Source organism: Thalia democratica, chromosome 1 (assembly GCF_965202585.1).
Source record: "Thalia democratica chromosome 1, ktThaDemo2.hap1.1, whole genome shotgun sequence".
NCBI classification, from domain to species: domain Eukaryota; kingdom Metazoa; phylum Chordata; class Thaliacea; order Salpida; family Salpidae; genus Thalia; species Thalia democratica.
Window position 1 is genome coordinate 31,195,733 of NC_139165.1, and position 144,179 is coordinate 31,339,911.

The following is a 144,179-nucleotide window of genomic DNA, read 5'->3' on the forward strand; positions in this document are numbered from 1 at the left end:
CAATTCTAATTGTTGATTTTAACATTTAAAGATAATAATAAATGGTCTGATTAAATTTTTGTGATTGCTAGACTTTGGCTCTGTTAAACTTTCAGCAATAATTTTAAACTCCATGAAAAAAAAATAAATAAAATATTATACCTCAAACATTTTCGGCAATCTATTTGTGGCTTTGACAAAAAGTGTAAGATATAAATTTAATTGTGCTTATACAAAAGTAAGTACTAAATAAAAGGAATTCGACAAAATGGACTAAAACGGATTCTGAACTTAAAAAAAAATTATCCAGTTAAGCTCTTTCTGAAAAGTAAGCAAGTAATACTTTAAGCAGTTTTTTTTAAACATTGCTATTAATTGAAATAAAAAAAAAATAATAAACTTATCAAATTAATCATATTTAATTTTCAAAAATAAATTTGTTTAATTTTTATGGCTTATAGAGCTCAATAAAAAAAGAACTCTTAATGTTAAATAAAATAGTGTTTGTTTTGAATTTATACTTTATGCTTGAATGATTTATGGCAATTTGCTAATTGGCAATTTAGCAACTCTGCTGTTTTGTAACAGATTTACATATAAAAGAACAAATGTTATTGAATTCCCAAAAAATCACTTTCGTTGATTATTTTAAATTAAGTTAATCAAGAAAAAAGAACTTTAGGTATTATTCGGTAGCTCACATTTTTAATGAAACATAAAAACATAGTAAATTCATACAATATTATGTTTATGATTAGGCATAAAACTATAATAACTCATTAAAAATTTTTAAACAACCTATCGAAAGAAAAACATTTTATTTATCTTATAATTAAAACCTCACTTCGCAAACATACTCTCAAACTCTTTATAAATGGCTATATCCTAATTAGTTTCTTAGTAGTAAAGAAGCTATTAACTTAGTTTACTATAGACCTTCTAACATTAAATATAAGTTTTTATTTGAATATTCTGTTTGTGGCTAAGGCTAGTACGGTGATAAAGACTGCAAACTGTTTTAATTTTATATGTTAATTAAGTATTGCAGGCATGCAAAAAAGTGAGAACATTTCATACATTTGATAAAAATTGTTAAATAATAGTTCTTTTTCAATGTTTAAAAATAAACAGTAGAAGTTTATTTGCCGAAAACATGATGCTATAAATTTTTTTTTGCAAACTTAAAGTGTAACAGTCTAATAATTTTTAAGAATCAAATGTATTTAAAATATCAAATTTGTTATAAATACTACAGATAAACTTTTTATTAAAGTTATAACTATTGATCTACCGAATCCAAGATTCGGCCTCGGATTCGGATTAAATCCGCCTAATTTTCAAAATAAGATTCGGTTTCGATTTCAGTAGACTACTTTAAACTTTTTGAATTTTACTTAATTGTTGCAAAAGTTAAATGTAAAAATAGCTTATTATTACACGCTTAAGTGGATAAAACTGAGACTCTGGATGTTGGCCCAACAACGTCCATAGCTTACAGATGTTTGATAACTTTTTGTTTTATTTTTTGGAGTGAAAGAGTGTTATGAAAAAAAAAACCATAAAATAGTTGTATTTAAATCATTCTCTTTACAGGGTTGCCAAAAAACCTGGAGCCCTGGAACTTATCAGTTTAGACTAAAAAACCTTGAAATTTATTGAGTTTAAGAAATTTTAAAACAAAACTGTAAAAACCTGGAGTTTTGAACAAAAAAAAAAAAATATAAAAGAACATCAAAATAACTAAACTCAATTTAACAGTAGCATTGGTAAATAACAAACTTTAGAAAAATAAATATGCAAGTTAACATTATTTAAAAAAATTTTCAATTTACTATTTTCAATATGTAAACTATAATTTTTAGATGATAAAATTTATGAAGTTAAATATTCTGAGATTACTAGTTGCCTGAACTGTGGTATCATTTTAAGTTGTTCTTTAATTGTTTTTTGACTTAATGAAACGAAGTCTAAATCGATATATAAGCAAGTTCTTCTTTTTAAAAATATATAAATCTCATTAAATTTTAAACATTGTTACTGTCCGTTAACAACTAAGAATATAATACTGGTAAGTTATAGAACTAAAAGCTCAGTAATATTGAACAAAACACTTTGTTTTAAACAAGATTTTTCAAACTAACTTAAGAACACCACTGGAATTAAAAACTTTTAAATTTATTCAAAAGTTATTTTTTCAAATTTAATGACATTTATGGATTTTTTATAGTTTTAAAGTAACCGTTTAAGTAAACTGGTACAAAAGTAAAAACTAAAAAAAAAGTCCCAGCTCATATAGATACATACTTTTAACGTTTTTCTTTTAATTTTTTTATACGATCATCATAATTTTAGCTTATAAATTATTTTTTTATGAAACATTGATATCATTTATAAAATTTATTATACCATTATAAAAAAGAAACATTGCTTTTTAAAAGAAAAACAAAGATTAAGTAGGATACTTTTAGTTAAAGAAATTTCTTTTTTATTTATATTAGACCAATGTCTTTGTAATTTAATGTTTTTTGTTTCTAAGTGTTCTGACCAGTTTTAATTTTTGTCCCAACTTTATATAACTATCTGTATTTTTAATAGCTGTGTTATTTTTTTTTCACATTAAGATTATGTACTTTTTTAATAACTATTATTTACTGTAGTTGAACATAGACGAGAAAAGTTGTGAAGTTCATTTCATTGAGCTTAAAAAATGTAGTACTTGAAGTAACAAGAAAAGACTCTAATTTAAATTTATTATCAATATTTTATTAAATTCTATGCAGAAGGCTGAAGAGATATTGAGAGTTTTTCCGAAAATACCACATGAAAAATAAAATTTAACAATACGGATAACAAAGTCGATAAAAAAAAAAGTAGAAATTGGAATTTCTATTTTAGAAGCTGAAGGTTTGTAACAGTTGAAAAAGTATTAAAGAAAAAATTAAGCTAAAATAAAATGATAATAACTACTTTTGTGCGATTTCGTTAACAAATGAATTAAATAAAGAAGCAGCAAAAGAAAAAATATCACGAAGTGTATCGTTAAAATTTAAAGACTCTTACTATTTTGATTGAAATAATAAAATTCTCCCTTGGGTATAACTTAACTCTTGTATCTCGAGTTCAATTAGTTGATTGATATGGTCAGTTTTTAGTGAAATATAAAATCAAGTAAAATGTTAAACGAACATTTCTTGATAAAAAGCGTGCAGATAACTGCATTAAGATAATAACAATTTCAAAATGTTTTATTATGAAGTTGCTTAAATTTTACTGCACATTATTCAAATTTTAACTCTTCTATTCAACATTAAAAACAAGGTGTTGAAGTTTGTATTTTGTAAAATGATAAATCAAGTAATGTGTGTTATTTGTTTATACCTTAGTTTTGATGCGTACCATTGTTAACAAAATTAAGTTTTAGATATTTTAGTGTAAATTAGATTTTTTTTAAATTTCAACATAACATATAAAAAAGTATAACACGTTATAAACATTGTAAAGGTAATAAATACAACTCCGTTCAATATTTGCATATGATCTAAATTACCATGTAGCAAAGCCTCTGCTAACTAAGTTCTTTCCTCTTTATAATTCTACTAATTTAATGTAGGTTTTTCTAAATGTATTAAATAAATTATTTTACGCAAAATTCTGTTTAAATATTAATTAATCAGTCGTCTCAACTTGAACCTAGGGTATCAAAAATTACATGTCTATTTTAAAAATAAATTTTGGTATATAAATAGCTAGATTTAAACGACAGCATAAACTTTTGACCAAAAATTTTAGTTTAATTGAATTATTTGCGATAAATATTAAGATATGATGTATTATTTGAATTTTTAATATACAGTAATCATTAATGGACATTGTATATTTATCATAATCATTTAGTAAGTCTAAAATTTTGACTTGCTGCTTAGAATTTACCACTCATAAAGTTAGTTTTGTAAAAATACAATACATTTTTCGGCAATTTGTGTACTTTTATTTCGTAAATCAAAATAATTTAAGAATATTTTTTTTAAGTAAGTACTGAAGCATTCTTCTTCTAGCTTTACTATTTAAGTACTTATATTTATGACATATTTCATTCAACACTATTTTTACGTTTGAATTTTGGCAATCATTTAAAGAGTTTAAGTTCTTCAGCTTTAATAAACATTGCAGCTTAAAGGAAGAATGATCAAGTGCTACATGTTTCTATAAAACTTTTAACATTGCAAGTTTATTGACAATTATATTAAATATTTCGTGTGAAGTTTATCTAAGACAGGGTTTCTCAAAGTGGGCCAAGTGGCCCCTAGGGGGCTAAGACAGATACTCAGGGGGCCATGAGCAGCAAAGGGGGAAAGGGGGGCCATGAGCAGTAAAAGAGCCACAGGGGGGGGCATGAGGCCATAAGTTGAAACTTATACTAGATGTTCTTGAGTTGCAGATGAAAAGCAAAAAAAAAAAAAATAAAAAAAGGTCTTATGTGTATAGTTTACGAGTAACCTATATGTTGAAGGGGGCCATTGCTTTTTTAAACTCTTTAAAGGGGGCCATTTGCAAAAAAATTTGGGAAACCCTGATCTAAGATAACATAAATTACACAGTAAACACTTTATTTGATTAAGAAATATCAACCTTTCCAAAACAAGATTTGTACTAACATACAGCAGCAACCTTTAATCTTCAACTAAAAAAATCTCATTCATCAAAAACATAAATCTCAAAGTTTTCTTTTTATTTCTTTGATATGTTTAAGACTATTTAAGTGAAATAGTTGTCCACTTATTCAAGTAGCTTTATAATAAGGTTCGGTTATTTCAAAAAAAAAAGATCTATGTGATACTCAAAGTGAACCTAAATTGCGTTTAAGTGTAAAAAGAAAGTTAAATGGTTTATAAACCAATATTTGTAAGTCTTTCCAAAAATCAAACTTTAATCTGGTCTAAGAATATATTTAATAAAACTAAATAAAACTGTTCCAGTTATAACCAAAGTTATCAGACTTTAAGTAGTAACTCTTGCTGTACTTATTTTTACGTATTAGAAAATAGGTGATTTCTAATTTAAAAAAGTTAAGCTTTGTTTTGTGGAACAACTTATAGATGTCTAGTAAATATAAAACATTTATAAAAGGTAAATAGACCTTCACATCAGCTAAAAAACAGTACGAAAAATGATAAGTCTTCTTAAATAATAAAAAGCTGTTTATAAGGACTATTTTCTGTTATGTTTTTTCAATACACACAATAAGGTAATTATTTAGATACATACATATGTGTGGTCCTAGTTAACGAGTTTTCATAATCTTCAAAAATTCACTAGGCTAAGAACATTAAAAGTACAAAAAAAAACATAATTTTTTTTTACTCTTTGTAAATGTTTTTTTTAGTAAAACTACTAAAAAAACTCATTGAAGAAAGTATTGAAATATAAACATAAAAAAAAGTAACATTTTAGTTTAAGATAATTTCTAAAGAGTTTAATTTAATCTTTTAATTTCGAAGATACACAATTTTGTTTTGTGTAAAAACTCTTCAAACCGCCTCCTATTATTTGGGTTACATGACAGTTCAAATAATTTTTAAATTATGATCTCAAGGGTTCCTCTTTTGCCCCGTAAATTTCTGTAATTGAACCCTGTAACTGTAATATGAATACCTATAAACTGGTTTAATGTTTTTAGTTTTGTAACATTAAATAAAATTTTAAGTTTAAATCCCCCCTGAAGTATTTTTACTTTGTAGTTAGAATAGAAATTGCAGTTACAAAGTTGTAGTGATGTTAGAAATTATAAAAAGCAATTATCAGAGGTGTTAAAAGCAAACTAAGTTTTATGAGTTAAAAGTTATAATTCTATCTGCATCTTTTGCTCGAAAACATGTGCTAAAAATAAGATTGCGTTTTGTTTAATAAATATTTTGAATACACATTTATTTCTATTTTCAGTACACAGCAGTAGCGATGCTTAGTATATCTGTTAGGGAGCGGGTCAGAATAGCACAGTGGGTCACTTTATCACCATGGGTTACTTTAGCACGCTTTTATTTATCACAATGCGTCACTTTAGCACGATGGGTCACTTTAGCACGATGGGTCACTTTTGCACGGTTGGTCACTTTTGCATGGAGCGTCACTTCTGCACGGCGTCAGTTTAACACGGTGCGTCACTTTAGCACGTCGTCGTTTTAGCACAGTGAGTAAATTGTGTAAGCAGGTCATTTTTGCACGACGTCTCTTTAGCACAGTGGATCACTTTAGCACGGAGGGTCACTTTTGCACGGCGTCAGTTTATCACCGAGCGTCATTTTTGCACTCTTTCTTTCTCTTCTATTTTTGCTTGAAGCGTGTTTAAAAAATTTTATTTTTGACTGAGCGTTATTTTGCACAAAGCAAACGTTTTTAAACCTTCATTTGAAAGGTATTCGATAAAACGTTTTTAATTATAATATTTAGAACTCTGTAATATATAGAAAACACTTGTTAAAATTTTTGCTTGATGCGTCTTTGAAATAATCATTTTTGATTGAGCGTTATTTCGCACAAATATGTTTGAAAAAATCATTTGAAAGTTTTTCGGTAATACATTTTTGATTATAAATACTTTAAACTCTGTAATATATAAAACACGTGTTTAAAAACTAAACTGAAAATTGAAATTAAATAAGCGTTAGATTCGTAAAATATTTAAACTTAATTTACAACTTTATTTTGAAAGTATTTTAATAATTTTTTATATGCAGTACTAAATAAATCTAATCTAAAACAAGTTTATGTTGTATGAAACTAAATTCAATACTTGAAAAATATAGTTGTTTCAAAAAGTATAGTACAAAAATTTTTAATTTTTTTTTGCAATTTTATCAAATCTATGGTGCTTGATTTAGTTTAATATGATTAATACCTGAAAGGTTTTCTTAGTTTTACTAATATTTCGGGGCTAAGAAAAAATTAAAATGAAAACATTAGAATGTTAAGAACATTATTTGCCATATGGTATAAAGAATAAAAAAATCATAAACATTAATTACAAAATCAGTAAATATTAATACTCTAAAAGTATCTAAAAGCAAACTTTAGTTAGTTTTTAAAACAATTTTGCTTATTTGTACTCTTGAGTTTTTTTTCACAAAGTTTTGAAAAATTCAACTTTCTTTTAATTTAAAAAACTACATTTTTGTATTGGTTAGTTGTAATCTGTACTATCTTATCGTATTATATATTATTTACTTGGTATAAAATGTATTGTTTAAACTTAATATGAATGTAAAGTAACAAATTTAAACATTTTTAAGTTTGATATTAAACAGTGTTAAAGTATTTAATATTATTACATCTACAACGTACTATAAACATAAAAATAAGTTTTCCTTAAAAAACTAATACACAATTAAAAAAAGGTTTAAAATTAAGCTAAAAAATCCTAAAACCTTAGAACATTAACAGTTAAATCAGTTAAATAAAAAAAAATCCTAAATCCTCCTATTAAAAAGTTTTAGTTCTTGCAAAAATAAAGCTTCATGCAAAATTGACCCACTGTACTAAAGTGACACCTTGCAAAAGTTACCCCCGTACTAAAGTTGCCGTGCATAAGTTAAACACCGTGCAAAAGTTAGGCACCGTGCTAAAGTGCGCTGTGCGAAAATGACCCTTCATGCTAAAGAGACCCATCATGCAAAACTGACGCACTGTGTTAAAGTGACGCCGTGCTAAAGCGTCGCTGTGCCATTCTGACACCTTGCCATTTGTTAAGGGGTGCGGAAAATTTATAAGCGATTAAAAACACTTTTTGTTTAAAACCTTTTTTAGTAAAATAAAAAAACAATATTTATAATAAATTGTATTTAAACAAAAGTCTATCCAAAGAAAAAAAATTTAATAGCTTTGTAATATTACAATAAGCTTTTTTTGCTCTATCCTACTTGACGCCTTGGTGCACAGTAGTTTATCAAAATATCATTTCATCACAACTTTGCTATTAAAAATATTTTTTAGCGTTGTAAAATATTTAAACTAAATCAAGATTATGCGTCCACTTTTTCACAGTCCGGCAAGCGAAACTCTTTTTCTGATAAATCAATTTCGCAGATTTGTAAAATCTCCTGCCCCAATTGATAAACAAACGAAGAAGTATTTTTTTAATCTTAAGTAGTATTGTAAATTTTTAAACTAAATCAAGACCTGCAAAGAATTTTTTAAGTTCGGCAAGCGAAACTATTTTTCTTATAAATTAACCCGCAGATTTGAAAAATCTCCTGCTCCAAATCTCAAACAAACAAAGTAGTACTGTTTTAATCTGAGTTTAATTAAGTTGGTTATTAAGTTTAATAAACATTGTATATGATAAAAAGCAAGTTATTAAGCTCAATTAGAAATGAATTGTACATTTTTTTGCCTACAAAACTTCAATTTTAAGTTTACCTGCGTTACACATGTGAGCCTTTTGAATCTTCAAGTGTGGTTTACAAGTTTGTATTGTGTTTGAATAATTTTATTTACTTCATAACATACTAATAACTGTTTTTTAATACTACTAGATTGGAATTTACAACGTTAATAATAAAACTTATTTTATGAGCCCTAGACGATAGTTGATTGTTAAGCTAAATAAAAATGTTATAATGTTTAGTTAAACGTTTTGTTTCTGCTGTTTGTATAGCTCAGATGTTAGTTTAAATAAAATGTCTAATTAAGATAGAAAGATAAGCGATTTTTTCCAAATTAGGTAAGTTCTCATAAAAATTTTATCGGCCTAACAAATTTTCTGTAGCTAAATATTTTCATTATGACGTTTTGGCCTTAGAGTTGTACAAAATTTCTATTCTCAGTTTGGAATGCAAAGTATTACAAGAAGATATTTTGAATTTGTTATAAATTATATGAAGAATGTTATTATATCAGAAGTTATACTTAAAGGAAGATTAAAACTTTTCATAAACGAAGACAACTAACTGATGTAAAGAAAGTACTACAAAATATAAGAGGATAGAACATTTTGATTCATTATTGTTTATAAGCTTGCTTAATTTAAGTTAGTAGTTATTTGTTTTTTAATAAGATATTTTTTTAGCTATGTAAGAAATTAAAAAGATGTTTATCCAATAGTTGTTTGTTTAAGGAAATATTTTGCATATTATGTATGTAGTTTATCAAAACTCTAAACTATTTTCTAAAAGAGTTGATAAAAATGTTGTGGTTCTATAAGTGTAGTTGGGATATAGAAAACCTTTGAAGTACAAAGTTTTTAAAATATGTTTAGTTTTAGTTGTACTTTTAAAAACTTGTAAAAGTTTTGTTGGTTGTTTATAAGCAGTAAGAATTGGTTATTAAATTTTAACACAAACATACTAAATAAACATAAGTTCTATGGTTTTAAAACAATAAATACTTTACTAACTTGTTAGTTAAGTGCTTTTGTCATTAAAAAAATTCTACAGTAGTAGTAATACTAAATCTTCATGTGAAGCTGTGAAATATCTTTGTTCGAATAAGCTTTAAACAACTCAACTGTTGTTTAGCTTACTTACTTTGTTATTAGCTAGAGAACTTTGTTTTTAGTAAGCTAGCATTGTGCATTATATTTGAGGATCTAGTAACACTACTATTGTACTATACTATTTGTCAAAAAAACCTACAAAAAGTAGTTTGGTTGTACACTGTCTTTGTATAGGATATATATTATTACAAAAATATACTCTAATAAAACCTTTTTCATATTTGTTTTGGGTAGTATGCTAATTTTTTTAAATATGATTTTGTTAACAAAGTTTAGTTTTTTTACAGGTCATACATAATTATACTTTAATAAGCTGTAAACATCAAATTGTTCTCTTTGTAACTAAAACAATGTATTAGGTATGTGGATAGAAATAGTTTTACAAAGTGGTAATATAATAGTTCAGTAAATATTTTTACAAAACTTGTAAGAGTCTATTAGGCACAAAACTTTTTTGTTGGTAATAGTTTTATACTTTGTGTACGACAAAAAGGTAAAGCTATAGAAACCATGTTTTCAAATGTTTTAAACACATCTTTAAGTTGTAAACTATTCTTAATCACTAAAATTATTAGTTATTGTTGGTGCTGAACTGTCTGAAGTAGTTGAATTTTATTTAGAAATTTATATTCAAAAAAATTTGATCTCACACATAGTAAATTTAGTTTTTTATGGTTTTTAGCTTAAAGTGTTTTATTCATTTATTATTAATGATCATGGTGTATCTATTGTCTGAAATACATTTTTATAACTACCATTAATTTACTGTTACTAAATAGCATTATTTCTAATGATGCTAAATAAGTTTTGACTATGAGTAATAGTTAAGTGCAAACATGTTTTATGTCTTGTTCACATTCAGTAAAGACAAAGACGGGTACTTTCACTGCTTATACTGAACTAAATTAGAGGTTGAAAAAAGGTGCAAGGAAAAAGGTGAAATCCTTGCACCTATTACCTTTAAAAGGGATGCTCATAAAATTTTGAAGCTTTTTGAGACAAACATTTTTGAAACAATATTAGCTTTTATGATCGTTGATTTGATTAGGTTTTAAGTACAAAGGTAGAGATAGAAAGTTCTGTCTAATTGAGTGAAGTGGTATGAAAAAAATATCAGTAACATATATCAAGCTCTATTTACCACAACTGAAAGTCAGTTTTTACTGATGCACTGATACATTGGTCATTTACCCTTAGTATATTTAGTTTCTACTTTAGTACTCAAGATAACCAATGAGTATAATAGGCTAAACTCTGTTTTAAGTTTATCTTTTTTGTAGAAAATAATTAAGATACTGTGGTTGGGCTTAGGATTAGATTATACAACTATTGTTTAAAAAAAAGTTATTGTTAAAACAAAATTTAAGATAACTAGTTTTAAGTTTAATAATGTTACAAGAAACAAACTTTTTCTTACAAAAAAACTATAGTTTGTTTTTTAAACAATAAGTAGTTTAACATTTAAAACTTGTTTAGTTTTTGAGATAGTAATATCAGTCATTATATAAATATTTTTCTTAAACTTAAAAACTTTAAATAAAAAGTCTGCTTTACTTGTTTATTAACTATACTAGGTATGGGATTAGCTACTATTTTTAACTCGTCTATTAAATTTTTGTGAACACTTTTTGAAAAATACAAGAATTTATTTCCAAAATATTTCAGTTTAATGAAAATTGCAAGCTATCTAGCAGTTTGTTTCGTAAAGTTATTGTTATTTTTTTTGGATTAAGAGCTATTTATCTTTGTGGTAGTTTTAAATATTAATTGTTTTATGAACTAGGTTGAAGGTAACTTACTATACAAGTAGATACAAGTGTTTATAATTTTAAACTTATCCTTAAATAACATTAATAACTAGTTACTTGATTACCTAAGCATAACAGAACTGATTAAGCAATACAAAGCTTTGGTTAGATTAATAACAACATCAGTACACTATATTAAGTATTTTTAATCTATCAAAAGAACATAGAAATAACAAAAATAATTAAAACTAATTATATTATTTGTCATTATTTATTTATAAGAGTTAGTAAATTGCAATGGTAAATTTATTAAAAAAAATCGAACATAAAAATTAAGATCAAACTCATTCTGAAACCTCTGTAAGAAAAAATAATTTTTTACGTGTTGCTTTTCAAGTTGTCACTGTTTTAATAAAAGAAATAGCTTCAAAAATAAATTCTTAAACATTTCAAACATTTAACTTTAAATTTAAACCTTTTAATTAAAGTATTGAAATCTACATATATACTAAAATTTTGTAAGTAAATAGAAGTAGTATTGAAAAGTCTAGTTTGTTTGAAGCTTATCTTTTTCTTCATCTTTGAACGCAGTTCTTTTCAATATACCGACCTCTTCCTTCAAGTCACTGATTTCCTTTTTCATTCTCCTAACTGATTGCCAACGAATGTAAGCCAAAATAACAAAAACTAGAATCAAAAGCAGGCCAATATCTGATGATATAAAAACACCGTTAACACCAATTTCACCATCTTCAAGTTCACCGTCTTGACTGATAGGTTCAGCAGATACTTTTTCAGCCGGTTTCAGACACAGGTACTTGTACTTGTTTTCTTTCAAACACTTCTTTTGCGTGTTAACAATCGCGTAAGGTCTATCCTCGTGAAAGACGGGCATGAACAATGCTTCAGCGCAATCGGTGTGCGATTCAAGCATGTTATGGTAGATCTTGCCGTGCTTCCTCTCATGCCACCTTATTCCGTTTGAAAATATTTTTGAATCTTCATCTTTTGTGTATGTCACGTCTAAACCTACCCAATAGTCAGAACCGTCGTCAATGCTGACACCACACGTTGCGTTGTTTGTGTTTGACTTGAAAAGCTTTAAAATTTTATGAGCATCCCTCTTGTTTGTAACAGGTGCTAATATTTCACCTCTTTTTCTGCACCTCTTTTCAGCCTCACATTTAGTAACTAGTTCAGTATAAGCAGTGAAAATGCCTGTCCTGGTCTTTACTGAATGTGAACACGACATTTAATATTGAATCTAAAAAAAATTATTAAGTAAAGTTATATTTTCAATCAATAAATTAAAAATAACTTTTACCAATATATTTAAAAAGTATCTACTATAAGTTTAAAATACTTTAATATAGGTGAATACTTTATTGGACCACCTTAAATGAACAAATCAACATTATTTTAGTTTAGCTAACACAAAAAACAACTAAATAGTTTTCAAAAGTGCATTATAAACATACAAAGTTTACACAAATGTACTAACCAACAAAGCAAAGTAACCAACTATGTAAACGATACGTTGCATTGAAAAAATGGCCTTTTACGTTTTCTTTTAAATACCATACTATACAGAAAGCACAGTTGTTTAAATCCAATGAACAAGTTATAGTTTAGTTTCACATTTATGTTTCGTTTTCATTATAACGAATGGCAGTAAACTTAAATTTTTTTTGCATTTATTTTAATCATATTAAACTAGATTTTATCTAAACCTAACAAAATATGTTTAACTAGTATATCATCTATTCTTATAGTAAAACCGAAAGTTTCTACATTATGTTATCATTTGCTGGCTTTTAGCCACAGTTTTAGTATGTTTTTGTAGCATTAGTCTTAAGGTCAATTGTATAAAAGCTTGTATCGAAACTTTGTTTTTTAGAAAAAGATTTTTAAACAAAATCTAAAGAAATTATTGCTAACTGTAAAACTGTATAATTACTATACGTTCTAGAAAATATCTTTAACTATCTAAATTTTTACAGATTTATTTTGATAAAATAAGAAAATGATGGCTTTGTTAAAAAGCATTTTGTTGTGAGTTTCTTTTAAAACCTTTGTTATTTTTTTTCTAAGGCTATGTTATAAACAACTATATATGAGAAACTCACTATTAATCTTTTGGTATTTTTGAAAGGTATACTTATGTAAGTTTTAATTTATATTTGGGACATCATCTTCATTAACAATTAATACTTTTAACGTAATCTCAAAATAAAGCATTTTGTATATTTTAAGTAAAAGCTGTAAAGTTGTTGTTGGTTAAGTTTAAAGTACATAGATAGCAACTAAACAACACTAAACTTTAATTACGTTGTAAATTAGACCCAAAGAAATTTAAACTGATAGTCTCATACAAAAATTATTAGTTATTAACTATGATAAAGACAAACATACAACAATATGAATAGTGCTTATAGTTTTTAATTAAGTTAATTGGCAAAATTGATAAAATACTGTTTAACAATATTTCAAAATCATTTTTGTTTTGCAGGTTTGGATTAGCTATGTTTACTTTTGGAACTGATTTTGGTTTATGTACAGGTAGGTATATTTTTTTGTAAACCATTTAGATTTTTATATCCGAATATTCTTCATAATAGTTTATATTTATATTAAAGACCTAGGGGAGGTTAAGCTGTTTGTGGTTGGACCGGGGGAACAAGCTGGCGATTTGTGTGGAGAAAAGGGTTTGGCGGAGGTGAATTTCAGGGGCGTGGAACCGGAGGGAGTGAGAAAGATCTTGAGCAGGAGCGGGGAGTTTGAGGGAGGCTTGGACGGCTACTATCGGCTGCCCCAGGAAGGGAGCCGTACAAAATGTGCTGAGTTCGTGAGGGTTATGGGTACAAACGTCAAGACTTTGAAGAGCTGCAGGCCTCTGCCCAGGCCTCACAGAGTGGTCTGCGCAGAGAAGAACGATGAAGAGGGTGAAGGAGACGGTTTGCAAACGGGAAGTGGTGACGGTACAATGACAATTGTACTCGTTGTGGGAATTGTTGCGGGTGTCCTGTTGTTGTTGGGTGTCCTGGTTGGCTTCTTGTGCTGTTGGCGCTGTAAGAGAGAGCAAAAAGTAAAAGTTAGCGGTTTTGTTTTAGTACTCGTGCGTAAGCGATAAACATATTTTTAAACCAAAAGTTCTTAATAAAGAGATTAGATTTAGATTTTGTTTAAACTGTTACTTCGTTTGATGCTCTTCTTTTTGTTCGTACAAGTTTTTATTTGTAAGACTTTGTAGGGTTTTCATGACAGTTTTACATAGAAAAGATTCTGTTTATGTGATGTTGCAAAATACATTTTGTTTTAGGTCTTTTTAACCAAAATATTGCTTTGGTTCTACACCAAGCTTTAAACAAAAGATAATACAAGTGTAAAGTTAATAACAAAGTTTTTTTTTTTAAATTTCTAGTTTTTAACACTTATAGAAGTTAAACTTTTTTTATTAATTTTTTTATGAAAAGAAAACAAATGCATGTTGGATTTTAATAAGTTATTTTATCTCTTTAGCAAGTTCTGCGAATGAAAAAGGCTGGGAAAAAGATGGAGATGGTAGAACTTAAGTACAGAAAGATTTTAAAGTTTAACTTTTTGGAAGTGATAAGAGAGGTAAGGTTTCAAAACAAAACTTTGTAATGGTTTAGAAAATCAAAAAGTGTAAAGAAATAATATAAAACTGTTTTATATTTCGATAGTTGTACAACTTTATCAAAAGAGTTCTAACTTTTTTGAACTGTTATAAGTCTAAGCTATACATAGTCTATAAAATCTTACCAATAAATTATTTCATATTTAAAACAATTTAATTGCTAAACAAGATACTTATGTTTTACTTATTTGTAGGGAGCTTTTGGTACGATGGTCAAGGCTGTCTACCAGCCAGACGAACGGAAATATGTTATAAACTTTAAAACTATCCACAACCTGTAAGCTTCATATTTTTTTACCAAAATGTATATCGCATTTGTAATGTGCAAAGTTAAAAGTGCTTTCTCAAAGAGTTTACTGCTTGACTGTTATATATGTTAAGTAATATAAAAACTTTTGTCAGTGTTTAATAGTAAACAAAAATTTTAAATTCTATAGCTGTGTTAAACTTTTCTAGAAGAAATATTTCATAACTCAATGTTTTATAAACAATTTTAAGTTTATTTGTATTAACTACTTAAGCAGATAAGTTTTATGTGTTATATTTACATATTTAGTTTTAAAATTTTAAAAGCAACATACATGTTATAGCATTGCTTTAAATAAAACAAAACAATTTCAAGCTACGACAAGATGACCGCTGAAAAGGAGGTCTCTCATTCCTCGAAGTTCTCCCACAAAAACGTGTTGAAATACGTGGACGTTATGTGGGAGAGCTTTGATGACAAACTTAGGTTAGTTAAAGTTCTTAACAAGTTTCGAACAAAAAAATTAATTAAATTTTACACTTTTGTTTTCATTACATGGCAAGTCAATATAAAAGCTAGTATTTGTAGTACCAAGTGTTAAATATGATGATTCAAATTGAAAAATGAAAGGTTAAATAATTGCTTCTTAAAAAGAAAGTTAAAAAACTTGGTCAATTTGTTAAATAAGACAAACACAAAAAAAAAACGTCTGAAGTTGTTCTAGTTTTTTTTTTCAATTTCAACTTTATTTTTGTACAGAGATCTCCTTTCAACCATTTTGGACGAGGAAATTGTTCTGGATTTGCAGAGGAAGTGCCAACAAATACGTTAGATATAAACTTTTATTTAATTTTATTTTTCAAATTTTATTTGATTTTTTGTATCAAAAAATACACGTAATATATTACAAAATTTACAGTTACTTAGTTTCACCGCAAAACAGATTTTCAAACTGTGATTTTGCAATAAAAAAATCTATTAAACTGACAAACTGCAAAAATTGATAAAAGTGTAGCCAAAGTTTTAGAATAAACATGCTTTGTGATTTTTTTATTGAAGAACCACACTTGAAAATCCGTTTTGCGATGAAACTGAGTAACTGTAAACTTTCAGTAAGTTATCTTTTTAAATATATTATCTTCAGTTTGTTTTGAATTGATTCCTGTGTTAAATCTGTATAAATTAATTATTGAAAAAATAACTACACAAAAATATTTAATCGACAAAAAAAATATCTAAGCACATATTGTTTAAACCAAACTTTATGTTTTTCTTAACTTAATGTAACTTACTTACATTTAAATTATTTAACACTTTAAAGTAAGGGTCGACAAACTGAGACAAAAATGTCTAGGCTGCGAAGTTTACAATTATGATTATTTATATGAATAGTATTCATAATAAAAATTTTCATTTGGTCTTATTCAAAATGAATAGTTTTTTATATTAATACTAAATAAAAAAAAAAAAATGTTTATTTAAAACTACTGTTCATATATTCTGAAGTGTGAAAGGTTAAAATTTTTTTTTGAGTTTTTTGTAAAATGTTTCTGTTAATGAAAAAAAAAATTACAACTAACAAAATTATTCTTTTAGCTGTACTTCTAAACTAATTTCATAACTAACATTAGCTACCCGTAGTAAAAATGTAAAAAAGTTTTTCCTACATTGAACATTAAGTTATACTTTAGTATTTCATGCTAAATATATTATATTGTAATATATTTTACTAATGACTTCACACATTTTAAAATATAGGTGGTTATAAAATGTTTTGTTTTGTATTATTTGAATATGTAAGTTTTTTTAGTACCAATTTAGCCTTAAATCAAACAAAAGTACATTCATAGAAATTTTAGTATTTTCACCAATCAAACAGTACAATATTGAAATTAAGCATAACATGAACAAGTATAAATTCGGTAGAATAAAGAATATTCCATAGAGACATGGTTTTTAACTTTTTTCGTTACTAGTCAACAAAAAAATACTTATAAGATAATTTTACTTCAGCCCCGCAGATATGTATTGTCCAGTTTCAAAGCGCAAGAAAAACAATTTTAAAAGAACTACAGGACACAGTGGGGCAGAGGTTGTGTCCTAACGAAAATTTTCGTGTTGTTGACGAGGTATGTAAAATTAGATACGTATAAACTGTCATTAACTGGAAAAATAAAAGCTATGAACTTAAAGCTGAAATACCTAAGTTTCGTTCTGATTATAATTAAAATCAAATCTGCCAGATAAAGATGATAACCTTCGTTTTGATAATATGACATAAGTAAACTTTTTTTTTTTACAATAACTTTGTATATTTTAATAAGCTTTTGTTTATAGACATTGTTATGATTCTTAAATCTACTTTATATATAGACTGTGAAGAATTCAGGACTATTTGACTAAAGTATTTAGCTATAAAGTTATAAACTAACGAAAAAATCAACATATAAAATTTGGTAGGCTAGTTTACAATATTTTATGAAAAAAGAATCTTTTTGTTCATTCAGTAAAAAATTTAAAAAATTTTACCAGATCCTTGATGCGCTGCAGTACCTCCACGAGGAACTCCTGATGGTCCACTGCAACGTGAATCCGGAAACCATCTTTCTCGGTGAGGGCAATCAGGTGAAGCTTTCAGGTTTCGGAGAGTCTCAGAGTTCCAGTGAGTTTTGTTTATGAACATTATGCATTTCGTCTTAGTTCCTTTACACTTTTTAAAGATTTACTCAAAAAAAAGTTATATATATTCGTGGTATAGCTACCAGTACAAACTTCAATATAAACGTAAAACTTTTGAAAACTAAATAAGTATGGATATATTTTATAAACTGTTGCTCAATACTTACAGTGCCGACCAGTGACAATTTGCCGACCGGTCTGGTCTTTGTTGACCCGAAGATGTTCGTCGGCACAGAACTCTACTCGCCTCTTGATCAGGTAATTATAAATTGTAGCGTTTTTTAATAACTGGTTCCAAAAAAAGTTTACAGTCAATTTTTTTTCATAAATGTTTGTCTTAATGCAATTACATGTTAAACGTTTTTTTGTTCCAAACAGCACACAAGCCCATTCACTTCAAGTGTAGACGTGTACTCAAGTGCACTCGTGGCCGTGTTGCTCTTCTCTCGCCCGAGGAACATCGGGGACACAGTTGAGGAGGCCAAGATGCTGACGTTGCCACGCGAAATAAACCCGGATCTGGTTTGTTTTGCTACCTTGTTTTTTTATGATTCTAAAATAATTGATAGTTAAAATTTCTCCAAAAATTTTCAGGCTGAACTTTTGAAGAAGGTTCTGTTCAAGACTGGAACGCTTCGACTCTTGGCAGGAGCGTTCAGGGAGGAGCTGAAGAAAATCAAGGGGGAGATGGTAAGTTTTGTTTTGACTTAATAATCAGTTTTCTAAACGTTTACTAGTGTTTATCTAGTATACACTTATTTGTTTAATTTAAATACATGGTTGTTACTTATTTCACACTTGTATCAGTATTCATAAGTCGTAAAAGGTTGTGATCATTTATTTTTCAAACGCTTAAACAAATCTCAACTTAAAAACAATCGTGTTAAAAAAAGTAATTGAGCTGAAATACAAATTAATGACGTTTAAAAATATAAGTTAGATATAATTTATACATTTTAGTTTATTAGTAAAGTCGTTTAATTGTAGATTTTTTTGTTTATTTGATGTTAATTACTCAACTTAGACAATTTTACTTCAACAGGTGGCTGTAGTTTAGGTAGTAGTTGAATTCATGGTGGTTATGAAGTTTAACGTCTTTGAACATTAGGTCTTTTCTTTTTTCGTTTATGTTTTATAATTATGATTATGTTGTTTGTTGTTAAGATTTAAAGTAAACTTTTTTGGTTGGTGAAGAGTTTTTTGAAGATTAATTAAAAGTTTAAATATTTGTATTTCTAAAGTTTTGAAGTTTTTAGTTTTGCTTTTAATTAAGCTTTCTTATATAGTTTTTATTTGAAAATTAGAAAAAAACAACATTAATATAAGTATTTTTATTAAAGTGCAGGTTTTGTTTTTAACTTTTTTCAGTTTGTTTTCATTAGACTAGTTAAAATATTTTTAAAAACTTTAAAACAAAACAGATCATTTTTGGTATGAAAATTTATAGTGAATATATAAATTGTTGTTTTAATTACTTAGACTAATTGTTATACATTTAGGTAATTTCGTTTAATTCTTTTTTCTTTAAAACTGTTCTATGTGTTTAAACTTGAAATTTAGTTTTAAACTTAATTGTTCAGAAAAAACAATAACAGCTTATACTTTTTTTTTCTGAAAAAAAAAGGAGTATCATTTTTATAACTTTAATTATATTTTTTTTGATGAAAAGTTTTTTTTTTCAAGTTAGTAGTCGGACTAAAGGTTTTAGGGTTTTTAGTGTTTAGTAGGTTTGTGAGATTTTCTTTACTTGTTTTTTCTTTGAATTGTTTTAGATGCTTTAATTTTTTTAACTGGTAGATTGTTTATATGTTAGTATAGTAAAAAAACATAATTTAAATTTGATCTTTAGGCAATATAGAGTGTGTTCAAATTTCACTGACTTAGAAAATGAAAAAAAAATCTTAACAATTAAATTTTTTTGATCTCAATTTTCAACAAAAAATAATATTAATTAATTATTATAACTTCAAGGAATCTGTTTTGTTATAATTTGAACGGTTATAACTAATAAATTAAAAAACAAGATACCATGGCTGATGTGTACTTTTTAGATTAATAAATTTTAATTGTTAAAAGATCTTGTTTGAGTTTATAAGATATGTAGTAGTTGTTTTTAGACTTCAATATATTTACAACTTTTTTATTGTAGTGGTTGAAAGGAAATTAAATATTTTTCGTAAGTTTTAAAGCGCTTTTGATATTTTCTTGTCTATTTAGTCAAAAGTGGATATAATAACATTATGTGCACAAAAATAATTACAAACTGAAATTATCAACTTTATAAACCAACGGGTTTGTCTGCACCTTTATGATTTTAAATCATTAACTACTGGCATGTTAGGCTTTATACACACAAGAAAAATATTTTAGTGTTTTTTTAGCTTTTACCTTGATTATTTTTTAAACTGGATCACACTGTTACAAAACTATTGCACGTTGTTTTTATATTCGTATGAACAACCAGGGGATGCAAAAATGGTAAAAATGTGTCTAAACAATCTAATAATAGTAAAAGGAACATACTCATTTTAAGTGCGTTATTAATATATTAATCTGCCTTATGGTAAAGTTTCTTACATAGCAAAACTTTAGGGTAAACAATTTATAGTGCATAAAGAAAATTTAGCATTGACTTGCTATAACTAATGATTTTTTAAGGTGAAAAACATTATACTCTTCTAGTTTAAACAGTTTGTACTTTGTTTGACCTTTGTTGAAATTTATATACTACTTTCGTTTTATTAGTCATATTTTAAAAATTTTGAATTTACAAACTTACAAAGACTGTGTGTTAGGTAATAAAAAGCTCTACCTCATTCATTTAATCCCTATTACGAATTAGAACATTTTATAATTTTAAGTTTTCTATATGTTCAAAAGCGTGTATTAAGATAGTTTATTAAAATTTTTATTTATTTTATTATCCAAATTTCTACATTATTTTTATGTAAATTGCATTATAACTTACTTGAATGATGGAAATTTATAAGATTCAAGCATTTTGAATGCTTATAAAATATGACTGGAAGAATAGCCATATAGTTTTAAATTGATTTTAATGTTTGTTAAACTTTCAGGACTAATGTTTTTAGAAACATACAATAAAAACTCTAATTTATCCAATAAAAATACTGGTATGTACTGTTTTAGAGTTTAGGCTTATTCGTCTGATGATAAAAATGTTTTACTGTAGGTTATACAGATACAGAAACACGTTTTATATAGTTAAAAGTTAACAGGTTTAAGCAAAGTTTTAAATTATAATTTGGTTTGTAATGTTTATCAAATGGCTAGTAAGTTGTGTTTAAATTCTAATCTTGTGTTCTATAAACTAACAAGATGACAATAAAAGTTTACTAGAATACTTATTTCTCAATAATCAACTTAAAATAGCTAGGTAAAGCACGTATTAAGTTATTTAATTTCACTTAGTTTGCTAAACATTGGTGTGCCGGTCATTTTCATTCCGGGGTCTGTACGCTGCCCATCCCTAATCTTGTACAAGTAAACAAAACATCTATGTAACGTTAAGAAAAAGCAAAACATTCAAATTAAAAAGTCAAAAGTGATAAAACGTTATTGTACAGCCTAACAATTAATAATCGTCGATTGCTAACACAATAAACTTTATCGTAAGCATTTTTAAGTTTAGTTTAATACTTTAGATTTAATTTAGTACTTTTATTATTAGAAGATTTGCTAACACGACTATAAATTTAAAATGTTCCTCAAGAATTTTTGGTCGACCTGGAATGAAATTAAAAATAAATTTTAATACGATTTCAATTAAGATAAGTTATAGGGGTACATTTTGCAATTAGGTGTTAAAAAATATGATGCTTATTTTAGTTATAAAATTTTCCTTCAAAACTTTGGGTTGAGCTGGAAAATAATATTTAAATTTGTTTAAAAAGTTTGTTATAGGGGTTAATCCTGCAATTAGGAATTTTAAACAATTTTATTTTAACATTAAAAACATAAGTCTATTATACTTTACCTATATAAAATAACAATCAATGTTTTACCACTAAAGTTTTAAAATATTTTCACTCCAAATCTTCAGAAAATTACTGCAGAAATAACAGAACAATAGCTTTTTAAGTAAAAACAATAACTTAAGAAAACTACTTAAGTAATTAGATTGTTGTAAAAAACCAATCAAAAAATCAATTAATGTAAAATAGTAATTAACATAAAAAAAATATTTTAAATTACAAAACGAAACAAAATGTTTAACACAAACAAAGACACTTTTAAGTAAATAAAAAAACTAAGGAAACTTTTAAACAAATTAATTATAATTAATGAAAATCAATAAAACATTAATTGATTTTGTTAATTGATTTTATTACAGCAATCTAATTACTCAAGTAGTTTTTTAAAGTTATCGTTTTTACTTGAAAAGCTATTGTTCTATTTAAATTTCTGCAGTAAGTTTCTGAAGATTTGGAGTGAAAATATTTTGAAACTTTTGTGGCAAAACATTGATTGTTATTTTATATTGGTAAAAAGCATATATCATTTATGAATTGTTCATCAAGAACTTTGGGTCGACCTGAGAAAGTAAGGTGTAATTTCTGCTCTTTAGAAGTTTTTGGTACTTTAGTTAACAAATAAACTTCTTGTTAGAATTAATACTTTGAAATTGTATAAAATATTTTAATTCAACATTTTTTCACTGCATTAGGCCATTGCTTTTAAGATGAAGAACTTGTTACAGAGAAATAGAGTTTACGGATATAATACTTACTTTCTACCTAAACCTTGATAAACCATTTTTGCTAAAAAAGTAGTTACATAATTCTTAATTATTCTAACCTTTCTAAGGCCTAGAAACCTCTAAAAAATTAGATTACATCAGGGTACAGCCAACTGCGGTCTGCGAGCATGAAAATGCAGCCTAAAAACGAAAATGTAGAAACGCACGCTACACTGAACTTGACAACTAATAAACAAAAGTTAAAACTAGTAAACAATAACCAAGTATACTTGGTAGATCTAAAGGGGACAACTGCTACTAAATAACTAAACATACACTACGTGTCTAATTCGAAGAAAACAACTGCTTTAAATTGCCAAAAATATTTACAAATCAAGACTGAACAAAAAATTATATTAATGAAGTTGATGTTTTATATTGCCTATTTATTTAATTGTAAAAAATCTCCCACATACAAATCTTCACAGATTAAAGTAAAAAAAAAAAGAAATATTTCGATTAAAGGTTAAAAATATTCGCTTTTAAAACTTAAAACTAATACTTTTTTTTAGCTTAAAATTTGATTTAGTTTTCAATCAACTTCTATCCTCTTTGAATAATCATTTTTTTATCCATGTATATTTTTATTATCTTGCAATGCATTGGTAATGCATCCGTAATAATAAGTAGTATTTTTATTAACAACTTGAAATTAAACAACCAGTCATCAATCAACAAAATTGTAAACTGCAAATAACTTGTAATTAAGTATTAAAGGCATTATTCCTGATGCATTAGAGAAAAACAAATTCTTTTTTTTTTCATAATTGGCTTGCTGTCAATTCACTGCTTATTGGTTGTTGACTTGGCATTGAGATTGAAAGCAGTTCACTTAACTGATTTGTATTTGCTGCTTATTGGAACATAAGTTCTGTATTTGGCTTTAAATAGTTGAATTGAAACTCAGCAGTTTGTTTCTAGTTCAAAATAAAATAACATTTATAACTGCTGATATATACAATTAAGTTACGGCTTATACTAATTTAAACTATTACACAACTTAGTTTACATTTGACTAATTTACTATTTTTTTAGATTTGTATTTATTGGTATTAAAAGCTTAATAATTTCATTATTTATTATTGCGTTGTCTTCATTTTGTTTATTGATTAAAAATATCTTAGTCTCAAGTTGATTATCTTAGTCTCATTACCTATCATTGACTAGTTATAGAACCTCCACCAGTCCAAATAGAGCAAAGCTACCCTCTAAAAACCTTCATACGGTTTTACGTGGCCACTAACGTGACCACCACTCCGGGGCATTCCCCACATAGAATTCAACATTCTTTATTATTAGTTGTCTTCGAGGTTTAAACTATTTAAATTGATCATATCAAAGAATTAGTTTTTGATTTAATTTACTGATTTATTTAATATACATTAAAAATTGTTTTAAGATTAAAAAACAGTCTTTATTGAATACTATTTTATACAAAAATGTCTTTATAATTTTAGCATTTTACAATAAACTTATAAGAACGAAATTTAAATAGGATAAAAATTCTATAAACTTATACAAAGTATTTTTAACTTTATTGTAAATTTTATTTAATAAAAGAGTCTACCATAATGTGTATTTTCACACCATTGGTAGCACTGTGAGATTGAAACGTGAACTTTTAAGCAGTTTATTAATACTAACAAAAAATTATGAGAGCAACTTATAGATTTAAGTTTTAATAGTATCATAAATTTAGATAAAGTGAAACAAAGCGTCTGTTTTGTTGCTGGAAGCATTTTAACCTCAAACAAAACTATCGAAAATATTTGATAGATACTTTGAGATTAAAATTTTTGCATAGTGAAAGGGGGAGATTTTATAGAACCAATTTTTTTTAGTTTATTAAAATTTAAATCTTTAGTAAATAAACATAGTATTAATGGAAACTTTATTGAAGCGTTAAATTAAGTTTCAATTGTATTTATCGTTTTTAAAAACAATCACAGAAATTCTGTTTTATAGAATTTTTATTTCTTTTTATTCTTAATCATTGCTCCTTTGACTTAAAACCAGAAGTCAGCTGGCATATAATTTTCACAAAGAAAATTTTGCAAATCATAATATTTGCTACTATCAATCGTAGTTTTGTTATCATTCTTCATAACATACCCGAAATACCTAGTGCGAGTTATGAATTTCCCGTAAGATGTACCATTTGTCAAACATTTTGCCTTTAATATTATATTCCTGACTACTTCGTTAAAGTTTTTGAACATTTACATGTTGCAATCCGTATTTAACTTTTCTTTGGCTGCATTTGATTTGAAATAAAAACTAACGGCAAGCACTTTAACCCGTACCAATTCACAGTTTGCCGACTCCTGCTTTTATCTCAGCATGTTTGGTTGAAAAAAGTACACTCTAGAAAATAGATGAGCAACATTAGTTTTTGGCGGGCAGCATAGTTTCAAAAGTTTAAAAGAAATAAATAGTTCAACTAATTTTGAAAGTTTTTTTATTTAGTTTGCCGCTTCAAACTTCAGTAATATAGTGCAAGTTTTAAATTTCCCGTTCATTCTGTTTATACTCTTAATTTTAAATATCCTGAAATCTAGATTTATATTTAAAGATGTTATTTTCGTGGGCACGAGTTTGTACCTTTTATGGGATGCATTTTGTTTTGCTCTTCATAGGCTGCGGTTTTCTGACCCCTTATCTAGTGTAAGTTTAAAATTTGGTTTAGCGGGCCAGATTTACATGCTCACAGACCGGGTTCCACTTAATTTATTAAACATTGTCGAGACGAATTCACATTTACTACAAAAAGTTATTAATTTGAACCAATATTTTACAATACTGTACTAAATTCAACAATAAAACAGCAACCAGATTATTAGTTAGACTTTTAATGTCAGACTACTTATAAATAATTAATTACTACTGCCACTGTTCAATCAACCTTGTTATTTTTAACGCTTCCGTATCACAATATAAAAAGAGTAAAAAATGTTCAAAACAATGTTTTGATCTAGTCATTTGTTTTGAAATATATTTTATAGAAAATCTTCATCTTTATTAGAATATTAAATTAATAGTTGACAATATTTGTTACAATAAGTATATCTTTTGCATGGTAATTGGTCAAATATGCACAAAGACACTTTTAAACAAAGTGTCAAATATAAACGAAAGTCACTTTTGCACAAAAACACTTTGGCACGAAGGAAATTTTAGCACAAAGACACTTTTCACGAAGGCTCACTTTTCCACGAGCAAAACTATCTTCATGAAAAAAAAGACCCTTCGTGAAAAGTGACGCCATGTAAAATTGTCTTCGTACGAAATAGATTTTTCGTGCAAATTGACTATTCGTGCATATTTCACAATTTGTTTTAAAGTGTTTTCTTGCATATCTGACCCATCACCGTGCAAAAGATATGCTTGTTGATATAGTGCATAGTTTACTTCGTGCATTATTGACTCCTATGCCTTAGGACAAAAATAACTCAGAATGATGGTTAACTTAAGTTTTTTAAAGTACTGAAGATTATTAACTATCTAAAATCAATTTATAAAAATTATTAAAAAAAAGTAAAACTAATAATTACATCATAAGAATAAAAAAGTCTATATAGCTACAGAAGACCTTACAATACAATAAATTTTCCCACGAAAGAAATAAATCATTTTTTCATAAACTGTAATTTTTTACAATAGATTTCATTAATCAATAATTTTTTAAAAAGTGAATATAAACCATTAAGCATCAGTAATAGTTACTGGTTGTGAACTATGTATAATTCGAGACTAAAATAAATTAAGTATACTATCTTTTTGTTATATAAATAGCAATTGTGTTTTAGAATTAATATATACTTACTCGTCCTACTTTAATATATATTTCGCTTAAAGAAAAAAAAAAAAGCTAATTTTGCTTAAAGGAAAAAAAAAAAGCTAATTTTGCTTAAAGGAAAAAAAAAGCTAAGTGTAGCACCTTAGTTTTGCTTTTTTTACTACTTTTTTTTGCCATAGTAATTTTTGTCTTAGTTTAAATCATAACGAAAACTAACATTTTTAGTATACTTTATCATAAATAACTAAAAAACATAAATCAGTGCTAGCGAATTATAGAATTAAAAAACATATATTGATAAATATCGGGCAAAACTTTGAATAATAACTCTAATAATTCATCAATAAAAATATAACTTCTTAATGAGTAACTTTTGTGTTTTTAAAACTTTAAGATAACTTTATAACTTAAATTTATATGTAAAAATTAATTTATATTTATTGTTAAGGATTTTTATAAATAATAAAACAGAAAACAGTATTTATTTGCTCAAATTTATTTCAATATACAGAATTACATGTAAAATTTAAAATTTATTAAATAATAAGTGACTATTATCTTTAAAGCAGAAAAAAGTTCTAGGCTTTTTTTCTTAATTAAAATTTAAAACCGTTTTACTCTAGAAACTAATAAAGTACATTAGAATAAGTTTAAAATAAACAGATAAAATAAAACAGACATTTAAACAATGTCAGTTAAGAAATACTTTACTACTATTAATTTTTTAAGTAACGTACATGTTACTTAAAATTAAGATAAGATATTTGAAGTGGAAAGAAATTATATAAAAGATATATTTCACTAGGAAAACGTTCAAGTAATTATACTTAAATTAATTTTTGTAAAAAGAAAGAAATTTGAACATATTCTTTACTTCAATGTTCATCTAACTCAAATATAATCAAGTAGGCTGGAACTGAACCCGAAATATTTTTTATATCCCCATGCTCCAAATTACTAAGTATTCCTTCTCTTGTTACACTTTTCCTGCTATCCTCGATTGTTTTATCATCGTTTTGATCTTTATAATTTTCTTTTGAACAGACAACAAATACAAATGACAACTTTTTCACTGTGTTGTCAACTTCACAATAATTACTACCAACAAATGTTGCAAAATTCAAGTTCGTTGCAGTTGTTCGTAAAATTGAGTCAAACATATTTAGCCTATTTAAATCAGTAAAACCATTCGTCAAAACATGTTTTACTTTGTCCGCTTTAACTCCTTTTAGATAAAGGTATTTATGTTTGTAGTTGAGGACTTCATTTTTATTAGTAGGGTTAACTCTGAACAATTGTCTAATTTTTCGAAAATTGTCACCATTTTTGTTATCAATTGAACGCAAAATAAACTTGTAGTCATTGTCATCTTTATGTAGAAGTTCTGTACTAAATTTTCGTTTTTCGTTATTTTTTACCTCATAAATACTGCTTAATTGAAAAGAAAGTTGTTTTATCATCGAATTGATATTATATTCTAATGCAAAAGTAAGACGATCAGTTTTTGCACGATAGTGTCGAATAATTTCATTCTTTAGCTCTTTTTCAATCATTGAAAAAGAAAATTCGGAAACTTCATTTTGGGTATTATTTTTCTCTGTTAGTTTTACAATTTATATCAAAACTAGCAGTATTTTTCGTATACCTGAATATTTTTAAACAACTATAGAGTATTTCATTAACTATATCGTCTACATTAGTTTTTTCTTCAATTTCAATTAAATAAGCAGGCACTACTAAACTATGGTGAGCTAAAGCTATACTTTGTTGCTCAACATTTTGAAATGAGCCTTTTAAAAGTATTCTGTTATGACTATCAAACAAGTCTAATGTAGACTCTTCAATTTTGATTTTTTGTTGTGAACCAAACTTATAAAATTCAACTGATGGCTCTTTACTAAGATAGTCTTCAAAGGATTTTGTTATTTTAAATTCCCTACCATATGAATGTAATTCAGGAAACGGTACACTGTTCACAAAATAGTATCTAAGATGTTTAATCATATTATCTTCTGTTGCAAAGTAGTTACCGTAACCATAAGCATAACTAAAACTGTTAGTAAGATATACTCCAGGTCCATAAGATCCTTTTTGAGACGGATTGAATCCTGAATTTAAGATTCCTCCTACATTTGATGCTTTTGTTCCATGAAGCAAAAGTATCTGATTAGAACTGCTCGTCTCTGTTGAAATTTTTTCATTACATACTACTCTGTATATTTTCAAACAATTAGTCTTTTGCATTATGGTCATTTGATTTTTATAACTATTGTTAATTTTCATAGAATTTTCGAGAAGTTCGTAGTCTGGGTGGTTTGTTTCTAGCAGCTCAATTTTGTATTTAAAACCAGGAAGAACACATTTTTTGAAATTTGCAACATCATATTCGCACAACTCTTTAGCTTTTTTAAATAACTGCTCTTTTTCGTAATCATGTTTTTCTTCTTCCGCCTTCCTGACCATATCTTGTAGAAAACTTCTACAGCCAGGGTGACTTTTCGTAAACTCTTCAACTTTTCTTTTAATGGATTCCATAGCTTTTGTTATGTAAATTATTAAAGAAACTAAAAAATAACTTTTGTTTATTAAAATAAAAAAACATATTTTTATTCACAGAACATAAACACTTACAACTGAAAAATAATTTTTATGCAAATAGTTGTTGTAAGCCCAACAACAGTCAGAAAGGGGTTTGGCCTGGCTTTTTTCAGATACTTATAAAATATCTGAATAATAAAAGCAGATATTTTTTCAATGCGCTATTTATTAAGACGGGCTAACACTCTAGAACGTTTGCGTTTAGGAACTGCATCAAACAGTTCAAGATCTGCATCAAACAGTTAAAGATGAGTAACAAACAGTTTAGGAATATTAAAATAAAGTTTAAGATCTTTAAAACACAGTTTAATATCTGCAACAAACAGTTTAAGGTCTTCAAATCACAGTTTTTGATCTGCAACAAACAAATACGATCTTCAACAAACAGTGGGTTAAAATCTATTGAGGTTGACAAAGGGAACAATTTAAAATAAATCAATGATTAAATTTAATTTCAAAATATTTTTTTTAAATATAGCCCAACATTAAATTGATTAATTTTTTTTAAAGCTTTAAAAGCAAACTAAATTTAACAGACTTTAACAGTCTACGATCATTACATCATTTATATTTTATTCGTAATAAATGTATACTAGCTATTAGGTGTCTTCTACTAATAACCAATTTAGAATAACGAAACACAAGAGGGTAGGTTTGTGAATTTTTGGTATAAAAAGAATAAAAAATTAATCTTAAATATCTTTTTATAAGTATAAAATTTTTAATGATGTAATTACAGAAAGACTGTAGGTTATTTGATATATCAACTGTATAACTTATAAATATATGGGAACTTCTTTACTTACTATCTTATAAACAACAAATGCTACTTTTCACTACTTTAATCAAATCAGACACAGTGTTTAAGTAATGTATATATTATAAAAACGGACCCTTATTACAAAAATTTGTATGTTTATATTATATTCAAAATTATAAGTTACTTTTAAAAACAACTTGGAAAAATAATACTTAAGAACACTTTAAGTTTAAGTGAAAATTACTACAAAACTATAACTAATGTAGACTAAGAAATTATTAAAACTATAAATCAATAGAATATTGTTTTAAATATATTTCTTATACTTATACCACTAAAATAGACTGATAAATTTGAATGTAATTTTTATTATACAATATGGCTCTAATTCATAGTTTCTTGTTCTTATTCAAAACAAAACTAGTAAAAAGTATAACTAAATAGAGTTTTTTCAATATCAATCCTAACTACACTATATGGTAGCATTCTATATATTTTATTAATTTATATTCTGACTTTAAATGTTCTGCTTACAAAGATTATAAAACAAGAAAATAAAGTAGTTGCATTACAATAGAACTTAAATATTAATAAACAAAAGAATATATAAAATTCTAAAAACACAAGATTAAATGTAAAAATCTTAAATTATATAACCAATCCAAAACTAATTTACTTCAAATACATAAACATGATTTAAGAGTTAACTGTTAATTAAAAAAAGTAAATTATACATAAGACTACTTAAAATGGCTAAACACTTTTAAATGACTTAACACTTCAAAAGTACTTAATAGCCTTTAAACAGTACTATTTATAAAAGTTAATTATACAATACTTTAGAAATAAAAAATTGTTAAAAAGCTAGCTCATAACTTATAAAAAATATTTTAAATAGACTAGTTTTGCAAATTGAGCAAACAAGATTGAGTTGGCTTGACATGAAATTTTTTTAAACTAGTCTAAATTATCCTGATAAATAATATAAAAACTAAAAAGTAATCATATAATTAAATAAATAAACAAATCATAATAACAAGAAAAATACTTAATAATTAGAAGAAAAACATAACTTTTAGATTAAAAATTTAAAAAAAGTATAAAATGTAGGAAAGTTTAATTTTTCAGTTTTGCAATACTAAACAAGTATTTTTCAAGTCACTTCAAAAAGTTTTTAACTAGCTTAAGTTTTTCTAAAATGTTAAGCAACCTGTGTGTGTGGCTGCTTTTTAAAAAATTAATTTTAAAATCTCTACCGCAATAAATAATTTTTAAAATTTTTTTGCTTATGTACTAAAACTTAAATATTATTAGAATATATACTCCTTTAGAATTTAAGCTTTTGATGAAATTATATAGTAAAATTTATTTATTTATTTATTTTTGATAGAAGTTTAAAATAAATTTCTTTATAATAAAACAGACTTTTCCTAAAACTATAAAACTTATTTACAAAATATTTTTATAACTTATTTTGAGGTGTCAAAAATTTAAGACGTTATGTTATAAAATTTGGAAGTTATAATTAAAAAACAAGTTTCATTTAGCCGTTTTTGTTGATACTTCTCATGTGGAAATAACTTATTTATTTTACTTTGATATACTTATACTTATTTGATCTAAGTATGCTATGGAAGTATGAAACTACTTGAAATTTTGTTAAGTTATTAAGCAAAATTGGTAGCTTAAGTATAATGCCTAAAAGTCAAACTTGTAAACTTCAATATGGAAACCAATATGGTTATAAATAATTTAAGTTTATTTAGACTTTAATAAACTTTTGGATTTTTTTTTATTTTCACAGTCTGTAAATATTGCAGTAAATAAGTTTTGGGAATTCAAGTTGTAAGTCAAACTAATTTTAAATTTTCAACACATTAAGTTTTAGATATTAATTATTCAGGTGGTAAGGGATCCATCTTGATTTTTATAAGATCAACTTGTTAGTTATAGTATAATCTTAGTCATCAGATCATTTTAACCGCTTAAAAAAATTAAAGTACGTTTTATAATAAAAGCGATCAAAGATGGTGGACTCAAAAGGTTGTTCTACAAAAGAAAGGTTCGGAAGAATAATTAACTGAAAATCTATCTCCTCCTAATTTTTAAACAGACCTTCTCAAAATTTTTACATCGGGTCTAAATATTTTTTTTTGTTCTATGCAAGATTGTTTTTAATATTCAGAAACATCACTTAAATTTTCATCTTTTCATTAAATTTTTTTTTTTTCAAATATTTCAAATCCCAACATTTCGAAGTATTTTAGACATAAAAAATTTTTTCTGAAAGTTTGAGGTAATGAACTTATAAAAAGAAGGAAAATTTTTAGTGAATTTTAAGTTTCCCTGAAAGTTTACTTTGAAAAACTTGTGATCTTTACGTTTGTATTAGAAACTTTTCACAAAATTGAAATGTATAAAAAGTTAAAAAAAAATATTTCTTTAAAAACTTGCTTGTAGTTTATACTTTAGTTAATCTCAATATTTGAAAATAAAAATTAGATTGCCAATTTCCTTAGTTTAAAAAGTTTTATCAACTATTAAAATACACAGCTTTGGAAAGAAAAAATTAGAACATTCTTATAAAGACTTTTTCATTTATTTTCTATTCAAAATTTTATAATTTATGACTGGAATGCCTAAATTTACACTGACATTATCTTAATCTTTGTTCAACTTAGCACTCAATTGAGATTGTAGTTTGGTTGTAAAAATCTAGCCTTCTAATACAATGATTTTAAGTACAAAGTAAACTTTTTTATTAAATATGGCCTTTGAAAATCATAATAAGAAGTTGCTTTGTCTTACTTAAATTCTCATGTGACTGCTTAAGACATATATAAAAATAAATAAAAAGTATTATTTATAAGTAATTCTAATTTGTAGTCTAGAATAATATTTAGTATTAATAGATAAAACTCACTGGTACATTTTAAATTATTAGTATAAAAGCATTTTATACTGATTATGTCCACTTTAAATAATACAAACACCAAGCTGCCCGCAGAGGGTCCTAAGCAGCAACGTGTTAGAAGTGAAAACCCCGTCTGCAGGAAAAGTATTGGCAAAAATGTCAGGTTAACTATCTACCCACAGACAGTCAAAAAGACCCAACTGAGACTCTGGATGTTGGCCCAACAACATCCATAGCTTGATAACATTTTGTTTTATTTGATGTTTTATTTTTTGGAGTAAAAGAGTGTTTTGAAAACAAAACCTTAAAACAGTTGAATTTAAATAATTCTCTTTACAGGGTTGCCAAAAAACCTGGAGCCCTGTAGTTTTTCAATTTAGACTAAAAAACCTTGAAATTTCTGGAATTTAAGAAATTTTTAAAACAAAACTGTAAAAACCTGGAATTTTGAAGCAAAAATTAACAAATCTGCTGTTTTGTATCTGCTGGAAATCCTCTTTTATTGGCTTCTCACCATGTGGCGTATAACGTAGCTAAATCCAAAAAGCCTCATATAATTAATGAACAGTTGATAAAGCAATGTGTGTTACAAATAACAGAAGATGTTGTGGGAAAAGAAGCTTCAAAAAAGATTGAGTTAGTGCTGCTATCTATTAATATTATTCAAAGTCGAATTAAAGATTTAAGTTCGGATGTTTTGGATCAAGTCATTGCTAAATACTTGTTAGGGGTGCGAGATCAAATTAAAAGAGTTTAGGGGTGCGGGGCATCAAAAAAGTTAGGAACCACTGCTATACAGTGAGAACTCAGTTCAAAATAAACTATATAGAGAAATTTTATAAAATAAAACAGTTCGTTTTAAATGTTACGTCATAGTCCTCAGAGAACTTTTCAGTGCTTTATTGGTTTTGCAGCGTTCTAGAATATGCTTCGTTTTACTCAAACACTTAAATAAAATTTATCTTATAATATTATATTTTTCTAGGTTTACATAACTTCTGCAGTTGAATGTTAAATATACGAGATCAAAATGTTTTTAATAAAAAAGTTAAATAGAGGTGTGCAAATTAAATATTTTATTTATAACCAGGTTTTGGTGACAAAAAAATGCGACCTCTTCAAGTAAAATAAAATAGTAAGTTGCACGTAAATAAACAAATAGTAAACTTTCTACTTAAATAGAAAAGAAACTAGTTACATCTATTGCAGGTGTAATATTAGTGGTACGTATATTATAAATTACACTGTTGCTATCTAAACCAAAATAACTATATTTAAACACACATATTAAAGTGTTTTTAAGTAAATTCGATATTTATCTTTAAGTTGAACTTAGTATATGAAAAAGTACAGCACAAAAAAACAAACGGAGTATAGTTATTACATTTCTCCAAACGTTGCAAATTTTATACCATGTAGATAGCCTCTGCAAACTGGGTTCTTTTCCTGTTGTTAATTGAGTTATTGTATGTAAAATTAAGATTAATAAAACTTTTTAACTGTGATATTGATTTAAAACCGGTGAATCAGACATGACATATTTAGATTTTTAAATCTTAATGCATAAGTTGATGTTTAAACCTATAGTATGAAATTCATTTGCATTAAAGTGTCGGTAAGATTTTTTAAAATCCAAGTTTAAATATTCTAAGAAATTAAAAGGTAATACCAAAATTTCTAAATTTTGTCAAAATATAATCTCTGATTACCTTAAATGAATCTCAGCCAGAAGATAAAAACAACACAATTTCTGAGAATGCATTAAAAATAGATTGGGAAACAAAAAAATCAAAATTAGAAGAGGATTAGTTAAAAAACCACATGATTATAAACAACGAATTTTTAGAAAAAGTTTATTTTGTAACTTATCCAATTTTACACCTACAAAGGAAAGTACTTAAAATGAACTAATAAATGACTGTCATATTTATTGTCTTTTTTATTATAACGGACTTGTAAAAATTAAATAGTTATTTTAGATATTTTTCATTGTACTTGTTCGAAAAATATACTTTTTCATATCTAAACTAATTTTTTTTATTATACAACTTAGAATATTAAATTACAAGCTCTCAGTAGACCGAGACCCGGGTTTCGTTCTTATTAAAACTTATTTCACTTAGATATGGTTTTTATCAAGAAGTTGCTAGCTTGCCTATTAATAAGAAATTAAAAGTTTAAGTTTTTTAATTAATTCAATCCCTTGATTTGTAAAAGTTCATACGGAGTCAGAAGATATCATTTTTAAATAAAGAATAGTACTAAAAATATTTTAGTATATTTCTGAGCAGTAAAATATTTTAGAGTTGTTTCACAAGCAAATAAGAGAACCAATTGAAAACGAAGTTAAGTTGCTTTTTTTATTGATATGGCAGTTTTTATTATTCAGTCTGAACAATTTATTGAGAGATTTTTTCAAATTAGTAAATTGATTATTAAAAAATCAGCAATTAAAATATTCTTAATAACTGTTTATATTACTTTTTGTTAGTTCCATTTTAGACTTCATTTGTTACACATATATTGAGACAACTTATTTGTAGTACTACTGTTTTTGTTAAATGTTAAGTTCTTAAAAATGGGAGACTTTAGTAGGACAGTGGACTAATAAAACTAGTTAATTAAAAAATGGAATACTTTTAATTTTGGAGATTATAGTTTTCTTGTTACATTTATGACAAAGATCTGTAGAGACTTGTACTTAATTTTCTAAGTAAGCAGCTTAAACTTTTAGTTTTAAGCTTTTACCTTGAGGTAAAGCTTTAAAGTGTTATAAAAATTCTTGTATGAAAAAAAGCATTAAAAAAATTACTTTCAGTTTGAGAGCAAAATATTTTTAAAAACTATTCCTAAATAAAGGTGGTTATTACTTATATACAGACTTTTTATCATAAAAATATCTCTTAACTAAGATTGTTAGCTGTTAAACAATATTGAAAGACATATTAATGAAATTACAGAGGTTTTTAAAACTCATGCTAAATGTTGTTTGATTGTTTCTTATTAAAACAGGCTGCCAAGTCCACATTTTTATCTAATTTTTCAAATATTTGCCACTTTTTTGCTATAATCGTAATGGGTAAGTGTCAAATATGCAGGAATGGACACTTTTGCACGGGTAGAAAATATTTAATTTGCTTTTCTACTTTACTGATTTTAGTTTTTTGTTTATTTTATTTTACTATAGCTGTTACCCCTAGCCCTCGTTCGATTACTTTTTTTTTTGTTTTTTATCTTTTTTTACTTAGTTGTTTTTAAATTTATTATTATTTGTTATTTTTTCTTTTCTTTTATATTTTTACCATAATCTATATCCCTAACCCTTACCTTTTTCGTTGGTCGGCAACTTTTTTCCTTCTGTTTTTTTTTTAACCAGTTTTTTTTTTCGTTTTTATTATCAATGCTGTTATACTTTTTATAACTTTTTTATTTTATGTTTGCGATCACTGTTATTTCTAACCCTTACTCTCGGTGACCTAATTTTTGTCTTCTTTTTTCGTTTTTATATTAATTTATTTTGTAGTTCCTATTTTAATTTATTCTACTCTCGAATAAGAATGACCCTTTGTGCAAAAAAGTCCCTTCGTGCATACTTGACCCGTTTACAATTGCAATATTTGCCATATTTACCATATTTCACAATTCATGCGATATTTTCTGTTTTTTGCAATATTTTGCTATAATTGCCACATTTTGCCATATTTACCAAGCAATAATGTTGTTAATATTTAGTATTTGTATCAATAATACATTTGTAGTTTTTGTCCTTGATACTGTACTTTAAACTTACTATTTATACACTTGAAATTTTTGTCGCTGAAATGATAGTTAAAATATATAAACTTTAATATTCACCATTTGTTACAAAAAGTCTCCTCCGCTGCAAGCCACATGACATAAAGCGCTGTATTTTTTTTTAGCAGATCATGTTAAGTGGATTTTAGAAGAGTTGAGGGCTAAAAGTTGAATAGTACATATTTTCAAATTATTTTACACAACTATTAGTCATAGGAATGACAACAGTTGAAAATCAACTTCAGTTTTTATGACCTCAATACCGTGTTTGTTCCAAAGCTATTGATGTTTTAATTTACAAATTATTATATTGTCTTTGCTTCAGTCTGACATAATGGTCTTTTCAAAAAAGCTGTATAAGTTCCTCTAGAACTAGTTCTTATTCTGCGTACTACTCTTTTTCAGCCCTAATATGAGTATGATAGCCAGATATTAGTTTTATTAATTTTCTGTTATGAAGTATTTGTAATTAAATCTTTTCACGTGATTTTATAGTAGTAGAAATACACTATTTGCTTCTTGTTAGTTGAAACTTACTTCTCTTAAATTATGTTATTTTAAAAAAATTTACCAAGTTCAATTACCCATTGAAAACTATTATCTTATTATATAACAAAATTAGCTTTTAAAATTTTAAATAAATTCTTCCAAAAATCACTAGAATTATGTTAAAATAATTTTAAATTTTAGCTATAAAGCATAAAACTTTTAAAAAAACTCATAGACCAGAATCTGGATCATATAGAAATTAAGAGTCTTACTCATACTAATTGAACAATAGCTATATTAAACTTATAATATAAAAATATTAAAAAAATAATTGTTGTATACTATAGGAGTATAGCGGTTTTCTGATATTGTTTATATTTCCTAAATACAGTTTTTTTGTTTATCTTAAGTTAAAAACTAATGTTAGTTTAAAATATTTTAAACATTATTTAATTACTTTTTACTGCTATATTTTTTTTTTATATATTTACTCTTGCAGTATTTATATTTGTTATTTAATATAACAGTTATTTCTGTTTTAATTTAAATTTCATTCTTTACATTAAAAAATTGTTTAAAATCAAACTTTTAGGATGAGTTCTGTTCTAAGTACTAAGTTTTTTATTTATCTACCAAATATATTTTTTCAAGATTTCAGGTAAAATTTCCACTCTGTATAAGTGTGATATAAAAAATCGACCTTTGATTTTTCAGCCAGCTAGAAATAGTTTTTAATAAAAATCAAACTATTATTTGAAATAATAATTATTTTTTAAAAATAAAAGTTTCATGGAGTTTTTTTGTTGTATATAATTTTCCAAGTTTTTTTTAGTTTGTTGAAAACTAAGAAGTATCTGCGTAAAACTTTCTTCAAATCATCTTAAGTTCTGGACAAATCATCTTAAGTGTTTTTGTAATAATTACAACATCTGAAACAATTTTAAGTAAAAAACTTTATTAGAATTTTTATTTTTTGATCTCATAAAATTTACATTTAGGATGTTTGAAAAATAAAAGACTTTAAGGTTTTTCAAATAACTAAAACTTTTCATATGGTGTATCTTTGATACTTTTAAAATATAAAATCTATTTCTAGCTAAAAACTAAAAGTTAACATTTTTTATGATCGCCCTATTCCATATAGGTGTCCTGATAAAAAATCAAAGTTTTTATTTTTATATTTAACTGAGGCGTGTTTCGACTGGCTTCCTGTTTACTGTGCAACCTTAATAAAGGAAAATTAAATAAATAAATCACTAAAAAAGGTTGTTAAAATAAAGTCTTTACATATGCTGGCTTTATTGTAATTTTTTGCTGATGTTTAAACAATGAATGTTGGATTTGTAAGACATTAAGATTTTGTAAATAAGTTTTTAGTTTTATAAATTTAGAAAATATATTTTACAAATAAATTTATAAGAGTAATGAATTATTAAAGAAAAATAATCAACAATATTTTTTTTAACTTGGGTAGCAGTCAAATTTATACGAGCGTACAAAATTGCACAAAGACACTTTTGCACGAGGGGATAAAATTGCACGAAGACACTTTTGGACGGAAAAATTTTGCACGGGTCGAAATTTTTTCACCATATTACAATTTTTTAATTTATTTAAATTAAAGTTTTTCTATCACTATTACCCCTAACTCTTACCCTCGGTTGGTATTTTTTTTTTGTTATACATTAATTTATTAAAAAAAAAAACATTCTGTTTATTTTTTTATTTTTTATTTTTTTCTATTCTCGTGCAAAACTGACCCTTGTTACAAAATTGTCTTTGTGTAAAAATATCTTCGTGAAATTTTGTTCTCGTGCAATTTAGTCCCCTTGTGCAATTTGGACCCGTTCCCTTTTAACTTAGTTCATTAACTTCGTTTATAAACACTGGTTTTAAGCTCTACCTACATTTAACAACTAAAACCCATTAAAGTTTCATTAAAGTTGAATGAATTTACAGTAAATCAAAGTATTTGAACTAAATATTAAGTTTTAAGCTAAATTTTTATTTGAAAAATAATATTGTGAAAGTAAACTATGTAAATAATTTAAATATTAATTCAGACTAATCATATATGTGAACGCTGTTTTATAACGAAGTTCTTTAAAATATTTTTGTTTTTGTATGCGTAGTATACTTTTCATTTAATAACCAAAACTTAGCTGTCAAAAATTCAAAGGTTTTTATAAGGATTTTTTGTTTTATCAAATAAAAAACTTTGAAAGCTATTTTTCTATTTACTATATAAGTTTGTATTTATTCATTTTAAAATACTTTGGTGTTTTGTATATTTATTTTTTATGATTTTTCATAGTTTTTACAGAGTGTTGAATTGAAACATAAGGTAAAATTTTCCTGCTGGCTGCAAACATGCTGCTCAAACTGACTGGCTAAAACTTTTGTTAAATTTGAAAAATTTTTAAAGAAATTTTTGTTAAAATTTTAAGGAAGGTTAGATAGGTATAGGGGGTTAAATGCTATTACTGTACTGCTGTATTATTAAGGTTTGATACACGCTCAGGCCATCTCAGGCTACTTTGTTTTTGTTTTCAGGTTTATGCTTTAAATATTTTTACATACTCAGGCTAGTTTGGATAAGTAAAATATTTGTTTCAATCTAGTATCTACAATTCAATTTTTTCTTAAATTTGCTTTTATTTAGTCATTTTGTTACTTTTTATGTATTTTCGGTATATTATGATGATTTTTATTTGTTTTTGTCCTGTAATTTTTTCCTTGATTTACTCATTAACTCATGCATAGTATGTTTTAATATATAAAAGTGTTTTATTTACAGTATATTAGAAAATTTAAGCCAAATAAACTGTTTACAAAGTACAAACTTGTTATTGTATATAACATATTTAGATATTAACAAAAAAGTTTTAAATGTTTGATAGAAATTAATAATAAAAGTAAAAAAAGAAATTTTAATTCTGATATGGTTAAGTTTTTGTTTGATGTTGTTAGTTATATTGGGCCACTCATTTAAACAGTAACTTTTTTTGAGAGAGACTTTAAAACAAACTCAGCCTATTTTTTTTGTCATCCATTGTAGAATGATTGTCGTGTAGTATACCTTATTTTATCAGAATAAAGTTTAATTTAAGCAACTTGATGTAAAAGAAAAATTCAAAATAAAGAAAATAACTTTAATTTATAACAAGAAGAAATATTATTTTATTAAAAGCATAATTCAAGTAGAACAATAATAATTTTTCCTTAAAGAGTGGCAATCTAGTTGTTTCTAAAAATTGCTTCATATGTAAGTAATTTAATTTAGAAATATGATATTTCTTTTTTAAGTTTGATTAGTAAAAATATTCAAGTTCTTCGTTTATCTAAAATTGATTTAAACTTTTTTCAAAAGTACCACAGACTAGAGGAACATTTACAATGTGTTAATTTTTATTAATGTGTTACATTTATTTTTTTAGACAACAAAAGTACAAAAACTATTTTGAAAATATTTATTTTTATGTTGCTTAATTTTTTAATATTACATTACCCGATCATTTCTTTATCGATCAATTCTACCTCAATCAGTAAAAAATTGTTTATTTTTAGATTGTTTTAATTACGATTTTAAAAAAACAAACTAAGCTTTATATAAAAAAAAATTTGACAAAAATTTAAGTTTTGTGTCTCAGACAAAACTTAGCGTTACTATTGTTCTACTTGAATTATACTTTAAATAAAATAATATTTCTTCTTGTTTTAAATTAAAGTTATTTTCTTTATTCTAACTATTTTCTTTTACATCAACTTGCTTAAATTAAACTTTATTGATAAAATAAGGTATAGTACACGACAATCATTCTACAATAATAACAGGTCGATTTACTTAAACGTTTTTATCTTAATCTAAATTCAATGACGAATAAAGTATCTTTATTAAGTACTAAAAAATAAAGCTAGTTTAATTTTTTGATATGTTACGCAAACAATGAAACAAAAAAGAATCTATAAAAGTTTTTTTTTTTTTTGTTACATTAAAAAAGTTAACAAAAAGTTATATGTATTTTTTAATATATGCTACGCAGACTAAAATGTCAAAATATGCCAAATTTTCTAGAATCCGATTAAAACGTTAAGATTTTTTTCCTGATACTTGCCGAGTCAGCATTTTTTATAAAGATTTATTTTTTATTTATTTATAGGCATATCCCTAATCCTCCTTCCCTAATTATTTTCAAAGAATACAAAGTTAAAGTAACTAAAATAGCATGATTTTTTTTTCTCACTCAGCAAATGTTAGGGGAAACACCGAAGTGTTTCAATAACATTCCTTTTTATATGGGCTCTTATAGCGACCCAATAAACCCGAACTCAGATAAAAATTGTTTCAAATTACTAATAAATACAACTAAAACTTTTTTTTGCTCTTTATCTGCAACTCAAGAATATCTAGTATAACTTTCAAAGTTTTAAAATAGCCCCCCTCCCTTTCGCCCCTTTACAAATTATTTCCTCAAATTTTACTAAAATCGTCCATTTTGGGAAACCTTGTTTTAGAATGATAGTCGTACTAACTAAACTGTTTGAAAAAATTTAAAACTCTGCTTTGTAGGGTTGTATTGGTAAGCTGTTATAATTATGTTCAAATTAGGTCTTCTTTTTTATTTACGTACTTAGAACATTTTAAATGTCATACGCAAAAAGTTTTTCTTAATTACAACCTTTACAAATGTGATATTCAGAACAAAGATATTCATATTACAGTCTATAAACTATGCTGCCAGTCTAGTGCAATTGTTGTACAGTTGTTGACTAATCTACATTATAGTCAGTTAGTTAAACTATCGGATTAAACATGACCGGGTTAGAAATGATCGCGGGTTAAATATGATAGTAAACTTATTCTAACTATTATTTTCATTTTTTAGCTTTTATTTTAATAAAAATATATACTTTAATTAGTACATTTTCAAAATGTATAAAATCGGTCGAAGAATTTTAGCAACATCTCTTTGCTTGAAAATTTTTGAATATTGCAAAAACAATGAAAGTATCTTTTCAAGTGAACATGACAAAGTAAAAACTCCTCCATTGTCAAGAACATGCGTTGATACCGAAAGAACTTTGGAGACAACAAATGAAAATTGCACCGGAAAAACTTCCGGTGACAACATCACAGTCCACAATTTCATGCAAGGCAAGCTGGGAAACTGCGGCATGATAGCCGCAATGTCGACGCTGGCAACCAACGGGGGACTGTACGACAAAGTCGTGCCGAGGCATCAGAACTTTGACGTTTCGGATCCGTCCAAGGTCTCGTTAAACCTTTACAAGATGGGAAAAGTTCACAGGGTGGAGGTCGACAAGAAGCTGCCGAAGCTGGACGGAAGCGGGTTGGAGTACTGCAGGAGCTCGACCGGCAACTTGTTGGGCCCCCTGCTGGAAAAAGCTCTCGTTCAGCTGCACTTCGACGGCGATTACGAATCGGCAGACGGCGTCAGCGCGAGCCTGGTCATGTCCAGCTTGTCGAACGGCTTTTTCGAAGAGATCGGAACTGGACGATGCAAAAACACAACCGTTGAGTTGGACGAAGTGATGGACCACGGTCTGAGAACAAACTCTCAAATGATGGTATCTTTTCGTGGCTTAGCAACAAACAACAGCTCATTGAGAAACAACCATTGCTACGCTCTAATTGATGAAAAAAACTTCGCGCAAAATCAAGTCAAGCTCTACAATCCTCATGGTGAAATTTTATCAGTTAACAAAAGGGCTTTTTCAGAAACTGATATTTGTTTTATAACATGTTATTTTGACAACCAAATTTTTCGAATGCAAGAAATAAAAACCTCCGTTGATTTAACTTGCAATTGGCCGTTATTGGAATGTGAAAAACAGATGATTTTTGTCGATTACGATTTGTTAATTAAAGAAGATAACACGGAAATCTTTATAAATGTAATTACAAAACCAAGTAACGAAGTAGTACCAACAATTTATATTATGACAAACGACCACCAGATGGCTGTTGTCAAAGCCTCAGTCTTTAAACCTAAACCTATAATCGAGTTGTATTATCCAAAGTCCTTGAGAGAAAATTTAAAAGCTGGAAAGTACAAAATAGTCATTTCACTGTCGCAAAGGAACGTGTTTGATTGCTACGAGGATCGCGGGAAGTATTTGGAAAACGGTGGAGACGAATTTCTTTTGAGACTCGCTGCTTCAAAGCACTGCGTGGTTGAAAAGCCAACGAAGAAAGAGACAGATGAAATCAGGCGGCAATTAATTATGTGGAAGCTTAAATTTGCAATGGGAATTTTGTTTGACAAAGATGTAGTTTTTCATTTGTTAAAAAGAAAAATTACTGACTTGTTGTTTTAAGCATTTTTAGATGAACAAACTGCTTTTTATTTATAGTCGCTAAAGTTACTGTTCAATTAATGCTATTTTGGCAACGTTTCTTTAACTTGCAGTTTTTGAATTTGCCTTGCTTTTATAAAAATAAATAAGTTAGAAGATATTTGTGAGTAGTTCAGTAAAATTTCAAATTCAAGTTTGATGCATCTGAAAGTTGAACAGTTCAGTTTATACATGCTTTCTTTCGTATGATCTACTATGCAAAATTAGCAAAATGCTATTAAGTTTTTTTTTTGTTTTGAATAATACGGCTCAAATAAATTAAAAGTTTGCATCGCATGCACATTTTAATATTTTTTTTTACTTATTGTACTGGAAAAGTTTTAACTATCTTGTAACGCTGTACATGAATTCTAATTTCTTATTTTTTGAAAATTTTTTGTGCTTAGATGCAATAGCATCGAAGTATTGTAAACTTTGCATAAAATAAAAGCAACACTTTTGGCGTTGATTTTATTGCATGAATCCACTAGAATTGATATCTTAGATAAGTTTATATTTGTTTTAAATTTATACTTTTTAATGGCTTGAACTCGCTTACTCTGAGTATTTCAAACTAGAATAGTAGTTATATTAAACAACTAAGTTAAAAGTATAAGTTTGAAAATTCGAATGGTAAAATATTTAATTTCTTGTGAAAAAAATGGTTTTGGTTACTTCGCTAAGATAGCAAAAAGTCAATTTTTATTTAAAAAAAATTATGTAACAAAAGTAAGTTTATTTTAAATATTTAATTGATTATAAGTCTATCACGTTTAAAGGTAATAAAAATATTTTCTTTAATATGAGGTATACAATTATTTTACGAAAACTCTAAATAATTAAAGAAAATTAAGTTAAACAGTTATGTTTATTTTCAAAGTTTAAATGACTTTCTATTAAGTCGATCAGAGTTGTCAAAATGCTAACTTGTTCTGTTAGTTGAGCTTTGACGCGGAATGTTTTTTTTTTGGTTTTAAACTAAAGTTTCATTCATAAGTAATTAGAACAACTCGTTTCAAAAAGTACAGAGCCGAGTTTCACTAAATTGCTTGGTATGGAGTCGTAGTCTTTTGTTACAAGCAATGCAAAAACTGTAGTAGTCAATACTAAAGTACAACATTAACAAAATTTATTAATCAAGTAATCAAGAGATTAATAAAAGACAAAAGCAATCAGTAAAAGTTAAAACCAAATAAGTCCATTTTCGTTATAATTGATCTACAGTAAAACTAAACATAAATAAAATGAAAACAATTCTTATAAAATGTTACGAAAATAAAGAAACAGTATAGTCAAAATCTTTTTGCTTACATAGGTTTCCTTAACAAAATACAAATGGCTTCTAATTTGATCATATCAAAAACATTGCTACAAATTTTAATAATTTTAAATCTATCTATATTATAATTGTTCGCACAAGTTGGATTACTAACTAAATGTTCTGAAATAGATGAACGTTTAGATGCGTTTAAAACCTTAACCGGTATATCATCTTTCTTATCTGACAGGCAAAATTTCTCTACACATTTTGGTATGTGTTCTTTTATTCTCTTCCTGAGATGTCTAGTTGTTAATCCAATATAACTTGCTGTACAACAGCAACTGTACTGGTAGATTACCATACTTTTATTTAATTTTGATACTGGATCCTTACCACCTGGTGTTATTAGTGGTTTAGAGGTAAAAACAATTCTAGGGTTCGCTGCATAATAAGTATTTCTTACTAATTGTCTAACTTTCTTTTCTAACATCTCTGAGCTTTTATTAATAAATGGAATTTTTAAAGTAACTACACATTTTTCCGGTCCTATTGTCTTTATTCTATCCAAATTTTTTACATGTAAATGAACTGTTTTGTTAACTAACTCTTGTGGGTAACAGTTTTTGTTTATTAGTGTTTTGATTTGTTTGATTTCACTTAGCAGCAACTCCGGAGAACAAATTTTGTGTGCCCGATGACACAAAGTTCTTATTAAATTTACTTTTCTCTTTAAACTGCAGTTTGATTGAAAATTAAATAACATCCTGTAAAAGTTTTCTTTCTGTAAACAGAAGTTTAAAATCTATATTCTTTTCGTTTAATTTGCACGTCTAAAAATGCAAGTTCACCATTGTTTTTTTTTCTATTGTGAAGTTTATAGAATCATGGGCATTATTCAAAATATCAAAGAATTTATCCATAGTTTTCTCGCTTTTAAGTAAAACAAAACAATCATCTACATACCTTAGATACAATAAACTGTTTTTGAACGCAGGAACAACTTTTAATTCAATATAACCAATAAATATATTTGCTAATGTTGGTCCCAAGGGGGATCCCATGGCTATCCCGTCTTGTTTTGAATAAATTAACGAATTAAAACTAAACTTGACACCAGTTGTTGCAAGTTTCAAAAGTTTTTTAAAATTAATTCTGCTAACTGTAGGTTTACTTAACTTAAACAATGTATTAACACAAATTTCAATAACCGCTTCCAACGGTACGTTAGTAAAAAGACTTTTTACATCAAAAGACGCAATAAACGTATTACTAGCTTCCATTTCTTTAATTTTGTCTACAAACGTAAATGAATCCTTTAAAAGTATGACGAGAAGTGTTTTAAAACTGGTTCAAGACACGAGTTTAAAAACTTTGCCAACTTATGTTGTGCTGAATTAACCATAGATAAAATAGGCCTCAAAGGAATGTTTTTTTCGTGAATTTTTCGTAAGCCATACAAACGTGGGGTAACTGATCCAACTGGCTTAATTAAATTAAATAATGATTCACTAATTTCATTCTTGAATAATAACTGTTTAAGAAACTTAATAATTTCACTTTCCACCTTATCAATATTATCTAGTTCTTTTGCTTCTCCTAAAAGTTAAAATTTTGTGAATGAACGATATCACCAACAATATCGTTCATTTTTTCCAAATATTCAGATCTGTTCATTAATACACAACCGTTACCCTTGTCGGGTTTAGAAATTATCAAACTATTGTCATTTTCAACTCTTGTACTATTTTTCTTATTTCAAAAAAGTTCAACAAACTACTTTTTTCAGGCTTTGATTTACTATAATTGTATGCCAAGGATGACAAATTAACTTTCATAGCTGTTTCTTCATCAGTAGATCTAGATTTCAACACACTTAGTTGTTTGTAAAAACACTCAAATCTTAAAGAAATCAATTCCTTATTTACATGTTTGGGAGTTGAACGTGATTATAAATATCTTGGATCTGCAGTTGTATATTACTCAAGTAAAGTAAAGAAAGTGTTGTCTTTAGAAGACTTTGATAAATTTAATAATTATATGGAAGAAGTTGTAATTAAAAAAAAGAGTAATATGATAAAAGATAATAGCAAGAAATTAAATTATTTAATATTGAGAAAGTTTGGTACTTTCGCTAGATATAATGTCTTTAATTATTCTGATCGACAGTTGACTGAACAAGAGAGCCTTGCATTAAGTATTGGAATAAATTTTTCCCTTCCTCCTAAACATGTAAATAAGGAATTGATTTCTTTAAGATTTGAGTGTTTTTACAAACAACTAAGTGTGTTGAAATCTAGATCTACTGATGAAGAAACAGCTATGAAAGTTAATTTGTCATCCTTGGCATACAATTATAGTAAATCAAAGCCTGAAAAAAGTAGTTTGTTGAACTTTTTTGAAATAAGAAAAATAGTACAAGAGTTGAAAATGACAATAGTTTGATAATTTCTAAACCCGACAAGGGTAACGGTTGTGTATTAATGAACAGATCTGAATATTTGGAAAAAATGAACGATATTGTTGGTGATATCGTTCATTCACAAAATTTTAACTTTTAGGAGAAGCAAAAGAACTAGATAATATTGATAAGGTGGAAAGTGAAATTATTAAGTTTCTTAAACAGTTATTATTCAAGAATGAAATTAGTGAATCATTATTTAATTTAATTAAGCCAGTTGGATCAGTTACCCCACGTTTGTATGGCTTACGAAAAATTCACGAAAAAAACATTCCTTTGAGGCCTATTTTATCTATGGTTAATTCAGCACAACATAAGTTGGCAAAGTTTTTAAACTCGTGTCTTGAACCAGTTTTAAAACACTTCTCGTCATACTTTTAAAGGATTCATTTACGTTTGTAGACAAAATTAAAGAAATGGAAGCTAGTAATACGTTTATTGCGTCTTTTGATGTTAAAAGTTTTTTTTACTAACGTACCGTTGGAAGAGGTTATTGAAATTTGTGTTAATACATTGTTTAAGTTAAGTAAACTTGCAGTTAGCAGAATTAATTTTAAAAAACTTTTAAAACTTGCAACAACTGGTGTCAAGTTTAGTTTTAATTCGTTAATTTATTCACAACAAGACGGGATAGCCATGGGATCCCCCTTGGGACCAACATTAGCAAATATATTTATTGGTTATATTGAATTAAAAGTTGTTCCTGCGTTCAAAAATAATTTATTGTATCTAAGGTATGTGGATGATTGTTTTGTTTTACTTAAAAGCGAGAAAACTATGGATAAATTCTTTAATATTTTGAAAAATGCTCATGATTCTATAAACTTCACAATAGAAAAAGAAAACAATGGTGAACTTGCATTTTTAGACGTGCAAATTAAACGAAAAGAAAATAGATTTTAAACTTCTGTTAACAGAAAGAAAACTTTTACAGGATGTTATTTAAATTTTCAATCAAACTGCAGTTTAAAGAGAAAAGTAAATTTAATAAGAACTTTGTGTCATCGGGCACACAAAATTTGTTCTCCGGAGTTGCTGCTAAGTGAAATCAAACAAATCAAAACACTATTAAACAAAAACTGTTACCCACAAGAGTTAGTTAACAAAACAATTCATTTACATGTAAATAATTTGGATAGAATAAAGACAATAGGACCGGAAAAATGTGTAGTTACTTTAAAAATTCCATTTATTAATAAAAGCTCAGAGATGTTAGAAAAGAAAATTAGACAATTAGTAAGAAACACTTATTATGCAGCGAACCCTAGAATTGTTTTTACCTCTAAACCACTAATAACACCAGGTGGTAAGGATCCAGTATCAAAATTAAACAAATGTATGGTAATCTACCAGTACAGTTGCTGTTGTACAGCAAGTTATATTGGATTAACAACTAGACATCTCAGGAAGAGAATAAAAGAACACATACCAAAATGTGTAGAGAAATTTTGCCTGTCAGATAAGAAAGATGATATACCGGTTAAGGTTTTAAACGCATCTAAACGTTCATCTATTTCAGAACATTTAGTTAGTAATCCAACTTGTGCGAACAATTATAATATAGATAGATTTAAAATTATTAAAATTTGTAGCAATGTTTTTGATTTGATTAAATTAGAAGCCATTTGTATTTTGTTAAGGAAATCTGTTTTATGTAAGCAAAATAATTTTGACTATACTGTTTCTTTATTTTCGTAACATTTTATAGGAATTGTTTTCATTTTATTTATGTTTATTTTTACTGTAGATCAATTATAACGAAAATGGACTTATTTGGTTTTAACTTTTACTGATTGCTTTTGTCTTTTATTAATCTCTTGATTACTTGATTACTTGGTTATTATATAAGTGTGTAGAATTTATTAAGACAAGCAACATTATATAATTAACAAATGCTAATTATTTAATTTTCTGTTGATTAAATAAAGTCTTTTTTTAACTAAAAATTATCTCGTGAAGCGCTCATTTTTGCTTTTAAACGGTGGAACGTAATATGCCCCTGATGTTTATAAGATCTCAATAAAGTAGGGATTTCGTTGATGTACGCACCTACGTAAGGTGGGCATCACGTTTCGCAAAGCATTTAATTTAAGAACATTATGAAACAAATGTTTTTGTAGTTTGTTAAATGAATGAAGTTAAAATAAAAAGTAAACGGGAGTCTTATATGAGTGATAGAAGTATGTATATTCTTAAGCGCTATGTATAATTAAAAAGTTTTAAGTTTAAAAATAACTTAAAAACACGTCGTACTTTTATTAAAATATCAGAATGAATTAGCTATTATTTGGTTTTAAAAAGTGTTTTCAATTTATTAGTTTTATTTTAGTGTCCCTAATGTATACAGTCCTAATTGTATTTTAAACTTTAATGGACCTAATAAGAATATCGGTTTTAAATTGTTTTTACGCTGTTTGCTGAGGGAGTTTTTCGCTTGTTTATTTTAGACTACTTATTATGAATAGACTTTAGCCCGTAAACATGTAAACTTAGCCCACTTTACAAAACTTTAAAACTTACAATAGGCATTTTAGGACTTAAATTGAAGAGCAAAATAAAAGGTCCAAAGTTAAATAAATGAGAGATTTTAAATTAACATTAATTGTAGCAAATCAAAAGGTTACTTATAGTTAGTATTTAAATTAGTTGGTTTGTGATTTATTGGAAACGGATCGCTTCGGCCGCCAGGAACAAAAAAGTTGCTATTTTGATTACTTTTGTTACAAATGTAGAATCAATGATAGTAAAAATTTCAATACAGAACCTAGAAAGGTACCTGATTGGCTTATGGTAAATAAACTCAAACTAAACCTATTTAAAACCACAAGTATGATTCTACATGATTCAAAAAAAAGTTTTTGAAAAATAAAGATCTTAATGTAAAAATAGATAAAATAATTTTACAACAATAAATGGTTATAAATATTTTAAAATAATTAAAGACAGAAACTTAAAAATTTTCAGAACATATAGAAACTATAAAAACAAAAATAAAATAAAAACACTGGATGTATTATAAAAAACAACAGCTCATTTCCTAAATAAACAGCATAATACTTAATCTTTGATTTTTTGTTCATAAGCGGTATGAGGTATGGTTTGTTGTGTTGGGGAAGAGCAAATAAGAAATGTATAAATGATATCAATATTCTTATAAACAGAGCACTTAATTAATGCATACATTATAATAAATATGATGGTAGTATTAGAAAACCTAAAACCAAAAAATAAGTCTTTAAAGCCTACATTTATACGAGTTAGGTCTTTTTATGAATAAATTTAAAAAAATGTTATTAGCTATCTTAAATGATTACTTTAAGGTGTTAAAAATATCCGTAAGTATCATACGAGGTCTTTAGAAACAACTTAATTCCTACCTAGATTCAACAACAAAGGTGGTCACTAAATTACGTTATAAAATGTGTTTTTTTAATTTTGCAAAATCAAACTTAAGATAAAATTGATATATTTTACCTAAATATGTTTTGTTTTTAAGTTTTTATACTTTTTTCTTGTAATGATTAAAACGATTAATAATTATCATTAAAAAATAATCATGTCATGTAAAATAACCTTATCATGATAGTATTGTATTTGCGCTTTCAACGAATGGAAGTTATGCTTTTACCTTTATGTATATAGTCTTAACCATAATGAACACACATGTAAATAGTAGAAACATTCCACAAATTTCCGTGATTTTAAATATATATCTTATAACAGTATCTTCAACTTTGGCATGTTGAAAAAAATTCTTAATTTTAAAATGACGATCAGTGTTTAAATGTAAAGAAATTAATTAATTAAAACGGTTAAGATCAATAGTTATCATTAAAAAATAAGTACCTTATCATGATAGTATTGTATTTACGCTTTCAACGAATAGAATTTATACTTCTAGCCTTATGTATATAGTCTTTACCATAATGAACACTTATGTAAATAGTAGAAACATTCTACAAATATCCATTATTTTTGAATATATACCACGTAATTAAATATCTTAAATTTTGGCATATTATAAAAAACCGTAGTTTTAAAATGGCTATCAGTATTTTGAAAAAAATATTGTTTTTAACATAAGAATAATTTGTGTTAAAAACTTTAAAATAAAACAGTTTATTGAAGAAAATTTAAATAAACTGTTTCCAAAAATCTATTTTACATTAAGCAAATATTGCTTCCACTTTGTATAAGTTATTCTGAAGAATAAGTTATCCGTCGTAGAGAATCATTTTCTATTAAACCGTGTAGAAACAACAAGTTTTAGTTTTATTAAACATTTAAACTTTGCATCAATTTTCCACTATTATTTTACTTATTGAACTGTTATTGGTACCAGTTTTATAATTATATGATAAGTAAAAAAAACTTAATCGTTTTTAAGTTTTTTTTTTTTAGTCTCAATTTATTGCTTACCATTTATGTACGTCAATTTTTCAACTTTACTCACAAACGGTCGCTTCAGTACTTTGTGTTCAGTACCCGCTCAGTAAGATCACAACAGCGGTCTCTTGCGACTATGCCTATCTAATGATTCCTAAAAGGACGAAACCGGTCGTAGATTGTCTCGGATGCTATGGTTGTTGGTCGTGTGATGTTCATTATTTAAAAAGTTTTACATTTATTATACATTTATATTATCTAAAAAATATTCATTTTGTCGGTAACATAAGTAAAAAAACAGTTTAAACTATAAACTACAAACTTGTTAAAAGTAAAAAAACACTATAAGTGTATATGTATACTCTAATGTTGTTCTGATGTAAAAGTTTTTAGAATCGTAAATTAAAATTGTGTTTTTTATATTGCTTTGAAGGATTTGTAATTGTTAGATTCAAAAATTATTCGGAGTAAAAGAAGTATAACGTATTTCTGTTATGAATACTTAGTTTACTTAGCTTAACAACTGTTCAACTAGATAAACAATTTCATAGTTTTTAGGAACAAAAATATACGCTCAAAATCTTTGGTCCCAGGACTTGGTGCACGAAGAACCTTTCGATTATCGAATCGCGTAACACAATTACTTTTCAACATCTTGTCCGGACAATACTGTCAATAACGGCTACACATTTTATTCTAAGGCCAATAAAAGTCGAGCTATGTTTGTTTTACTCAAATTAACGTAAGCTTTTGTCTACATGTTTATAAAAAAGAATAAAGTTCATTTGTTCAAACATTACAAATAGATATAAGTAGTTTTTACTTTTTTTACGTACCAAGATTTAGAATCATTTAGTTAATTTAAATTTCAAAATAAACTTATATTTTAATTTCGTTATTATTTGGTTTATTTTATGCACAACAAATTTCTCCACCAAATATAGTATCTAAAAGTTTTGACTAATTTATTAACTAAAATAATTAATTATCAACTCATTTAGTTGTTACCGACAGTAAAGTTTGAATTTTAAGTCATTAAGTTTTATAATTAAAAAGCTTTATAAAACTTTAAACACAGAAATAATTCTTTTTAAGCAAATAAGTTTAAAATTTTTAAGTGAGCTTAAAATTAGTAAAAAACATTCAAACTAATTTTGGACGCATACATAGGAAAACCTATCTCTGCTCTGAGTATATGTGAATAAAACAGGTAGGTATTTACATGTTTGGGAGTTGAACGTGATTATAAATATCTTGGATCTGCAGTTGTATATTACTCAAGTAAAGTAAAGAAAGTGTTGTCTTTAGAAGACTTTGATAAATTTAATAATTATATGGAAGAAGTTGTAATTAAAAAAAAGAGTAATATGATAAAAGATAATAGCAAGAAATTAAATTATTTAATATTGAGAAAGTTTGGTACTTTCGCTAGATATAATGTCTTTAATTATTCTGATCGACAGTTGACTGAACAAGAGAGCCTTGCATTAAGTATTGGAATAAATTTTTCCCTTCCTCCTAAACATGTAAATAAGGAATTGATTTCTTTAAGATTTGAGTGTTTTTACAAACAACTAAGTGTGTTGAAATCTAGATCTACTGATGAAGAAACAGCTATGAAAGTTAATTTGTCATCCTTGGCATACAATTATAGTAAATCAAAGCCTGAAAAAAGTAGTTTGTTGAACTTTTTTGAAATAAGAAAAATAGTACAAGAGTTGAAAATGACAATAGTTTGATAATTTCTAAACCCGACAAGGGTAACGGTTGTGTATTAATGAACAGATCTGAATATTTGGAAAAAATGAACGATATTGTTGGTGATATCGTTCATTCACAAAATTTTAACTTTTAGGAGAAGCAAAAGAACTAGATAATATTGATAAGGTGGAAAGTGAAATTATTAAGTTTCTTAAACAGTTATTATTCAAGAATGAAATTAGTGAATCATTATTTAATTTAATTAAGCCAGTTGGATCAGTTACCCCACGTTTGTATGGCTTACGAAAAATTCACGAAAAAAACATTCCTTTGAGGCCTATTTTATCTATGGTTAATTCAGCACAACATAAGTTGGCAAAGTTTTTAAACTCGTGTCTTGAACCAGTTTTAAAACACTTCTCGTCATACTTTTAAAGGATTCATTTACGTTTGTAGACAAAATTAAAGAAATGGAAGCTAGTAATACGTTTATTGCGTCTTTTGATGTAAAAAGTCTTTTTACTAACGTACCGTTGGAAGCGGTTATTGAAATTTGTGTTAATACATTGTTTAAGTTAAGTAAACCTACAGTTAGCAGAATTAATTTTAAAAAACTTTTAAAACTTGCAACAACTGGTGTCAAGTTTAGTTTTAATTCGTTAATTTATTCACAACAAGACGGGATAGCCATGGGATCCCCCTTGGGACCAACATTAGCAAATATATTTATTGGTTATATTGAATTAAAAGTTGTTCCTGCGTTCAAAAATAATTTATTGTATCTAAGGTATGTGGATGATTGTTTTGTTTTACTTAAAAGCGAGAAAACTATGGATAAATTCTTTAATATTTTGAAAAATGCTCATGATTCTATAAACTTCACAATAGAAAAAGAAAACAATGGTGAACTTGCATTTTTAGACGTGCAAATTAAACGAAAAGAAAATAGATTTTAAACTTCTGTTAACAGAAAGAAAACTTTTACAGGATGTTATTTAAATTTTCAATCAAACTGCAGTTTAAAGAGAAAAGTAAATTTAATAAGAACTTTGTGTCATCGGGCACACAAAATTTGTTCTCCGGAGTTGCTGCTAAGTGAAATCAAACAAATCAAAACACTATTAAACAAAAACTGTTACCCACAAGAGTTAGTTAACAAAACAATTCATTTACATGTAAATAATTTGGATAGAATAAAGACAATAGGACCGGAAAAATGTGTAGTTACTTTAAAAATTCCATTTATTAATAAAAGCTCAGAGATGTTAGAAAAGAAAATTAGACAATTAGTAAGAAACACTTATTATGCAGCGAACCCTAGAATTGTTTTTACCTCTAAACCACTAATAACACCAGGTGGTAAGGATCCAGTATCAAAATTAAACAAATGTATGGTAATCTACCAGTACAGTTGCTGTTGTACAGCAAGTTATATTGGATTAACAACTAGACATCTCAGGAAGAGAATAAAAGAACACATACCAAAATGTGTAGAGAAATTTTGCCTGTCAGATAAGAAAGATGATATACCGGTTAAGGTTTTAAACGCATCTAAACGTTCATCTATTTCAGAACATTTAGTTAGTAATCCAACTTGTGCGAACAATTATAATATAGATAGATTTAAAATTATTAAAATTTGTAGCAATGTTTTTGATTTGATTAAATTAGAAGCCATTTGTATTTTGTTAAGGAAATCTGTTTTATGTAAGCAAAATAATTTTGACTATACTGTTTCTTTATTTTCGTAACATTTTATAGGAATTGTTTTCATTTTATTTATGTTTATTTTTACTGTAGATCAATTATAACGAAAATGGACTTATTTGGTTTTAACTTTTACTGATTGCTTTTGTCTTTTATTAATCTCTTGATTACTTGATTACTTGGTTATTATATAAGTGTGTAGAATTTATTAAGACAAGCAACATTATATAATTAACAAATGCTAATTATTTAATTTTCTGTTGATTAAATAAAGTCTTTTTTTAACTAAAAATTATCTCGTGAAGCGCTCATTTTTGCTTTTAAACGGTGGAACGTAATATGCCCCTGATGTTTATAAGATCTCAATAAAGTAGGGATTTCGTTGATGTACGCACCTACGTAAGGTGGGCATCACGTTTCGCAAAGCATTTAATTTAAGAACATTATGAAACAAATGTTTTTGTAGTTTGTTAAATGAATGAAGTTAAAATAAAAAGTAAACGGGAGTCTTATATGAGTGATAGAAGTATGTATATTCTTAAGCGCTATGTATAATTAAAAAGTTTTAAGTTTAAAAATAACTTAAAAACACGTCGTACTTTTATTAAAATATCAGAATGAATTAGCTATTATTTGGTTTTAAAAAGTGTTTTCAATTTATTAGTTTTATTTTAGTGTCCCTAATGTATACAGTCCTAATTGTATTTTAAACTTTAATGGACCTAATAAGAATATCGGTTTTAAATTGTTTTTACGCTGTTTGCTGAGGGAGTTTTTCGCTTGTTTATTTTAGACTACTTATTATGAATAGACTTTAGCCCGTAAACATGTAAACTTAGCCCACTTTACAAAACTTTAAAACTTACAATAGGCATTTTAGGACTTAAATTGAAGAGCAAAATAAAAGGTCCAAAGTTAAATAAATGAGAGATTTTAAATTAACATTAATTGTAGCAAATCAAAAGGTTACTTATAGTTAGTATTTAAATTAGTTGGTTTGTGATTTATTGGAAACGGATCGCTTCGGCCGCCAGGAACAAAAAAGTTGCTATTTTGATTACTTTTGTTACAAATGTAGAATCAATGATAGTAAAAATTTCAATACAGAACCTAGAAAGGTACCTGATTGGCTTATGGTAAATAAACTCAAACTAAACCTATTTAAAACCACAAGTATGATTCTACATGATTCAAAAAAAAGTTTTTGAAAAATAAAGATCTTAATGTAAAAATAGATAAAATAATTTTACAACAATAAATGGTTATAAATATTTTAAAATAATTAAAGACAGAAACTTAAAAATTTTCAGAACATATAGAAACTATAAAAACAAAAATAAAATAAAAACACTGGATGTATTATAAAAAACAACAGCTCATTTCCTAAATAAACAGCATAATACTTAATCTTTGATTTTTTGTTCATAAGCGGTATGAGGTATGGTTTGTTGTGTTGGGGAAGAGCAAATAAGAAATGTATAAATGATATCAATATTCTTATAAACAGAGCACTTAATTAATGCATACATTATAATAAATATGATGGTAGTATTAGAAAACCTAAAACCAAAAAATAAGTCTTTAAAGCCTACATTTATACGAGTTAGGTCTTTTTATGAATAAATTTAAAAAAATGTTATTAGCTATCTTAAATGATTACTTTAAGGTGTTAAAAATATCCGTAAGTATCATACGAGGTCTTTAGAAACAACTTAATTCCTACCTAGATTCAACAACAAAGGTGGTCACTAAATTACGTTATAAAATGTGTTTTTTTAATTTTGCAAAATCAAACTTAAGATAAAATTGATATATTTTACCTAAATATGTTTTGTTTTTAAGTTTTTATACTTTTTTCTTGTAATGATTAAAACGATTAATAATTATCATTAAAAAATAATCATGTCATGTAAAATAACCTTATCATGATAGTATTGTATTTGCGCTTTCAACGAATGGAAGTTATGCTTTTACCTTTATGTATATAGTCTTAACCATAATGAACACACATGTAAATAGTAGAAACATTCCACAAATTTCCGTGATTTTAAATATATATCTTATAACAGTATCTTCAACTTTGGCATGTTGAAAAAAATTCTTAATTTTAAAATGACGATCAGTGTTTAAATGTAAAGAAATTAATTAATTAAAACGGTTAAGATCAATAGTTATCATTAAAAAATAAGTACCTTATCATGATAGTATTGTATTTACGCTTTCAACGAATAGAATTTATACTTCTAGCCTTATGTATATAGTCTTTACCATAATGAACACTTATGTAAATAGTAGAAACATTCTACAAATATCCATTATTTTTGAATATATACCACGTAATTAAATATCTTAAATTTTGGCATATTATAAAAAACCGTAGTTTTAAAATGGCTATCAGTATTTTGAAAAAAATATTGTTTTTAACATAAGAATAATTTGTGTTAAAAACTTTAAAATAAAACAGTTTATTGAAGAAAATTTAAATAAACTGTTTCCAAAAATCTATTTTACATTAAGCAAATATTGCTTCCACTTTGTATAAGTTATTCTGAAGAATAAGTTATCCGTCGTAGAGAATCATTTTCTATTAAACCGTGTAGAAACAACAAGTTTTAGTTTTATTAAACATTTAAACTTTGCATCAATTTTCCACTATTATTTTACTTATTGAACTGTTATTGGTACCAGTTTTATAATTATATGATAAGTAAAAAAAACTTAATCGTTTTTAAGTTTTTTTTTTTTAGTCTCAATTTATTGCTTACCATTTATGTACGTCAATTTTTCAACTTTACTCACAAACGGTCGCTTCAGTACTTTGTGTTCAGTACCCGCTCAGTAAGATCACAACAGCGGTCTCTTGCGACTATGCCTATCTAATGATTCCTAAAAGGACGAAACCGGTCGTAGATTGTCTCGGATGCTATGGTTGTTGGTCGTGTGATGTTCATTATTTAAAAAGTTTTACATTTATTATACATTTATATTATCTAAAAAATATTCATTTTGTCGGTAACATAAGTAAAAAAACAGTTTAAACTATAAACTACAAACTTGTTAAAAGTAAAAAAACACTATAAGTGTATATGTATACTCTAATGTTGTTCTGATGTAAAAGTTTTTAGAATCGTAAATTAAAATTGTGTTTTTTATATTGCTTTGAAGGATTTGTAATTGTTAGATTCAAAAATTATTCGGAGTAAAAGAAGTATAACGTATTTCTGTTATGAATACTTAGTTTACTTAGCTTAACAACTGTTCAACTAGATAAACAATTTCATAGTTTTTAGGAACAAAAATATACGCTCAAAATCTTTGGTCCCAGGACTTGGTGCACGAAGAACCTTTCGATTATCGAATCGCGTAACACAATTACTTTTCAACATCTTGTCCGGACAATACTGTCAATAACGGCTACACATTTTATTCTAAGGCCAATAAAAGTCGAGCTATGTTTGTTTTACTCAAATTAACGTAAGCTTTTGTCTACATGTTTATAAAAAAGAATAAAGTTCATTTGTTCAAACATTACAAATAGATATAAGTAGTTTTTACTTTTTTTACGTACCAAGATTTAGAATCATTTAGTTAATTTAAATTTCAAAATAAACTTATATTTTAATTTCGTTATTATTTGGTTTATTTTATGCACAACAAATTTCTCCACCAAATATAGTATCTAAAAGTTTTGACTAATTTATTAACTAAAATAATTAATTATCAACTCATTTAGTTGTTACCGACAGTAAAGTTTGAATTTTAAGTCATTAAGTTTTATAATTAAAAAGCTTTATAAAACTTTAAACACAGAAATAATTCTTTTTAAGCAAATAAGTTTAAAATTTTTAAGTGAGCTTAAAATTAGTAAAAAACATTCAAACTAATTTTGGACGCATACATAGGAAAACCTATCTCTGCTCTGAGTATATGTGAATAAAACAGGTAGGTATTTACATGTTTGGGAGTTGAACGTGATTATAAATATCTTGGATCTGCAGTTGTATATTACTCAAGTAAAGTAAAGAAAGTGTTGTCTTTAGAAGACTTTGATAAATTTAATAATTATATGGAAGAAGTTGTAATTAAAAAAAAGAGTAATATGATAAAAGATAATAGCAAGAAATTAAATTATTTAATATTGAGAAAGTTTGGTACTTTCGCTAGATATAATGTCTTTAATTATTCTGATCGACAGTTGACTGAACAAGAGAGCCTTGCATTAAGTATTGGAATAAATTTTTCCCTTCCTCCTAAACATGTAAATAAGGAATTGATTTCTTTAAGATTTGAGTGTTTTTACAAACAACTAAGTGTGTTGAAATCTAGATCTACTGATGAAGAAACAGCTATGAAAGTTAATTTGTCATCCTTGGCATACAATTATAGTAAATCAAAGCCTGAAAAAAGTAGTTTGTTGAACTTTTTTGAAATAAGAAAAATAGTACAAGAGTTGAAAATGACAATAGTTTGATAATTTCTAAACCCGACAAGGGTAACGGTTGTGTATTAATGAACAGATCTGAATATTTGGAAAAAATGAACGATATTGTTGGTGATATCGTTCATTCACAAAATTTTAACTTTTAGGAGAAGCAAAAGAACTAGACAATATTGATAAGGTGGAAAGTGAAATTATTAAGTTTCTTAAACAGTTATTATTCAAGAATGAAATTAGTGAATCATTATTTAATTTAATTAAGCCAGTTGGATCAGTTACCCCACGTTTGTATGGCTTACGAAAAATTCACGAAAAAAACATTCCTTTGAGGCCTATTTTATCTATGGTTAATTCAGCACAACATAAGTTGGCAAAGTTTTTAAACTCGTGTCTTGAACCAGTTTTAAAACACTTCTCGTCATACTTTTAAAGGATTCATTTACGTTTGTAGACAAAATTAAAGAAATGGAAGCTAGTAATACGTTTATTGCGTCTTTTGATGTTAAAAGTTTTTTTTACTAACGTACCGTTGGAAGAGGTTATTGAAATTTGTGTTAATACATTGTTTAAGTTAAGTAAACTTGCAGTTAGCAGAATTAATTTTAAAAAACTTTTAAAACTTGCAACAACTGGTGTCAAGTTTAGTTTTAATTCGTTAATTTATTCACAACAAGACGGGATAGCCATGGGATCCCCCTTGGGACCAACATTAGCAAATATATTTATTGGTTATATTGAATTAAAAGTTGTTCCTGCGTTCAAAAATAATTTATTGTATCTAAGGTATGTGGATGATTGTTTTGTTTTACTTAAAAGCGAGAAAACTATGGATAAATTCTTTAATATTTTGAAAAATGCTCATGATTCTATAAACTTCACAATAGAAAAAGAAAACAATGGTGAACTTGCATTTTTAGACGTGCAAATTAAACGAAAAGAAAATAGATTTTAAACTTCTGTTAACAGAAAGAAAACTTTTACAGGATGTTATTTAAATTTTCAATCAAACTGCAGTTTAAAGAGAAAAGTAAATTTAATAAGAACTTTGTGTCATCGGGCACACAAAATTTGTTCTCCGGAGTTGCTGCTAAGTGAAATCAAACAAATCAAAACACTATTAAACAAAAACTGTTACCCACAAGAGTTAGTTAACAAAACAATTCATTTACATGTAAATAATTTGGATAGAATAAAGACAATAGGACCGGAAAAATGTGTAGTTACTTTAAAAATTCCATTTATTAATAAAAGCTCAGAGATGTTAGAAAAGAAAATTAGACAATTAGTAAGAAACACTTATTATGCAGCGAACCCTAGAATTGTTTTTACCTCTAAACCACTAATAACACCAGGTGGTAAGGATCCAGTATCAAAATTAAACAAATGTATGGTAATCTACCAGTACAGTTGCTGTTGTACAGCAAGTTATATTGGATTAACAACTAGACATCTCAGGAAGAGAATAAAAGAACACATACCAAAATGTGTAGAGAAATTTTGCCTGTCAGATAAGAAAGATGATATACCGGTTAAGGTTTTAAACGCATCTAAACGTTCATCTATTTCAGAACATTTAGTTAGTAATCCAACTTGTGCGAACAATTATAATATAGATAGATTTAAAATTATTAAAATTTGTAGCAATGTTTTTGATTTGATTAAATTAGAAGCCATTTGTATTTTGTTAAGGAAATCTGTTTTATGTAAGCAAAATAATTTTGACTATACTGTTTCTTTATTTTCGTAACATTTTATAGGAATTGTTTTCATTTTATTTATGTTTATTTTTACTGTAGATCAATTATAACGAAAATGGACTTATTTGGTTTTAACTTTTACTGATTGCTTTTGTCTTTTATTAATCTCTTGATTACTTGATTACTTGGTTATTATATAAGTGTGTAGAATTTATTAAGACAAGCAACATTATATAATTAACAAATGCTAATTATTTAATTTTCTGTTGATTAAATAAAGTCTTTTTTTAACTAAAAATTATCTCGTGAAGCGCTCATTTTTGCTTTTAAACGGTGGAACGTAATATGCCCCTGATGTTTATAAGATCTCAATAAAGTAGGGATTTCGTTGATGTACGCACCTACGTAAGGTGGGCATCACGTTTCGCAAAGCATTTAATTTAAGAACATTATGAAACAAATGTTTTTGTAGTTTGTTAAATGAATGAAGTTAAAATAAAAAGTAAACGGGAGTCTTATATGAGTGATAGAAGTATGTATATTCTTAAGCGCTATGTATAATTAAAAAGTTTTAAGTTTAAAAATAACTTAAAAACACGTCGTACTTTTATTAAAATATCAGAATGAATTAGCTATTATTTGGTTTTAAAAAGTGTTTTCAATTTATTAGTTTTATTTTAGTGTCCCTAATGTATACAGTCCTAATTGTATTTTAAACTTTAATGGACCTAATAAGAATATCGGTTTTAAATTGTTTTTACGCTGTTTGCTGAGGGAGTTTTTCGCTTGTTTATTTTAGACTACTTATTATGAATAGACTTTAGCCCGTAAACATGTAAACTTAGCCCACTTTACAAAACTTTAAAACTTACAATAGGCATTTTAGGACTTAAATTGAAGAGCAAAATAAAAGGTCCAAAGTTAAATAAATGAGAGATTTTAAATTAACATTAATTGTAGCAAATCAAAAGGTTACTTATAGTTAGTATTTAAATTAGTTGGTTTGTGATTTATTGGAAACGGATCGCTTCGGCCGCCAGGAACAAAAAAGTTGCTATTTTGATTACTTTTGTTACAAATGTAGAATCAATGATAGTAAAAATTTCAATACAGAACCTAGAAAGGTACCTGATTGGCTTATGGTAAATAAACTCAAACTAAACCTATTTAAAACCACAAGTATGATTCTACATGATTCAAAAAAAAGTTTTTGAAAAATAAAGATCTTAATGTAAAAATAGATAAAATAATTTTACAACAATAAATGGTTATAAATATTTTAAAATAATTAAAGACAGAAACTTAAAAATTTTCAGAACATATAGAAACTATAAAAACAAAAATAAAATAAAAACACTGGATGTATTATAAAAAACAACAGCTCATTTCCTAAATAAACAGCATAATACTTAATCTTTGATTTTTTGTTCATAAGCGGTATGAGGTATGGTTTGTTGTGTTGGGGAAGAGCAAATAAGAAATGTATAAATGATATCAATATTCTTATAAACAGAGCACTTAATTAATGCATACATTATAATAAATATGATGGTAGTATTAGAAAACCTAAAACCAAAAAATAAGTCTTTAAAGCCTACATTTATACGAGTTAGGTCTTTTTATGAATAAATTTAAAAAAATGTTATTAGCTATCTTAAATGATTACTTTAAGGTGTTAAAAATGTCCGTAAGTATCATACGAGGTCTTTAGAAACAACTTAATTCCTACCTAGATTCAACAACAAAGGTGGTCACTAAATTACGTTATAAAATGTGTTTTTTTAATTTTGCAAAATCAAACTTAAGATAAAATTGATATATTTTACCTAAATATGTTTTGTTTTTAAGTTTTTATACTTTTTTCTTGTAATGATTAAAACGATTAATAATTATCATTAAAAAATAATCATGTCATGTAAAATAACCTTATCATGATAGTATTGTATTTGCGCTTTCAACGAATGGAAGTTATGCTTTTACCTTTATGTATATAGTCTTAACCATAATGAACACACATGTAAATAGTAGAAACATTCCACAAATTTCCGTGATTTTAAATATATATCTTATAACAGTATCTTCAACTTTGGCATGTTGAAAAAAATTCTTAATTTTAAAATGACGATCAGTGTTTAAATGTAAAGAAATTAATTAATTAAAACGGTTAAGATCAATAGTTATCATTAAAAAATAAGTACCTTATCATGATAGTATTGTATTTACGCTTTCAACGAATAGAATTTATACTTCTAGCCTTATGTATATAGTCTTTACCATAATGAACACTTATGTAAATAGTAGAAACATTCTACAAATATCCATTATTTTTGAATATATACCACGTAATTAAATATCTTAAATTTTGGCATATTATAAAAAACCGTAGTTTTAAAATGGCTATCAGTATTTTGAAAAAAATATTGTTTTTAACATAAGAATAATTTGTGTTAAAAACTTTAAAATAAAACAGTTTATTGAAGAAAATTTAAATAAACTGTTTCCAAAAATCTATTTTACATTAAGCAAATATTGCTTCCACTTTGTATAAGTTATTCTGAAGAATAAGTTATCCGTCGTAGAGAATCATTTTCTATTAAACCGTGTAGAAACAACAAGTTTTAGTTTTATTAAACATTTAAACTTTGCATCAATTTTCCACTATTATTTTACTTATTGAACTGTTATTGGTACCAGTTTTATAATTATATGATAAGTAAAAAAAACTTAATCGTTTTTAAGTTTTTTTTTTTTAGTCTCAATTTATTGCTTACCATTTATGTACGTCAATTTTTCAACTTTACTCACAAACGGTCGCTTCAGTACTTTGTGTTCAGTACCCGCTCAGTAAGATCACAACAGCGGTCTCTTGCGACTATGCCTATCTAATGATTCCTAAAAGGACGAAACCGGTCGTAGATTGTCTCGGATGCTATGGTTGTTGGTCGTGTGATGTTCATTATTTAAAAAGTTTTACATTTATTATACATTTATATTATCTAAAAAATATTCATTTTGTCGGTAACATAAGTAAAAAAACAGTTTAAACTATAAACTACAAACTTGTTAAAAGTAAAAAAACACTATAAGTGTATATGTATACTCTAATGTTGTTCTGATGTAAAAGTTTTTAGAATCGTAAATTAAAATTGTGTTTTTTATATTGCTTTGAAGGATTTGTAATTGTTAGATTCAAAAATTATTCGGAGTAAAAGAAGTATAACGTATTTCTGTTATGAATACTTAGTTTACTTAGCTTAACAACTGTTCAACTAGATAAACAATTTCATAGTTTTTAGGAACAAAAATATACGCTCAAAATCTTTGGTCCCAGGACTTGGTGCACGAAGAACCTTTCGATTATCGAATCGCGTAACACAATTACTTTTCAACATCTTGTCCGGACAATACTGTCAATAACGGCTACACATTTTATTCTAAGGCCAATAAAAGTCGAGCTATGTTTGTTTTACTCAAATTAACGTAAGCTTTTGTCTACATGTTTATAAAAAAGAATAAAGTTCATTTGTTCAAACATTACAAATAGATATAAGTAGTTTTTACTTTTTTTACGTACCAAGATTTAGAATCATTTAGTTAATTTAAATTTCAAAATAAACTTATATTTTAATTTCGTTATTATTTGGTTTATTTTATGCACAACAAATTTCTCCACCAAATATAGTATCTAAAAGTTTTGACTAATTTATTAACTAAAATAATTAATTATCAACTCATTTAGTTGTTACCGACAGTAAAGTTTGAATTTTAAGTCATTAAGTTTTATAATTAAAAAGCTTTATAAAACTTTAAACACAGAAATAATTCTTTTTAAGCAAATAAGTTTAAAATTTTTAAGTGAGCTTAAAATTAGTAAAAAACATTCAAACTAATTTTGGACGCATACATAGGAAAACCTATCTCTGCTCTGAGTATATGTGAATAAAACAGGTAAAAACTTTATTTCAGCTATGGGGCTTTATTTAAAAACTATACCTTTGCTGTTGCTAAGGAAGCAAAATTGTTCAATTTTGTCAATGAAAGCTTAGTGGTGTAAATTTAAAACAGTAAAAGTTCATATATTTAAACTTTTACCTATACATAAGTAAAATAATGCATTTTTATAACTAAAGAATTAAATCTTTGCAAATTTAATCTTATTTAAATAGCTTAACTTTAATAGAAAATCCATTTAGATACTTTCAAAGCAATTACAATAAGTTATTTTATACTAGTAAAATTTACCATTAAGTTGTTCAAAATAGTAGAATATAATGTGAATTAGTATAGTGATAAGATAAGTACTAAAAAGTAAGCTTTTATTTAAATGACTTAGCTTTAATAAGATATGCAATATTGTAGCTCCCAGTAGATTTGAAAATTCATTTCCCTTTAAAACAAGTTTGTTCATTTTAATTTTATATTTATAAAAAAAAAAATCTCAACAAATTTTACAGTGAGTTTCTTCTTAAAGCATTTAAACCTGAAAACACAAAACAAAAGTTTTTCTTTATAATCAACCATGTTTAAAGCTATATGTTGTTTTCCTTATTTTTGAGCAAAATAAATTGTATCTGAATAAGGATTATTTATCAATGCTTTTTTTATGAAATTAATTTTTTTTAAATAACTTTTAATGTTAACTCTCATATGCTGAAGTTGAATTTTAGTTATTTGCAAAACAAGTAAAATAGTTAAATTAACAACTATACATGGTTATGTGAACATTGTTTTACATAATTTTTTGAAATTTTTCGGATTTTATTTCATATTTTAATTTATTTACTTTTTTTTCAATAGAAAATGTTTAAAAGACCTAAATTTACATTTATAATTAAAAATAATCAGACTTCATTCTATGCTGGGTCTCTAGTGTCTGGTTTTGTGCATATTCACTTACCCAAGGATTTAACATCTGTGAAAGGTTTGTTTTTTTAATTAAAGTATGTACTAAGTGAGTTTACAGCAACTTATATTTTTCAAAGATATTTGTTTATTTAAAGATTAAAGTTGTTTTATTATTTTGCTAAGCTTTATATGTACTACTTATATACTTATAAAAAAAACCTTCATTATACAAAATATATTGGTAATTACCAATATATTTTGACTTTAAATTCTTATTTTGACACTTAGCCTTACTGCACTTAATGTAAGTAAAAACAAAAAAATCATGTCCAAGTACAAACTAAATTATGTTGGTAACACACAACTTCTTTAAATATTATGTTAAAAATTTATGGGGAACACTATTTACTTTTTACAAAAACAAGTATGCTATCTGCATATCTTAATAATATTTTTAAAAGCAGACTAAATTTTGACATAAAAGCGATCATAGTTCGATCATTAGTTCCTTTTATGGAAGGGGTAAGCAAAAAAGGCAAGTAGATTGTTTCACCAAAATCTTTATTCTTCCAAAATGATAAAGAAATCTCCACAAAACTTTTTCAGTCAAACTTTTATATAATTTAATTGAGTATGTCAGATGTAATTTAAAATTTTAATTTGTTCATTTTTCAAAAATAGACTTCTTTTACTTTTTAATGAAACTAATTTTGTTTATATGTTTATACATATATATATTTATTTTTAAAGTTAGTGCATACAAATTTTTTATACATTGCAAGGAACAATTCCTGAAATTTGAGGTCTCTAGCTTATAAATGAAAGAAAAACAAGATACATTTTTATTGAGTTTCTAAGAAAATTAACAAGGAAAAATAATTTGTAGTGAAAAATTAAAAAATAAGGTTATATTTCAAAAGTTAGCTCATATGTACTAAAAAATATTTGACATACTTAAAACAATTTAGCATTTTATATTTTATGACTTTGAACAGTATAATAATTGAATTTAATAGAATAATGAAATTATTGAATTATAAAAGCTTGTTGTAACAATAGTTTTATTGGGAGCGGGTCAAAGTTGCAGGAAGACAAAACTGAACGAGGTTACTAATTTACACAAGGGGACTTAATTGCACTGGGAACAAAGTTGCACAAGTGCACAAAAATGCACAAATATACTTTTGCACAAAGAAACTTTTACACAAAGATAAAATTGCACGAAGTCAATTTTGTACCAAGGGTCAATTTTTCACGAGTTAAATTATTGCATTTGAGTAAAAAAACAAAAAAAAAAAAAACAAAAGATAAATTAATAAAAAAACAAAACAAAAGTTACTAACCTAGGGTAAGGGTTAGCGGTAACAGTGACAGTAAAAATAAAAATAACTAATAGAAACTATAAAAAAATAATAATAATAATAAAATAAAAGCTATCGACCAAGGAAATATAAAAAATTTATATAGAACTCGTGCAAAAATATCTACGTGCAAAAGTGACCCTTCATGCAATTTTATCCCCTAGTGCAAAAGTGTCTTTGTGTAAAACTATATTTGTTAATTATTGTACGCTCGTGCAAATTTGACAGCTACCAAGTTTTAGTAAGAGTATATTGTAATTTTTTTTAATCACTAAATTCTTTTAGATTAGGTCGTTATTGTTAAATGTTACAAGTTATTAAATTGGCCACTACAAAGATGTAGTAAGAAGCTACATGATTAATAAACATATTCAACAAACCGAGGATAATTTTTAAAGTTTAAGTTTTAAGTATTTTAAAATTTATATATATATATATATATATATATAAATGTTTTAACTGCTTAATGTTTTGTTGTCTAAAACATAAATTTAGTTGATAGCTTTTGGGAGGAGGGTTAATGATTTTTTTTACACAAATTAATATTGTGATTTATGCAAAAGTTGAAATATAAACAACTATAAATTAAGTTTTATAGATCACAAAATTTTATTTGTCTTTTTTTAATAAAGTTCAAAAGTAAAAACCACAAAATTTTAGTTGACCTTCCTTGAAATTAAAAAAAAACCATTAAAACCTTTTGTTTTCCTCATTTTTGAACTAGAGATACCTAAAATTTTTAGGAAAAGTTGCTTATTTAACTTAAAAAGTATTTGTAATTGACTTACTGTAAAAGTGTGAAGGAAATTACGATTGAAGAAATAAGAAGATTGATTTTTAGTGAAATATTCTTTTAAGTTTTTCATAAGAAAACCTATTGAACTACTTATATCTCTTAGAATTTGAAAGTTATTTTAAATTTTGTTAAACAGTGACAATCTTTTACCAAAGATTAAACTCTACAAAATAAGATCATCTTGTATAAAACAAGGTTGGACTATTATGCACTTATTTTTAAAACTATTTATTGTGCAAAAGTGGTACTAAGTAAATAAACTTTTATTTTGTAAATAAAAATCTGGCTAAAGAACTCTGTAGCTTGAGTATGGATGTAACTTTCTGTATAATCATTAATCATATTGTAATAGCAAGCAGAAAGTCTGTACAAGCTGTAAAATTTAGGTTATAAAAATGATGATTGGAAACAATAGTTTTAAAGTGCAAATTAAATTCTTTTACTTTACAATTAAAAACTAAAAGTACTAAGTAACAATAAGTAATTAGTTTGACTTAATATTTGTACCTAAAATATTTTACACTTTTAAGCGATAGATTTTGTTTACAAAAATATATTTACCACCATAGTTTATAACACATAAAGACAAAGTTATACATATATTAATTACATCTAGCTAGTAACTTTAAAATTTGTTCTACAGAAGTTAAAGTTGTATTCAAGGGAAAGTGTTATGTTTGCTGGAAGATAGGAATGGGCGAAGAAACAAAAACGTATTCGAGCAAACAATTATATTTTAAGAAAACATTCCGAATTCTAGAAAGTAAGTTCAAAGTTTTTTTTTGCATGTCTGAAAGTTTTATTTGTTTTATTAGTTATTGTAATTTTGAATTGATTTTTTTTGTTAATTGTTAATAAGTATAAAACTTTTGTTTTTAAATAAGTACAAATTAAACTTAAAAACCGGGCAAGAAAATGATATTAAAAGTTTTTTAATTATAACATAATTTTGTTTTTACTCTTATTTGGTCCTTGAATTTAATAAAATGATTTACTTTTTCTTTCAGTCTATTCTAAATAGAAGATAACCATTTGTGTGGTTATTCGCAAGTTCGTTTTAGTTTATTAGTATTGGAATTAAAGTTATTTTAGTTGTACTTGCAGACATCATTAAAATGTAGTGTTGGGGAACCAACAAACAACTTCAGGTTTGCCACTCACTCAGGATAACTCAAGATATTTTGAAATGTTTGAAAAAATCAGGAACTGTTTTTTCTAAGTTTAAAATGTGATTTGATTGATATAGTTAATTTTTTTTTTATAATACAACCTTGTTCAAAAACTTAATTATTATTTTTTTCTTTCAAAAGTTAAAAACACTTTTTGTAAGAAATTGAAAAAACTCAGGACAACTCGGGACAGTTTAAGACCATTCAAACAGATTTTGGTCACTCAGGGTAGTGTTTTTGAGTCATATAGTGACACCTTGCAACTTGCTGTACAAACCATCAAAAATAAATTATTGTCCTCAGAACGTGACCAAGAAATAAATGGAAAAAAGAGGATATGTTGGTTTCTTTATTTTCTACTTACGACAATGTATACGATTTGCTACACTGCAGCAGAGTGCTGCATATACACTACACAGGCATGAAAAATATCTGGTTTTGTGGAAAAACTTAACTTTTTGTTTTCTAAACGCTTGCAGTCAGTTGAGCAAACATACCTGACAACATTATGTAGCAATTGGTTTTTGTGTCCAATAATGTGTAAAATATTTTAGCCGAATTTTAAAATACTTTTGTTTGTTTAGTTGTTTTTAGGTATTATTTTTCAGTAGGTTTTATTAATGTTTTTTTGTTCATAGTATTAAGTAGGAGCTAATAATTGCGGCAATAATAAAGATTCAATGATAATTTTAAGTAGTAGTATGTATTTTATTGTTATAGCTATAATATATTTCAGGCTTATTAAATTTTTCTAGATTATGACCTAAATCTAAGTTATATAAAATTTAATGTATAAGTTATTTTTCAATTTTATATCAGTACTAATAAAAATATGGTCATCAATATTTTATAATGTAGTTTTATATTGATTCTAATCTTTTAAATAAAAATTTATCATTAGTCCAAATAAATACTTAAAATATTATAAACAGTATTCTGAAAAACTACTTATATAATAAATAAACTTTTTTGATTCTAGTTTTGTATTGTTGAAATTTAAAACATATTTAAGTTCTACAAATAATGTATATGATTGGTTTAAAAAATATCAAATTTAAAAACTTATTTTATCAGACGTTTAACCTTTCAGATATTCCCAACAACATGCTGCCTAAAGGAGAGCACAAATTTCAATTTGTTTTTGCTCTACCGCGTGAATCACCTGCTTCGTTTGACTGTGAGTATATAAAAATTTATTATAATATATATAGAATATATTTATATTAACAGTAAAACTAGACATTAAAAGTTTTTCATTTGTCATGCAACTACGGTTTGTAAAAGGATTTTTTTTTTTACTATTTTTTTTATTCAAAAAACTTAAATTTGTATATATACTTGCAAAAGAGTATTGACTTAAAGCATAGGCTACAACGAAAATTCAATTGTGTTTTATAAAAAATTATACTGGAAAAGCTTTAATTGTAAATGAATTTTATGTAAAATGAAAATTTTAACTAGGTTTCTAAATAGAGTCTGTTTTTTCAAAACAAAAGTTTTTATAGAAGCATATTAATTTACTTAAAGTTAATTTTCTTGAAAATTAAGAAACTACTGAAAATTTATCTGCATACTTTAATTTTCAGAGATATGTCACTTATTTAATTCAAAAATGTATAATTTTATAGTTTTAATAGACTAAAAAGTAAAATGTTTTTATTATAGAATGTATTTTAAGAAAACCTTAAAATTAGTAATCAAAATTACTAAACATATATAAAAAAATTTGATGATGATTTATGTAAAAGTTTTGTTAAATGAAGTAAATTTTAGAAGAATATTTTAGTTTATTTGTCAAAAACTTTATTAAGAAGCTTATGAACAGGGTTTCCAAAAAACCTGAAAACCTGGAAAAACCTGGAATTTTTGACAATTTTAACGTGTTAAGTAGTGAAATGACGATTTGACACAAAAAATACATCCTATAGATGAAATTATATTGTCATCACCGATTTTTTTTAATTAAAAAGTACATTTAAAGTAGCTTTACAATAACTTTTCAAGATTTTTATACTTGTTGACTTAGTTTCTTACCTTAAACTTAATTTTGAGCTAAAAATAGACCCAAAAATGTGTACTTTTAAAAACCTGGAAAAGATTTGGCAAAAATATTTGGCAACCCTGCTATGAAGTTCTCTAATTTTAATTTTTTGCTTAGCTTCTCTGAACTTCTTAACATATAAAAGTATATCTGTTTGCTAAATCTATTTTATTTAATTTAATTTAAAACAAACAAGATAATCTCTTAGTAGTCCTTAACTTTATTTTGTACAAATTATCACCTGTATTAATTTTTAATTAAAAGTCAGGAGAGGCCAAGCAAAAGCTGCTGTTTATTATTATCTGAGTGGCAAGATCCAACGTTACGGACTGAACTTCAAAACAAAAGTATACCACAACATAAATATGCTTGGCAACACTCGTATACAAGAAGTTTTACCTGGCATAAATCCCATGGTTAGTTTTGAAAGCTTAAAAGTAAAGTACTAATATTCAGCTTCATTCCAACTGTTTCATTATTTGATAAATATATTATGCATGTAATGTTGAAATTTTTTTTTAGTTTCATTGCTATATTCTTTAAAAAAAAATACTACTTTGCTTAAAATATATATTTATATATATATATTTAATTTAAAACTAAAAATATAATACCAAAATGTTAGTAAGATTTAAAGAAATACATATTAACAATTTGTTAGGAGCCAGCAGTTGAGAGAGGTAGCAGATTAACTTGTTGCTGGATATTTCAATTCGGACCAATAAACGGAAAGGTTGTTTGCAACAAAAAAGTTTACAAACCAGGCGAAATTGTACTGGTTAATGCTACTGTTGAAAATTTAAGGTTATTCGAGTTTTTTAAGATCTTTAAAATTGTACAAGTGTTGAAAAATCTATCGTAAAATAATTTACCTTACTTTATCTTGATGTTTATAATTGAAATAACCTAAAATGCCTTTTTTCATGAACCAGTATTTGTTTTACGAAGTTTAATAGTTTCAGCTAAAATGAAGAGATAGATTTGGAAAAATACATTTAGTTTTTGTACCTCTATTGAGTAACTTGTTCTCCATATAAGAACAATTTTATTTTCAAATAAAGACTTTTTTTTTGTAATTGCGGACCTAATTTTGGTAGAATAATTCTTTTAGCCGCATTTGTAGTTTTGATTATGACTTTTTTACTCTTCATTTTAAACCCCAGAGTGTATAATATGATTGTTGGATCTCCCGTGATTTGTATCTCAGACCGTATTCTTATTCTTAGTTCCTTTGTAAAAATGAGAATTTTAATAAGTGTTGTTTTTACCAGTGGTTCAGATGTAGCTTGTACAATAATAAAGTTGATACGATCCGTCAGGCTCATAGTCAATGGCAGAAGTGTAACTTTTTACGAAACTCTTGTCAAACGAGAATTTAAAGCTTGTACCAAAAGAAAAACTCTTTCATTGGACAACATAAGAATACTGGTTACTTTTTTGTTTTTCTAGTGTTCTATTTATACATTTAAACTTTAAAAAACTATGAGCTTAATAATAAAAATACTAATCAATGTCATAGGGTGGGTAAAGTATATTTTTATACACGTTGATCTTCTTAAAAGATTTTAAGATTCACTAAGAGTTGCTTTTTACCGTTTTTGAATTCAAATAAGTTTTTAGATATAAGAGTATGAAGTCATAAAACATTGATTGTTTAATTATTAACAATAGGATTTTTATTTAATACAAGATGATAATAAAACAAATGTTTAAGCACTGCTTTGGTTTATTACCTGGTTTCGGTGAGCGTTAGCTGACCTTGTCAAATAAATTCAAAACAGTAAATAACATTTAGACATTGGCAGTAATGTGAATCTGAACTCATTGATGCGTAAAAAAATAAATAAACATTAACTATTCAAATTTTAATGAAAAATGCATAATTAGGTGAACTAAATATTGGTATTAATTAATAAATAAAATTAAAAAAAAAAAATTAAAAAAAAAAAACTAAATGCAATATAAACGAAAACACAACAAATTCTTAACAAAATTCTGAAAAAAAAACTAACAGATGATTAAAATGCTATTAGTATTTAAATTATTAGGTTTTTGATTCATTTCAATAAAATAATAAAAATTTGTTTCTGTGTCTGCACATTTTTACCTATTTTTATATGTTTTTCATCGACGATTTATTTTCAGTTTAAAAAGATATAAAGATTTAAACTCTGCAAAAATCCTTTAATTCGTTTTACGCCAACTGGCATAACTTCTGTTGTAAACAGAATTAAAAAAAACTGGTTTGAAGCTTTAAATGTGCTAGGTTCTTGGGTTTTTATGTGATTATTAAAAAGATATTCACTATGTCAAGTTGCTGGTCCACTATGCCTTACTGTACAGTGTACAGTACATACAACATTTATAAAATCTTTTAATAAAATACCAGTTATCATTAAACTTGTTAAAAGTTATAGCACAAAACCAGCTAAATGCCTAAAATATATTTAAACTTGAAATATCAAGCCTACATAAAAAGCTTTTTATTTTGTATTTGTATATATTACTTTTCTACAGATTCCAACACATGCCAGGCCATCTCATCTTCCAAATTGTTATCCTATTGACATAAAATATTTTATTGAAGTAAGTTTAATGTTTACATGCTTGTTTTTATAAAGGTTTTGATGTCTTTAAGGTTCGATCATCAGACAACAAGCCCTTCATTTTCTATGTCAGTATACTATCTAAAGTCTATTGGAGATTTATTTTTATTGTATTTATTATTTATTGTAGGTCAAAATAATTTATTTTAACGTGAAGGCTTGATAAATATACTTATTTTCAGCCAAACCAGTAAAATAAAGTCTTGTTTAGTGCAAAAAATATTTTTTGATTATACTCGAAGTTAGTCATAAGTTATAGATTGAATTTTTTATTGACTAGTAAATTAGTATTTTACTAAAATATTTATCAGCTAAAAGGTGAAATGTGGACCCACAAAAATTTCCATGTTTACTGCGAAATTTATATTGAAAGTTACCAGGAAACAGAATGTTAGTTATTTAATATTTTTGATAACTAAACTAATAAACGTTATTATCAAATTTATTTTAAATATCCAAATTATTTATAAGCAGTAATTTTTAATGTCTTTCAAGTTTGATAAAAGATAAATAATATTGAGCAGTAAACCTTTTATGTTATTTTAGGTTAAAACCTATTTGTTCTTATCTTGTTTCAGTGAGCACCATTCGGCAACTTGCCAAACAACCAATTGGCAGCACAAATGGTGTTTCAAACACCAGCTACCAACCAGACTACCAGCAATGACCTCATATCCGCTACACGGCCAACCTGAAGTGTCTGAATAGCCAACACCATAATTTGAACAATTCTACGTCTACATACAAATCGATATCAAAGTATCTTTTAATTTATTTGCAAAAAAAAATGCTTTAACTGTTTTATACTAAAATTAATACTTTTAATTTAATGCAATTTTTTACTTGTTAGTAAGTCAATGATTTTTTTTTTAGAAATTTTAGTATTTTATGTTACAAAAACTTGATGAGGTCTAAAATCTAAGGTTACATTTTAAAGTTTTACAGATTAGCTAACTGTTTTTTTTAAAAAGACACATTTTTGTTTAAAAAATATTTTACTGTATTTGAAACACTTTGTAATTTTTATTATTAAAATTATTCAATGCCTATATCTTTACAAAACCCGACATTTAAGTTTAATATATGCTCTGAAACACTATGAAAATCATTCTTATTAAAAAGCCGTAAATTTTTTAGAGTTTTTGACATTTTTCTAATTTTTTAAAGTCCTTATGTGTTCCATTACAATTTAAGGAATCATCACTCTTATATTAATCATTGTCTAATTATGAGCAAATTATTAAATGCTGCATTTAATTTTATTTTCTAACACTGCAAAACACAATGCCATTTTGTACTTACTTATTATTTACTTACACACTCTTGTCACCTGATGTTTAGCAATAAAACCAATTTTAATTGATATTAGTTCATATAGTTTTTACTTTTTAAAATGTGTGTGCAGATTAATATTTTTTTATTATTTATGTTGTATTATTTTTCTAACAGTATTCCAAAAAAAAAAATATTGTAAAAAGTTATAAATCCATTGTTTATTGAGATTTTTTGTTTAAGTTAACGACTTTTTTATACGCAACTTTTTGTTGACTTATGGCGTTTTGCTGCTCATACAATAACCACAAAACAAGTATCCACATGTTTAAGTCAATAAAGTATTGTGTACATAAAAAATTGTTTTGGTTTCCATTGATCTCTGTTTGTTAGGAAAACTGTAATCTAACACCATATTACGTTATATTTCATGTTAAAATTTGCATTAGGTTTTTATGAGTTTTTATTTTAACAGAAGAACTCATAACAAAATTTAAGCATATAACAAATAGTTAATTCTATATCTAAATCACAAAATTAAAATTTAATATACTGAAAAGCTTAGTATAGAAATATACATTTTCTTTCAAAACTGATAAAACTAGTACTTATAGGTGTAAGTCAACGTTTGCAGTCTATGTGTCACGACTGTTTTTGTACTTTAACGTTTTTTATTATATTTAAAATAAAGTTCATGAGTTTGATTACTTGTTTATTTACTATATACTAAATTAGGAAAAAATTTTCGAAGTTTAACAATTAACATAAAATTTGGAGAGTTGTCCAAAATTTACTTTCACAACGTCAGTTAAAAAAGTTTCGACTAAAACGCAGACCATTATTTTTAAGTGTTAAAATTTTGTAAGCGGTGTTTTATCAACAAATGTTATAAACATTGAAACTATTTTGTCACTTAGTTTCTTTTGATAATCATTGTGTGACAATTTTGCGGTTAGTTTAGATCAGGGTTTCCAAAAAATTTTTGGAGAAACTAAAACGTTATGCCCCCCTCCCCTATTTAATAAGTTTTCTCAAATATCTAATCTTAAATGCAACAAACACCTTATTTTTTTGCTTTTCATTATCAACTTCAGAATATCTAGTGTAAGTTTCAGATTATGGCCTAGTGTCCCCCCTCCCCTGTGCAGCTAATGGCCAGTCCCTAGTTTATTAAAATAGCCCACTTTGGGAACCCCAGGTGTAGTGTAAGTTTCAAAGCTACCCTTAAATCAGCCTAAGACCTTTCACCATTAACTCAAGAATAGCTAGTATAATAGAAACGAATGGCCCCCTTTATTTTCTAAAATTACCTCAAAGAAGGCCATATGGTCTACTTTAAGAAACCCTTATCTAGAATTATTTACTTTAGCCAAGTTTTTATAAACATAATATCTTCCAAAAATGTTAGTTACAAGCTTTGATAGTCACAATGTTAACTAATCGCTATCTAATACAGTATTGTAAACATGATTTTACATTGGAAATATATTTATAATTTTTAAGCTAGTTGTATAACCTAGCTTGAATATGGATAACATATCAAAGGTTTAATACTACTCAACAAAAGTAAGACTTTATAAGTGATGTATTTATAAAATCTAAAATCTAAAACACGTTTGTCTGCGAATATCGAGCTAAAGTATTTTGAGACACAAAGTTTGTTTGTTTGTGAACACAGTATCAATTTATTAGAAGATAATGCATTCTGTAAAAAAATAAGAACCTACTATATAAGTTTTATGTATAAACTTTTCGAGGAGCCTTATCGTACAGGATTTCCCTGAAAACTTGTACTCATTTTTAATGTGTACATAAAAAGAAGAGAATAAAATTATAATAAATATGAACGCTGTAGCAATTATTTTAACATATTAAACTTACTTGATCGTAATTCAAATTATGTAGCAGTTCTGTTATTTAGTATTCAATTAGAATATATACGTTGTTTGTTGAACGATAAAAAAGCGCTCAAAAAATTTTGCCCAAGAACGACTTTTTGTACGAAAATTTTTTTCGGTTATTAAGTCGTAGACTACATGCTTTAAAAATTTCTTAAGAGCTAAATACATAATTATTTCAATCTAAAATTTCAAACCTTAAATAATGAAGGTATCAAAAAATGAAAGTATAGAAAATAAAATAAAACGAAATTCAATTAATTATGGTTTTAATTAAGAAAGTTTTATTCATAATGTTCTTGAAAATTTGTCTAATAAGAAAAAAATGAAAATACAGTCTAAACATCAAATTCAAAAGAATATACTTAAAAGTATATAACATTTTTAGACTTTGAAAATTAACTAAAATTTTACCTATAAAACAAAAAAAAAAAAACAATACTAATAGCAGACATTAAAATACTTGAAAAGTAGGTCACCACCTTATAAATAAGGTTAGTCTGTAAAAAGCCGAAACATTTTTACGTTTAATTTTGTCACTATTTTATGCTAAAAATGTTTTTTTATTTGTTGATTGAAATGCCTAAATACTCGTTGTAATACCGGGACTCAAGCTCGGGACGCAGGATTGGCAGTCAATTTATATAACAAAAATTCAAAACTTATCAAAATTGTAAAACTTGTTTTGAGAAGTTCATTGTAAAGAAAACATATTTAATTTTTTATTACATTCATTGTTTTAAAAAACAAGTATAATCGTAACTGGGTTTGTTTTAATTTAAAATATTGGTATGAAGATATCAAAACTTTACAACCTGCTTAAATTTTTTAAATAAACGTATTATTTTTGAAGATAACTTGATTTATAAGTTTTGCAGGCTGTTCTAGGTTTGATAGTTCATCATTTTTAAAGTTTTTAATTAGATTACTATTTGGATGTTTTAATATTCAGTTTTTTAAATTAAGTTTTAACTTACGGTGTATATTGCAAACTACGACTTTTTGATCGGAGTTTCGCATAACTAGGGAGATGGAATTACAGTTCTACAGAGTTCCCTCTACCGTAGTTTTAGGACTTAATCTTTTGTGGCTTTTCTTGTAACACTTTTTTTAACCAAATAACAGCTAATTTATTTTGATATTTTAATAAAAGTACGACGTGTTCCAGTTATTTTCAAACTTAAAACTTTTTCGTTATACATGGCGTTTTAGAATATACATACATCTATCACTCATATAAAGATCCTGTTTACTTTTTTTTTTTAATTTTATTCATTTAACAAACTACGAAAACATTTGTTTCAAAATGTTCTTAAATTAAATGCTTTGCAAAATGTGATGCCCACCTTACGTAGGTGCGTACATTACCGAAATCCCTACTTTATTGAGGTCTAATAAACATCAGGGGCATATTACGTTCCACTATCTTAAAGCAAAAATGAGCGCTTCACTAGAAATTTTTTAGTTTAAAAAAGATTTTATTTAATCAATAGAAAATTAAACAATTAGCATTTGTTAATTCTATAATGTTGCTTGTCTTAATAAATTTTTGTTAATGCTGTACTTTAGTATTGACTACTGCAGTTTTTGCATCGCCTGTAACAAAAGACTCCGACTCCATATCAAGCAATTCAGTGAAACTCGGCTTTGTACTTTTTGGAAACGAGTTGTTCTAATTACTTGTGAATGAAATTTTAATTTAAAACCAAAAGAAAAATATTACGCGTCAAAGCTCAATTGACAGAACAAGTTAGCATTTTGACAACTCTGATCGACTCAATAGAAAGTCGTTTAAAAACAACCTTTCACTTTGAAAATAAACATAAATATTTAACTAAATTTTCTTTAATTAGTTAGAGTTTTCGTAAAATAATTGGATACTTTATATTAGGGAAAATATTTTTATTACCTTCAAACGTTATAGACTTATAATCACTTAAATATTTGAAATAAACTTACTTTTGTTACATAAATTTTTCAAGTTAAAAATTGACTTTTTGCTATCTTAGCGAAGTATCCAAAACCATTTTTTTCACAAGAAATTAATTTTTTTTATAATTTGAATTTTCAAACTTATACTTTTAACTTAGTTGTTTAATATAACTACTATTCTCGTTTAAAATAATCAGAGTAAGCGAGTTCAAACGCCAATAGTGTTGCTTTTATTTTATTAAAAGCTTACAAGACTTCGATGCTATTGCATCTAAACACAAAAAATTATCAAAAAATAAGATATTAGAATTCATGTACAGCTTTAGAAGATAGTTAAAGCTCTTTCAGTACGATATGTAAAAAAATTATAATTAATAAAATGTGCATGCGATGCAAACTTTTAATTTATTTGAGCCGTGTTATTCAATTAAAAAAAAAATAGCATTTTGCTAATTTTGCATAGTAGATCATTCGACAGAAAGCATCTATAAACTAAATTGTTCAAATTTCAGATGCATGTAATTTGAATTTGAAATTTTACTGAACTACTCACAAATTTCTTCAATTTATTTATTTTTATAAAAAGCAAGGCAAATTGATAAAATGCAAGTTAAAGAAACGTTGCCAAAAAGCATTAATTGAACAGTAACCTTAGCGACTACAAATAAAAAGCAGTTTGTTCATCTGAAAATGCTTAAAAAAAAAAGTCAGTAATTTTTCTTTTTAACAAATGAAAAACTACATCTTTGTCAAACAAAATTCCCATTGCAAATTTAAACTTCCACATAATTAATTGCCGCCTGATTTCATCTGCTTCTTTCTTCGTTGGCTTTTCAACCACGCAGTGCTTTGAAGCGGCGAGTCTCAAAAGAAATTCGTCTCCACCGTTTTCTAAATACTTCCCGCCATCCTCGTAGCAATCAAACACGTACCTTTGCGACAGCAAAATGACTATTTTGTACTTTCCAGCTTTTAAGTTTTCTCTCAACGACTTTGGATAATACAACTCGGTTATAAGTTTAGGTTTAAAGACTGAGGCTTTGACAACAGCAATCTGGTGGTCGTTTGTCATAATATAAATCGTTGGTACTACTTCGTTACTTGGTTTTGTAATTACATTTATAAAGATTTCCGTGTTATCTTCTTTAATTAACAAATCGTAATCGACAAAAATCATCTGTTTTTCACATTCCAATAACGGCCAATTGCAAGTTAAATCAACGGAGGTTTTTATTTCTTGCATTCGAAAAATTTGGTTGTCAAAATAACATGTTTAAAACCAAATATCAGTTTCTGAAAAAAAACTTTTGTCAACTGATAAAATTTCACCATGAGGATTGTAGAGCTTGACTTGATTTTGCGCGAAGTTGTTTTCATCAATTAGAGCGTAGCAATGGTTGTCTATCAATGAGCTGTTGTTTGTTGCTGTGCCACGAAAAGACACCATCATTTGAGAGTTTGTTCTCAGACCGTGCTCCATCACTTCGTCCAACTCGACAGTTGTGTTTTTGCATCGTCCAGGTCCAATCTCTTCGAAAAAGCCGTTCGACAAACTGGACATGACCAGGCTCGCGCTGACGCCATCTGCCGACTCGTATCGCCGTCGAAGTGCAGCTGAACGAGAGCTTTTTCCAGCAGGGGGCCCAACAAACTGCCGGTTGAACTCCTGCAGTACTCCAACCCGCTTCCGTCCGCCGGCAGCTTCTTGTCCACCTCCACTCTGTGAACTTTTCCCATCTTGTAAAGGTTGAACGAGACGTTGGACGTATCCGAAACGTCAAAGTTCTGATGTCTCGGCACGACTTTGTCGTACAGGCCCGCGTTGGTTGCCAGCGTCGACATTGCGGCTATCATGCCGCAGTTTCCCAGCTTGCCCTGCACGAAATTGTGGACTGTGATGTTGTCACCGGCAGTTTTTCCGATGCAATTTTCTTTTGTTGTCTCCAAAGTTCTTTCGGTATCAACGCATGTTCTTGACAATGGAGGAGTTTTTACTTTGTCATGTTCACTTGAAAAGATACTTTTATACATTTTCAAGCAAAGAGATGTTGCTAAAATTCTTCGACCGATTATATACATTTTTAAAATGTACTAATTAAAGTATATATTTTTATTAAAAAAAAAAAACTAAAAAATGAAAAGAATAGTTAGAATAAGTTTACTATCATAATTAACCCGCGATCCTTTCTAACCCGACTACTTCTAACCCGGTCATATCTAACTTGATCATATTTAACCCGATAGTTTAACTAACTGACTATAATGTAGATTAGTCAACAACTGTACAACAATTGCACTTGACTGGCAGCATAGTTTATAGACTGTAATATGAAAATCATTGTTCTGAATATTACATTTGTAAAGGAGGTACTTAAGAAAAACTTTTTACGTATGACATTTAAAATGTTCTAGGTACGTAAATAAAAAAGTTGATCTAATATGAATAGAATTATAACAGCTTACCAATACAACCCTACAAAGCAGAGATTTATTTTTTTTTTTCAAACAGTTTAGTTAGTACGACTATCATTCTAAAACAGGGTTTCCCAAAACGGGTGATTTTAGTAAAATGGGAGGAAATAATTTGAAAAGGGGCGAAAGGGAGAGGGGGCAATTTAAATATTTTGAGCGATTTTAAAACTTTGAAAATAATTAGGGAAGGAGGGTTAGGGAAAAGCCTATATATAAACAAAATATTAATCTTTATAAAAATGCTGACTCGGTAAATATCAGGAAAAATATCCTAACGTTTTAATCGGATTCTAGAAAATTTGGCATATTTTGGCTTTTTAGTCTGCGAAGCATATAGCAAAAAATACATATAACTTTTTTAATAATTTTTTTAATGTTACAAAAACAAAAAAAAAAACATTTATAGATTCTTTTGTGTTTTATTGTTTGCGTAACATATCAAAAAATTAAATTAGCTTTATTTTTTAATACTTAACAAAGATACTTTATTTGTCAGTGAATTTAGATTAAGATAAAAACTTTCAAGTAAATTGACCTGTTCTTATTGTAGAATGATTGTCGTGTAGTATACCTTACTTTATCAAAATGAAATTTAATTTAAGCGAGTTGATGTAAAAGAAAATAGTTAGAATAAAGAATAACTTTAATTTAAAACAACAAGAAATATTATTTTATTAAAAGTATAATTCAAGTAGAACAATAGTAACACTAAGTTTTGTCTGAGACACAAAACTTAAATTTTTGTCAAATTTTTTTTTCATAAAGTTTAGTTTGTTTTTAAAAAATCCTAATTAAAACAATCTAAAAATAAACAATTTTTTACTGATTAAGGTAGAATTGATCGGTAAAGTAATGATCGGGTAATGTAACATTAAAAAATTAAGCAACATAAAAATATATATTTTCAAAAAAGTTTTTGTACTTTTGGTGTCCAAAAAAATAAATGTAATACATTAATTAAAATTAATACATTTTAAATGTTTCTCTAGTCCAGGGGTCGCGGGCAGTTGGTGCTCGCGGGCCAAGTTTCAAGTTTTCAAAATCTTCGGGGGCCACAGTTTTAGTTTTAGTGATAATTGAATAATCTTTTAACTATAGTTTTGGTCACAATAGAGATAGTTTTAATTTTATTCACTTTATTAATATAAATTACTTTTAGCTACATATAGAATGTTTATTTAATATATAAATATCTATTGGAATAGAATTTACATTGTTTAATATACTTAAGTCTTTATAAAATATGTACTTTTTTAAACACTTAGTAAGTTGAACTAAATAAAATATTTTTATTATTTTACTTACAACCCAACTCTCTTTAAAAACAGAGCTTGAAAAATATTTATGAGTCACTTTATACATTTTTTATATTATGAACCACCTTTTCATATTTGAAAAAGTGTTAACTTTTGAAAATAACTTTTGAAAATTCAGTAATAAGTTAATTAAAAAAAATTTAAATCTATGTATACTGTAAATAAGCTAGATCAAATTTTTTAACATAATTAATGCTGTAATATTTTAATAAAATACCTTATTAGTAATTAATTAGTCTTATACACGGTTGCCACTTTAAAAGCAAAAATTTCTAAATTTTATTAAAAGTTTATTAACAAATAAAATAGCTAAAAACTTTCTGTTAATTAAGCTTAAATACAAAACTAAAATATCATTATTATAAAAAATCACAATATGTAAATAGACAAAAATTACAATTAGTAAACTACACTACAGTCATAAAAACTATTCTGAGAATTCGAAGATTTATGCAGACGCAGAGTGTTTGAAATAAAAGTTTCAGATACACCTGAGTTTTACAAAAAATTCTTAAACAGCTTTAACCTGGGCTGAATTTAAAAATATTTTCAAAATAGCCTTTTTTTGGCAACCCTGTTTAAAATAAAGTTCACAAAATAAAGAAATACCGAATTTTATTAAAAGTGAATTAATTATATAAATAAAAAAAATTATTATAATTCAGCTTGAATGGACAATTAAGTTTTTAAACATTTTTAACAAATATATAAAAATTTATTAAGCTACTTATTAATTTGAAAAACCTATTTTTTTTGAGCATCATAGCAATTCTTTATTTGCAATAAAAATATTGCATTTAAAAGGAGCATATGTGAATTATAAGACGAGCTATAAGAACTATAATACGTTAGTTTGGAGTTATTGCGAGAAACGAAAAAAAAAATTGCTTGAGTTAGTTTCATCAACGCACATGATTATTTTCACTAACTACAGACTGATCAGAAAAAACTGTTAAGGTAAATTATAAAGTAGCAAAAGTAATTACTAAAAAAAGATACCTTTAAATCTTTGCACAAAACATACACCATAAATTTAATATACCACTTTTTAAAGCAAAATAGTCAGTCCGAGTGATCAAAACTAGCATGATATTTTAGCATACAAAAAGAAATTTTAAAACTTGTTTAAAAATTTGTGTTGGGGTAGTAAAATATTTTTGTTTATTTCTTCAATATCAACAAGAAGTCGTGTTTAGGAAATGTCTGAAAATTATTAAGCCGAATAAACAAAATTAGGACTTAAATCAATATGTTAAGATGTGAAAACTAATACAAAAGATATTGCTCATTTAAAAATTTTTATTACAGGTGGTTTTCCTAATTTTGACATTTTAGAAGAATTTATAGATTTAGTTCAATACAAAGCACAACACTATGTAAATCCATTTTAAAAGCAAAAGTGCAATGCACCAATATAAAGTTTTTGAAAGTACAAAATTTTTCTTCTAATTTTAGAATTAAAATTAAATTAAATGTAAAAAAAAACTGTCTTAATAACAAATAATCAATATCAAAATGATACTGTTAAGCTTCTTTAAGTTTTTTTTTTAATAAAAATATTTATATTGTAGATTTTTTGTGTCAAACAAAAATTTCATCACTTGACATGTAAAAATTGTTTAAAATTCAAGGCTTTTACAGATTTTTTAAGTATAAAATGTCAAATTCCAAGATTTTCCGGAATTTTTTGGCAACACTTATTGTTAATATTTGTATGTATACAACTAATATAAATAATAATTCAAATTATATCAGCTGCAAGACTTAAAATTTAAGATACATTTCAATTTAAACCAACACTGTACATTACACAAAACATACACCATAAATTTAATATACCACTCTTTAAAGCAAAATAGTCAGTCCGAGTGATCAAAACTAGCATGATATTTTAGCATACAAAAAGCAATTTAAGCCAAAAACTGAAAAATGAATAAATTGATCTGAGATTTGAAGTTTTCAAATAGTCATAGTCTGAGTGTGTGACAATTTTTATTTGTTTGTTTGATTGAGTTTAAACTATTTTGATTAAAAACGTACAAAGTTACCATTTCTCAATCTAGTTTGTATTAAATAGGTAGTTTTAAAATACAACAACTGTTTATAGTAGTATGCAACGCATAAAAATTAACTTATTTTGTCAAAATAACTGTTTGAAAAATCAAAAAGTATACCAACAATTTTTTTTTAGTTTATGACATTTATATTGTTTTAATGTGTCTGTACACATTTAGATATTACATGTAAAAATAATAATGTTAGATTATTTTGCATAAACTAAACTTTATTTCGTTAAGTATTAAAAAAAAAGTGGTTTAAAATATAAGCATATTTGTTCATTAATGTGCATAAGAATTAATTTAAAATACAAAGAAAACTTCTAAAAAATCAAAGGTGTCACAACCAAAACAAAATTAACCTTATTTCTTCTTATTATTATAATGTTATTTTAAATGTTTTTGTGCACACAAAAATATAACATTTAGTAATAAAACATTTGTAGTAAAAACTTAGGTATAAAAAACAAGTAAAAAACTAAACTGTAACCAAATTACATTTCAGTTAATTACTGTGCATTACTTTTGTACAAAACGGAAAACATTTGCATTTAATTTTTACCAAATAGGTATTATATAACTATCTTAATAATTCAAAGCTTTTTTTACACTTTTTGTTCAGAAAATGATTTGCTGTTGTAAGAAGAAAGTTATTATTAAATTGAGAAAAAAAACCTGGTGAAATACTAACCTGTCTTTTTCACATTTTAAGCTAAATCAGTAATGTATTTTAATGGTTTTAAAATGTTATACACGAACTTAAAACTAAAGTAATCAAACAAGTTTAACTTAAAATATATTTTTACATGCTCGCGGGCCACATTTACATGCTCGCGGGCCGAAAAACTTTTTTTCGCGGGCCGCATTTCATTCAAAAAAATAACGTGCTCGCGGGCCGCATTTGGCCCGCGGGCGCAGTTTGCCGACCCCTGCTCTAGTCTGTGGTACTTTTGAAAAAAGTTTAAATCAATTTAAGATAAAAGAAGAACTTGAATATTTTTACTAATCAAACTTAATAAAGAAATATCATATTTCTAAATTAAATTAATTACATATGAAGCAATTTGTAGAAACAACTAGTTTGCCACTCTTTAAGAAAAAATACTATTGTTTTAACTGAATTATACTTTTAATAAAATAATATTTCTTCTTGTTATAAATTAAAGTTATTTTCTTTATTTTTAATTTTTTTTTTACATCAACTTGCTTAAAATAAACTTTATTCTGATAAAATAAGGTATACTTCACGACAATCAGTCTACAATGGGTGACAAAAAAATGAAATTCTGAATTTATTTAAAAGTCTCTCAATAACGAACAACATCAAACAAAAACTTAACATACCAGATTTTAAATTTCTTTTTTTACTTTTATTATTAACTTCTATCAAACATTTAACATTTTTGTTGTACACAATAACAAGTTTGTACTTTGTAAACAGTTTATTTGGCATAAATTTTCTATTATACTGTAAATAAAACTCTTTAATATATTAAAATTTACTATGCATGAATTTATGAGTAAATCGAGGGAAAAAAAAAGTACAGGACAAAAACAAAAAAAATATCAAGATAATAAACCGAAATACAGAAGTAGTAACTAAATGACTAAATAGAAGCAAATTATAAAAAAGAACAGTTTTTGAATTGTAAATCCTAGCTTGAAATAAATAAATTACTTATCCAATTTAGCCTGAGTATGTAAATAAAATTAAAACACAAGCCTGAGTATGATAAAAAATGATTAAAGTAGCCTGAGATGGCCTGATAGTGTATAAACCCTTAACTATACAGTAGTACAGTAATAGCATTTAACCCCCTATACCTAACTAACCTTCCCTAAAAATTTAACAAAAGTTTCTTTAAAAAATTTTCAAGTTTAACAAATTAATTTGAAATAAAATTTCAGCCAGTCAATTTTGAGCAGCATGTTTGCAGCCAGCAGGAAAATTTTACCTTATGTTTCAATTCAACACTCTGTAAAAATTATGAAAAATCATAAAAAATAAATATAAAACACCAAAGTATTTTAAAATGAATAAATACAAACTTATATAATAAATAAAAAAAATAAGATTTCTAAGTCTTTTATTTTATAGAACAAAAAATACTTATAAAAACCTTTGAGTTTTTGACAGCTAAGTTTTGGTTTTTAAATGAAAAGTATACCACGCATACAAAAACAAAATGTTTTAAAGAACTTCGTTATAAAACAGCATTCACATATATGATTAGTCTGAATTAATATTTAAATTATTTACATTGTATACTTTCACAATATCGTATTTTAAATAATGATTTAGCTTTAAACTTAATATTTAGATCAAATACTTTGATTTACTGTAAATTCATTGAGGCGAAACTTTAGTTGTTAAATAAAGGTAGAGCTTAAAACCAGTGTTTAAAAACGAAGTTATTGAACTTAGTTGAAAGGGAACGGGTCCAAATTGCACAAGGGGACTAAATTGCACGAGAACAAAATTTCACGAAGATATTTTTGAACAAAGACAGTTTTGTAATAAGGGTTAATTTTGCACAAGAATAAAATAAAAACAAAAAAAAATAAAAAAATAAACAGAATTTTTTTTAAAATAAATTAATATATAACAAAACAAAAAGATACCAACCGAGGGTAAGAGTAAGAGGTAATAGTTATAGAAAAAAATTAGTTTAAATAAATAAAAAAATTGATATATTGTGTAAAAATTTCAACCGGTGCAAAAATGTTTCCGTCTTTAAAAGTTGCAACGTTTGGAGAAATGTAATAACTATACTCCGTTATATTTTTGTATTGTACTTGTTCATATACTATGTTCAACTTAAATATAAATATCGAATTTACTTAAAAACACTTTAATATGTGTGTTTAAATATAGTTATTTTCGTTTAGATAGCAAAAGTGTAATTTATAATATACGTACCACTAATATTACACCTGCAATAGATGTAACTAGTTTCTTTTCTATTTAAGTAGAAAGTTTACTATTTGTTTATTTACGTGCAACTTACTATTTTTTTTTTTACTTGAAGAGGTCGCAATTTTTTTGACACCAAAACCTGGTTGTAAATAAAATATTTAATTTGCAATCCTCTATTTAACTTTTCTATTAAAAACATTTTGATCTCGTATAATTAACATTCAACAGCAGAACTTATGAAAACCTAGGAGAATATAATATTATAAGATAAATAATATTTTAGTGTTTGAGTAAAACGAAGCATATTCTAGAATAGGGGTGGGCAACGTACGGCCCGCGGGCCAGATCCGGCCCGCAGAGTGAAAACGACCGGCCTCCGACCGTTTTTTAAATTATAATAAGATCTGGCCCGCAAATGAAAATGACCGGCCCGCGAGCGAAGTGACAGGCCCGCAAAGGGTCAACATTATAAAATTTTTGTAAAACTTTGTATCATATTTTTACAAACTAAAACTGTAAGAATTTGACTTTAAAAACATGATAAAAATGACTTAATTATTTAAAGTGTACTAACAAATACACCATTTTGTCCTAATATTTTGTGTTGTTCTAAATTAGTTGGAATATCTTTTTTTCACACTACCTCAAGCAAAGTGTTTTTTTAAGTATGATATTTTATATTCGTACCTTTGTCAATTACAATGTCAATTGTATTTATAGTTATTATTTGAACATGTGACATGTCTCAATCTACATCTTAAGCTGTTAGACTTAAAAATTGTTTTGTGAATTTAAAGGATTCAAAAAAGTGATCGACTGTATCTATAAAATTAGATTCCGGCCGGATCAAAAACTTTTATTTAAACTAGAATCCGACCGGATCCGGATATCGATTTAAAATTAGTATCCAGTCGGATTTGGATCTAAAAAGTCATTATTCAGCTAGATCCGGATACTGGATCCGGTAAATAACTAATTCGCAATGCTCCGGCCCGCAAATGACTAATTTTTCCGGATCCGGCCCGTTGATTGAAAAACGTTGCCCACCCCTATTCTAGAACGCCGCATAACTAATAAAGCACTCAAAAGTTCTCTGAGGATTATGACGTAACATTTAAAACAAACTGTTTTTTTTATAAAATTTATTTTCAATATTTAGATACAATTTATTTTGAATTGAGTTCTCACTGTAAGCATATATATTCTTGACTTACTCAAAATTTTTTTAATAATTATGACTTTAACTCTCTTTGTTCAGTTATTTTTTATTTTAGCTTCATAGCTTAGATTTTTTTTATTCATTATAGGCTATTAGTTATGTTTTACCTCCTTTATTATTGTTAAAGTTGTATATGAAACAACTACAATTTATTTTATTGAAGAAGATCTCAATAACTGCATCTTAAGCCATTTAGACTTATAAAGTCTATTATACATAATATGTCTTTATTGGAATGTATGTTAGTTATTTACCAATTTTTATAAAATATAGGTTACTTAACAAAGTTAACTAATTGTTTTAAAATTTTTTTAATCTTTTTTTTAACAAACTTCAAGAGAAGCTAAATATCTTTTTATTTAGTTTACAGAAACAAACTAAGTTTATGCTTTATATGAACAAGTTATTGTGCCATTTCTGATTTATTTTACTTTCTTACTACATGTTTTTGATATTGGTTATAACCCAGTTATATTTTATATAGATAAAGATAGTTTTACTACTGTATTTATTTAAACAAGAGATAAACAGTTCACAGATGATTTACAAAATAATTTTGATTAGTTTCTAGCATAGCAGCTGCAATTAAAACTTTTAAACTATTTTGTGTCTTTGATTATACACTGACTTGACTGAGATATTCAAACAAACTCCAAAAAACCTTTGCACAAACAAAAAACTAACAACTAATTCGTGATGGTTTAAGCAGCATAAACTTATAAGTAGACAAGTTTATTAAAAGTAAGAAAGAAGCAACTAAGTTTGTTGTACTCATACCTGGTCGACAATTTGAAGATTTTGTAAGAACCCAGCAGTACCCTTCTGATCTTTTGTGCCAAGAACTTTGCCAAGTTATCTTTCGCGAGCTCCATCTGTGTTATGGAAAGGTATGCTTTTAGGAGTAGTTACTTTTAATTATAAGTAGCTTTAACACTTATCTTTTTAAATATCTATCTGAGTTACAATATCTGTTTCAGATCCGTTTTCACAGTTGAGTGTGTTAAAATCTATTTAAAGGTTCAAATTAAACTGTTTGATGTCAAGCTTGTTTCCATTACTCTATTTAATACTGTATTTCAAAAGTTTTTGTTAATAAAATTCATATAAATTTCATTTTAATTTTAAAAATGAGATTGCAGTTTATACTTATACTAAACTTCAGTCAAATAAAAAAGAACTTTCATATCTGAATTTTAAGGCCTATATAAAGTAGTCCCAACTTTATGATTAAACAACTCAGGAATTGACATGTTAACATTTTTATAGTTTTCTGAGAAAACTCTTACAACTTTCATCGTTACATATTACTGGACTTAATTACTGTGTTCAGACTTAATTTAAAACTATACTGATGTAAACATAGAATCTGAAGTCGAATATTACTTGGTACTTGAACTTTCTTGCTGATTCAAAAAAAATACCGTTGCTGTGAGGTCTAGCGAATACTTAAGCAGCTTCTTCTACATATTTTTCACTTGTTTATCAAAATGTAGATAGTAATTATTTTCAATTAGTGTTTTGATGCTTGAAGCAACATCAAAAAAAAAACTTTTTGTTGTAACTTACTTCCAGCATAAAACTTATGAACTCATTTTTTTCTCACATTTGAAGGACATCATATAAAATTTTAGTATAAACTACACCCTTTTCCATCAACACATTTTATAAAAATGTTCAGCTTCTGGGTTTCTTCTTAAAAATCTTTACACTAAATTCGGACAAAATTTCTGTCCGTTAAACTGTAATAGGAGTCAAGAAAAATTAAGTAATATAGTTATTATTTCAGAAATCGTGCTTTGAAGCTCTGTGATATAGTTTCAATATTTTCACAGAGTAGAAAATTGTTATGTTACCATTGATCTAACAACCATACAGTGAACTCAAAAATTTTAAAACTGTTGTCGCATGTTTTTTATGATGGTTAGACTTCTATTTTACAATATTTTAAAGGTTTTCTTAACAAAACAATGTTATTCTTTATTGGTATGTGGCTTTAAAATGTTTTATTAGGTTTTGCGCTTATTTTGTTGATGTTATTTGCGTAAACAAATGTATAAACAAAGTTATTCTCTTGCTTCAGTATTTCTTATTTAACTTAACACAACGGCTACATATATTTTTACTTAAAAATCAATTTGGACTGAAAGGAGTTTTTTAAAATTGCTTACCGATAGTAGTAGAGCTGTTTATTGTTTCAAAAGTTTCTTTAAGATACTTTTCTAACAGACACTAGTAATTGTTTGCGCATAATCAAAACTGTATCATTTGTTTTCAGCTAATTCGTTTCTTATTTGTTATTTGGTTTCGAATAATAACAAAAACAAAAAATAATTAAAATGTTGCTTTTAGGTTGTTTTATTACACAGTTTAAAGTAGCTTAAAGTTTACAAAATATAAACTATACATACCTGTTTATGTAGATATATTTTTTTAACAACAATACATTGTACATCGAAGAACTACCTGCCGCGTAGAAACACTCAGAAGTTTGTCAGCTACACCTTTCGGTCCAATCCAATGAGGGTGTTGCGGGATTCAATGTCGCAATGAACCACCCCTTTCCCCTCGTGCAGGTACTCAAGTGCTGATAGGACCTGGTTAATTGTTAAAATTCATTAATTAATCTTTAATTTAACATCTTAAACTAGATACGCATTCTTGTATAATTTTTTCAAAATTCAGAATTTTAACTTTGTTTGTTAAGTTTTTCTTCTAACTTGTTAGCTTCTACAATTTTTAAGTTTTACAACAAATTAAGTGCAAGTTGTTTTCAACAAAAGACACTGACGTAATTTAAGTTTAGAAGAAAATCAGAATAATCCTAATAAATTTCAGAAGCGGTCTACCTACCTGATTGTTTGATTATCTACTCTTTCTGCTGTGAGTAATGAATAACACTCAGAAATCTGTCAGCTCCACCTGTCGGTCCAATCAAATGAGGATGTTACGGGGTTCAATGTCGCTATGGACCTTCCCCTTCTACACTTGCAAGTACTAACCGAACTTCACCGTCGTGTTCATCGTAGATCACATCAATATACTTAATAATGTGTTAGTTTTGAAACTCGGCTAGCTTGCATGTTTCTTTTCTTACGTCTTACCTGAGGGTGATAAAGTGTTTTTCTTTTAAACACTTGTTTTTATCTTTAAAAATGTTGAAACTAGTTAGGTATGTTGTATAAATTTCAAAACAGTCGCTGTATGTCAAAGAGTTAATTGATATTAAAATCCTGGCGCTCAAGTAGAACTCTTCTGTAAATTTAAAGTTTCATTTAGTTAATGTAGTCCAAACTTCCAATTTTAGAAAAAAACATAGGTTACTAATATTCAACTTACATTAACTGGTGAGTCAATCTAAAATCCGTCAGCATCATTTGTTGGTCTAATGAAGATGTTGTGGATTGTGACGTCACAATGAGGATCTCGTGGAGTGTGACGTCACAATGGACAACCCCCTTATCATCGTGCAGGTGTTCGAGTGCTGACAAGATTTGATTAATTGTTCAAAAAAAAAATTGGTAATATACATATTAAATATAACTTCTTATAAAATATATACACACAAACTTTGTATAAGATATTCATTTATATAAGATATGCACCTGATGTAAAAACGATTTAGACTTAACTTAATTACGAAATTAATGGTTCACTTAGAAGAAATTTTTTTCATAGACTGAATTTTTAAAACTTTCATCACTAGCAGAGTTATTTTCAACATCCTTAGCCTGAATGATGTCATCTTGATTTATAAGGATGTCTTTGCCATCTTGAAAAGCTATTGATTTTAGATAAATTTCTGCTCTAGTTGAGTGGTAGCTAGATTTTTCAACCAAGCTGAGTGCTCACAAATTGTAGAAGGTTACTATTATTTGTTCTAAATCAGCAGTTCTTTAATTTTTTTCATTTCTTACCACATTTTGGAAGATTATTACCAAATTTATCTCTAACCTACAAAACAATTTTGAGGAAAAAAACTCGATTTTTTGAACTTTAAGCTTATGAAATATAAAAAATCATAAAAATTAAAAAGTTTGTTTAACTTAAAAAAAAATTACAGTTTAACACTAACTAATAAACTACCAGTACAATTAACAAATATTAATTAAAATAATTTGTAATAAAGAAAATTTACTCCGTAAAAGAAAGGAATTTACTTCCAGGGGTAATTTTCCACTGTTTAATAATCGCTGGTCTATATCATCACAGTTGATCTAAAATTATCATAAATGTATAAGTATTTACCTAGTTTAACTATGTTTTGTGTTACAGACTTTATCATTCTTGTATTTAGTTTGTGAATAAACTTAACCAAGAAAGATATATTTATTTATGATAAAGTCAAGCTGAACTGAATCAAAAATGCCTGTGATTAAATGCCCTCTTGAGAGTTGCACATATGAAACACCAGACGTCGATGTTTCTGTAGTTGCCTCTTTGCTTATCATTCACAACAATGTTCACATTAGTGCAAATTCTTTAAAACCAAAGCCTCCAAAGATGGACCGTCCTCGAATAGGGACAGACTGCAATGAAGAGGGTTGGAACATATTTGTACAAAAGTGGGCTATTTTTAAAGATAGCATAGAGATGACAGATGTAGAAAAACGCCGTCAATTGTATCAGTGCTGTGAGGAAGATTTAGGCGATGCTATTCTGAAGGGACATAAAGATGTAGTAAATTTAAGTGAGTAAAAGCTTCTAAGGAGGATCAAGCAGCTTGCAGTTATTCCTGTTTCAGTTGTTGTACGACGATCAGACTTTCTTAGTGCAAGACAGGATTGACTGAAAATACTAGATCATTTGCCGCCCGTTTAAAGGGAAAAGCCAATACATGCTTGTACACATGTAAATGCCCAAAGGATGGCTGTAATCAAGTGATAGATTTTACAGACATAATCCTAAAAGATGTCATGGTAACAGGTTTAGTGGATGAGAATATCCGTAAAGAGGTGCTAGAATGGGAAAATCTGGATGAAAGAAATGTCAATGAGACAATCGGTTTTATCGAAGGAAAAGAGATGGCACGTGATGCAATGTCGAAACCTGTTGTTACAGCCTCAGTTTTCTCATACAAATCCTCAAAGAAAACCACACAAAAACCAAATGGTAAAATAACCTGTGGCATATGTAATAAATTAACTGATAAATTTGTTTGGAGCAGTAAAAATATGAGGTATATTAAGTGTTTTGCCTGTAAACAATGCTGGATAAATTCCTGTAATAAAGTTTATCAAAGTCACCAAAATTATCCCGATGAATCAAATGCACTTGTAGTTGGTGGATTGTGTACACCAAATGTATACAAATCCTTGAAGAAAACCACACAAAAACCAAGTGGTAAAATAACCTGTGGCATATGTAATAAATCAACTGATAAATTTTTTTGGAGCAGTAAAAATATGAGGTATATTGAGTGCTTTGCCTGCAAACAATGCTGGATAAAGTCCCGTAAAAAAGTTTATCAAAGTCACCAAAATTATGCTGATGAGTCAAATGCACTTCTTGTTGGTGGATTGTATACACAAAACTTTGATAACTTTTGCAGCCGAGGTCGTAGGAAAAATATGTTTGAGCGTAAAAACGTCAAGAAGAAAAAGGAGGTACAAGGACAGAAAAATGTATTTCTACACACTGGATGGCGACAAAAACCGCAAAAATCCCAAAGCAATCCTCACCTACTTCCAAATGATAAGAAGTCATTACCTTACGTCAGAAAGAGTGTTATGACTTACAATAACCCGCAGATCTCAAAAATGTGGCGTGACATTTGGAATAAAAAGAAAGAATCTCTCAGTATTCGTTTTGTAAAGTCTCTGGAAAATATAAGTGAGAACACAAAATCTTTGCCACCTTTGAATTGCGGTGATCATGTCGTGATACTAAATCAAACAGGTAACTTTCCTAGCAAGTGGGGGAAAAGTGGAGATGTGGTGGAAGTGAAGGACTGTCATCAATGTGTTGTCAAACTTAATGGATTAAGTCGCTTAACTGTTTAAAATCGTAAGTTTCTAAGAAGATTTACCCCTCCTGTTTGCAAATGTATAAGTAGTATCCCTTATCTGAGAAAAGCAAACAAACCACTGTAAAAGTTTGTCTTTTCTGGTAAAGTTGAGAAAAAAGATGTCAAGAAAAATTTTGATGTTCTGTGTTTCCAGAAGGAAGATTCTTTTTGAATAAGCGTTGTGTAATTTCCCTCTGTACTAATGACTTTCTTTAAAATTGATGTTGAACCGGAATGGCTCAGATTAGCTTTGATCTAAACTTTCTTGACTTATATTTTATACAGAAAATCAAACAGACCACCAAAGTTTACTTGCAAACAATAATGTGTCCGGGATGAGTGTGTGAAATTATCGAATTATTTGCAGTGTTTCCGTGTAAGACTTTATGAAGCAATTACGTTTTTGAATGCTTGTGAACATGCTGTAATCATTTAATAGTGAACTAAGTTAATCGTAATTTTTTAAATGTTTTTGTTTTTTTTGAGTTTAGTTTCGTTGAATTTTAGACATGAAAAATGTGTTTAAGTCGTAACAAATTGTTTTAAAATAATTTTGTCTCGCTAGGTAAATTTATCATTTTATCTCCTTCGTAGATAAATCTGGGGGAGATGTATAAGTATTTACCTAGTTTAACTATGTTTTGTGTTACAGACTTTATCATTCTTGCAATTAGTTTGTGAATAAACTTAACCAAGAAAGATATATTTATTTAATAAAAAGATATTTTTGTAATTAATCTTTAAAACCATTGGATAAACACATGACCGTAAAGCCTTTTAGCAGTCTTGTTATTAGTGGTTAGTTAATATAGTTCATCACTGCCTTCATGAACTGTGGTGTAAAGATTTGTATGAAAGTTATTTATTTATTGTTCACTTCCTTCTTATGATACCTATTTATTTTAGTTTTCAATTGGATACGCAACATGTAGTAAATTTTATATTTACCTTGTTATATAGCTGTGCAAGGTTTCATTATTAAATACACTCAAAATTGAGTGTTCAAATGGTTATGAAAAATATACTTCGATTTACAGTATAGGAACTCTACTGAACTTTTAAAACTGATAATACCAGTTTGCCAAAAATGCTTGCATATTAATTGTTTTATGTTAATTTGAAATCAATTCTGCAACTGGAAGGTGAGGTTTACCTCTGCCATGACCACTAAGTACAAAAGTATAATAAAAATGTTTTTTTTGATGTTCAAGCTTGTTTTGTTTAACTCAACGGGTTATATTCTAAAACTATAACTACTTTAATAATTTAGTTTTCTTGAAAAACTTGTATACTTAAATTTATTACTACAATCGTTACCAAAAAGTTTTGATAGTTTATTAATAAATCAAGTTTAGCCTGGAACTTCAGCTGGTTTTTTAATCACACTCAAATATGATTTAGAACTTTTTTAAAAAACAACTTTTATTGATTTTCACAACTTCTGAGCAGCAATTTTTTTTAAATATAACTTATACATACTTGTTTAGACAGTTTATACTTACTTTATCATCCAATTTAACTTTTTATATTTCATCCAGTACAAATAGTAGTTTGCATCAAAAACATCGGTGATTGTTATTAAAATAAAACGCACATCGGACAATTTTTGTTTTTCAATCGAAAACAGATACTAAGTATTAGTTCAAAACCAATTCAAAAAAACAAACATTATTAAAATTAACATAAAAATAGTTTTTTTTAGGATGACTTAGAAAATTTACAAATCAAACTGACCTTTAAATTTTATATTGAAAACAGATACCAAGTATCGTAAAATCCTTCTAATATCCCAATTTCTTCCCACAAGTCTCTAGCTTTTTCGACATCATCTAAACCTTGTTCTTTAAATTCTATAATCTAAACGTTTTATGTGAAGTTATTTAATCTAAAAACAACAGGTCATCGGTTATTAATTAAACTATTGTAAAGTTCATTTAGTTTCTTTTATGTAACAAGAAATAATTCATTTAACACTATACTAAATCAGCTAAAACATTTATTAGTTCATCTCTGAATCATTACAGTCAAGCATATAGTCAAAAAAATTATAAACAAATTTAAACATAAAAATATTTTGAATTAGTTCATTTGTAAATCATTGCGATCAAAGTTATAAGTCCGACGTAAATCCTGTTGCCTCTAAAGTTTAATGTTTATTGCTGATGAAACGACACATGTCTTCTCAGTTCCTGCAAAAACTTGATATTTTTCTGGGCTCCCTCCCTCGTATCGAGCTCTTTCATCCTCGGATCGTTCCGGTGGCGATTGAACAGCATCTTCACGTGAGCTCGGCTCTCGTTGAAGTAAGCTTCAAACTCGTCTCTTCCGTACTCTCTCGGAAAAGAGCACAGCATGATCTGAAAGAAGTATCGCAATTCTGACTCTTCGACTTCCAGATCGTTACCGATTGTTTTATCCATCAGCCAATCGTTGACGATGCTCCTGTAGTAGTGTCCCAAGTACATCTTTCTATAATCCGCGTATTGCAAGCACTCGTCGGCCTTGTACTTCTGATAGGCGTTGCTGATGTATTTTTTGTAAACTTGATAGAACTTTGCTTTGTACTCTCCGTGAGTGGCGAGCCAGCAATACCTGAAAAAATCCGTTTCAGACAGATTGTTCCAATCTACCCGACCAGAATCTCCTTCCTCAACGTCGCTACTATCTTTATCACAACCACTGGAAACATTTTCAGCTTGGGTAACTTGAATAGGAGCTGACGCTTTTGCACCTGAGGTCTTTCGATCCATCATTTTTTGATGGTTGTCGATGTTGTGAAAGAGCTCTTTGAGAAACAGTTCGTTTTTCATGGCTCCTCGGTCGGTGAAGATCTCTTTCAGCCTCGGGTCTCCGCCGTGGCGGTTGTACAGCAGCTTTATGTAATCCCGGTTGTTCTTGAAGTGCTGGTCAAACACAGATTTTTCAAACTTCTTTCTGTAGGAATTCAAAACGATTTGAAAAAACTCGACCAAACACTTTTCTTCCACGATGAAGTCGTAGTTGATTTTTCCGTCGTCTTCCATCCAAATGTTAATGATGTCCCTGTAATAAAATTGCAGAAACATTTGCCTCGAAATCGGTTTTTCCAGCAACTTTTCCTTCTTGTACTTCTGGTACACTTTGGGCACGTACTTTTTATAAATGGTGTAATACTTGCTATTGTACTCTTTATGTTGTGAATGCCAACACGCTTTGAAAAATTCTGACCTCGGTAAGTTGTTCCAATCTAGCTCAGAGCTTAATGCTTCAGGGTTGCCTACGGTGACTTCAGTCATTTTATTCAGGCATAAGGTAGTAATTCTAGATTTTTTGATCTGTAAATTTTTTTGATAGTTTTTAATCTTCGCGTAGATCTCTTGTAAGAAAAGGCTGTTTTTCCCTGTTTCCCGTTGGGAGTTGACATCGTACAGTCTTGGGTCATCGATATGTCTGCCTACCAATATGGACAAGTAAAGTTGGACCTTGGAATACTGCTCTTCGAACTCCTCACCTTCAACTTCCATGTTTACCGACTTAAGGACGTTCCGGTACAGTTTAGTAAGGTCCCAGTCTACGTATCGTCCGGGAACATCATCATCAGTCCAACAACGAATTATTTCTTTGTAATAAGATCCCAGAAGCCGCTGCCTAGACGACGGTTCTTTTAACAGCTTTTCGTTGTTGTACTTGTGGTAGACTTTGCTGACGTACTTTTGGTAAACCGAAAAATAGTCATTTTTAAACTCATCGTGGTTGGATAACCAGCAATGTTTAAAAAATTCCAACTCGGATAGACTTTGCCAGTTAGGTTCATTCATCGCTAGAGTCATTGCAGAATCTTTTTTTTTAGACTTCACGGTAGCGTGACTACGTTTATCAGCATAGAGCCCATCAAAATCACACCTTGCTTTTTTTGCATTGTCAAGACCAACATTTATGCCGCTTCTGGTTTTACTGCTTGGTTTCATATGTTCGCAGTGTCTTTTCTTTATGTTGTTCTCGAGCGCACATGATGCCGACGCTTGGACAGTTGTGGCTTGAGGTTTATCACTAGCGGCACACTTTTCACTTGCTTCAACAAAAAAAATCTTTTTTCGGTCGGCAACCTCATTGATCTCACTCGTTGCAGGCCTTCTAAGGCTTTTCACTCGACTGCATTCATCAACGGGCTTCACCAGACAATGTTCCTGCTGGGATTCACTAAAACCAGTTGAAGCTGTCAACCTGTTAGATCCTCGCTTTGTTTCAACTGAGTCTGATTGTTTCAATTTGTCAACAGAGAGCCGCTCAAAATCATATTTTACTTTTTCAAGGTCGACATCAGTGCTGTTTCTGTTTTTACTTCTTTGTTTTAAAACTTTTTCCTTAGCGCTTTTGACTTTGGCTATTGCGCAGCTTTTCTCCAGTTTTCTGGTGTAGTCATACACGTAGAAGCTCACATAGGGCTGCAGTCTTTTGAGGCTCCTACAAAAAATAATCTTAGTTTTGGCTTGAACTTTAGACGTTTGAAATGAAAAAACATTTAAGTTTTTATCATCATATTTAATTATAGACATTTTTACAGTCTTTTGTTTTATATAAAACATTAATGTCAATAGTTAATCAGGTAATTTATAATTAGGTTAAATAGTCAATAACTAACGGCTTTTTTCACACTTTAAGGATTACTACATAAAAAAATGGTTTAATAGTTTATTCCAAGGTAAAGTAAAATAAGCTTCTCAACATTTCAGTTAAATATTAAAGTTTAAAAATAAATTGTATTTAAAACTCTTATATAACTATATGTAGCACCTTATTTTTTTATTTATTTTTGATGTTAAACTAAATTACGCAATCAACAATTATTTGGCAATAACTTAAGCTTAATACACTTTACTTAGATAAGTAGCTCGTATTTTAAAGACTTTTTTAAATAACTAATAGTTATTATAAAAAAAGAAGTAATTTTACTACTGCGTTTATATTTTTAAAGTATTCAGTGAAATACGTATACCTTTAAAATTTTACTAAATAAACAATTTATACTATACCTTATTAAAAAATTTAAATTTAATAATAATTCATACCGTAACTAATAAGAATTAAGAAAAATTCCTTTTAGCCTTTAAGCTGTTAAAGATCAATCATGCAGAAAACTTTTTTACAAGCATTTTTAACATTTTTTACAAGCAAGACCTAACAAATTTTCTCTATTTGTTCCAGGGGCGTGTTTTGACTGGTTTCGTGTATCCTGTGAACCCCAGGAAAAAAAAGAAAAAAAGATTCTTAGAATATCGCTAAAAACGTTGTTTATTGACTTTGTTTTGCTTATTTGATAAACTTTTAATAATGAATGCTGAATTTATAACACTGAAAGATAAAAAAGTTTCCTTAACAAAAAATTCTCCTTTTTGCCCAGCTGAAATAGATTTTAAATAAAATTTTAATTGTGACGTCATAATAGGTAAACGTTTCAAAGTAGCACTTTTTTTCTAGGAAACCTTTTACTAAGAAGCTTTTTGTTTCCACTATAACTTGTTATTTAGTATAAATAACTTTTTATACAGTGTTGTTTTTGAACTAGTAAGTACAATTTTACTTAAAAAATGTCCAATATAATCACTATTTTTTATTTTACCAAATTGGTTGTATATAATAATGTTGTGTGAAGCTTAGGTACTTTAAAATTTATATTTTATGTTTATGTGTCAACCAACTGGGTTCAAACCTTGAAAAGTTCAGTTAAGAGAGTTTTCAGATTATCTTTAGACCACTACACCATGTTGTGTGGCAATTTATTTTTTATCATTTAATGGTATTTTGATATTTTTTATTTAAGTTGTTTTATTTTTGTATACCTTTCGGCCACAAAGTTGGTTCTTGATTTATTTAAATTTTTAACTCAGAAAGATTACAAAATCATTATTATAATTCCTGCACCATCAGGCAAACATTTAATTTTAATTTAGAGATATTTTAATTTTGTTGTAAAAGTCTAAACATTTTTTGGTAATTACTTAGGATGATGTCGCACCAATATCAAGCTGAAACTGTATTGTGTTTATCTTTTTGAACCTTAATTTGTAGCTTAAAATAAATATTTTAAGCCTTATATGATTGATCTAAAATTATTCTTCGTTGTAAACAAGCTATGTAAAAACATAGTTAGAAATAAATACATTTGATATAAACTAAAATACTTAACTGATTTTTTTTACAGTATAGGAATGTATATAAGTTATTGTATCATTTGCTTTATTTAAAAAATAAAAGGAATTAAATATATAAGTTTTATTGGTTGATGACAAATAAATTTTATTCATATGTTAATAAAATATACCTTTTAAGCATATAATTATGGTAAAAAACAACATTAAATTCAAAATAATTTCAGCTTGATATTGGTGCGACATCAACCTAGATTATTACCCCTTTTTCTTTAGTTAAATTTCAATTTTTATAGATTAAAATACTTGAAAAATTGTTTTTTTTTAAATATAAAATTTTCCAGCTTATTTAGTTTTAATTTATCTAAATTTTATACAGTATAATAAATAATAATATGTAATATTTTTCCATTACTACTTATATGTTTTTTTATAATTTCTAAGCAGAAAAAATAATTTTAAACACAGAGTTTTTCGGCTAAATATTGCGTACATTACTGGTAGTGCATACCTAAGAAGTGCGTACTTAAGTGGGAAATTAAGAACAAAAAAAAAAATTGTGAACCCCCTTTGAAAAAAGTCTAGACACGCCCCTGATCTGTTCTCTTGTGCTAGCAGAGTTAGAATGTTTAGTTGATAATTATGACACTCTCACCTCACGTACAATCCGGGAGTTACCACATAATAGTAATCTTCAACACCATTGCCCCTGTCCTTGTAGTATGCTACCATTGAATCAGGAAGAAGTCCTTCGCCTATCCTGATCATGCCAGTCTGATGAAAAGTTTAAAGTTAAAGTTTTTTTTTTCAGTTTATTTTCACCTCCCCTACAGTTTCGTCCTAACTGTTTTAAATTTCCATTTTATTAAGTTTTTGATATGAAAATATGAACTTGCAACAAAAAATTACTTGCACACTTTAGTTTAACTGCAAACTAGTAAATTGTAAAACATTTCATATTTTATTTGTTTTAGTCCTATATTTACTCTATATGTTGCATAACTTGCAATTTCCATGCTGTTTCAGTGAAGCTTGTGGTTTGCTGAATAAATTTTTGAAATAATTACACAAAATATAAGTTGTAAAATGTGAAATTGCAAAATTTTACGATTAATCACTTTATCTCGTTTCTTATTACTGTTTTAAATAATTTATGCATGCAATCAAAGAAACAGTACTTTATTCAGTTTAGTTTATTAGAAGATTACAGTTAAAAAAATATATTTTGGGTTGAAAATATAACTAATTTTAAATTATAACAAAACAAAATTAGTTTTACTAACGTTAAGCTTTTCATTAATAAAAACAACTTACTTCCCACTCAAATTCTTTTAGTCCTTCTTTCCTTTTTTTAGCCATTTTAATTAATTTTTTTTGATTACAAAATCTATCAGCCAATGACTTGTCGAACTTAATTGTAAATACAAAAAATTGTTAGATAACTAGTTAAACATATTTTCAAACTTAAAATTTCATAAACTCGTTTAAAAAATTTAAATATTTTGGGTACCATACATATTATTATATGAATAAAATAACGAATAAAAATTGTCAAATTATCATAAAAGCAACAGTAATAAGAAAAAATATTTTTTTAAATCTTTTAGTAACTTTAAAGTCATAATTTATCAAGTTAAAACTTTTTTACTTATTTGTATTATTAAAGGGAAAGTACACAACATTTTATTAGCCTATTCAGTAGTTGAACTTGTTGACATAACTAAAAATTAAACATATAAGCAGTTTATTATTAGTTTTGAATAAATAAAAATTTAGTAGAACTTTAACAAGTAACATAATATTTTGAAGGTTTTAAGTTTTTTCACTGTTATACAATCACTAAAAAACTATAAACTATTGTTTTTTTTTTATGTTGGCAAACAATAAGTAACATTTTTCAAGTTTTGAACTTAAGAATAAATTTAATGCATTTGTATCAAAAGCTAAAATAGAACAATTAAATTATAAGATCTAATTTTATTTTGAAAATAATTTTGTTGTAATAGAACAGAGCTTCTGTAAATAAAATTTTCACAAATTTAAGTCAAATTTTTTTACAAGAGTAAACAAGATAAAAAATTTGTGTATAGTCAAAAACTTAAAAGAAAGAAATAAAACTTATTGTATTTAAGTTTAATTTTAACTAAAAAACAACTACTAAACTATTTTAGAACTAAATTTTGAACTTTATGTTGTTATAACACCTATAAATGTTAAACTTGTTTGAATTACACAGTAATCACATAAACATTTTTTGAATAGTAGTATTTGCCATTTTTTTTGATAGTTTGATTTTAATTTTATTTTTTAACTTTAGTTTGTAAAAAACAGGATTAAAAAAAACTGAACAAAACTAAGCAAAAATCTTAATTTTATACAGGGTTGCCACTTGTTTTTCAAAAATTTTTCGTGTTACCCAAATTTCTTCCAGGTTTTTAAAAGTACAAATTTCTGAATCTATTTTAGTTTAAAGTTAAGTTTAAGGTAAGAAATTGTGTTAAATAGTATAATAACATTAAAAAGATACTGTAAAGCTACTTTAAATATGTTTTAAATAAAACAATTTTGATGATTACCAAATGTTTTTATTTACTTGATAAATTTCTGAAGTCAAATTGAAATTTTACTACTGAACATGTAAAATTTTTTAAAACTCAATGTTTTTTTTTTCAAAATTCCAGGTTTTTTAAAGGTTTCCAGATAAAAAATTCAAAAACAAAATGTTAAAACCTTGAACGTTAAAAAGAATAGAATCAAATACAAACTTTTAATAAAATACTATCAATATGTGCTTTTAATTTTTTTTCAAATATCTTTTTCTTTATCTCTTTCTAATCATGCAGATACATTTTTTAAATCAAAATTTTAGTAGACAGTTGTTTAATCACAAAAACAGTTATAAAATTTGGTTTGACAAAAACATATTATCAGTTGCAACAGAAATTTTTTTCAAATATCTTTTTCTTCATCTCGTTCTAATCATGCAAATACACATTTTAAATCAAAAATTTAGTAGACAGTTGTTTAATCACAAAAACAGTCATAAAATTTGGTTTGACAAATACAATTATCAGTTGTAATCGAAATTTTGTTCAAATATATCCTTACTATATATAGTTTATTTTTAGCCAAAAAGCAAGTTTAAAAAAAATATTTTATGATAAGAAACCTTGCAAGACATAAAATGAAAAATATTAATTTAATTTTACAAAGTACTTGTTTATTTAAACAGCTGATTCTTTAAAATACTAAATTTTCTCAAAATCAGTTTAAGAAAAAAAACATAGTACATTATGATAACATTTGAAAACTTTTATGTACATACTTTCTATCAATTTTAAAATTAAACACATCTAAATAAATCATAAAAAATCATAGTGTGCTTTTTGCTGTTCAGTTAAGTTTAACATCTAGAATAGTTTTATAGATGTTTTAGCTTCAGGTTTAAAAAATATAGAGGTAAACAATAAATTTATGCTCAAATAATAGCATGAACAAAAACCAGTGATAAAACATGAAACAGATACAGTAAAAGAAATAAAAAAAAACATAAAATACATGACAGTATAAAATGTTTTATTTGTTTAAGTAATTATAGATCAGGATTTTAAAAACTCGTTCATATGGTCAATTTAAAAAGTTAGGAGTCATATGCTCCAAAGGGCCATAAAGGGCTATGACTAAGCTAATTGAAACTTATAAAAATTACACTAGATATTCTGGAGTTCACTTCGAAGATAGAAAACAAATTATTATATTTATAAACTTTACACTCTTTACAAACTGACTAATTATCAATATCAGATAAGTTCTTTATAAACTTAGACTCTTCTTTAGCTTTATCACATAAAACTAAAAAATAACTAAAATATTAAATTTCTTTTTAAATTAAGAAATGGCTAGTGTTGTAGTTATTTAAAACGAAGGGTTGGCAATTTTTTTTTTGAGGTATTTGTACCAGTTTTTTAAAAGTACGTGTTATTAGATTTGTCTTTAGTTTAAAGCTAAATTTAAGGTTGAAAATTGCGTTGAGTAGTATAAAAGCATAGAAAAGATGGTGTTAAGCTACTTTAGATGTGTTTTTTAATAACAAAAATTTCTAATTAAAATAATTATTTTTTACTTGTATATGGTAGATTGTTTGTGTCAAATTAAAATTTTATTACTTAGCATGTAAATATTTTTTAAATATCCAGATTTTTTAGTGATTTTGTTCAAAACTCCAGAATTTTTAAATTCCGAAATTCCAGGTTTTTCCATGATTCCAAGTTTTTAAGTGACCCTGAAAACTACAGGGTTTCACTCTTTGGATCAAAATAACTATAATCAGTAATCTACACAGACTGGCCGTTTTTTTTAAAGAAATTTCTTTAAAGTTTTCTGAGTTTCCTCCAGGTTTTTAAAGTTACAGGGTTTTATTTTTGGTTTAAAATAAAGTTTAACGTAATATACTGTGTTATAGTAAATGAACATATGAAATTTACTGCAAGGCTACTTTAAATGTGTTTGAAAGAAATTTATTGTGATTGAAACTTTTTATATACATAACAGATTCTTCGTGTAAAATCGAAATTATACTACTTAGTATTTAAAAACTTTTTAAAACTTAAGGTTTATCCTGTTTATTTTTTTTAATTCTCAATTTCCAGATTTTTACAGGTTATTATAGCCTTATCTGTTAAAATCCAGGTTTTTCCACTGGTTTTTTTAGCCACTCTGCTTAAAATTTACTTGGTCATCCTAAATTTTATTAATCCCTTTTTAAAAATCTTAAACGAACTCAAAGTAAAAACTAGATAATCATAATAAATGAAATCAATTTTTTAAGAAAATTAATTTTAAAATATAAAATTATTGAAACTAGATCAACTTAATTTATTCTATATCTTTAAAAACTAGACTAAGAAAGTCTTAAAACTTTCCTAGGTTTGTATAAATAAAACTGGCCAAACTAGTCCTGAGTTATTTTTTATTTCAAGCTAGTCTGAATCATACTAACCAATCCTAAGATTAAAAAAACACTCAGTTATACTGAGTATGTGGTAACCATAATTTATCACAAAATTTACTTATTAAAATTGTATATACTAAAGTGTAATTAAAAATTAGAAAATTTGTTATTTAATTTTAATTTTTTAAATTTACTAAAAATTTGATTATACTATTAACAATGAACTAATTAGCCAATAATTAAGTTATTGCTAACAGAATGTAGTTGAGAATTTAGTTGTATTTTTAGTTGAAAGTTTCAAATCTTTACTTAGAATTAACAGAAAAAAATTACAGATTCTGTCAAGTATTTTTCCTTAATAGTGCAGAAAAAATACTAACTTTTAAGTTTCCAAATTCTAAGTTTTTGTTTGTCACACCATTGGTCTTGATCCTTAGCCTTTGATCTTCCACTTTTGATTTAACACTGGTAAAAAATAATAATTTTCTTTAATTAAATAAGTATTCTGTATAACTAAATTATTCTATGTATTACTTTATTTTACAATTTAAAAACTAAGATTTCTTAAAATTTTGACCTAAACTGACATACTGTATGTACAACTTTTTTTGATGCTAAGTCTAAAGTTGAATTTTTAGACTTTTAAATAAACTTAAAGAAAGCTTTATTTTTTCTAAATATAAAATTAATTTATATTAGTTAATGGAAACGGAAACTTAATGCTATTTATTTTAACATTTTATTATAACCTTTAAAATAGACTTCAAACTAGAGATATAACAGTTAATAGTAAATACAGAAAAGAAGGATGCCATAAAAGTGCTTTATACATCTAGTGTTTTTAAACAAATGAATAATTTTGTAAGAAAAGTCTCCTACAAACCCATACAAAAACGTTACCTATTTTAACTTTTAAGTAGCAGATGCTACTTAATGTTTTAACATTTACACTATAGTTTATTTAACGATAAAAAACGCACAAAGTATTTAATCCTAGAACTGATAAATTTTGTTATTTTTTTTAAATGTATAAAGTATAGTTCGATTAAACAACATTAAAAGTTAATAGAAAAATAGTACTTTTGTATAAAATTTGTTTTAGATTTAATTGTATTTTATTCATAATATAACTAATTTTTATTAATAAGTTATTTAAGTAGTCGAAAACTAATTTTACAAACATATATTAGCACAATTACGATTATACAATCGCTTTCTACCTATAAATAAGCTTTTCTTTACAGAATGTGGTTTACTACGTTTATTTTTTTCATATAGGCTTTAATCGGGATTGTGTCTATATTGTTCAAAGATAGAATTGCACGAGGGGACTAAATTGCACGGAAACAAAGTTGCACAAAGCCAAATTTGCACCAAACTAAATTTGCACGAGAGAACAAAATTGCACGAAGACGGTTTTGCATCAAGGGTTAATTTTTCACGAGTTACATTTTTCACGAGAGAAAAAAAAAATACAGAAAAAAAGAATAAACAGAAAAAAAAAAACTAAAAAATAACATTAAATAAAATTAAAAGAAAAAAAGTTACTGCCCGAAGGTAAGGGTTAGGGGTAATAGTGGTAGTTAAAATAAAAATGAAAAATAACTAATAAAAATTAATAAAAACATAAGAACAAATTTGTAATAAAACAGGTACTGACCGAGGGTTTAAGGGTTTGGGGTAATAGGGAAAGAAAAATAAAACTTAATAAAAACAAAATTAAATACAAAATATAAAAAAAATAACCCGTGCAATTTTTATCCCCTCGTGCAAAAGTATTTTTGTTCAAAAGTATCTTTGTGCAATGTTGTATGCTCGTGCAATTTAGACAGCTACCCGCTTTTATCATATACTTTATTTGATTAATGTAAGAATAATACTACTTATTACTTTTTTTTTTGTGTAACTATTTCAAATGATACTAAACTTAAAGTATGAAGCTAAAAATAATAAAGTACATGCTTTACTTAAAAAAGTAATTAGCGTCTCCATTTTCAAATATAATCTAATCTAAGTGAAATTTAGTAAATCACAAGCTGGTCGATAGTTATCAGTAATTAATCACTATACATTATTGTTTTTAGTATCTGCTCATGCCTGTAAAGTTTACAGCTAATATGTAACAAAATGTTTGTAATAAAAAGTGCTTTATTATTGTAAATTCCAAAGATTTTAAGGAAATATAAACACTAATTTCACATTTTACGAAATTGTTTTATGAACTCTGCTTTCGCCTGTTAAAATATGCAATTAATATTTACTAAAATCTCCATACTCATCAAGTTTTAAAACTAAAACATTAATTTAACTTTAATCTTATTATAACACATGACGTCTAATAAAGATACTTTTTTACTTAAGATGCAAAACTTGAATGATAAAAAACAAAGGTTTTTGATGAATTTTGTTATAAACTTTTACAAAATGTAGCTCACAACCTTATATTTGCCATACTTGTCTTATAACAGGACTCGGGAGAAATTCGATGGTATTGGGCCTAACTAAAAAATATAATAAACTAAAAAATATAGTCTTTTTATAATAATTACGGTGCATACTGCGGATTGCAAAACTCTTACTATATTACTACTTTTTCAATTTATAATACAAACATTCGGTCCTAGCATGTTCAGAATAATAATTGATATAAAATAATCCCTTTTTTAAAGAGTGAGTGTATGATGTGTAATGATATAACACTTTTCACAATCGTTTAATCTAGAAAAGTTTAAAAAATGTTGAATTTGTAATAAAGTTTAAATAGAATACTAACTGTATTTTCAACTTGCTTAAACTTACTTATTTTAATATCACTACCCTTTTTTAACAACTAGCTGTGTCAAATTTTTAAAACAAGAAACAAATTTAAAAAAATAACGAACCAAAATCTAGAATTATTTGAAATATAATAATTTAGTTGACTATTCTTAATTAACTTATCTGGATAAAGTTTGAGATCTATTTACTGAAACAAAAAAATATTAAAAAAGTATATAAAATTTTCGATTTTAAACTTCCAGAAAATTTGTTTAATAGCAAAAATCAAGACTTTATTTGAAATTTAATAAGACTTTTTAAATTTTAATTTTAAGACTAATAGCTTTATATTACGCTAGTTTAACGCTTTAAGAATAAAATGTATTACTTTTGAAATGAGGTCGATAAAGCAAACGTAAAGCTTGTCAAAAATACTTATGCAATTCGCGGTTTTTTTTCTATATTCAAAAACTTTTTAACCTTTTTTGAACATAAAATGTTTTTATAACCAATGAAGTTTTTTTTATCTTTTTGTTTTATAATCTAGAAGTTTAGAAATTAAAACTTTAGAAGATTAAAAACTTTACATTACGCTAGTTCCACGCTTTAAAAAGAACACGCAGTAATTTTGTTATTTCTTAAATTCGCTAGAACGAGGGTAAAGTTAGTCTATAAAAACTTATGACCTTTTTGGATTTTAAAAATTCTGAAAACATCTGATTATAGATAAAAATCAACACGATTTCGTAAACACTGTAAGTTTTTAATTTTTTTGTTTTAAAAGCTAAAACTTTATATTTCGCTAGTTCAACGCATTAAGATCAATATGTAACAGTTTTTTTGAACTAAAGTACGCTAGTGCAAGTGCAAATTTGTCAAAAAAAATTATCAATTTTTCAAAATTTCATAAATGTTTGGTTAATTTTTAGAACATAACATAATTTTTATAAGCACTGTAATTTTTTCAATTTTGTATTTTTATAGTGAGAACTTAAGATTAGCAAGTTTAACACTGTACGAACAATATTTTACAGCTTATGTTTATATCGCTAGATTAAATGTAAAGTTTGTAAAAAAAACAACGTAGTTATATTCCTGAAAAACAAGGCATTTTGCCTACTTAAAAAAGTGAGACGTTGATAATTATTAAAAATCTTTGATTTTAACTTCTATATATTTGTAAGGATTACAGACTAGTTATTTAAGAATGGAATTAAAATTTGATAAAGTTTAATTAAGAAGTTTTGAAATATTGCAATAAGGTTAGCCGGACTCAGAGTAAGAATGAGTCTATATAATAAAAAGGCTTTACTTTACTTTAGGTCGGATATGCAAACATTAAACACAGCGTCATCCCAGCTAAGTACTAATACATAGTCATTTAAAAAACGAGAAATTTTAAATCAACGTTTTTAATGTACATTGAAACTGTTTTTGAGTTTTCTATTTTATTAATCTTTTTGAATTGTAAAACTTTTTGATTTTTACTATTTGGCTTGTTATGTTGACTTTATACGTATTCACATAAATTTAATAAAATTTAACATTTTAATATGTTGTAGTTAAACTAAATACGTAGTTTTGTATTAATAGTCAGTTAGAAAGGTCAAAAAAAACTGGTTTAAAAGTAGTAAAACTGGCTGATAAGCGATAGGGGGAGGTGTTAAGCGGCATGGGAAGATTTTTCTTTAATAATAAAACTAAATTTTGCGGGAAAACTAAAAATATGCATTTGGAGAATTTTTTTTTTTGAAGTGCATACTACATTGATAACGATGTTGATATATTTACATGATACAATTAACTTGAAATGTTCAAAACATAAAACAATAGTAACATAACTAAGTGTTAAAATATGTTTAATTCAAACTAAGAAAACGATTAAAAAAAAGTTAAATTAGGAGTTTCTTGTTTGTTTTGATATTTATAAAATAAAAATAAAAGGTTATATTTTTGTTAATAACTTTATACATCAACCACCTTATTTGTAAGTAAGGTATGTAAGAAAACCAAATTAAAACAAACTAGCTTTTATTTTTTAAATAAACAAAGGAAATTGTTTTAATATTTAAATTTGTTTTAAATATTTTAATTTAGCCGATTATTAACGATAATAATGAACTGACTCGAACGAGAGAAATTTTGTGTCGATAGTAAATTAAAAAATTTAAGTAAAAATAACACAAACATTTTTCAGAAATTTTTTATTAAAATTTTTTTTACAAACGCACCTAAAATAACATCAAAGTTTAATAAGTATTTACAAACAAAGTTTCTTTTCGCAACTGCCATTCATGTAATTCCTAATTGCATCTATATTGTTGGTAAAGATTTTGTAGCTGTAAAGTTTTATCATTTTTTTTAACTTGACGTATTTTATTTTATAAAACTGCATGAAATATTTACTACTTTTAATCTGAAAGCAAAACCTTAAAAACTTGTGAACTTAAGAACAAACAAAGCTAAACTTTTTTCATGAATATCTACGCATGCTGCTAAAAGGCAGATATAAGTGAAATATCCATAATCAAATTCTTCGTTAATTAATTTGTAATGCGTGAAATTATTATATGTCAAATGACACTAATAAAAGCAATAAAGACAAAAGCAAATTAAACATAGATTTTGAAGAAACGTGATGAAGATTGTCCACAATTTTGAAACAGAAAACTTTCTTTTGTTTTCAAGCTCATACCTATTTTAAATTAAAAGTGTTAAAATAAATAAAGAAAACAATAAAAATTTATTTTCAGTCAAGCAATAAGTTTGGGTTTGTTCCTAACTTTACTTTTAATAAGTTTTGTAAAAAACTAGCTGTCAATGTCAAATTTTATTTGTCTTAACTAATTTGATTACAACTTGCAGCAAGACACAATACAAACTGTTTTGCTATTAATGATTTCCCTTTGGATTAATCCTGTGTTTTTCAATAAGTTGTTTTGCAAGTAGCTTTCTACTGAATACCTCTTACTTTAAAATTGACAATAAGAACTTGTTTGATTTTAAACTAAAAGTAGACAAAAATAGTTTAACTGAGAAATTGTTGTAGAAGCAATGCAATTATACAAACTTTAATAACTTATTTTTGATGAATATAAACAAATTTGTATTGGCATATTGAACAGAATTGCAAACTATTTTCTTCAATCCATCTTAAAAGACAACTTTCATCCTCATAGTTTTTCTTTCTTTCTTAAATTTTACTTGATTTAACTTCAAAATATTTTATTAAAATGTTAAATGACATTAATACAATAAGTTACATAAGACGCACAATTTAAAAAAAAAAACTAAATATTTTTCGAGCAGTTCTCATCAGTAGAGTACAAAACTAACAAGCAATACGATCCAAAAAACTTATAAATTGACCAAGTATTCAAGTAATCATAAATTAATCAAGAGATTAAAAAAAACAAAAGCAATTAGTAACAGTTAAAATCAAATAATGGCAACCAATTACAATACAAATAGATTAAAAATTATAAAAAAACTGTAGTTCTTTTTTTGATTTGATTAAATTAGAAGTCATTGATATTTTGTTAAGGAAACTTGTTTTATGTAAGCAAAAATATTTTGACTACAGTGTTTCGTTATTTTCGTAGTACTTGTAAGAATTGTTTTCATTTTATTTATGTTTTGTTTTACTGTAGAACAGGGACGTAGCTAGCTCAAATAAAGTTACGAATCTGCAAAAATTAAAACATCTGAAATCACTCGTGATAACGTTCTAGCGGGAACACAGCAATTTAAACTACCTCTAATGTTATTGAATTTAATCTTAAAAATTGCAGTTATGTTAATACATCGAAAATAGAATGTTGAAGTACGAGTGATAACTGTATACAAGGCAATTTAATTTGCTACACTCCCCCTATGACTCTTTATATCTTGCCCCTTGTGTAAATCCAGAAAACAAGTTGATTGTTGATGTTGTTGATTGTTGATATTACAAGTTGATGTCACTTTATAAATTTTAATCTAAACTACAAGTATCTTAATACAGATTTTTAATACCAAAACAAACTTTTGATATGTACTATTAAAATAGGAGAGTACAGTGAGTTTTAATTGTAACCTTTTATTATTTTTTTATTTTGTTAATAAATATTAAAAGGAATACTTCCTTAAAATTTGAGCATGGTTGCTAAAACACCTGGAATCCAGGAACTTGACAGTTTTAACTAAAACTTTAAAATCCTTGAATTTGTGAAATTCAAAAACTTGAAAAAGTCTGGTATTAAAAACAAAAATTACCAAAAAATGTGTAGTTTTTAAACTACTTCTATATATAAAATAATGAAATTTTATTAAACTATGATAACTTAAAGTCAAAAACTGTAAAAGAAAAATTTTAAAATTCAATAGCTTAATTTATGGTTGAATTTAAAATTGTAACTTACACAAAAAATATCAAGGTTGAAAATTATATTTCTTAATTTTGTTTACATAGTGATGTGTTTAGTATTGTTTTATTTCAGATACAATTATTTTCTTATTTAGAAAATAAATAAAGTGAATTTATCGTAGGCCTAGACAGCAATTTTATTTTGTTTACCGAATTAAACCTTAAAAACTACCCAAAGTAAAGTGGTTAATGACATATTCAAAATATTGGGTACTTGTTTTTTGCAAAAATGCAGCAATTAAAAGTACCCAATACTTAAAGCTACCCATAAAAAGTCCTACCCTTCATTTAAAATAAGTATAAAAATACTATTAAACTCAAAAACACTTATACTGTTTTAAAAATCAAACATTTAACGTAGTCAATAGTAACAACAAGTTATGCAAATGTGTTTAACATACAATTGTATGATTTTGGTTTTTGAAGCTACAGCTTCCATTATAATCACTTTTGCATTCAAATTCGTTTAGTTTTTACGACACTAAAAATGCTAAAGAGTACATACATGTCAAAATTATCTTTCAGGAGTGAATGAATAATAAATGAATACTAAAATCTAGGAAAGCAGAGTCTAATTAAGCTGAAATAAAAGCAAGTTTTTTCGCACATAAGTATAAATTTCTGTAGATTTGCAGAAAAGAACCAAGCTTCGCCCCTGCTGTAAAACGATTATAACTAATGTGAATTTAATTAATTTTAACTGTTACTTTTTTAATCTTTTGATTACTATATAAATTGTAATTTCTAATTACTTGTTAGCTTTGTACTTTACTGATGAGAATTCCTCAAAATCATTTTAGTATTTTTGAAATTGTGTGTCTTGTGTAAGTTATTGTATAAATACTGGGTAACTTTTGTTCCAATAACTTAAAATGACAATAAATTATATTTTAATCAACTAATCAAAAAAATAAAGTTCACTTAAAGCCTTTCAACAAACAAACAAATAAAAAGACTATTAGTTTCTAAAAACCACGAAAAATTATATAAAATTTAATTATTTAAAAGAAATATTGCTAAATGTACTAATGTATTTTTGAGGTGCTGACAAATAATGACCACTGCCAAAAGCACATTACATTATTTTAAACAAATGATATAGTTAAATAATAAAACAGTTAGCGTCTAAGTGACTGAAAATTAAACTTAATCATGATCAGAACATTTATTTTCTATTTGTTTTTTGATATTTGTCAATGCATGGAAAAATTGGAATAGTTTATTTTAAACGAACTATAATAAAAAACATTAAATATAATCTCACCTTTACACTTACAAATACAAGTATATTATCAAGAATACAAGTTTTTCATCATTTTCATGCAAGCACATATAACAACCTACAAATAGTTGTTTTGCAAATTAACATATTAGTTATAATGGTGTAGTACTACTAGTTTTCTTTTAATCTAACAAGTTCGCTAGTTTTACCAGGAAATTAAAAAATAAGGCAAATACTGATTGTTTTTTTTTTTATATAGGTATAGAGAAATGGTAAATAGAAAATAAATAGTAGTAAACTAAATTGTAAAAAAGGAAAGTTTAGGCTTCTGCTCTGCATACTTTGCTTATGCTTTTAGTAGATTACAATAACCTCTCGCTTATTTACGCACATTGTGTCCACAGAAAAAAATCGTAAAGATATGAGAGATCGTAAAGATACGAGAGGTACAACATATACTTACTATAATGGCTGTTTTTTGATATTGCTTCTAGTTAAAAGCAAACTTGGGACTTTACACTTTTACAAATTATATTTATTATTATCTATCTTTCATTGACAATGCTAGTGAGAATTACGAAGAATTTAAGGCAACGTGCGATAAATTTTAACGCTTGCTATGCAAAACAAGTGTTACAACAGAAGAACTCAAACTATAAAAGAACAAATGAAAATTAATGATATGTTTACTAAAAAAATATAATTAAGATTTGACTTAAGTGTAAGCTCTATATTTATTAAGTATTACTGCTACTTTTTGCTAGGAAGTTTCATTAGATTTCTACAATTAGATGTTTGTTTATATATAGGGCAAGAGTGCTGTATTATTTATTTGTGCTTTAAACTTATCTTTCACTATTTTATTATACTTTCATTATTCAACACAATCATATTTCTTACAAATTTTATTTTAATTTCTTGTTGTTAACCGAATTTCTGATATACTGAAGTATAACTAAATGTTTATCAATTAGTCGAGACACTTAAGTTTACAAAGTCTAAAGATATAGAGAGGTGAGTTAGCATTTAAAAGCATATTTTAAATTAAAACTATACAATAAACCAAATTTGTGCACAATTAAAAAAAAAAATTGAATATTTTAGAATTCTAAAATGCGTAACGAAACGAGAGTGCGTAACGTCACGAGTGCGTTAAGAGGCGAGAGGTTACTGTAGTTGGTGGAACAACTTTACTGTACATTTTAAAACGAAATTAGTTTAATGGTAGTTAATATAATCGAAATTTCTAGTATTGAGTTAAAAACCTGATAAATTTAATTCAAGTCAAAACACAGCAAGCTTTTTTCTTCATGTTCTTAACAATTGTTTACTTTAAGAAAATTAATTTGTAAAAAAAACTTTTGTTTAAATACTAGTATATCAAACCTTAATTTTACACTCGATAGGTTCTTCCGGAACTTTAAAAAAAAAAAGTTAAAGAAAATTCGTAGAGCGTATATTAAAAGTTCAACGCATTAGGACAGGGGTCGGCAGGCAGTTGGTGCTCACGGGCCAAATTTCAAGTTTCCAAAATCTTCGCGGGCCGCAGTTTTAGTTTTAGTTATATTTGAATAATCTTTTGATTTTACTTTTAGTCACATTAAAGGAAGTTTTACTTTTGTTCACTTTATTAATTTTAATGATATTTAGCTACACATAGAATGCCTTTTTTAATTAAAATAATTTTGGAGTAAAATTTACATTGACAAATATACTTAAGTCTTAATTAACTGTGTAGTTTTTTTATTAATGCTCGAATACTCTAATATAGTACCTTATTAATAATTAATTAGCTTTTAACAGGGTTTCCAGTTTAAAAAAGTGAAAAAACTTGCAATAATCAAGCTCAGACACCTAACTAAAATTTCTTCAGTATAAAAAGTACACAACTTATAAGTAGCCCAAAAAAAATTACAATTAGTTAACTACACTACAGTCATAAAAACTGTTCTGAAAATTCGAAGATTTATTTAAAGTGTTTGAAATAAAAGTTTACCTGAGTTTCTTTTAAATGTCTCAAACAAGTTTAACCTAGTTTGAATTTTTAAGGTTTTGAAACTAGACTGTATGTTTAGCAACCCTTTTTAAAATAGAGTCACAAAATGAAGAAATAACGAAGTTTGTTAACAGTGAATTAAATATATAGCAAAAATAATATCATAAGTCAGCTTGAATGGACAATTACGTTTCTAAAACCTTTTTAACAAAGTTTAAAAATTTATTTAGCCATTAATAAAGTAGAAAAACTTAACTTTTTATTGAACATTATAACAATTCTTTATCTGCAATAAAGATGTTGTATATAAAGAGTAAATGTGAAATATAAGACGAAATATAAAAACTAAAAAACGTTAGTTAGGAGTTATTGCGAGAAACAAAAAAAAATGCTATAGTCAGTTTTAATGAAGCAAATTATTATATTCAGTTTCTACAGACTGATCAAAAAAACTGTTAAAGCAAGTTATAAAGTATCAAAAATAATTACTAAAAAGAAGATACCGTTTAAAATTAATAACTTTTTTAAGAATTCATGTTGGCGGTAGTAATTTTTTTTTTTTACAATGACAACAAAAAGTCGTGTTTAGTAAATCTTTAAAGATTATAAAGCAACATAAATCAAACAAGAACTTTAATCAATCTGTTAAGATGAGAGAACTGGTACAACAAATATTGCTCATTTGAGAGTATTTTTTAGAGGTGTTTTTACTGACTTTGATATTTTAGAAAAGTTTCTAGGTTTAATTCTAATGCACAACAGTAGGTAAAGGCGTTTTAAAAGCAAAAATGCAATGCACTTACATGAAGTTTTTGAAAGTATAACTTTCTGCTTCTGTTTTTGGTATAAAATTAAATTACATTTAATAAAAAAACTGTCTTTAGTATAATAGCAATACTAAATAAATACTGATAAACTACTTTTTCCAAGCTTTTCCAGGATTCAAATTTTTTAGCAACACTAATTGTTCACACCTATATGTATACCATTATATAAATAATATTCAAAATTTTATCAGCTGAAAGACTTTAAATTTAATATATATTATAATTCAACCCAACACTGTAAACTGAACAAAACATACATCATAAATTTAATTTGCCACTCACAAAGCAAAAACCCTGCCTAATAATCAAAAACTAGCATAATATTTTAGTATACAAATATTTATTCAAACCAAAAACTGAAAAAATGACTAAATTGACTTGAGATTTGAAATCTACAGATAGACATAGTTTAAGTGTGTGGTAATTTTTAGTTGTTTATTTGCTTGAATTTGAGCTATTTTGATTAACAATATACAAACCTTATAAATTTACCATCCCTAAATTTAGTTTGTGTTAAGTAGATAGTTCAAAAAACAGTAACTGTGTATATTAGTGCTTAAAAATTAACTTGGTTTGTCAAAAAAACATTTTTTTAAAAATGAAAATGTATACCTATCAAAAAATATTTTAATTTATATCATGTATTGTTTTAAATGTGTCTTTACAATTAGATAATAAATGTATAAACAATAAATTTAGAAAATTATGAATTAACTAAACTTAATCTAATTTAAGTATTAAAAAAAATGTGGTTTACAATGGGAACCGCTCATTTCCAATCCGCGATAATTTCCATTCAATCAAATCCGAGAACCGCTTACCAATCAAGGGTTAGGGGTAACAGTGATGGTAAAACATAAATTAATATTTAATAAAAATAAAACAAATTATTAAAAAATAAAGGAACAAATAATAAAAGTTAAAAACATTTTTGAGTGGTAATTGTATGCGGGTGGGATTTGATCGGGTAGGAATAATCGTGGGTGGGAATTGTCAGTATGCCGATTAAAAAATGAGCATCTCTGTACATTTGTGTGCATAGGGGTTAGTTTAAAGTGCTAAAAAACTTATAAAAATATCAAAATGTTTATAAATCAAAATAAGATAAAATCATTTTCTTTCTAATATGTTATTTTAGTAGTTATTTTGCACAACTAAATATAACTTTTAGTAATAAAACGTCTACAAAAGAAACTTAGTTTTAACAAAAATGTAAAAAATACCTAAACTTGCTGTTGTAAAAAAAAGAGATAAAACTGAGAAAAAACCTAATGGAATGCTAATCTGTCTTTTTAACATTTTAAAGCTGATACTGTAAAGTTTTTTGATTGTTTTAAAATGTTAAACAGGGACTTAAAACGAATTTAATAAAATTATACAAAAAACCAAAATAAGTTTAACTTGAATTTTTTTTTTGCTCAGCGGGCCACATTTACATGCTCGCGGGCCACAAAATATTCTTCCGCGGGCCGCATTCCATTCAACAAATAAACGTGCTCGCGGGCCGCAGATTTACCCTTCGAGGGCCGCATTTGGCCCGCGGGCCGCAGTTTGCCGACCCCTGCATTAGGACATACTTTCTATATACAAGTACTTGTTTATTGTAAAAACTGAAGCAAAAAAGTTAGCTTTTAAAGAAAAAACTTTCAAAAATATCTATAAAATTAAACAATGGAGATTTTAATGTTAGAAATATCAGTTTATACCATGTAACTGTCGATTAAAGCTTAAAAATTAGCTTCTTTTAATAATAATTGATACTTTTTATTCAATCTCAAGTAAGCTTAAAAAATGTTTTTAATTACATTTATTGTATAGTTAAAACTTTTAAAATAAATTAAAGGATTTTTTTGCACTATCTTTTTTAGAAAATAAAAGTAGAAACGTTTTTCGCATTATTGTGGTAATAAAATAAAGTTAAAATTTTGCATAAATAAAGTAGTTAAATTAATTTACTTCAATTGTAACACAGATTTTTTATTTAAAATTAAAAAATAATCTCATGCATTATGTTGTTCTAAAATTCTACTGTTTTTATTATCAACGTTTTAGAAGCTAAAATTATTTAATGCAAATCAATGTTTAAAAAACTAAAATAAATTTATGTTAAATTATTGCTTTACTACTACAAAATTTGTGTATTATATTGTTTACAACAAATTAATCTTTTACTAGATTTATAAAAAGTTAGCTAGTTTAAGTTCAAAGTTTGACTTTCTGTTTTTACATAAAACTTGTTTAGGAAAGAAAGGGTAATATATCATTAGTTTCAAAAGTCATTATTATTTTAAAAATTCTTAGAATTTACTCTGTTTACTCAAGTACAAATGTTTAACAAAGTAATAACAAGCATAAGATTTTTAATTATAATATCTAGTATTTGTAGACTTTAGTTAAAAGTAGTTTTAGTGATGTTGTTATTTTTTAATATCACGAATTTACATGTATAAAACGAATTTATTCCCATAAATTATTTATTTACAGAAATATATCAGAAGAATATGATGTATTAAAAAAATTTCACATAAGGTTTATCATGAATCTGTGAGGTGAATTAATCTTTTTCTTTGTTTATCTATGACTTTTTTTAAATAATTAAGTCTAAACATACGTAGATCATAAATTTTATATATATTTTGAGTGAACAAATTTAATGTTTATTAAAACTGAATTAAGATTGTACAAAATTTACAAAAGCTTCTAAAAGACGTTTTGGATTTGTTTTTTCTTGAGTCACATAATCCTATCTTAGGTATTAATTTGAATTAAATTTTTTAAATATTAAACTGTACAGTTTTAGAAAATACATTGTATTTTTAAACCAACAAAAGTTGACATAAGAGTTCAATCACTGAAGACAATTCAAAAATTCTAAACTTAGATTAAATTCTAATAAACGTTAGCAATGTAAAATCTTTATCGACTCTAAATTCTAATTATTTCAGAAACTTAACTAATTTTCTAAATCATGTTACGATATCTAAAGATAAATATTTTTCTAAGCTATAAATAAGATTTAAAACTTACGACAAAACTTTTACAAATATTGTACGTATATTTTAATAATGACTAAATTTATTTAAAAAAGATAACCTGTTTTGAAAATATATCTTTATCAGATTTTCCTAAACTTTTTAAAAAGGCCCCTAAAGCTATTCCCTTTTCTAACACAATTACTCAAAATCCTACCAATAAAAACACCTAAGACCTTATTTTTGCTTTTCATCTGCAACTCCAGAATATCTAGTGTAAGTTTTAAAATATGACCTCATGGCCTTCTGTGGCTGCTTTACTGTCCATACTTCCCTTTGATGCTCAATAGGGCCACTTTGCCCACTTTTAGAAACCATAGTCTAAAACTTTTTTAAGTCTTTAAATTTAGTTTCATTTTTTGTTTAAATTAGTTAACATTGTAACTCCATGGAAACAATATCAAAAAAAATCATACAGAGCAGATAAAAGGGAAGAGAAAACAGACTAGCAGATGAGCGAAAGGGAAAGCAGCAAAGTGGCGGGGAAAGAAAGAAAATATGCAATCGGAGAATATGAAGATGTTCTTTATAAATGCAAATAAATTTACAGGAAACAGTTCTATAAAACATAAAATAATAGTAATATTACTTTAATCAAAGTATATTCTAATCAAACTAAACAGAAAAATCACTGTAAGTTAGATTAAGATAAAATAAAATTTGTTATAATTTACATTTTAAAGCCTAAGGAGATTTAAATACTTTGTTTTTAATTTTAAGTTTGAGCCAACCAAACCTTAATTAAAAAAGCTACCTAAGAAAACCGAACTTGAAAGTACTTGCTTCATATCTTTAATATCAAGCAAAATAAATTTTATGTCATACTTTAACTTTTTTCAAACATATTATTCTAACCGATTATTAATAACTATAACTAACCTAATTAGAAAAAATCTTACAAGATTAAATTAATTTGAAGAAAAACTTTAACTCATTAAAATTCATTGAAAAATTTATTCACGAGCGATATAACTTTATGGAACCTTTTCGTATAAATATTAAATAACCTAAAATATTTGTAAATTTAATAAAAATTTATTTTATAATATATATATTGTTTATTGGTCGACAGAAAACACTCAAAAAGTTAGTCCAAGGACCAGAAGCACGAAAAAAAACCTTTTGGTTATCGAGTCATGCATCAGAACAATTTAACGTCATAACCAGGACTTCTATAATTATATACTTTTATAATTGTATATAATATAATTGTCTTCCCACCACTTTAATTCTCGTAATTTCTAATCCCGGTGACATTGATAGTATATAATAGATGCCTGTAATAATTACATTATAAAGTATTTGAACATAATGTATTAAAATGATATATATTAGACAACTGAATAAAATATTTACTTATTTTAAATTGAAAGCTCACTATTTAAAAACTTGTAAAGTTCTACTAAAAAACAAGCAAAGCTCACCTTTCCTGAAAAATAATTAAGCATGCTAATAGAAGACAAAAAGCAGAAATTGCCTTATAAAAAATTTGTTCGCCAGGTAGAACATTACCAAGATAGGTAAATATTGCTGAATGAAACCATATTAAGCAATATAAAAGAAAGCAAAGTGTACATATAAATATAAGATCTCCAATGAATTCACGGTGTTTTTCTTCATATTTCCAAAGTTTTGAAAAACAAATCTTTCTTATAAGTTCTAGCTCATACCTATTGTAAATTAAAAGTTTTACTTACAAAAAAACATAGTAAAAGTTTATTTTGGTTAAACAATGAGTTTGAGATTGTATTTAGATTTACACTTTACAAATTTATTTTCAAACTAACATTTAAGTTTTGTAAAAAATAGCTGTAAATGTTGATTTTAATTTATCCAAATTAAATGGACTACAACTTGCAACAAGAAACAATACAAAATAATTTTTTTATTAATGATTGACTATTGTATAAAATAAATTCTAAAACAATAACTATCTACCGTACTACACTTTAATCTTAAGTTTACAACTACAATTGTTTTATTTTAAGTTTAAAGTGTAAAAAAATAAAAATAACGACTATTACTAAAAACTTGCAGTAATACAAATAGTAAATTACTTCTTTTTGATAAGTTATGCTTATAAAAAAAAAATATATATAAAATACAAGAATTTTAAAATACAGCCTTTTTCATTTCACCTAACAATAATTATAATATAGACTATTATAATCATACGAATGAAAGTAATGGTTGAATTTATTAATATTTTATCAAATTATTTTATTAAAACTTATTTTATTTCAGATATATTTAAACAAACTTGTATTTGCATATAGAACAGAGTTGTATGTTGTTTTCCTCAATCCATCTTATCAGACAACCTTCATGCACATATTTTGTATCTCCTTTATTTATTTTAAACGATGTAATTTCAGAACACTCCAATAAAATAATAAATGACAATAACTTATATTTAATCAACTAATTAATAAATTAAACTTTATTTTTCACATAATAAAGTTTTCCAACGTATAAATAAAGAAAAGGATAATTAATATCACTTATAAAAGTTTAACTTACCTTTCATACTTTAAAAGGACAATTAGTTCAAAAAAACACTTAAAATTATACAAAATAAAAATTAAAAAAAGTATTAGTAAATTTATTAATGTAATTAGTGAGGTGTCAACAAATAATAATCACTACAGAAAACACTATCACATTATTTTAAACTAATGATGTAATTAAAAATAATCGACTAGAGTCAAAATGACTGAAAAAAAAAGATCAGCATAATCAAAACCTTAGTTTCTAATTGTTATTTGATATTTTTCATTGCAAGGAAGATATTGAAAAAGTTTGCTTAAAAAGAAGTATAGTAAGTAAAAATAAAGATAATCTCACCTTTACATTTACAAGGAAACACAAATTTTTCATCATCTTCACCCAAGCATATATAACAACCTACAAGTAATTGTCTTCTATATTCATGTATAAATAAAATAGTGAAATACTTCAGGCTTATAAGCAAATAAGTTAGCTAATTTTATTAAAAGGTTAAAATAAAAATTTTAGATTTACAGTGTTTATTTCTTATTTAAAATAATAGCATACATAATTTATATTATTGGGTTTAGTTTAACAAAAAAATAAATAAAACCTGCAGATACAAAAGTTTTACTTATTTTATAAAGATACTAATAACTAACATTTTTCATCTTTCATTTTAATACTTTTTAAAATAAGTTTTTTTAAATAATTCTGTAAAGCTTTTTATGATTATAATAAAAAAAAATAATTTTAATTATTATGTTAATTTACATAAAAACTGATACCTAAAAGTATTTATATCAAAATTTTCAAAAAAAAGATAAAAGTTGTAGCTAAAAACAACAATCCTATTTTTCAGACTACTTCCTTAATAACTTTTAACAAACAATTTTTTGTTGACATTTAATTAAGATTGCAGCAAACAATTTATAATATAAATCAGGGTTTTTAAGTTGAGTGATAGGTTGTATATTTACTATTTCTTTTTTACTATTCAAATTAACTATTTTACTAAGTTATTGCCATTTATATTAATCAAATAAGTTTAAACTTATTTATAAGTTTATTATAATTTGAACATTATAATTTTTAGTTTTTGTTTATTTGCTAGGGTTATAATTCATTTACAAACCATACTATAAAACATAATATATAAAAAGCAGTATTAAATTAACTAATACTTATACTAATAATAAATAGTTTTTAGGGCTAGTCTATATAAAACTAAGCATGACAATAAATGAACATATTGTAAATTAAAAACAGTTACAAACACTAACAAATATATAAAAACATCATATTTTTGAAAAAGTCTTTAAATGTTGTCAAAAATTTTAAATAACAATTAATCTAAAAGGAATATATTTTTAAATGAATAAAATAAAATAATATTATAATATTAGAATGTAGATTAGAAAACACTTAAAAAAACATAATACAACTCAAGAAAACAATATAAATGTTTATTCTGGAATAACATATTTACTGCAGCTTTCTGTGTCTATAATGCCCCCACCTCTCTTTTTTACTGATTTATTTACCATATTTCTTATGTTTATTCAACATTCCAACATGAATTACCTATATGCTCATTATTTTCCCCTTACCTTAACTGAACTAAAATTTCATCAGTATAACCAAACATTTCTTCTGGGATTTCCCTAAAACACAAAACCGTTTCTAATTTATATGTACCGTTACATTTTTTATTAACAAAGTAAAATAATTTGATGTACCCTATACAAAATAAAACGACATTTAATCTTAGTCTAGTTACTTGATTGAAAAACTTTCGGATAGATAAATAATTGGATTTCATTAAACGTGTTCGTTCTTTCTTAATAATTATAAATTTTGAATGTTGAACTTACAGACAGATTTTTCAGAATGTAAACTTAAGACCTTACAACGTGGAGAATAAAAATACCTCGAAATCATTTATGACAAGTATAGCTTTATTAACTGATTATGAAGCCATTATAAAGTTAAATTTGATAAAAGACTAATTAAATTAGGAAATTCTGATTGGGTTACATAATCAAAAATGATAGTGTAAGTAAATACATTCAGATGATGTACTAAAAACTGAATTTCTGTTTTTAAAATGAGCGCATTATTGATAATGAATAATCCTTTTTTTGACAACTTACTTAAATTTATTATAAGACGGGTCTTTTAGTTATTTTTTTGCATTTTCAGGTATAATTTTAGCAGAAATTTTCTTTAAAACAATTGTAAAATTATGATAACTGTAGTTCAATATATATCTTTTAAAATATTTTAGCGCATCACTACATTTGAATTAAAAACACAACTTTTCTTTAAAAAATTATTTATCACTAATTAAAATATGAAAGTTATAAATTTTTTGCAAACTCTAATTAAATTTATGATATAGCTTTTAGAAACTGTTTTAAAGCAGATTGGTTTTCAGCAAGTTGTTTCATTTAGACCAGGGGTCGGCAAGCAGTTGGTGCTCGCGGGCCAAATTTAATGTTTTCATATTTTTTGCAGACAACAGTTTTAGTTTTACTGATATTTGAATAATCTTTTTGGCATTAGTTTTGGTCACACAAGAGATAGTTTTATTTTTACTCACTTTATCACTGTAAATCAGGGGTCGGAAAACTGCGGCCCGCGAGCACGTCATTGTTTTGAATGGAATGCGGCCCGCGAAAGAAAATTTTGCGGCCTGCGAGCATGTAAATGTGGCCCGCTGAGCAAAAACATATTATAAGCTAAATTTGTTTGATATTTTTAGTTTTTAGTCCCTTTATAAAATTTAGAAAGAATTGAAATACTTTCCTGATTTAGCTTTAAAATGTGAAAAAAGACAGGTTAGCGTTCCACTAGCTTTTTTTTCTCAATTTCATAATAGCTTTTTTCTTACAAAACCAAATTGTTTTCTGAAAAAAGAGTGTAAAAAGTGCTTTGAATTAGTAAGATAATTGTATAATAATTATTTAATAAATAAACTTAATGCAAATTTTTTCCGTTATGTACAAAAGTAATGTACAGTAATTAATTAAAATGTCATTTCTTTACATTTTTGTTTTTTTACACGTTTCTTATACCTAAGTTTCTTTACAGATGTTTTATTACCAAATGTTATACGTTAAAATGCACAAAAATATTTAAAGTAGAATAATAATAGGAAATAAAAATAATGTATAATAATGGTTTTGATACTTTTGATTTTTTAGAAGTTATCTTTGCATATTAAATTTGTTTCTATTCACACCAATGAACAAAGATGCTCATACTTTAAACCACTTTTTTTTGATACTGAATGCTATAAAATTTAGTTTATTAATAATTTTCTAACATTATTGTTTCTACATGTAATATCTAAGTGTGTACAGCTACAGACACATTTAAAACAATATATATGACATAAGTTAAAAAATCTTTTGTTAGGAATACTTTTTGATTTTTTAAACACTGTTTTTTGACAAAATAAGTTAATTTTTATGCGTTGCATACTAATATAAACAGTTGCTGTTTTTTGAAACTACCTATTTAATACAAACTAGATTGATGAAAGGTAATTTATTAAGTTTATACACTTTTAATCATAATAGTTCAAACTTGATCATTTTGACAAATAAAAATTGCCACATACTTAGACTATGACTATTTAAAGACTGACTTCAACTCTCAGGCCAATTTAATCATTATACAGTTTTTGGCTTGAACTGCTTTTTGTATGCTAAAATATCAGGCTAGTTGTGGTTACTCGGACTGACTTTTTTGCTTTAAAGAGTGGTAAATTAAATTTATGATGTAAGTTTTTTTCAATGCACAGTGTTGGTTTAAATCAAAATATATTTTAAATTTTAAGGCTTGCAGCTGATGTAATTTAAATTATTATTTAAACTAATTGTATACATATAAGTGTGAACAAATAGTGTTGCTAAAAAATCCCTGAAAGCTTGGAATTTGACAATTTAAACTTAGAAAATCTGATAAAGCCTTAAAGTTGACAATTGTCGAAAAAACCTGGTATTTAAAAATAATTTTACCTGTAAAGTAATGAAATTTCGATTTGACACAAAAAATCTACCACATTATTATTTTTTATAACACATTTAAAGTAGCATAACAGTAGCTTTTTTATATAACTTAAGACAGTTTTTTTACATTTAACTTTATTTTATACTAAAAATAAAAGCAAAAAGTTGTACTTTTAAAAACTTTAAATTGGTGCATTGCACCTTTGCTTTTAAATTGTCGTTATCTATAGTTGTGCTTTGTATTGGAACTAAACCTAGAAATTCTTCTAAAATGTCAAAATTAGGAAAACCACCTGTGATAAAAACTCTAAAACGAGCAATATCTGTTGTATCAGTTCTCTCATCTTAACAGATTGATTTAAGTCCTAATTTGGTTTATGCGGCTTAATAATCTTCAGACATTTATATAATAAACAAAATTATTTTACTAACGTCAACACTAATTATTTAAATAAGTTTCCAAATCTAAACGATATTTTTTTTTAGTAATTACTTTTGCTACTTCATAAATTCCCTTAACAGTTTTTTTTCTGACCAGTCTGTACTCTGTAGTTACTGAAAATAGTCATGTGCGTTGTTGAAACTGACTTGAGGGATTTATTTTTTTTTTTCCCTTCTCGCCATAACTCCAAACTAAAGTATTATATTTCTTATAGCTCGTCTTATAATTCACATTTGCTCTTTTTAAATGCAATATTTTTATAGCAGGTAAAGAATTTCTATATTGCTCAATAAAAATTAGATTTTTCTAACTCATTAATAGCTAAATAAATTTTTATGCATTTGTTAAAAATGTTTAAAAACTTAATTGTCCATTCAATTTTAACTACTATAATTTTATTAGTTTTTTTAATTATTTCACTGATAATAAACTTCAACATTTCTTTATTTTGTGAACTTTATTTTAAACAGGGTTGGCAAATACACAGGCTAGTTCTAAAATGTTGGAAACTCAGACTAGGTTAAAGCTGTCTAAGAATTTTTTTAAAACTTAGGTTTATCTGAAACTTTTATTTGAAACACTTTGAATAAATCTTCGAATTCTCAGAATAGTTTTTACGACTGTAGAGTAGTATACTAATTGTAATTTTTGTCTCTTTACATATTGTGCTGTTTTATAATAATGATATTTTAGTTATGAATTTAAGCTTGATTAAAAGAAAACTTTTAGCTATTTCAACTTTTAATAATTTTTTAGTATAATTCAGACATTTTTGCATTTATAGTAGCAACAGTGTTAATTAATTACTAATAGGGTATTTTATTAAAGTGTTTGAGCATTAATTATGTAAAAAAATTAGATTTAGTTTATCTACAATATAAATAATTATTGTTTTTTTTTATTAACTTTTTTATTAATTATTTATTAACTATTTATGAATTTTTTAAGAGTACAAAACTTTAAAACTTGAAAACTATTTTTAAAAGTTAACTTTTTTTAAATATGAAAATGTGGTTCAAAATATAAAAAATATATAAAAGTGAGCCATATATGTTTTTCATGCTCGGTTTTTATAGAAAGTTAAGTTGTAAGTATAATTTTAAAAATAACTTATTAAGATTAACTCATTAAGTGTTTAAGAAAGTACGTATAGTAATAAGACTTAAGTATACTACACAAAATTAATTCTAATTAATAGATATTTATATGTTAAATATGCATGTTAAGTGTAGCTAAAAGTCATTTAAAACAATAAATTGAATATAAGTAAAACTATATCTGGTGTGACAATAACTAAAGCCAAAAGATCATTCAAATATCATTAAAAAAAAAACTGTGGCCCGCGAAGATTTTGAAAACTTGAAATTCGGCCCGCAAATACCAACTGCTTTCCGATCCCTGCTTTAAATGATTTTTAGCTACATATAGAATACCTTTTTGAAGTATAGATATCTATTGGAATAGAATTTACAATGAATATACTTGAGTTTTAATAAAATATGTACTTTCTTAAACACTTTATGAGCTAAACTTTTAAAGTTATTTTTATTATTTTTCTTACTACCTAACTCTCTATAAAAACTGAGCTTGAAAAACGTTTGTCGGTCACTTTTATACATTTTTTCTATTATGAACCACGTTTTCATATTTTAAAAAATATTAAATTTTGACAATATTTTTTGCGCCTTAAATATTTTGCACTCTTTTGAAAATTCAGTAATTAGTTAAATAAATAAAATTAAAACCTATTTATACTGTAGATAAGCTAAAACAAATTTTTTAACATAATTAGTGCTCAAAAAAAAAAAAAACTTTATTAGTAATTGATTAGTCGTTTACACAGTTGCTATTTAAAAGAAAAACTGTCTGATTTATACTAAAATTTATTAAAAAATAAATTAGATAAAAATGTTCAGATAATCAAGCTTAAATACATAATTAAAATATTATTATTATAAAAGCACAATATGAAAATACACAAAATAATTACATTTAAAAATCTACATTACAGTCATAAAAACTATTCTGAGGAATCAAAGTGTTTCAAATAAAAGTTTCAGATACACCTGAGTTTTAAACAGGTCTAAAATTTCAAAAAATTCTTAAACAGCTTTAACCTAGTCTGAGTTTTTTAAATGTCTTAAATAGCCTGTTTGTTAGGCAACCCTGATATAAAACTTATAAACTAAAATATCGAAGTTTATTTTAGTGAATTAATTATATGTTAAAAAAATATTATAATTCAAGTTAAAATGGCAATTAAGTTTTTAAACATTTTTAACAAATGCATAAAAATTTATTTAGCTATTAATGAGTTAGAAAAACCTAATCTTTATTGAGCAATAAGAAATTCTTTACCTGCTATAAAAATATTGCATTTAAAAAGAGCAAATGTGAATTATAAGACGAGCTATAAGAAATATAATACGTTAGCTTGGAGTTATTGCAAGAAACAAAAAAATAAAACAAATCACTGGAGTCAGTTGCAACAGCGCACATGATATTTTCATTAACCACAGACTGATCAGAAAAAACTGTTAAGGCAAGTTATAAAAAAGCAAAAGTAATTACTAAAAAAAGATAGCGTTTAGAGTTGAAAACACATTCAAATAATTTGTGTTGGCGTTAATATAAAATTTTTGTTTATTTATTCAATATCAACAAGAAGTCGTGTTTAGGAAATGTCTGAAGATTATTAAGTCGCATAGACCAAATTAGGACTGTTAACATGAGAGAACTGATACAAAATATATTGCTCATTTTAGCATTTTTATTACAGGTTCTTTAACTAATTTTAATATTTTAGAAGAATTTATAGGTTTAGTTCAAATACAAAGCACAACAATAGGTAAAGACATTTTATAAGCAATGGTGCAATGCACCAATAAACATTTTTTAGAGTGCAATTTTTTGCTGCTATTTTTAGTATAAAATCAAGTTAAAGGTAATAAAAACTGTCTTATGTAATATAAAAAAATTTAAAAGATACTGTTAAGTTATTTTAAAATTACGTTAAGTTGTTAATTGAAAAATGTTTATATGGTAGATTTTTTGTGTCAAATCGGAATTTCATAACTTTACATGTAAAAATTGTTTAAAATTCCAGCTTTGTTCGATAATTCTGAAATTCAAAGCTTTTTCAGATTTTTAAGTATAAATTGTCAAATTCTAAGCTTTTTTAGAACTTTTTGGCAACCCTAATTGTTCACACTTATACGTATACAATTATTATAAATAATAATTTAAAATATATCGGCTGCAAGACTTAAAATTTAAATTTTTTTTTATTCAAACCAACACTGTGCATTGAACAAAGCATACATCATTAATTTGATTTACCACTATTTAAAGCAAAAAAGTCAGTACGAGTGACAAAAACTAGTCTGATATTGCAGCATACAAAAAGCTATTCAAGCCAAAAACTGAAAAATGACTAAATTTGTCTATGGTTTGAAGTCTTTAAACCAGGGTTTCCCAAACTCATTTTCTAAATCGTCCCCTTTTCAGAAATTTGAAAAATAATCGCCCCCCAAAATTTTACAAAGTAGTTTCTCTCTTAAGTACAAACTTTTGAGCCTAAAAAAATGTGTTCGAAATGTAATTTAGTCTGGTACTTCTTATGCACGAACTTTTGGGCTGTGTTCCAAGTAGTTTACAGAGCTTGAGAAAATAAGTTACATTTGTTTTCTTATAAGCCCAGTAAAGTGTGTAAAAATAATTAATTATTAAAAAGCCTTGTGTAATCTGTAATCAATCCTATTTAGATATAAATTTTTTTGAAACTAATGAAACTTTTAGGATAGTGGTGGACAACTGTTGTATTCAGCAATTCATATTTACTAAAAAATCTTTTCAAGTTTCAATTCGTTAAAAAAATGTAATTGCAGGCTGCATAATTCAAAAAAAAAAACAACATATATGAAAATTAAAAAACTCGAGCAAAGTTGTAATAAAATGATTTAATATTATTGTGATCTAGAAAATACTATTGTGAACTGAAAACCAAATTGAAAGTGTATTTCAAAATATTAAGTATCAAAAAACTAAAAAGTATCAAAAAACTTTGCTTTTTTTGCACAATTAATTTTCAAGTTATTTAGCAGGTCGAAATTTGACTGATCTTAACCGTAACCCACCTGAAATCTTAACTGAAACCTGACATTATGTTAATATCTCATAAAACAAATTTCGGACATTTAGAAGTTAATACTAAGTAACTTATTTAAGCCGCACAAAATACTTAAATTATTTTATAAATAGGCATATTCTAAAATTACTATACCAGAGATTAAAAAACTATAAAAGAATGAACAGTTTGTTTTACAAATAAAAAAATAAAAATTAAAAAATAATTTCTGATGTAGTTTGAGGAAGTTTGACCGACTGGTTGATTATCTCACATGAAAAGTAGTTTCATCAACAGCTTCAGTTAATGAATGCAGTAAAGTTACTAATTTCAATGCTATGATATATCATAAGAAAGATAGTTGTAAAGTTAAAAACTTAATATTAAACTTTATAAACTTTATGTTTTGTAGTAGAATACCATTAAATAGTATTTGACTTGGAAAAACTTTAGAAAACTAAACCTTAACTTTAAAATTTTCTTTTTTCCTAATTTAAATTAAAAAAAAATCAAAAGTTTTCTAGTTAATTCTGTGAACAGAAAGTAATCGATTAAAATTCTTTTAAAAAGGTTAAAATTTTGCTTTGTAACTGTAGCGGTCTTTTTGATGGCTAATTTAATACTGTTTAAATTTATTTTTTCTCTAGTTATTAGCATATAATAATTTACCAGAAGAAACTACTGAAAAACTAAAAGCTAGTGTTGATCTATTAAAATAAACAGCACATTCTTATTGCTAATATATTGAAATTTAGATAAAACAAAAAACAGTTGTATTAGTAGTTTAAAATTCCTTAATATATAGATTTTTTAACAGAAATAAATTAAGTTAAAAAATAAAATTGAGTTTAAGAATCTTTTAAATGAAAAATTTAAAGTCATTTCAATAGAGACCTCAAACCTATACTCTTTTAAAACCAAAAAAAAAATTTGAACAAAAATTTTTAATGGTTATCAAGATTTTTTTATTTATACAGATTAAACAAGTAATAACAAAAATAGGTTAAATAATATTTTAAACAAATACTTTTATCACTATGTTATAAAAACTTTTCGTGTAATGTAAAAGAAAAATATAAACTATAAAATTAACCAAGTCAAAATAAAATTATTTGAAGATCTAAAACATAACCATTTAATAAATACAGTAGACTTCCGCTTGAGTTCGCACTTTGAACAAAATCAAAAAGTACAAACTCAAAAATTATTACCATTTTTTGTTACAAAATGATAATTCATGAGATCAACTAAAACATAAAACAAACATTCATAAAAAAATAGATTATATAAGCTATATAATTATATGTATTTTTTGTTTTATTAATACTTAGTTAGTAAAAGACTTTATTTAAATTATATTTTAAAAAATATAAATGTGCACTTTTTTTTTGGGTAAAAAGTGCGAACTCAAGAGGAAGTCTACCGTAATTAATATTTATTAGGTATTATGAAAACCTGTTGTAGAATAAATAACTTAATAAAATTTTTAAGACAAAACGACTACTTAAATACAATACAAACCAGGTTAAATAATAAGTATTTTAAAAGATCAAATAAAATAAAAAAAAAATTTCATAAAATAATGTCTGCTACTAAAGTCTAATATAATGTGAAGGATGAGGTTCATGACTGCTTGCAAGTTTTTCTAATCTGATTCTTAATCAGTAAAATAAAGCCTTCTTTAAAAATATTTAGATTAGATCTTTTGCTCAAGATGTTGATAACTGAACTGAAAGCTTTCTCAACAACATAGCTAGAAGGAAAAACTATAAACAACAATCTAAATTCCTCTAAATTGATTGGATACTTTTGCCCAAGTTTTGTTGAGTCCCAAAGCTTTCATATCGTTCTTTGGAAAAATTTACTTTAAGTTCAAGGTTAGTTTGTAAGTCTGAGAAGGTTTCCTGTAAGTCGTTTAATTTAAAAAGATCTGCCTCGAAGGTATCCATATTTTTATCTATATGATACCTTTTTTGTGTGAAATCGAAATTTTACTACTTTATATGTTGAAATTGTTAAAAATTCCAGATTTTTTAGGATTTTTTCTGTCTAAGTTGTCAAATTCAAGGTGTTTCCAGGTTTCTAGGTAAATTGGCAACTCTGTATAGTTTTATTTCTAAGTCTAACTAGTGACTTTTCAAAAAACAATTGGAAATTTGACGTGGTGATATAACTATCACCTCATGATATTTCCAACAAAAATAAAAGTATACAGGGTTACCAGTTTACCTAGAACCTTAATAATATATAACATAGATTTTTACAAACCATTTATGATCTAAAATAAGATATATGTCAGGTTATAAAATGGTGAGAGGGATTCCGATCGTCTATGATCTATGTAGTTGTTAAATAAGAAAATATATGAATGAAAATCATGTAATTTACTTGAAAGTAGGAGTCATAAGTACTTGCTTTTTTTCTCTATATTTTACATAAACAAAATAAACTTTTTTTATTTTAGTTTTACCTCAGGGTCAAATATTTAATAGCAAGCTAAAATTAACAAAATAGCAATATAAAATATAAAAATTTTATAACAGCCCAAAATTTTTAAATCGCCCCCTTACTAGTTATCGCCCACCCTTTCGCCCCCTTACTAATTATCGCCCCCCGACTCGCTAAAGTCGCCCCCAGGGGGGCGATATCGCCCACTTTGGGAAACCCTGCTTTAAACAGTCAATGTCTGAGTGTGTGGCAATTTTAGTTTGTTTATTTGATCGAATTTGAACTATTATGACTAAAAATGTATAAACTTAAAAAATTACCTTTTACCACAGATGTTCTTGTGCTAAATCTTTATTTAAACTAACGGCGTTTCACTGCTTTAAAATGAATTTAAGAACAGATCTAAGGAATCTCAAAAAGCTCTAAGTGAATTGATTACCTTTTATTAATCTAGTTTGTATTAAATAGGTAGTTCTAAAAAACAGCAACTGTTTATATAACTATACAACGCATAAAAATTAACTTATTTTGCAGAAAAACATTGTTTGTAAAAATAAAAAGCTTACCTAACAAAAAGTTTTTCAATTTATGACATTTTATTGTTTTAAATTTATCTGTACACACTTAGATGTGTACAGATACATAATGAAATAAAAATGTGTACAGATAAAAATAAAAGGTGTCAAAACCATTATTATGAATTAACTTTATTTCCCAAATTATTCTACTTTAAATATTTTTGTGCACTCTAACATATAACATTTGGTAATAAAACATATGTAAAGAAACTTAGGTATAAAAAAGCGTAAAAAAAAACTGTAAAGAAATGACACTTTAGTTAAATACTGTGCAATAGTTTTGTACAAAACGGAAAACATTTGTATTTAGTTTATATACTAAATACGCATTGTGTATTTATCTTACTAATTCAAAGCACTTTTTACACTCTTTTTTCAGAAAATAATATGCTGTTGTAAGAAGAAAGTTATTATGAAATCAAGAAAAAAAACCTGGTGGATACTAACTTGTGTTTTAAACATTTTAAGCTAAATCAGTAAAGTCTTTTAATTTTTTTAAAAACTTATACAAGGACTCAAAACTAAATTAATAAAATAAATTTAACTTAAAATATACTTTTGCTTAGCGGGCCACAGTTACATGCTCGCGGGCTACAAAATTTTCTTTCACGGGCCACATTCTATTCAAAAACGTAACGTGCTCGAGGGCCGCAGATTTACCCTTCGCGGGCCGCAGTTTGCCGACCCCTGATTTAGACTTTATATTTTTGTAAAGTTATGATAGTTTTACTTTACTTTAAACTGACCATGTCAATTTTAATGTTTCTTTTTAAGATTATTATAGTGACACTTCAATATTTTATTTACATTAGATTAATTATAAAAAAAACTTATGTTACTTAAACAGTTCCAGATGCTTTTTTTCTAATATAAAAAATTTTGAGGTTTTAAAATTGTTTTATTTAAACCTTAACTAATTGGTTTAAAGTTTTAATATAAAGAAAAAAATATTAATAACATTTATATAAGTATATTTTATTAGTTTACCTTAATTTAAAAGTATTTTTGAAAATAAACCGTAAATAATCTACGTATAAATTATTATCTAAACTATTTAATAACTCTTTCCATTTGATACGTAATTACAAACTATATAAACTACTACATAATCCAAAAAAAGACTTTCTAAAAAAATTTTAGTTAGTTTTTTACTAAAAGTTTCAAAGTTTCAGTACTTATATAGACATTTATATAGTTTAATAACAAATATATTAAATTATTCATTGTTAGGCGATAAGTTTTAGAAAAATATCATCAGAGCTCAGGTCGATGTTTTTGTTGACTGTATTAAATACGAATGTACCAGCTGTCTTTCCTAGTGTATAATGTTTTGAACGTTGCAATAAAAAGACAATTCTGACATCACTAATCGATGCCTATAAATGGTTGATTCATGCTTGCATAAATAAACAGTTTGTAGATTGAAAAATGCAAGCTTTTCAGTTTGATTGACTGATGAGTCTTTATCAGAACAAAACCGGTCTCAGTCTACCTCAAGTTTTTGGTCTGATATTCGAATTCATTTGATAAACCCTTTTATCAATTAAGAAATTTAAGATAAATAATGACACTAGCTCACAAACTTCTGCTCGATATATATTATTATTATATTTTTTATTGTGCAATGTTGGACTCAGGCATCGAAACCTGAGTCACTTAAACAGGACATACAAAAAAATAAAAAGAAAGTAAACTTATATCAACACTTTAAGATAAATTATATTTAAATAAAAAAACATAATTTAAATAAAAACACAAGTTAAACACAATATGATATACAAATGAATTAAATTATAAAAAAAAACTATTCAAAAATTAAAAAAAATCAAACTTATATATTACTTGGTACACACAATAAAGAAGTTTGTCTAAAATCATCGCTTATAAAAAAAATTCATAATAACAAAATAAATAAAAGTAAACTAATAGTTTATAGGAGGGAGGCGTATGATAAAGAATATTTTTTTTCGTTTGTTTATAGTAGATAACTAGTGAATTTTACTGGTATTTATTGTATTTAAATCAAATCTTTTTACCTTTAACGAAATTGTTCAACCCCCTCACAAGATACTATATCCTGAGGTAGTCTGTTCCACATAGTTTTTGCTCTGTGAAGAAATGCGCCTTGCCACTGACTGTTCTGAAAATCATGTTTACATTTTTTTTAAATTATTTCATATTAGTTGTTATTTATTTTGGGAACAACTAAAAAACTGGTTAAAAACTTTTTATATTTGCCATTGATAATTTTGTAAAGAGTTAATAGATCGAATTCCCATCTTCTATGTTCCAGTGATTCCAAGCTAAACTTAATCATTTTATCATTATATGATGTGTAAGATATGTTGCAACGATTACAAATAAGAAGGGTAAAACTCATTTGCACAGATTCAGTCCTTTTTTAATGTCCTTTTTTAAATAGGAGGACCAATTTTGAGTATAAAACTTAAGCTTAGGGCGAACGTATGTTTTAAATAGTTTAGTCAGAGTTAAAGCAGAATTAATTTTAAAAATTTTTAATGTTTGATAAAATGAAGTTTGTGCAACCTTATATAAATAGTTGATATGTTCATTACATTTTAAATTTTTGGAAATATAAATTCCTAAATCTTTAAAAACTTTAACTTCTGGTAACTTGATGTTATTGATTAAGAGGTCAGTTCGAGAAGATTTTTTTTTGTTAATGGTTATAATTTTACATTTGATAGGATTTAAGTTTATTTTGCTTGTTTTTAACCATAAGTAAATATTATCTAAAGATAGTTGTAATGAAGTATTTGACTGACTAAAAATTTATGCATCATCTGCAAATAAACTTAACTCACTTTTAATATCAATGTTTTAACAAATACCATTAAAATAAATTAAAAAAAAGAAGGGGACCAACTACACCACCTTGTGGTACTCCACTGTAAATTGTTAAAGAATCAGAAAGCGTCTTATTGATGAGTACTCTTTGTGATATATTATTTAAAAAGTTATCAAATCAATTAATTAAGTTTTCATGTAGCCCATACTAATTTAAAATTTTTAATAATCTTTTGTGTGATACTGAATCAAAGGCTTTTAAAATATCCGTATAAACTACTTTAGTAAATTCATTTTTGAGATAAGGAACTAACCAAGAATGTAAGCATGTTAACAGTTGACTGGTTGATGAGCAGTTTGGGACAAAACCAAACTTTTTGTTAGTTAATAATTTGTTATCAAAGAGGAGAATGCGAATTTTTACAGATACAGTATGTTCATAAATTCGTAAAAAGCCGCTTGTTAGAGATTATTGTCTGTATTTTAACGCGTCGTGTATATTACCTTTCTTGTGCACTTGAACAATAAAAGATGTTTTCCATTGTTTTGGAACATCAGATAGTTCTAGAGAGCAATTAAATATTAATAGTAGTAGAAAAATTATTGATTGAATAACATGCTTCATATAATAATGTGGAATGTTTTATGGCGTTCTAGTGATTTTATCTTTTAGGTGGTTAATTGAACTTTTAATGTCTTCATAGGTTATAAAAAAAATTTGCATTTTACTACAATTCTTTTGGGTAGCTTAAAAAACTGGTAACTTTCATCTTTTTTAAAAACTTTTTCAAAATTTTTGTTAAAAAGTGTGGCTATTTCAAAATCTGAGGTTACTGTTTTGTTTTTATCATTATCATATAAGAGATGTATGGAATTATTTAGCTTAAGTTTAGATTTCACGTAGCTATAAAACTTTTTTAAATTTGGGTTTTTGCAGAATTTGTTTTCATAATCAAAGTTGTATTTTTAACAGCTAATTGATATTTTTTAGACTTGTTTTTGTATTTTATCAAAAGTGATTATTTTATCAAAAGTGACTAATGTTTGTGATTTATTTGTCTTACTTTTTTTGTATAGATTCGCTATTTTTTAATAATTTTTTAATATGAAATAAATATTTTTTACTTTTGTTATTTTAGAATAAATTGGAACAAAACGTTTAATTGAGATTTTGATTAAGCTAATGAATTGATCATAGAAATGCTAGAGATTTTCTGAATTTTAAAATAAAAAGGTCCAATTACTTTTTGACAGGAAATCATTGATGCTTTCAAAATCTGGTTTTTAATAGTCATATGAGAGTTTTTAGCAATAGGTACTATTTTATTTTCAATTTTAATTTTTAGTGAAAGCAAGTTATGGTCACAAGTGTTTGTTAGTGGAAAATTAGTTGAGTGTGATTTGACTCTGTCTAGACCAAAATGATCGCAAATTATGAGGTCGAGAATGTTACCATTCTTATGGGTTGGACTTTCAATTACTTGGGTTAAAAAATTTTCTGTACAAAAATTAAGTAAACACTCATAAGGTTTATTGAAATCTGTGCTAGGAATTCTCCAATCTATGTTTGGCATATTAAAATCCCCAAGAATATAAAAAGAACACTCTTTTGGAAAAAACATTTTAATCATTTTAATTACATTTTGAACAGTCAGTGCGCATCTCGCAGATAGTGGAGAAAGGTAGACACAACAAAATCTTAGTTTGATCTTATTTACAATTACATCTACACATAGGTATTTAAAATTTATGTTGCTAGTAGAGGTAGTATCGTATTTAACTTTAATAACTTTAAGCAAACTTTTAAAAATGAAAGCAACACCTCCACCCCTACTAGACCTTTTATTTCGGTAAATGTTATAGTTAGGAGGACACACTGTGGCATCGTTGACCTTATTAGTCAACCATGTTTCAGTCGAAAAAAATAAATCAATATTATTCAAATTTATTTAGTTCTCTAAAGTATAAATTTTACTTAAAACAGATCTTATATTAGTGTAACCAACTTTTAAATAGTTGTTGTTACAATTTATATAGGAAAACTTGTTAGCGTTAAAATTAATCCTATCAGTTAATAAATGTATATCTGTTGTATCCTGGGATCGGTAACGAAAAGGCTGTCTTGATAATTCAACTATCTTGTTGTTCCTTATAACATATTTTATGTTCAACTTATTCTCATCAGCGATGGCTTGCTTTATTTTAATTTATTTTCTCGAAGCTCTGAATGCTTCAATTTCCAAGAAAGTTCTGTGACGGTTGATGTAGACTTTTGATTCAATTTCACCATTAAACATTTTCAAATCTCTCAGCCATCACAGTCTGTGTTTGGATGCTAAATTGTTGTATTTGGTTATAATGGGTCTGATTTTTTTATCTGCAATTTTATCAACTCGATAAGTGACTTAAACTCTTCTATTTTCATTTTATTTTCTCCTAATACTTGTTGAATAATTTTTAGATCATTTTTGCAATTTTCTAGTGCACTATTAATTGGATTTTAACTTTCTAGAATGTTAAATATTATGACATTTAATGCCCTTTTTCTTTGAGTTTTTGTTCATTTTCAGCCTCTATTTTTTCTGCTACTAAATTTAATTTGGTACTATTGTTTGTGATAATTTCTGTTAGTTTACCTTTTTGCATAGCATATTTTGAGAATTTAGTTTCAAACTTGTCAAATTTAGAAGAAAATTCAGACTTAAATTCTAATAAACTATTTTGTAATTCTATAATTTTATTTTCTATATTGTCTATTCTCTTACTTTGCATCAAATTTTTGTTACAGTTCAAAATTTTGTATCTGATTAATGTTATTTTCAATGAGCTTACTTTTTTCATTATAATCTTTCTTCAATTTAAGTATCTTAGCTTGAAAACGACTAGATTCATTGTCCTTCTTACTTCCAATTGCAATCAGTATTTCTTTTAGCTGTTTTCCAATTTTAGAGGACTCAACAAATTCTTTAGTTTTAGCTTCAACAGACATTTACTTTTTTTAGTTACCAAACCTTTTTTTTTTTTAAATATTTAAATATAATTAGTTATATAAATAACTTACTAAGTAGAAGTACTCTTTTTCAGATCATTAGTTACTTACTTAGATGTAGGAAGTAAACTATTATGAAATAACAAAAAGATACTGATCGGATGTAAGTCTGCCTTTTTCACATTTTTAAGCAAAGGAAGAAAAGTTTTTAAACTGTTTCAAAAATATATACAGTTAATTAAAACGAAACTAATGAAGTTAAAGCAAACAACCGAAAAAAAATAACTTAATTATACTTTTGGTTCTAAAGGCCACATTTACATGCTCGCGGGCAGCATTCCATTCAGCGGGCCGTAGTTTGCCGACACTGATATACCTTTTTAAACTAGGTAAATGCTAAATTTTATGTAGTAAAAGTAGGGTCATTGCTTTTAAAAAAGGGAACAAAAACTTTAGTTGTTTTAGAGATTTTTTTTCCAAAACTGAAAGTATAAATGTTTTATGCAAAAGCTGTAGCTTTATTTGTACTTTACTAAGCTGCTCTCTCTTTATAAAAAGTTCCGAACTTTTTTGTTTTGCTGCGTTTCATAAAAATCAAAAATTATTTTTAATTTATTGTTACTTTTGTTAAAAAGTATATTCCTTATACAACATGTCTTTTTTATGTATAAACAGTTGTTTAAATATTGATTTTTCAAACTGTACATTTGTTTTGAGTAATGTTTATAAACTCTGTGTAAATGTGCATAGTAATTAAGTAGGTGTAAAAAATCACCTACTAGTAAGTGTGTAACATACAGTTAACTTTTTGAAATTGTAAAGGTTTTATAATAATTGATGCATACAGAATTAATTAGAAAGCTACAAGGTTGAAAAGTCTAAAAAAACTTATTTAAGGTACATCATAATTAAACTACTTAAACACTGTCAAGTAAAAAACATAATAAATAGTTATGTTTTAAACAAAATTAATTTTATTTTAAGTTGAGTTAAAACTGCAACAAAGAAGCAAAATAAATTTTCTTAGATTGATTGGATGCAAATTTGTTTTGAAAAGAATAAGATCTGCAGTAGAAGTGATTGTTCCTTTTGGACGCAAAACTAGGTGGAACTATAAAATGAGTTTGCAAAATGCTTCAAATTAAATGGATTACTCACATGATTTGAATTGATTGTTAAACTAACCTTTGTAAATTTTCTACAAAAGCAGCTGCGGAAAACAAAATCAGTTAATTTTTGGTCGAAAATTGTTTCTGCATTTATGCCTGAAGTAGATTTTCTATATAATGTTATACATTCTGGAAATTTAAATTTGAACAATTTCCAAGCTGCAGTTACTATAGTTGGCAGTTCAAGCATTACAGATCATGTAAAAATAGGTATATATACTTCTAAAAAAAAAAGTTTATAACAAGGTCAGAATAACAGTTAGTAAAACATTTAAAGAAAGATTAAAGTTTTTAGGACACTTTAAAATACCTCACTTGTTTTTAGTAAGTTTTATTTCTGTCTTTTTGTCTTCTTTCTCTTCAAATAAAATCTCTTTTATTCGATAAAATCTCTTTTGGTTTTCCAAATGCTTTATTCAGTTTAAGGAGGTAAATAAAACAAAAAGAGGATACAGCACAAATAATAATAACTTTAAGAAAAAAATTTTGTTTACAAAGATACTTTTAGCGTTTGTTATTTGTTTTCTTTAGCTCAAAACTTAGAAAGAACTGCATCAGACATCAGGAAATTTTTTTTGCCAAGTGAAGCTTTTAGGATAGGTATCTGTTATAAGACATGTATTATTCTTCAGTGGAAAAAAACTGTATTAATACCTTAATGTTGGAACTTAATCAGCTTGAATTATACTGCTAAGTGTTCAAAAAAAAAAAAGTTTTCAAAACTAGAACCTATGAAAACTAACTAAGAAATGTAATTTATAACTTATTTTTAAAATGAAATGATGTTTTTATGAAACTTTTTTTGCTAAGAGAAGCTTTTAGGATAGGTATATGTAATAAGTCATGTATTATTCTTTAGTGGAAAAAAAAACTGTATTAATACCTTAATGTTGGAACTAACTAAGCTTGAACATTACTGCTAAGTGTGCAAAAACAAAAAGTTTTTAAAACTAAAATCTATGAAAACTAACTATGAAATATAATTTGTAATTTATTTTTAAAATGAAATGACATTTTTATGAAAGTTTTTTTGCCAAGAGAAGCTTTTAGGATAGGTATATGTTATAAGACATGTATTATTCTTCAGTGGAAAAAAACTGTATTAATACCTTAATGTTGGAACTAACTAAGCTTGAACTATATTGCTAAGTGTGCAAAAACAAAAAAGTTTTTAAAACTAGAATCTATGAAAACTAACTAAGAAATATAATTTGTAATTTATTTTTAAAATGAAATGATTTTTTAACGTTTCAGCAATGACATTGTACAACCCAAGAAATCATGAATTATCATATCAACAAAAGCTCAAAACTTTAGACTCAGAGTAGCATAAAGTCGTGTATAGAAATTCTTAAATGTTATAAACGTAAGTTTATAAAGTAGAATTCACTTTAACCTTGAATGGTTAATCATGTGGATTGTTGGCCAATTTTCCAACGACCGAATGGTATCAGTTTGAGAAGGCTAAGATGTTATCCTTGCCAGTGGAGCTAATTGAATTTAACTGTCTTACTTTTTATCAATATTTTGAATACTAATCTTAGACTGAAAGTTACAACTTATCCAATTACATTAGGTTTTAAGACATAATTGTATCAGAACTGGTAGCTGAAGTTTATTGTTTTACTTCGCTTTTCGTAGTTTTCAGACGTAGTGAACATTTTAACTTCACTCTAAAATGTATATTGTTATATGAAAAGCAGAATTAAATTAAACCAAGTTATGCTGAATGCCCAAAGAAGACCTAATTTTTGAAATAAATTAAGTATTTTGTTACACCACGAAATTCTTTTCTCCACCGATTGCCTTATGCATCATAAATAAAAATAGCGTTTGTATCACAAAAAGATCAACAAAACTGTTAATAACTGAAGATATTTGCTTATTAAGCGTTAGCACCTTTTAAAAAGATTTAAACCCTTACATGAGTTTCGGCAAAGTATGGTTCTTTGTTTTTAATTACAAGTTTATCTAAAAATTGAGTTTAATATAACTTAGAAAAATTTGGTTACTAAACAAAACCAAATTGTTACTTAGAAGAGTGACACTCTTTTATATCCTTTTTGTCTTTAGTTTTTAATACATGCTAGATTAGAGTAGGAAAATTGATAGTTTAAAACTCAAAATAAAAAGTTCTCTTAAGCTTGTAGCTTACTGATAGCATTTTTTCAATATACTTGTATTTAAAGTTTGCTAAAATGTTTCAACTAGCGATTTCAACTAGTGTGTAAATGCATTTTTTCAAAACAAATTTTTATGTAACTTTAAATGTTTACAACATATGATTCATAATAAAATGTAGAAAATTACAAATTTCTTATTTTGTAAAGATATACTTGATTTTTTTTTGTTTAGTTATTTTATTTCTTAAATAGTAATTATCAAAAAAAAAACATGGATTTTATATTTGCATGTAAATATTTATTAGATATACTTTATTTTTCATCTTGCTTTTATCCTGTATTTAATTTAATTGAAATTTGTAGTTTAACTTTATATTGCGCTTATATATTTTTTTGTATTTACTGTTGTAGTTTTTTACTATACCTTGTTGTTAAGTTTAGTTTTCTAAATATCAGTTTTGGTTCTTAAAACAAACTACTAGTACTTTAATAAAATTTAATTAAACTTTTGATAAAAACAGAAAATATATTATAAGATGGTAACAGTTTACTAGCACATATAATTAATAAAAAGAAATCACAATTGTCATTTATGACGATCGCGTAGACGTGAAACAGTTTGTAAAGAAATAAAATCATATAAAAAATCATTAAAACGTTTTGCTTAAACTCTATCCTTTTACTACAGTAATCAGTTTTAGTATAATTATTTTTTAAAATATAATTGAAATTATTACAAAAATTTAACAAACAGTAATGAAATGTCAAGAACTTAGTTAACTAAACTTATAGATAACAACATACTTCAATTTAGGTTTATGTCTATAAGAAAAAAAAAATTCAATATATATTATAT